The following is a 121896-nucleotide window of genomic DNA, read 5'->3' on the forward strand; positions in this document are numbered from 1 at the left end:
GGCCGCCCCGCCCCCTCCTCAGGCACCAAGGGTCACGTGACCCCGCCTTCCTGCAGAGGAGCGAAAACAACACTCCACAGAGAGGTTTGTGTTTGTGGCTTTTCAAAGAAACCCCAAACACGTTTCCCCCAGAATTCATGGCTTCACTTTTGTCCCCCTCCCTCTGCCTTTTGTGCCCCAGAGCTGGTGTCAAGATTATTTTGAGCTGAAGGCCCAGACACAAAGAAAGAAGTCTTCTTCAGGGAGCTTCCCTCCCTCAGACACAAAGCCGCAGCCCCTGGGAAGCCGAATTCCATAAATTCCTCTTCCGTCTGGGTCTCCACCCAGGCCTGCAGAAATCAGTAAGACCCACCCAAACCCCTTGTCCAGGCCACTTTATGGCCCAGCAGGAGATGCAAAGACGACTCAGGTGTGTCTAGCCCAACATCATTGCAACGCCTCTTACCTGATCTTTAATCTCAGAAAACCCACTGACAGGTCCAAAAAGTCATTTGTGTTCCTGTAAGGGCTTTCTCTCCCCACTCCACTCTGCCACCTGTTAGGAGGGTATAGACACCCCCGATTCTAGCCATACAATCAGGCACCTGTGACAGGGACCCCAACATGCTGCCCCCAAAATGTGGATTATTTTGAGCTTAAAGGATGCTGAGAACCAGGAGAAGCAGGAGATGCTCTAGGAATGGGGCACCCTTTTCTATAAAGAAAATTCACATTTATAAACGAAATGTCCCCTTGTAGAGCTCTTCCTGCCCCCCACCTGGAAAATGACCCCCTCTTTACAACCCTTATCGATAGAGGAGGTAAAGATTTGAATCTGCATAACAAATACTACGAAACACCCTTGTTCACTGTCCTATCCTGGTCACTTTCCCATAACTTGCTTTCCTAGCATAGGAATCCAAAATCCCTCTGCCTTCGTTTACCCTGAAAAAGTATATAAGCCCGTTCTAACCTCCCCTTGGAGTTACTCATCCCTGGATACTCCCGTGTGCAAGTGTGATGTAACGTTAAAAACTTCTACTCGGGTTTCCTCTTATCGATACATCTGTAGCCAGCGTCATTGACAGGACCCCACCCAGAGAGGCCAAGGTGGGAAGAGAATGCTTTTGCCTTCTCTATACTCATCACTGAATTCTCCTCTGTACATGCACGCTAATGCCTCAATCAACTCTTTTTATCTTTCCTCTTAGAAATGTATCCTCTCGGTTTAATTGACAGCCCCCAAGGACAGAACCGAAAAGTGTGTGGGGCGTGTTTTTGCTCTGCTGCAATTCAAACCTCACTGTAGAGCTATCGTTGCATAGAGATTCCTCTTGAGAACCTCTTGAAACATGGGCTGCTCCTGGAGACTCGGTTTTGGAGCATTGTCCCAAACACTCCATCGGGTCCGTGAGCCCAACTGTCTTGAGGTGTGAAGAATGTTCCTGAGACAGAAGGATGCTCTGTGATGGGACTTCATGAAAACCAGAGCTGCTCGTGAGAGCATTACCAGTGGGGAGCCTGGATTCAGGGTGGGCGGCCGTGCGGCTAATGTAGCCCATCTTCCTCGCCACGATCCAGTGGCTATGAAGCCTGGGGACGGCTCTGCATGTGGACCTGAAAGCTTTCTCCATATGGCTTGGGTTGGTGCTGGCCTCTCACTGTCATTAGTTGCCAGGGCTCTTCTGTCTCCCTTTGAAAATAAGGGTCCCCACATCAAAGGGGCAGGCTGGGTCCAGGCTCAGACCAGGGCTCTTGTTTTCCTGCATCAGAGAGATAGGACGCAAGAGGGGATCTCAGGGACAACGTTGTCATTTAGAGCATTCTGCACAACTGCTGACTTGATTTCCTAGGGCAGTCATAGCAAAGGGCCCCAAACTGGGGGAGCTTATAACAACAGGATTTTATGCTCCCCCAGCTCTGGAGACCAGATGTCTGAGATCCAGGTGGGGCAGGACTACTCAGATCCAGGCAGGACAGACACACTCCTTTCAGAGGCTCCAAGGAGATCCTTCCTGCCTCTTCCAGCTTCTGGGGCTCCAGGTGTCCCTGGAATGGTGGCCGTGTCCCTCCCATGTCTGCCTCCATCTTCATGTGGCTTCTCCTCTGTGTCTGTGTCTCCTCTTCTGTCTCTTACAGGGACACCTGTCCTTGGATTGAGGACCACCCTGATCCAGGATGAGCTCATTTCACATCCCTCCCTTCATCTGCAAAGACCTTATTTGCAGATAATGTCCCATTCTGAGGTTCTGCATAGACATTAATTTGGGGGGACACCATGAACCCACCACCACCCCCAAATTACATACCATTCTCCTTGTCCTGAAGTAAAGCTAGGCTCAGGAGGCAACTTTGTCTAGTTGAAACCTCCAGCTCCGTGAGGCACGGGAGACTCGGTTCCAATCCCCAACTACAAGACCTAAAACCACTATTGGAGGTGCCGTCACAAGAACCACGCAGTACTTACCAAAGTGCCTGAGATACGACCAAAAAACCAAAAATGACAGTGCTTCAGAGTAGGTGGGAAATCCGGCCACATGCATGGTGGAGAGGAGAGATTTTTCCAACGCTCCTGTTTCTGTCTGTGGTTGTAGGGAGGACGGGTCCTTCTCAAAAAGGCATTCAAAGCAGGAATTTGGAAGAACGCAACCAACGTTCTGCAAACAAAGGGACCTATTAGCGGGTGAAATCGGGCATTTGAATCGGACATCTTGAACCAGAATAGGCAGCAGGTGGACGGATGTTGTATCAAAGCTGTAAGTTCCAATCTGGGGGGCAGGTACACGTGGGTCAGAACGGAAAGATCCGGAAGCACAAGGGAACACAAAATTGAGAAGAAGTCAGAAGTCTGCCGTGAAGGGGAAGCGATGTTGTCTGACAGCTCGTTTTGTCCAATGAATTAGGCATTTGGGAAAAATCCATTTGCACTCTCCCCGCCCAGGAAGGAAATCAGAGATACGCTGAAGACGTAAATGCCTGATGATCCCGTAGCTACGTACGTCACTGTGAGAAAGCACTGAACGTTCCAGAAAGCTCTAGGGAAGCTCATTCTTTCTAGATTTGCACCCCATGGAGGAGAAAGCCAAGGTGAGAAACTGAGCCCCTCGTATCCGCGCTGATAGGGACTATATCTCCAAGGCCAACGATCGGCGTAGATAATGATACATCGCCCAAATCAAATCATCGTATTCTATAAACGTCGTCATTTCAAACACCCGCAAAACCCATATAGTAAACAAATACATGTGGGTAGGTGTGTATGCATATCTATAAATGTGCAATAAATATTTGAAAAAATAAATATTTGGAAAAAATATGAAATGCCTCGCAAATGCAATATACCCTAAAGCCGGAAAGACACGACGTTTTCCATCTTTGGGGTCCCCCATTTTTTCACAGAGAGCCCACAGCCACAGTGAGGGGTTTCCATACAGAGCTGGGACATGAGAGCGTCAATCACACCCAAATTATGGGAAGCGATTTGGGTATAAAATCAGAGCGAGTTCAAAATTAAATAATAACAATAACAACAAGCATAGTTCTCGAGGCAACTGTTTCCATTGATTGATTGTTTGATGGATGATTGATTGATTGATTGATTGATGTAAGGTCTGCACCCAACAGGGTGCTCAAACTCACGACCCCAAGGTCAAGAATCCAGTGCTTCACCCACGTTGCTGGCCAGACACCCCTTGAACCAACATGTTTCAGAAGACACGTTGCAAAACATTTAGGGTCCAGCAATTAGAGGAGAGGGTGGTAAGAAATCCCAAGTTTGTCCCAAGGAAAGAGGATTTCCTTCATTTCAATACATGTCCCAGCAAGCAGATCTCATGGGTGAAACAAAGGTGAACTCGTTCTGAAACACAGACGTGTCTGAGGCTGATTTGCAGTCTGTGGAGAAGAGGAGTAAGGAGTGTGATGTCCGTAACCATTGGTCTGGCTCCCGGATGTGCCCGGCACCACCACCCGGGAAGCTGGGAGTCTACTCATAAACTCAGAGTGATCCATCCAGGGGACATCTGTAGGGTAGGCATAGTTCTCTTGTACCAGTCAGGGAATTCCTTGTACCGGTCAGGGAATTCCTGCATCCAGAGAGCATCGTCTGGGGCGCAGGGCTGGCCGGGTGACCCATGCCGGCCAATCACAGCAGCCCAGGCTTTGCAGTACAGCTGGGTCCTCAGGGCTGACCAGGAGCAAGGCTCCTCGGGGACAACTGGGAGCAACTTCTGCGTTGTGGTAACAGAGGCACCAGGAAGAAGGTTCACGAAGCGCGTGTCGATCCTATGCTGAGAAAATGCACATTTTTGCAAAAGGACAGAAAAGAGTACCTACGAGACACGGTCAGGTCAGCTGTGTGTACAATGGAGAGGCTGAGGAAGGCCCTGAGTGAACTTCCAGTCAAAGCCACACGGAGCCTCTCAGGGACACGAAGAGACAATGTCTGAAGATGAAGAAACGATGAAGAGATTTGCAACGCGGTTTCTGAACGCAGATGGAAGGGAAAAGGATGCAGAGATTTTTGAAGAAGAAAAAAGGAAAAATTGGGGAGGGGGTGATTTGCCCTGGGGAATATTAATAAATAAAGTTCAAGTGAGAGGTGCCGGGCAGGCTCGGTCTGAGAAGAGTGTGACTGTTGGTCTCAGGGTCGTGAGTTTGAGCCCTGTGTGGAACATGGAGATCAGAAAGAAAGAAAGAAAGAAAAGTAAATAGACTTTAAAAAAATAGTGATTTTAAGCATGAAGCACTGGGGACAAGAATCGAGCAAAGACACATATGTCCATGCATAAGCGGGGACGGGGGAAGGATGGATATTTTAGTGGATGGTGGACGAATGGCTGTTCCATCAAGAAGAAAACAAAGTCAGTCAAATCTTCACGATGAGCATGACTTTGGCCCCTAGGACCGTCTCCCCTTGGTGCCACCCCTCGTGTATGGGTTCTGATGCTCGTCAACCAGACTATGGATATAATTACCAAGAGATTAATTTAGGGGATGGGATCCATCACGTGAGCCCTTCCAAGGTGGGAAGAAGAAAAGGGAAAGGCAGTCACAGCGTGAGAAGCGGGTGAATTCCGCCAGGACCGGGAAGGAGCTGCGGCGTGGACTCTGGGCAGAAACGCAGCCCCGCAGACACCTCTGATGAAGATTTAGGATATGAGTGAGGTTCAGTGGGGTGGAGTCCAGAGCCGATGACCAAGGAAGAATTCTTGAAATGTCTTTGGTGGAACATGGTGGTTTATTGAAGCGAGGGGACAGACCCCGGGGTCAGAAGGGACTGCTGCCCCGGGGTCGTGAGGGGTGACTGATTATAGACTATGGGGTTGGGGGAGGTAAGGAAAAGGGACATTTCAAAAGAACTTTCCTATGCTAAAGAAGACCTACAAGATACCAGAGGACTTGCCATTGCCAGGTTAAGGTTGCTTTTCCTTTCAGTAAGGCATTAACAGTCAGGTAGTTGGTAGCTTCCTGGAGGAACGTCACATTCCTGCTGTCACCGTCCTTATCAATGAGCTTCAGGTTGAGAAGAAATTTAACTTGATTTACATTTCCCTCGGCTTCGGCCTCCCTCAATTTTGCGGAAGAGAAGAGGATGTTAGGGCTTCGGGAACCGAGTTACGGGTCTTTGGAAGTTGGACTATGGATAAGAAACCTTCTTCCTTATAGATCACTAGGACATTTGTAGACACTCAGGTCTTGTAGGATTGTGGTGTCTACAAGTTAACTATTGTTTTTCCTTTAGGACAGCCAGGAGCGCCTGAGGAATGTCCTAAAAATCCCATGGGGGCATGGTTGTAGGGTGCCGGCTTCTGGTGTGTCCTCAGCATGCCTTCCGCTCCCTCGTCACCGTCGTTCATGTGACTAGACCCCGAGCTGAAAACACAACGTTTGCTTCAACAAGACCCGAGAAGTGCATTGAGCAAAGGGAAGGAATCCAGGTTGGAACCATCGTCTCCCCAGATCTGGGGAACTGGGATCCTCAACAACCCTCTAGAGAAGGTGAGGGAGTTCATAAAAAATATTGTCTTCAACATGAACAATTGGAGGGAGGTCGGGGCTGGTCATCATGGGTCATTTTGTGTTTGTAGGAATCCAGAGAAACCTGGGAGCGGACAGAATTCCTCAGCCGCGGGACACCCCGTGCGAGACACGCAATCTCCAGACTCTGTGTCCACGACCCTCTCCCTGCAAACGGTTTCAGAGGCAAAGGCACGCTCGCCCATGATGCTGACCTTGAAAAGTCCTCCACGTTTGGTAAGGCGCATTTCCCAAATCCCCTATTTCCATCGTGACGGGCGGGACCACCCAGATGTGAAATCCAGGCGAGGAGCCAGAGGAAAATGGAAAATTCCCTCTTTACGGACTCCTTGATCTCACCTGCCACGCCAAACGCAGAGGGGAGAGAGACCAGGCTGCTCGGCAGATCAGAAAACGGGAACTCGCCGGCTCATTCGTTATTAAAATTGAACTGTTCGCAAGAGGACGCCCGCGACTGGGGTTTTTAGAACGGGTTGATCTGGATTTTGGTTCTAAGGACTTCGTAAAGGAGCGATTTTGAGTTAAGGCTTGGAGGGGCCCAGGCCATGGAGCTCAGCACCTCTTAAATTCGTGTTTTCTTGGCAGGCGTACAGGGAGGTACAATGAGTGGCCTTTAAATAGTCATCTGAGGGGATTTTTTTTTCATTGGAGACAACGTGAGAATGTAGAAAGCCGTGATGCGAACGAAACACAGGCATTTTTACGACGTATTTTTCCAACTGAACCGGAGGCCCCTCGGGATGCCTGGCAAACGTCCGAGCTTTCTTTTTATTTTTATTTCTTCCTATTAGAATCCTAATTGCTTCTCCCGTGTACCGTCGGCGTCCGTCGAAGGCATCTGCTAGTCCTGGTCTCCAGGGTGACAGGATTCACCGACCCTGGCCTCCCAGTATGGACTGAGACTTTGGTTAAAATGAGGGCTGGTGTGTCTGGAGGGATTTTTCTAAGCTTGTGCTTTTATGGCTGAATTCCGAATGCACGGAAATGCTGAACAAGCATCGTTCAAGCCAGCCGTGTGTATTCTGAACCTGCTTTCTGTGGATTCCGGGGCTTAAGCTAATGAACGGTTTTGACGGGGATAGCGGGAGTCATTATTTCTCACAGCAGGAGAAAGATTTGCGCCGATGGGAAGATGGAGAGAGGCACGTACTCGGAGGTGTTGCACGGGGCTTGGGGTATTGTCAGGATGTGAATCACGCCAAGGGCAACCGTAGCAAAGCAACATAAACCAGGTGGCCCAAAGCCACAGAAATGTATCCCCCCCCACACCCCAGCTCTGAAGACCAGACATCTGAGATCCAGGCGGGGCAGGACCTCTGAGGTCCAGGTGGGGCAGGGATGCTGAGATCCAGGCAGGACAGGGTCATGCTCCTTCCTGAAGTTGCAGGAGAGGGTCCTTCCTCCTCTTCCAGCTTCTGGGGTTCCAGGCATCCCTGGACTGGTGGCCACGTCCCTCCCATCTCTGCCTCTGACCTCATGTGGCTTCTCCTCTGCGTCTGTGTCTCCTCTTCTGTCTCTTACCAGGACACCCGTCATTGCATTCAGCACCATCCTGATCCAGGATGAGCTCCTCTCAGATCCTTCTCTTACATTTGCAAAGATCTTATTTCCAAACAAGGTCCCATTCTCAGGGATGAGTAGACGAGAGTTTGGGGGTGGGGGGACACCATTCAACCCAGGACATGCTCCCGTTGGGTAAGAACCTATAAATACACACTCAGCAGATAAGCGGTGAACGTCCTCCAAAATTCGATTACAAGAGTTAATTCATGAGACTTTCCGAAACTCTGAGGGGTGTGCCCCAAATCTCTCATCATGAGGGTTTTTAAGAAGTATTTTTGGGGTCAGTAACAGGTTTCCCGGCTGTGAGCTGGTGGGGCCCACAGTCCCACGTTTCCCCCATCTTTCCATGGGGTGCCGTGGACAGAAATGCGGGCAGAAGGGGCACCATGGAGAGGGGACAACGTTTCCTCATCCCTCAGGGGGGCGCAGAACCGAAATGAGGGACATGGCCAAGAGGTCACTGGTTCCCCGAGTGTGATGCAGGAATTCTGTATCAGCCGCAGGTGAGTCCTGTGCCGGCAAGCGGGACGGGAGGGTAGACACGGGGGCAGATGTCCCCACAGAACAGCGGCCACAGCAAGAACCTGATGCAACCACAGGCACGTCCGTGGAGACCAGGATGGGCAGATGCAGAACACCCAGGTCCCTGCCCATGGGTCCAGGATGCCCCCAACCCCAGCCAGCCATCGCTGCCACCTCCTCCAGGAAGACCCCCAGGATGAGCCCAAAGGTGCTCAAAAAACCCCACGGGAGATGATGATTCTGTCGTCTTGCATTTCTGTCCTCAGTGGAAGGAGCTGTCATCAAGGTACATCATGAGCAGGGGCCACTTTATCCATTCATGCGTCCGCGGGTACGTATGTGGCCACTGTGTCTTGGCCGCTGTGAACTGGGGGGTCATGAGCACAGGGCGGGGGGCAGGTGTCTTCTTGAATTAGGGATTTTGTGTCCTCCGGATAGACACCCGGCCCAGTCCTGTGTATCTTCTTACTATTTCACACGACAGCAACATCTTCCGCAGATTCTGTCCATTATGGTCACCGAAGGGCAGATAACGTGTCCCAGGGGTCCTGGAGCCCCATCGTCCAAACGGAACGGATGTTCCTCCATCTAAATCCAAAGCCGCTAACCGCGGGGACAGAAAATAACGGGGGTGGTGCTGGGCGTGGTCATTAAAACGAAGCAGACACCAGAAGCCAAACATTCGGGGGTCAAAACGAAACACTGAAAACCTGGCGCTCTGACCATACGTATCCCCGGGTCTCACTGCACGCCGTTTCCAAGCCCCCAGCTCGGGAGGCGGGATCCGCAGGACGATCCCGGAGCCAACGTGTGTCCTGGGTCGCCAGCTTCTCCTCCGATCAAACCCACGTGTGCGAAATTTTCCGGCAACTCCGGTGCTTCCCTGGGTGGCGGGACTAGTTTCCAGAGAACGTCGTCCAGCTCCCCAATTTAAAGCCTCCCCTGATGCAGAGAGACAGACAGACACAGCCCGGAGGCACCTGCAGAATGAAAACCGCAGGGGGGACACGCACAAGCCTTCCGGAGGCTTCCGTGCCGTCTGGAGCATGGCAGCCCTTCCTCTTGATGCCATCGTGCGTAAGGAGAAGAGAAAGACTGGCTTTTTGCAGGCTTCTGGAGGCTTTGCGATTCTACCTTCTGCCGGGAGGATCTGTGTCGGTAATTTTAAAGTCAGTAAGAAAACCCGGAGCTTTCCGTCTCGCAAAGTTTGGCAAACGAGCTAGGAGTCTGGATAATTTTGCTGCCATGCCGAGCTACAACAGAGACTGTGTTGCAGGAAAATGTTGCACATTGTCTATTCCCGTCTGCGTGTGATACATAGTAGCGTGCACGGGATACAAAACGCACAGTATGAACTCTGAGGCATCGCTGGGGCGTAGAGGAAATATTCTCCCTTCTAAGCCCGAATGCGTCGGTCTGAACATGGATTTTCTCTCGTAAACTCTACCAGGATCCCATGTGCACGCAGGCACGTCTTGCATTTCATCCCTATAGATGCTGCAGGAGAGGCGGTGTGGGTTCTCACGCCAGAGACGAAGGTCTCAGAGAGGTTCAGCACTGACTCCGGTCACACGGCACAGCCCGGAGGTCTGGGTAGGGAACCACAGGGCTGCTCACGTTCCTGCACAGTCTGGTCCTTCTCAAGGCGGATGGACAGAGGGGCAGCCATGTCTGGACAGCAGTCTCTCCTTCTGCCATCAACTTGGCCGTGGGAACGTCCCCTTTTCCTTTCCAAAGGGCCGGGGGGATGCAGGGTGCACGGGGTTGTCCCTGGGGTGGGAGGCCATTCTCAGCCTTCAGCCGTCCGTCGTCCGCGCCGTGGGTCAGGAGAACCCCCGTGTGGGGGTGGGGACGGCTCAGGGAGGGCGTGGGCCCCCAGACTTGGGAACAGGACGCAGACAAAGGGAACAGATAGCACCTGTGACTCATGACTTCTTGAGAACATCCGCCCGTTCGCGCTGCGGGTTCTCGGTTCGCAGGCGAGACCCAGGGTCAGGCCTGCACCGCACATCTCAAACGAGCTAGGGGTGCAGAGAGCCGCGGAGTGAGCAAGAATGCATGGTGTGTACAGACCTGAGGCCTTGGGGGGCAGGTGGGGGGGGTCCCTCTTCTGAATGCATGTCTTCCGGACCCAGTGATGGCTCATAAATTGTGGGTCTGGGGAGCCGTTCTACGGGGTGGGGTGGTCTGCACGGAAGGGAGGGGAGCCCGGGGTCTGTGCCCGGGACCCTCAGTGGCCAAGCTCACCTGGGCAGTTAGTACGGTGGCGTGTGCATGAAGCGGAAACACTCACAGTGAAGGTCTCAGTGCCCCAAGACCGGGTCTCTCCACGACGCCAGGCTCTGCACCCCCCGTGTACACCTTCTGGCGGAAAACATCCATTCCCTGAAACCCAAAAGGGCAGGACACGGGGTCCCCTGGGGTGCTGTGCCCATGCAGGGCGCACCTGGCACTGGACAGATGTCCCTGGAGAGCTCCAGGCCCCAGAAGGACATCAGAACTATGAGACTTACTATTCAGGGCTCAATGCCAGTCCTACATGGGGCTGGGGAGCGCCCCCCAAACACAGACCTACCTTTGTCCATTGCGCTGTGAGTAAGTGTGTTCAGGGCCACCATCTGAATGCCCATAAACCAGGGCTTGGACCATAGAAACTGATGCCTCACAGCTCTGGGCCTTCCCTAGAGGACCCTTCCTCAGCTCCCCAGGCCTCCTTTGCAGACAATGCCTGAGCCACCTGTTTGGGGTAACTTGTTACTGTGGCCACAGGGAACCCATGCAGGGCATTGACAGAGACGGGGCTCGCACTCTACAGGTTGTCTCCCCCACCAACTCCAGCAGCCTCCCCTGAGCTTGTGCTCAACGAGGCCAGATGTGTGGGCTTCTAGGTTCATCCCCGCATTTCCCACTTTTACCAAGAACCCCTCTCGGTCGATTTAAGGAGACCGCCTGACTCTCCATATCTGGCCACGTAGACACCTGGCCACCGGGATGGAGATCTGTTCACCCAGAGATCTGCTCACCTGGAGGTCTGCTCACCTGGAGATCTGCTCACTTGGAGGTCTGCTCACTTGGACATCTGCTCACCTGGAGATCTGCTCACCTGGAGGTCTGCTCACTTGGAGATCTTACTTGGACATCTGCTCACCTGGAGGTCTGCTCACCTGGAGATCTGCTCACTTGGAGGTCTGCTCACTTGGACATCTGCTCACCTGGAGGTCTGCTCACCTGGAGATCTGCTCACTTGGAGGTCTGCTCACTTGGACATCTACTCACTTGGACATCTGCTGAGTTGGTCATCTGATAGGTTTCATATCGTCTACCACCCTCTACATGTGGTCACCTTGAATACCTGCTCACCTGCATATCTGGTCACCTCCGTATCTGGGCAGCTGGGTGTCTGACTGGGTTCCTCATCTTCCACCACCCACAAAACCTGGTCGCCAGGACACCTGGCCACCTGCATACCTGGTCTGGATATCTGCTTTCCCGGATATTTGCCCACGTGCATATCTGGTCACGTCAACATCAGGTCAGCTGGACATCTGATGGGTCCCTCCCTGCCCACCATCTCCAGGTAACGCCTGACCACCTGGCTCTGCCTTCAGCGGGAGTCCTGAGAGATCCCTTCAGCCAGAATCCACCGCGATCCCTGATGCTCCTCCTTGTCATTATCCATCCACAAACCCGCCTGCTCCGGGGCTGTGACCCCATGTGCCCGCGTTGTATTCTGAGCCCAGCGGGTTCTCCACTAAGCTTTGCTCTCCTCTCTTGTCACATCCCTGGATGAAATCTGCTCTCACCACTAAAGTACAGTCAGTCCCTTTCTCTCTCCTTTATTTTTTTAAGAGATTTTTATGTATTTATTTGACAGAGAGAAGAAAAGTAGGCAGAGTGGCAGGTAGTGGGAGAGGGAGAAGCAGGCTTCCCGTCAGGCAGGGAACCCCATACGGGACTCGATCCCAGGACCCCGGCATCATGACCCGAGCCGAAGGCAGACGCTTCACTGACGGAGCCCCCCAGCTGCCTTCTTCTCCTTTTGCCGCATACGTCACTGAAACTACACAACCCATCGTATGGGGGCACCTAGCTCCACGCACACCTGCGAACGGGCAGATTTGGGTCCGGGAACTGGACCCGGGCTTTGCAGTAAGGCGGACAGTCTGGCGGGAAGCAGGACTGAGCTGGGGTCTTCCTCCAGCACCTGGAGGCTCTCAGCACCCACCCAGCCCCACGTGCTGGAGCAGGCGTCCTCGGAGGACGTCACCATGCACGTGGAGCCCCAGTGCTCACGTGCAGAAAGCCCAACTCTCTTCTTCTCCTCGGAAGGGGGCCCCTCCCAACCCAGAGCCAGGTGCGTCCTCCACGGCAGATCCCAGCACCTGCACCCCCCGCCCAGCATCCCATAGTTCATAATTCCTTGTTTAAGCTCATTTTCTCTCGTAGAACAAATGACATGACTAGCTGATTCACAATAGCTTGTAAGTGGCGTTTGCACCCATCTCGGGACCAGCCCTGAAACACGCGAGTCATGCTTGGAGGCTGGTGGCCGTGAGCCCCCGAAGGCTAGGTCAGCGTGGGCTGGAGCATCTCCAGTCCGTGGAACATGGGGCCTTTTCCAAGCCGGCATAAACCCCGCTTTCCGTGTGATGCAAACAGGCTGCTCAGCATCGCCAGAAAATGCACGGTCCCCCTGCTCTTGTCCGTGTTTCCGCGTTCCGCCCTCCCCATGGGAGCAGGTGCTGAATGTGGCGTCCCTGGTGAGGACGAGCCTAACGCTTTTAACGGAGAAGCAGGTGACGCACCTGCTTCTCCAAGGTATCCTGCCTGTGACCCACAGGCCTCCCTCGGGTTTCCTGCTTGTGCTGGGGCAGCTCGTGCGAGGGTCTCTCCGGTGCAAAATGGCGGTAATTACGGGAACAGAAAACAGAGGGTTCACCTGGGACCCTAGGCACAGACTCCCTGACCCCTCCACCGTGGGTCGCCCTTGTGGTGCATGGATCATGTTTCCGAACATCACCGCTTCTTGCGATTACATGGGAGCTGTTATGGGTTGACTGGCTTCCCCCCAAACTCCATATGTCAAGGCCCTCATCCAGGACCCCAAAATGCGGCTGTATTTGGAGACTGGGTCTTCAAACAGGTAATTAAGGCACAATGAGGTCACTAGGAGGGGCCCTGATCCCGTAGGACTGCGGTCCTGACAAGAAGAGGGGATAAGGACACAGACAGGCACAGGGACCACCACATGAGGACACGGGGAGAACATGGGGTCTACACCCAAGGAGAGAGGCCTCAGGAGGAACCTGCCTCAGCCCCGCCTGGATCTCAGCCTCCCAGCCTCCAGACTGAGAGATGAATTCCTATTGTTGAAGTCTCCCCCGTGTGGGGTGTTTCTCACAGTCGCCCTAATACAGGAGGGGAAATGCTGACGGGCCCCTGGCTCCAAACGGCAAACCCGCCTCCATCCTCTGCCAGTGGGAAGAACCACCATCTGGAAAACTGAGGAACATCCCGTACTTGAAGTCCAAGGGGATAACATTGGTAGTGTTCTCCACCGTCTCCACAAACACCCACAACCTACTGAAGTCAGTAAAACTCAAGCCAGTTTGTTCTTTGGTCTCTTTATTTCCACTCACAAAAGGAGATGGACACCCAAGGGCAAGATGCTTTTGGTGACCGCACACCGCATCGTAACGTTGGCTGTCTCTGGAGTAAAGGCCACGAGGGTGGACACCGAGAAACACAGAGTCTTGTGAAGCCAATGCCCCAGGGGTTGAAAAGCTCTCAGAGCGAGAGCTGGGTGGCTGGTTGGCATCAGCAAGGCAGGGCTCCTTTCTCACCCAGGAGCACGGAGATCTGCTTCTGGGTCCATGTGCTGCAGGACGGAAGAGCAGAGAAAACGCTCGGGAACGGAAACGTCAGGATAGGACGTGGGTGAGATGCACGGATGAAGATGGTTTCAGGGCACCTGATCATCTTTCCTTACGATTTGTGGGAAAACGTCAGTCACAAAGAGATGTGAGCTCAAAGCAGGAAACCTTCAATGCACGGGATTCCATCTACAGTGATTCTACCTTTGAGCCCTTGAGTAGCAACGTCTGTGCGATGAGAGATGACCCAGTGGGTGCAATGGGTTGGCATTAGGGGTCTTCAGTAATCCTCCCCCAGACACTGGCCATATTTGTGTTCTCTTTACCATGGTGTTGAGTCCCCTAGATGCTCCTCCTCGAGCCCGTAGCTCAACATAGATCCCAATGCTGGCTTTTGACTTTGCATGCCCTCATAACATCACATATGAGTTGTCACTCATCACAAATGTAAAGCCCCCAAGAGAAACCTCCTCTCCACCTTGCAGGGGCTGGCAAGGGAGCCGGCTGGGGTCCCTGGAGGCTTCTTCCTCCTCCGTCTGTGGGCACAATGGACTGGTCATCATGATGGGCATCTCAGCCTCATTCTTGACCACGTGGACAACTAGGGCCTCTTCTGGGGCACACTCTTGCTCCGCACCTTCCATTTTATTCAAGTGGGCCACGTTCTGGGTGTCCTTTATCCACTCCTGTGGGGATGAAACATGGCATCGTGAACCCAAGGAAATGCCTCTCCTCTCGTGGTCCCCTGGCTGTGCATCCCTGGGACCCAGGCAGCCTCCCTCTGACAGAAACGCCAATCCCAGGGAACAGAAAATGCTGGGGTTCATGTCTGCATCTCTGAGCTAAGCCCATGGTGCTTTTCAGACGTGCCTTTTATCATTGGCCTCAAAAGCTGTTTGCAGAACCTCCGTGACCTTCTAAACCTGTCAGGGCAAGGAACACGCCTTCTGGCATGGCTTTTCTCAAGCGTGATTGTGTTTGTAAGTCGCCTGGAATCTTGTGACTGAGGCTATCACTCAGCGGTGCTCTGGACACAGCAATTCTAAAAAGCCCCCCCAGGGATGTCCTCGATGCTGGTGGGGGCACACCTGGGTCTGGGGGCTCCATGAGACTGTGTGCCAACAGGGGGAATGTCCTTGCTCCTGTCTGGCATTGGGTCTCCCCCAGCCCAGCCTCCCCCATCTCACTCTTCATTTTTTCTGTCGTGAAAACTCTGTTCTAATTCTCTCCCCTCTCCTAGAAAAGGATTGGGACAACCCCACCTTCCCACCGTAAAGGACTTGGGGCCAAAGATTATTTTGAGCTGAAGGTGATTAAAAAAGAACAGCCGTGGGAGGAATTCTCTGCCTTCCCCCTTTCTGCACAAAAGTCTGGCCATAAGTTTTCCTTTTAAAGATTTGCATTTGCAAAGGTGTCTTTACAATGGCAGAGACAGCCCTGGCCACCCCAGAGGGCTTCTGTCTGCAAAATAAACCTCACTCAACCACCTTTACTATCAACCTAGTCACTTCCCACATCACACCTGCCAACCCTCCCTTTTCCTCTGCCCTGTTGCTTCTCCAGGCTTCATCACGCCTCATGAAAATGGCACAGGAGCCCCCAGGTCTAATCACCTCTTTGGGGTTTTCACTTCTTTTCCGTGAACCCTCCTCCACCCTCACGTGTATATGAAATAAACATTTTCTTCTGTTAATATGACTTTTTCATCTGGTTAATTTGCAGGCCCTGAACACAGAACATAAGAGGGTAGGGCGAAAAAAATTTTCCCCTGTTTTTTTAACTCCCCGACGTCTAAGTAGTTTCAAAATCCAACTTGCTCCTGGAGGAGGTAGGAGAGTACAGACCCCTCCCAAAATAAACATGTGCCCATCGTAACACCCAGAGCCTGTAAATGGATATTTATATGGAAATAGCAACTTTGCAGATGTGACTAATGAAGGATCAGAGATGAGACCATCCTGGATCAGGGTGGCCCTAAATCCAAGGATCATGTCCTCATAACAGACAGAAGAAGAGACACAGATGCAGAGGAGAAGTCACGAGAGGACGGAGGCAGAGATGGGAGGGATGTGGTCACCAGCCCAAGGATGCCTGGAGCCCCAGAAGCTGGAAGAGTCAGGAAGGACCCTCCCCTGGAACCTTAGGAGGGAACATGACCCGGCCCCACCTGGATCTCAGCTGCCCTGCCCCACCTGGATCTCAGTGGTCCTGCCCCGCCTGGATCTCACTGGTCCTGTCCCCCCCTGGATCTCAGACTCTGGTCTCCAGTACAGGGAGATGATTAACTGCTGCTGTTTCAAGCCTCTGGTTGGAGGCAGCACCAGGCAACATCCGGTGCACCGTCCCATAAAATCCACAGCACCATCTGGTGAGCTCCGGGGTTGGGGAGCTGGTCCCCTCTCCCTAATTCCCAGCAGCTCACAGGCCTCCACAAGCCTTTATCAAGGGAACGAAATAACGATTGTAAACCGTTGAAAAGCGGAAGTTTCTGGTCTGTTTTCGGCTGTGTGAGGGGGGGACAGATTAAGAACACAACTTCCTGGTGAGATGAAATGGCGATTGGGCTGGAAAATCCCGGGAGGGCACCGCTTTTGGGGGCTGACTGAAAGAGAAGCCGCCCTTTGAAACCCTCTCGGGACCTTATCTCTCTGCCCAAGAACAAACCAGGAAGAGATGGCCCTCGGTTCAAAAGAGGCTCATGGCCACCCAAGGAGGCAGCTGGAATACATGTAGGTTTTCAACAGGGTACAGGGGAGGTGTTAGAGCGTGACAAAGAAATCCCGTAGGACAAGCACGGGAGGATGGCAGTTACCTGGAAGTTACCCTGGTGGGATTCAAAGAGCCCGGGGAAGGTGAATTTGGGATCAGGCACCATGGGCATGAGGAGCTTCTGAACTCTGAAATGGACACGGAGAGCATGGTCAGGCAGGCTGGCATTGCGGAAAGGGGCTGTGGGCTTTCAAGGGGCCAGGGATGGGGACACAGTCCCCCCTCAGGGACATGGCTCCTAGATAGAACTATGTCTTCCTTGTCAAGACATACACTCCCCCTCAGCTCCCCTGACTCCCTTCTCCCACCACGGCCCTGACACCATCCACCAAGAAAGAGTGGGGTTACAGGGACGGACCCCCTTCCTGCACAATACCAATTCCCGTCACACAGGGACTGTTGCTTCTCTTTCCTTAAGGCAGTGGACTGAATGGTGTCCCCACAAAATTCATAGGCTGAAGCCCTAACCCTCCCTGTGACTTGTGTTTGGAGATCGGGCTTTTCAGGTGGTCATAATGAAGGTTCCCTGAGTCTTAAGGGAGGGGCCTGACGGTGATCAGGATAAGCCCCCTGGAGCATTGGTTATTTGGGGCTGATGGCTGTTAAGATATAAGACATATAGAAGGAGCTCTGTCTTCTTCCCCACCTGCTTAAAAACTAGGCATCCATTTCTCATTTTGCAATGGAAATTTGTTTTTGTAAAAGTTCCCCCCACCCATAACCAGGAAAAAGAAAAACAAATTTTACCACCGAAATATTTCCACATACACAACCTTTCTCTACCATTAGTTTTATCTAAACATTTCCTAGTCAGCTTCCCCGAATTTACCCGTAGAGCTTCAGATCCCCTTTTCCTCTGCCTAACGACTTCTCCACAATCTTTGCCCTTTGTTAAACCAACATATAAGCTTTCCGGACTAACTGCCACTTTGGGTTTTCACTTCTTGTCTGTGATTCCTCCCTGCACGTAAAATTATAACATCAATAAAGAAACATATGGCTTATTTAATTTATAAAAATGAAGCCAGATGTAAAAGTTACATGTAGATGAACGCTTTCTAAAAGAAACAAGCAATAAAATAAATTAAATTAAATATTAAAAAAAATTAAGAAAGAAGCATATGCCGTTTCCCCTGCTAATTTATCTTGGGTCACTTTAATTCACAGGCCCCCAGGGACAGAACTTAAGAGGTTCTAATCTACTATGCTCCAAATCCAATATGACTGGAGACTTTATAAAAAGAGAGAGCGATTACAGGGATGTGTGTACTCACAGGGAGAGGAGACAAAGGGAGAAGATGGTGTCTACACACCAAGGAAAGAGGCCTCAGGGAAAATCCACCCTGCCCACACCTGGATCTCATGTCCCAGCTTCCAGAACTGGGAGAGGATTAATGCCTGTGATTTGAGCCTCCCTGTCTTTAGTCCTTTGTTACGGCTGCCTTAGGACACTGATACCAATATAGTTGAATTTTCACCCCTCACTGTGAATACGAGCTTCCCTTGAAGACAGGGCACATGCTAGTATTTTCCAGGAATTGTGCCCCTTAGCTTCCCTTGGGGGTGATTTTCAGCTCTGTATTTAGAACACCAGCAGACACCCTGATCTGATTGTTTCATCTCCTCCACAGCAGAGCACTGTTTTGGTGGCATCTGTTGCAGCAGGTAAAAGGGAGGCGATGAAGCTGGAAAGGTCACGGACAATCTGCAAGAATTAGGAGACACACCCCCTTGCTGTATCAGGCTCCAAGGGGGCCCGTTGGAGTTGTCCCACTTCCCCAAGCACAGACCCAGCCTCATGGTCCAGGATGGTCCTTCGTCATTCTCTACACATGATCCCCTGTGTCGCTATGGTAACCTCATCCTAAGAAGTGAAGATGGTGCCCACTACCTTGGACATCGGTACCCTCACACATCAGGCAGACGCTTTGGTGCAACGCAACTCGGTTTACATACGGATGGAAATAGCGGTGGCTCAGTTGTGAAGGTTAGCAAAGAAAAGCTATTGAGTAATTTTTGAGATGCTGTCTGCAGGCTCAGAGAATACTGTGTGGGTGTATCTGTCACTGGGTTTGAGAAGCAGATGAGCGTCTATGTGCAATTCTCACTCATTCCATCCAACAAAAAAAGCTCGATAAGTCTCAATGACAATTGAAAACTGTTTTAAGCACCAGGCACTCTAACACGGTAGGTGGACACCGCTCAGCAGGGTCTGTATTGGGAACAAGCTAACCCTCTGGTAGGAGTTATTCTCCTATATTCTCTATATATTCTCCTGTCTCTATGACACTATTTCTCAATGAATACCCCAGGTATCCCTGCATTTTTGGCATTATTTCTGTCAATTTTCTTGTAAGACACTCTTGGCGAAATGTGATTGTAGGGGACATGATGGCCACCTCAACAACCCTATCAGATGACTCTCTTTCTCTTTTCTACTTCATGGGCATACAGCAACGAAAGCCCTCTCTCCCATGTGTATGACAAGACCAGCGAGAAGGCTCATCCCTTACCTCCATAGTTTCCATAAAGACAGAAGAAGAAGGAACACGGTCAGCAAAGCAACCATGCCAGAAATTAAAACAAATTTGGGGAAAACCTTTTTCTCCTGGCACGAATCTAAAGGAAAAAAGAATGAGTGTTGTCAGTTTTCAAGATGATAGTAAATTGGGCTCCGATGTCCCATTTTCCTTCCTTTATAAATGGCGATGTCCACAAATCTTGATCTCCATGGGAAGTATCTTGGAGAGAGAGATGGAATGTCTGGATAGGCACACCTCAGGCAGTCAGTGCAGGAGGCGGGTAGAGTCTACACATTGCTGTCAGGTAACTGCGTTACCAGGGGTGTTTGAGGATACTGAGGCTTGCTCTTGGCTATCCTTTGTCTTCTGTATCTATCGATGTATCAATCATCTATCCATCCATCCATCCATTTATCTGTCCATGCATATCCATTCAACCATGTCTAACCATTCGTCCATCCCTCCATTTATTCATCCTTCATTCTATCTATCCATCCATCATTCTATCATTGATCTATCCATACATCTATCTACCCATCTATCTCTCATATCCATCCAACCAACCATCCATCCAACCATCCATCCATCCATCCATCCATATCTAACTATTCTTCCATCCATCCATCATCTATCTATCTTTCCATCTATCACCTAGCCATCTATCCATTCATTCACCCATCCACCATATCGATTTATCTATCTATGTTTGTATCCATCTATCCATCCATCAACCCATTTATATTTATAGACTATCTACCAACTACCATTTATTTACCCATCTATCATTATCTATTCATCTATGTCATCGATCATCTGTTTGTATGTCTATAATCTAGGCCTACGTCACTCTAACAACACTCATAAACAGTACTTATTATTGCTGCTCTTAATAAAAATAAAAATGGAAATTGGCCCAGTAGGGTAGGCAGCCTGGAGAGAGAAACAATTGCTTTCAAATTGATCTCTGAAGTAGGAGGTGAGGGCATTCATTTTTAGATGCCCCTAAGCCTCTCTCCCCTAAAAGACAGGGTACAGCATTGCTGTGTGACAAGCCTTACCTCTCAGCTCCCCCCTCTGCTGGTGTGTAACCTCTGACCAGTCACTTGGGTATGCGTCAGGGCCATAGCTGGACTCCATCGTTTTCACTCTGGCCCGGAAGAAATAGCATTTCTCAGCATCCAAGCCATCAGTCGTAACATTGCAGGTTTCTCCCTCCTTGGACTGCAGAGAAAAAGCAAACATGGTGGTCGGTGACTTGACCTAAACCCTTTAACCTTGTACTAGAGAGTCCCATAAGATTCCTACTTTTCAGCGTTGCGACTCTTGTTGCACTTTCTGTATCGGCCTAGCAAAAACAAATGCAGTGACAATTTCTAGACGCCCCTCCAAGAAGAAACAATCCCTTGTAACAGACACGACTCTGTATGCTTTTAAGAATGACTTGGCGAAAACTTACTCCTTCCAAAAAAAGTAACTTTTTGGAAAGAATACAAAAGTTACTCATGTTTACTTTGGAAACTTTAGAAAACATACACACATACAAACATGCAACAAAAAAAAACATAAAACCTCCTTCATTCTAGGTCCATGATGTAACTGGTGGCTCTTACATATTTTGCCATATTGATGTACCATAATTCGACTCTCTTCCTAGTGTACGGCATAGAGGAGGTCTCCAATGCTTTGTCATTATTTTAGATAATGCTTCAGTAGATGTCTCTCTGTATAAAACCTCATGCACATTTTTAGTCCTTTCCCTAGGATTAATTTCTGAAAAGGGACTCAACAGATCAGAACCAGGGGAAGTTCTTAAAGTTTGTTAGTGCTCAACATTTGTCCACTATCACGTTCTATTATTAGCATAGTCTTTAGGTGAAACCCAGTACCCACCTATTGCTTTCATTTCCATTTCTTTGATGAGTTTCATCAAATCTCACCTCAGTGATTGCATTCTACTGGACCAGCAATAGGTCTGTTTTTTCTCTTTTCTGATAGGTCCCCTCCTGTTTTAACTGCCTTACAATGGTATTCTCATTTTTATCCTTGTCGCTGCATTTTATTGTACCGTTTCCAGATTTTGGCGTGTGTCGCATGGGCAATGCGTTCACTTAGGGTTTGCCTCCTCCTACAGGATGTACACTTTATGAGAGTAGAGATTCCCGTCTGTTGACAGATTCCCTTCTTGTCCTCACATATATGCCTGGTCCAGACACCAGTGAACATAAAAATAATGAGGAAGACTAGTGAGTGAGCAGTAAGTGTGTGCCTAGTGGTAAGAGTACCCACAGTAAGAGTGAATTTACTCAATTCTTTTCATGTGTTAGCACTTCCATCCCCAAGTTGCCCTCGCTAGGTGCTACTATTATGTCCTCAGTGCTTGGGGCATAGTAGATACTCGATAAGTATATCTTGAATGAATGTTGAAGAAAATCCCTCCCAACACCTGTAACCATGGCAGGTATCAACTGTCCTGGGCTGAGATGTTCAGTTACACTCACACTACCTTTTATTTCCTGGATGGTGCTATTATATAGGGTCCTTCGGGTTGACCTCATTATCCAAGTCTACAGAGCTCGATGGACACAAGTGTACTTGCAGAATTGTGGAGTCCCTGAATTCTGAGGTTGGCAGGGAGCTCATAGTCCTGGTAGCTTAACTACTCTTGTCATGTTAGGCTCTTATCTGTAGGAGACCCCCTTCAAGCCTACTTCAGACTTTGGGGACCTTCAGGAATGGACATCTCACTGTACATAATTTGGGTGATTCCATCTGCTCTCTGCAGAATTTGCCCATTAATTTCAGCTCTGCTATTGCAAGGAATTTAATCCCTTGTTTATACAGTGGTCATTTCATTATTGGAAGACAACTGTGAGCCCCTGGGTCATTGATCTTCACATAATTTTAAGGTATTCCATAGATTATGCCCATATACACAGAACCGGCAAGGGTTCTCATATGTTCAAAAAGCATACAAAGAGGGCTGGATGGTACAGTGTGTGATGATGGTGAATTTTATTTCTCACCTTGGCCAGGTTTGGTGCCCAGTTAATTAGGTGTCAGCCTACATATTCCTGTAGAGCTGTTTTCTAGAAATGATTAATGTTTTTAATCAGACAAATGTAGGTTACTCTATAATGTCAGTGAGCCTTACTCACCCTGGCGAAGGCCTTGAGAGGACAGACTGGAGTTTCCTAGAGACGTCTCAAGACCCTAATGGAAACCTGTCTGGGTTTCCAGCCTGCTGGCCTGAGACTTGCCTGTCCTTATAATCTCATAAGCAATTCCTTAAAATAAATGTCAACATCTGTCTCTGTGTCTCTTCATGTTTCTCTCGGTTACCACTTGGGGATTCTTACTCACACCTGCGCTGAGGAAAAGATGCCACCCCACTCACCTGCCACTCAGTGTCGAACGTACTCTTGTACTGGATTTCGTAGAGGAGACGCTTGTAGGGGAGATCAGAACAGGTCACTGTAATGGCTTCCTGATACCACTGGAAGTTCAAATCTTTTGGGGAGCTGGGTTTCACTAAGACATAGAGACAACAAAATGATCACCACCTCTACAGAGATCCCACGTCTCTAAAATTAGAGATGTTGTAAGTTTTCTTAGACTTGTGTCCTTCTGCCTACATGAATCCTCCCTTAATACTTTATAAGATTGGCATTGCGGGGTCATTTTTCCTTCTTATATCTATAACATGGGTTTGAACCAGAGCTCCAAGGACCTGTATATATGTTGTAAGAGGAACTCTTCGAGGTTGTGTGAAAAACTCCTACGTATCTTTTACGGGATGAATAGTGTCCCCCTAAAGAAAGACGTATGTTGAAGTCCTAGCCCTTATATCTCAGAATAGAACTGCATTTGGGATAAATTTAGGTATCATTTTTAATGAAAAGATGGGTTTTATTAGAGTAAGGTGTGTTCTGATCCTATTTAACTGGTGTCCTCATACGAGGAAACAGAGGCACACAGCGGGAAAAGGGTATATGAAGATAGAGGTATAAATGGGGCTAATGAGTCTACAAGCTAAGGAACACCAAGAGTTGCCAGTAGCCACAGAAACAAAGAGAGAAGCATGGACCGGATTATCTCCCAGAGCCTCCAGAAGGACCCAGCCCTGGCCACACCTTGATTTCAGATGTCTGGGGTCTTCTTAACTCTGGGAAGACAAATTTCTCTTGTCTTAAGCCGCCCATTTTGTAGTAATTCATTGCAGTAGCCCCAGCAAACTAAAATGAGGGCAGAACACAGACAGTGCCATATGGGACTCCTTTCTAGAAAGTGAATACTTTTGTGAGTTCAATGGTGTCCACCAACAACTAGGTTCAAGTCCTAACCTCGGTACTACGAAAGCAGTTTTATTAGGAAATAAGACCTGGGCAGATATCATGAAGATAGAATGAGGTCATCCTGGATTAGGGTTGCCCTAAATCCAAGAGCAAGTGTCCTTAGACAGAAGAGGAGAGACACAGACAGAGGAGAAGCCACATGAAGATGGAGGCAGAGATAGGAGGGACACGGCCACAAGCCCAGGGATGCCTGGAGCCCCAGAAGCTGAAAGAGGCAAAAAGGACCCTCCCCTAACCTCTGAAAGGAACATAGCCTTGCCCCACCTGGATCTCAGCAGCCCTGCCCTGCCTGGATCTCCGACTGTGGTCTCCAGAGCTGGGAGATGATTAATTTATGTTGTTTCAAACCATCTGGTTTGTACTCATTTCATTTGACAATGTTTTGTAACCCCAGACAGACAGCCAACCCTGAACACTCCTAACAAAAACCAGTGGGGTGGTATGGAGGGCATGGTGTCCTTCTCTCTCTCTCTCTCTCTGTTGGAGGGCAGAGTGGCATACCACATCTTTGCCCAATGTGTGTATCAAGATGGATTTTCTAGAAGGCCAGTCTCTTCTAAGTTGGAGTAGGAAAGGAGCACTGGGCAATGAGTTCGTTTTTGGTACTTACAATAAGCACTGATCCATTGGCACTTGGTGAGAAGGAGATGTGTTCCATTCCAGATGGAAAAGCACAGAATTTCATCTTTTTTGGCCTCCAGGATGCATCCGGCAGTGCGACTTTGTTGAAGAATATAGTTGGAGCATTGGCTACTGATCTCATCACTGCTTGACCTGTGGTTTAAAAAAGGGACCCATTCAGTCATAGAGAGTCTTTGAAATAATATCTTCACACATCTATGGGCCTCTCCTATGCTCCACATCTCTGCCACAGACTCAGATTGGGGACCCCCTTGAGTAGCTTCAAGGACCCTTTCTTACAAGGACAGCAAGAACTGTCCAAACAGAAATCATCCATTCTCTCAAAGGGTTAATCTTCTTGAATGTCCCCTTTAGTGGGTTGAATGGTGGCTTTCCAAAAAGCATGTTCATGTTTTAATCCCTGGATTCTGTGAATGGGAGCTTATCTGGAAATATAGTCTTCACAGATATGATTAAAAGGAAGATATCAAGATATGATCATCTTGCATTAAAGTGGGTCCTAAATCCAATGACACCATCCCTATAAGAGACACAAGATGAGACACAGACACAGAGAAGGCGCCACATGAAGTTACAGGCAGAGATGGGAGGGACATGGCCACAAGTCCAGGGATGCCTGGAGCCCAGAAGCTGGAGGAGGCAGGAAGGACCCTCCCGGGAGCCTCTGGAAGGAGCACAGCCCTGACCCGCTGGATCTCAGTGGCCCTGTCCCACCTGGATTGTAGACTTCTGGTGTCCAGAACTGGGAGAGGATGAATTTCTGTTGTTCTAACCTGCTCAGTTTGTGGTACTTTGTTACAGTCACCCCTGAAAACTAATCACAAATACGGCTTGACTTGCATAGTCACCATGCCCCTGATTTGAGCAGGTACTTTGATAAGAAGGTACCAAGATTAGAGATCTCTCTGGGGCTTCGTACAATATGAAGAAAAAAACACTGCTCCCACTTAAGACCAGTTAGGCTCTGACTTTAAGTCCTCGAATCCAAGCAATGACTCGATGAAGAATTATGTCCTCCATAACAAAGAAATTGATGATCAAGTGATTTACCTGTGTGATCACCTAGGAAATCTAGCACTTTTTTTAAAGCTTGTTTTCCCCATCAATTCATCTTAAACTGTCCCTCTTGTGTACAATTTCCCATTTGTCTCAGAAGCTATCAAACGGCAAAGAATCAATCACAAATCATACCTCTCGCATTCACAGAATAAGGACTAAAATAGAGAATCCTTTCCTCCCACACTTACACTCATGTCTTTGAGCATGTAAGACAAAACAACACCCATGACAGGGAGACATGTTTTCGGAAGGTGGTGGTTGTTGAGCTGGCGTGGAAGTATCAGAAGGTTAACTTTGCCATGGGTGCGTAGCATGTTTCAAGGGAACAGGGCTCCCGTTGAAGGTATCTGTTGAGACATTGCAAATGGTCCTGGATGAACAAACACCTTCTGGGTGTCCTGGTAAGAATCTAGGTAGTTTTGAGTGTGACTCGGTCATCACTTGGTTAGGAGGTTTGGGGCTCTGAGGTTGCAGTTGTGGTGAGGGCTCGAGCCTAAACAGAACAGACACATTCACACTTGAACACTCTGATTCCTCACACCTTCATGACCTGGTCCTCCCAACGGCTGGGGTCTCAGAGGAAGAAATATTTGCACACAGGGCAGGATGTTCCCTTCCTGAGGGTACTTACTTGTAGAGAAAAGTCAAATTTGTCCCAGAGTCCTTGCTGGTATTCCATGTGACCTGCACGGTTTCAAAATTAAAGTTGATAATCTGAAGCTCCAATGCTCCTTCTGGGTAAAAAGAGACCAACAGAGGATCTTTTGAGGCCATACTGAAAACACGGATTGAAAACAGTTGGAAATCTGTCAAAGGACATCAGCACTTCTGCCGTACAAATGAAAGAATGCTTTAAAGGGACAGAGAAAATCAAGATTTTCACAAAGAAGCCAGGCATTAATTATGTCACTGAGAGCCTCAAGATATATAAAGGTTGCTCAGGACAGAGGCATAAGCCAACGGCAAGATTACAGCCGCTTTTCTTCTTGTGTTTGCAAGAGATAATGACCATTAATTAGTATGATGGGCAGCTGTTGAGTACCGACTACGTGTCTGATGATATCATCTCTTGGGGGCACACAGGGGAGCATTAGACAGTGTCCCCCAGCCACCCAACTCGCTGTCTCACTGAGAATACCAAACATGACAACTTGAGAAAAAGCTCACAGACAAATGAGTCCTTTGGTCTTGGCTCTTCAAGTGAAAGTCTTGGGTACTTTTGATTTTCACGGATGTTAGTCATTGTGAAAGTGGTGAATGGGTGTATTCTAGGATTGAGCAAACATTCTGTGATACTGCGGGTACCAAGAGGCAAGTTTCCAACTGTCAGAGGAGGGAGTAACAATTTGGGGAATATGGAAGGCTAGAATGAACTCAGTCGTGTTGAGTTCCAAGTGGAAGTATCAGGACGGATAGATAGATGATAGGTAGATAGATAGATAAAAGATGAGGGATGGATAGGTAGGTAAGTAGATAGATAATGAAAGGGTGGATGGATGGATGGATGGATGGATGGATGGATGGATGGATAGATATGGATGGGTGGATGGATAGATAGACATGGATGGATGGATAGATAGATATGGATGGGTGGATGGATGGATGGATGGATGGATGGATGGGTGGATGGATGGATGGATGGATGGATGGATGGGTGGACGGATGGATGGATGGATGGATGGATAGATAGACGTGGATGGATGGATAGATAGATATGGATGGGTGGATGGATGGATGGATGGATGGATGGATGGATGGATGGGTGGATGGATGGATGGATGGATGGATGGATAGATAGACGTGGATGGATGGATCGATAGATATGATGGAGAGATACATGATAGATAGATAAGTGGGTAGGTAGGTAGGTAATGGATGGATGGATGAATGGATCAATAGACACCTTTCTAACACCCAGCAGGTTGTGGGTGAGAGGAAGGTGAAAAGATACATGTCCACAAATGCCAAGAAGGAGGGTCTGGAAGCCGCTAGATCAGGAACTCATACTCCACATTCAGTGCTGGGTTCAGCTCCCTGACCCATCAAGCGGGAGGCAAATACAGGTCCTTGCTCTAGCTCTGTTTGCTCAACCCCCCTGTGAGGTCTCTGGGCTGGGTGGTTTGGCCCGCTCAACATTCAGGGGGCCACATTCCACTTCGTGGGCTGGAGTTAACCGTGCTCTCTCATCATGGCCTCTCGGCAATCCAAATCCAATCTTGTATTTCCCTTACATGTTACTCAAGACCTCCAACCAATATTCTTATTCAATTGGCCAATGACTATCCACACTGTGGAAATGAACAAAGCCCACCCAAATGAAAACAAGCAGAAGACATTTTTTTTCGAAGCTTTCAGGACCAGAGAGTCGAACACCATCCCTTGCATTTGGCAGAGACTCAAAGGCACACAGAGGAATGGGAGAGCCTTATAGCCAGGCAGGGGTGGAGGTGGGGCACGGATGCTCGAGTCTGTCCTGATGGAGGCTGTTGGCATGGGGTGGGAGGCTGCAGATGGTTCACTAGAAGCAGAGAGTCTGGTGGGATTGGTTAGATAAGCATAATTGGGTTTTTTGTGCTTGGTTCAGAGTTGGAAGCTGGGATGAAAATTAGGGAAGTTGTCAGATATTAACTCGAGGGGCTGGTTTCCCGGGCAGGCTGCCACAGGTTGTGAATCAGAGCTCTGTTTTCCTAGACTGTTTGGCCATGGTCCATCTGCATATTTTGTCTCTCGGTTTCCTGCATTTTGGCAATCTGACTGCCATTCATTGCGACCCCAACGAGTCCTCTCTCTGCTGTTTTCAGCTACGTTATCCACACTCTTCTTTTTCCAACGTCGTTGATGCCCCCTAGGTCACCTACGGTGCCCAGCCCTGTGCTCAACACGTAGAAAAATGCTCAGGGAAGATGTGCAGAATTGGCAACAAATACAGCAGTTGAACTCTGTGAAAAAATCCCATCATGGGACTCTGGGATTTTTATCCCAGGGGATGGGATGCTTGGATGACTCAGTCGATTGACCATCCAGCTTTGGGTTGTGATCTTGGGGTCATGAGATTGAGCCCTCTATCAGGCTCCATACTCGGTGTGGAGCCTGCTTCTCCCTCTCCCTCTGCTCCTCTCCTCACTCTCTCTCTCCAATAAAAAAAATAAAATCTTAAAAAAAAAAAAAAACCACACACACAACATTATGGGCCTCTGGATCTACCCTGACTTCTGAAAGTCAAAGGTAGAAGGAAGGATGTAAATGTTCTTTGAGTTTTTAAGGAAGACTTTCTCATGCCGGAGGTGTACAGAATACTTCTGTTTTGTGCTGACCCTTGTTCCTGACGTAACTGATCACACAGTCGATGATCTCAAGCTTGATCCACTGGTTCCAGAAATAGAAGAGATGTTGGGAAGGACCTCCTAGCTTCTGGAAATCCCTGACCTGCAGAAGAGGAACCACTGCCCGTGTCTTATGATGAACACCTTTGAAGGCTCTGAAAGGGAGGGGGTGTACAGCTCGGTCCTCAGCAAACATTATGACAGATCTTTGGAGCTCTGTCTGTGGAAGATGTCTTATGGATAAACGAGACACCCCAGGGCATCAGCAGGAAAGGAGACATGTTCTTGTGGTTCATTACCTCCCCCATATGGTGAATCAGTTGCCGGGAGAGTTGGCAGCTTGGTCAGACTTGGAAAGGGGAAAGAAAAGGAAGTCATCGTGTATCTGTTGCTTCTTTGCTAACTGCCCAGAATCGACTCTGACATTCCCTTGGAGTCTAGGTGAGGGACGTGATGGGGTTTCTCGCCACCAGGGTGTGGGCAAGACTTCTCTGAGAAAGAGAAGGGAAGTGTGGAAGGCGTTCTGCTGATCCTACAAAATGCTTCCATCCTACAAAGTGGTGCTCTTGAAGCAAACTCTTCAGGCGGGCATGAAAGCAGGTCTGAGAATCGCAAGCCAACTCTAAGGGCTTGGGTGTGGTTTGCAAAACAGAAAGGGAACTTCTGCTTCCACATTGGGTCCTCACCCCTGCTCTGACCTGTACCCTGTAAGGGCAAATCGAGTTTAAAAATAAAACATGTGGGGCACCTGGGTGGCTCAATAGGGCAAGCATTTGCCTTTGGCTCAGGTTGTGATCTCGGAGTCCAGAGATGGAGCCCCAGGTCAAGGTCCACACTCAGAGCGGAGTCTGCTTGAGAGTCTCTCTCCCTCCCCCCTGCCCTTCCAGCTTGTGCTCTCTCGGTCTCTAAAATAAATTAATTAATCAGTTAATTAAACAAAAAGGAAGACATGCTTCCCTTCCCTTTCTTGGAGAACTTTAGGGAACTTGTGAGATCTTTCTCCGTCTTTTTGACATACATGCAAATCCTTTTACAAGTTCGTACGCTTTCCTCCAGATTTAGGGCCCAGGATTATCTTTCTCAGAGACCTGGAAAAGCAAATAACAAGGAATGTGATGTTCCGTTTCTGTGTGAGGGTTAAGTCTGGCTCCACGTTATCAAACAACATCTTGTTGTAGAGATAGGAGTTTACTTTTCCCTTGGATAAAACCAACTAGCTAACATGGATGGTCGCTCCAATTACCGGCTGAAATTAGGGAGAACTTTGTGGGACAAACGGTGCTGAGGGGTCTCCTGCTCAAGAACCAGCTATAGTATATTCCCAGAGTGTGTGTGTCATGCATGGTGCTCACCAGCTCTAAAACAAGGGTTTCTGTGTTTGCAGAACTCTTGTCTTTGTCGATCTTTTTAGTGCATTGTGTGTGGTGTGTACTGCCTTCTGGTTAAATGCTTCTTTAATAATAAAGTGGTTTTTCTCTCTCTTTCACCTTTGTGGATGAGGCTTCTAGGTTGGCAAGCAATTTTGCTTCTTGCTAAATTTCCCCAGCAGGGTCAGGAGCATCCTCCATGCTCCAGGAACTAGCCACGCTCCTAGGCCATGGGTCAATCCATTACTAGCAATCCTGGTGGCACCGTTTCTACTGAGCAATGCCATCTTACTCTGGTGATCCCAGGGTCTCCATCTTTGAATGTGAGCTCCTCAACAAAAAAGAACATGGAGACTCCAAAACTGTGCTTTTTCCCCTGTAATCGTTGCTCAGAAAGTACATGTTGATTTTACCAGATATGATGAATTGATTTGGACATGTCGAGAGACAAAGGCATGAAATTGCAAATTTACCTGAGGACCTATAATGCAGGCAGCCCCGGTGATAGAATCTGTCTGTACCGAGAGAGGAGGCAAAGAAAGATCCTTGGGACACTGATTGCCAGACTTCATCAATAGTTCACTTGTATAGAAAATCTACACTGTTGTGGAGAGCCCCACATGCACTAGATGATGGAGCCAGAGGATGAGAAGGTCTTGAGAATCAGTTTCATGGCAATAGAGTTTCAGTTTGGGAAGATGAGAAAGTTCTAGAAATGGGTGGTGGGCATGGTTGGACAACAAATGTACTTAATGTCACTGACCTGTATACTTAAGAAATTAATCTTTCTTAATTTCTTAAGAAGCAGAAGGAACATTCTATACATAGGTTACAGTGATTTTTTAAAAAGAACAAGCAACTTAATTTTGTAAAAAAAAAATTGTATCTATCACCATTTTTTGAAAAAGAATAAGCAACTCAATTTGTAAAAAATTGTATGTATCACCATTTTTTTAAAAAAAAGAATAAGCAACTTAATTTTATTTAAAAAATGTATCTACCGGGCGCCTGGGTGGCTCAGTGGTTTAAGCCTCTGCCTTCGGCTCAGGTCATGATCTCAGGGTCCTGGGATCGAGTCCCGCATCGGGCTCTCTGCTTGGCAGGGAGCCTGCTTCCTCCTCTCTCTTTCTCTGCCTGCCTCTCTGCCTACTTGTGATCTCTCTCTATCAAATAAATAAATAAAAAATCTTTAAAAAAAATGTATCTACCATCTTTTTTTAAAAAAGAATAAGCCACTTAACTTTGCAAAAAATTGTATCTGACCTCACAATTTCATATTTCCTAAGTCATTGCTCATGCTCCAGACTTGGGACTGTCTACCCCAACGAATGGCTGAAATGAGTTTCGCTGCCTTCTTTTGACGCCGATCGGGAAGATGCTCTGGTCTGGTGCTATCTGGGCAAAGTTCTTTCTTCTTCTTCTTTTTTAAGATTTGTTTATTTATTTTGAAGAGGGAAAATGTGAGCACGTGCAGAGGAGGAGGAGAGGGAGAGAGAATCTTGAAGAAGACTCAGAGCCCGACCCGGGACTGGATCTCAAGACCCTGAGATCATCATCTGAGCCATCACTGAAAGTGGGATGGTCAACGGGCTGAGCCACCCAGGCTCCCCTGGGCCAGATTCTCCAAGCCGTGTCTTCGGACAAAGTCGCTGTGGTCCATGGGTAGGACGGCGTATCATTCAGCCGTAAGAAGGAATAAAGGACCCACTTGTCCTACAACGTCGCTGAAGTATGAACCCACAAGGCTGACTGACAGATGCCACAGAAAAAAGTGGTCAGATACCGTGGGGACACCGTGAATATGGGATGTCCGGAAGAAGGAAATCCACGGACACAGAAAGCAGGTTAGCGGTTGTCAAGGGGCTGGGGACGGGATCGGGGAGGGGGAGGGATGGGTTCTTGGGTCGAGAGTTTCCATGTGGGATGATGGAAACGTTCTAAAACGCATCACATGTGTCTTTGATTCCATCACCCTCCCAGAGCTGTGGGGAAATCGGGAGCCCGACACCTTTGCAAACATTGGGACCACGTCCTGCAGGTCCATCATTGGAACGCCAACAATTTCCTTCCCGGGTCTCAGTTCACTGTACACAGAGACTTACAGAAAAAATGATTCATGAACCCCAGGAATTTGCTTCGAGGAGTTTGGCGGTTCCCAAGGGACTCCGCCCCCAAACAGGGTTGGGTAGTTCTGGGGTTACTATGTGAGGCTGGTCAAAGCCGTAGGTGGCGTGGGAGGGGCACAGCACAGAAGGCCTTTCCATCATGAGGATTTTCCTGGGCCTGCCTGCCTCAAGGTAGCAGACACAAAGACAAGCATGAAGACGACAGGGACCCAGGACATTAGTCAGGTGGGAAAGTCTGAAACATTCTTATCTGTCCTAACTGTGAGGATACAGGGCTCAAGAGATGGCAAAGTGTCATCCCCGTATACAGGCAGGTCCCTGATGCGATGGGAAGCCCCACATCTGCCCCTACCCGGGGCTTATCTGCAGGAAGGAGGTTGGCCAAAACCACACCATTGCTGAGCCCTGGCTGACACCGACCGGGTCCCCATGATTCCAGAGTGACATCCGGTTAAAGTGCAATCGTTCCGGTAAGGTGAGTGTTATTAATGCTACAGTTTGGACTCTCTTTGTCTCTCTTTCTCCCTCCTTCCTTCTTTATTTACTGGGCAGCTGACATGCAAATGCAAAGGCAGAGACACCGGGGCGTCCCCCTCCAGGCCCATCCCCACCTGGACACCCTCCAGAATCTATCTCATGGTGGTCGGACATGTCCTTGTGGTCCACCCGACCCTGCTGGGGCTCCCCTTGTTCCTCTGGTTGTCCACGCCGGCTGTGACCCGGGCACCCACGTCTCCATGATGCACACACAGAGCCCCGATTATAGATCTCTCCCACCAGGACGGGGGATACCGCTAATGGCTGCCTGCCCGTACATCGACCAAGACCCTATTTCCAAGTAAGGTTCCCAGGGAGGTTCCAAGGGTTCTGAATTGAACACTGGAGGGCAGTCCCAGCTGAAGCCACAACAGGAGGGCGTGTTACACACACAAGGGTATAGGGACAATAATCGTTAGCAGCTACGGTCCTAAGGTACACCAGGCATGGTGTGAAAAGGCAGGGAGAGGAGTGTTAATGGTGGTACCCGAAATGTCTCAGGCCGTTTGTGTGCACGGAAGCCTGGTCTTGGGACTCCCTGCAAGGCTCATGCAGCATCGGCAACATGGCAGGTGGGAATGAAAGCCAGGGTGCTCCCAGCTCCTGGGTGCAGAGGCAGCGGGATGCCCAGTCTGGGTCCATCCCATCTCCAGGGAGGCAGGTGCCCAGGGAGACTTTCTACAGAGCTGCCATCCCCGACATGTTGGCGGCCCACCATGGCTTCCCTCGTAGACGGTCACCTCGATGTCGCCCACCGGCAAGGTGGTTCCTTGTCTACTCACACAGCACCGTCCCGACAACCACAAGCCCAGACGTGTCCCACACGACCACCATCAGAACATCAGAAACCGGCAGATAAACATCACCTTCCACTCCCTGCCTCCCCTCCCGTCCTAACCCACACCTGAGTCTCTAGTCTCTGCGCGTGTGGGGGAGCGTTGGATCATAATTGGAGACCTCTCACCCTTCCTAAATCTGCATATGAGGTCTGTGAGCTCACGGGTTCCTTCTGGCGGAAGGTGCGGGATCCTGACTCCTGCCATTGGCCGCTGTGACCCGGGGGGACAGGGTGTCCCGGTGCATTCCTCAGTGGACTCTGGGTGTACAGGAGAAGTAGGAGGAGCTTTCCTAAGGCTGTGCCCCTGTGTGACCCCAGTTCCCACTACTTAGTTTTCAAGGTTTTTTATGCCTATAACGTCTCCTGGGCAAAAAGGCAACTCCATTGAAAGAAAAGGAAGCAAACCCCAAACCTCGTTCACAAAGTGTTTTCTAACAAGCTACTAGAAAGCTATACCCTGGCTAATTGAATTTAAATGAATAAAATACAAATAAAATAAAAGTTACAGAAAGGGTCTGAGTGTGTTGGGCACCTCTGGGTATGGACAGTCCCCACACGCACCTGCTCAGGATTCAGAACCCAGAACTGGTCTAAACCGTGGTTTTCTGCATGTAACTCCGAGACTAGGGTGTCAGTGAGGGAGACCGAGATGTCAGGAACCACTGTGAGCCATTTCGGGTTCACAGGTGGTAAAATGTGGGTGCAATGCATCATGGGTCTGCCTCGATGGGGGACAAGTGGCAGGTCTGATCTGAGAATGTGACAAGGGACCAATGGGTGCCACACAGTTCAGGAATTAGGTTAGACCCCGTACAGCCCCAGCCTTGGGAAACCCCCACACAGGCTCTTTGGGACTCCTTGCTGTGTCCGCTGGAACCCCGAGGCACCATTATGAGACTATAGCAAACGGGGCTCACGGGGACTTGTAAACTTCGATGAATTATTTGCAGGGTCCCCTGCAAGTGAAGGGGACACTTCACAGACTACAAGTCCCTAAACTGCCATCCCCGGATCCCATCTGAGCCACCCCCACGTTAGAAAATCCAATCAGACCTCCTCAGGCATGAGACCTGCCCCACTGTCCCCACCGTAGCTGAATCTCTCCCATCTGCCTTCTCTTGGGGGCCCATGTTAGCAAAGCATATCCCAGGATCACACAGCCTGGTGGTCATGTTCCAGAAAAAAGCCCAGGAACAGGCCCCGAGAACACACAGCAAGGTGAGAGCTGGGATCCCTTCAGGAGACATGGCCATGGGCTTCAAGGATGACACGAGTTCATCCCCGACAGGTCTATAGTCACTTAAACAAGATGCCTTTGAGCTCTTGGAAGAAACAACAGGGAAGCCACCCAGAACCTCAACGCAGTAGACGTCGGACTCTTTCATTTACTTATTTATTTATTTCGTGCATTCGAACCGAATGCATTCCAGCTCGGTCCGTCGCGAGCCCTCTGCAAACAGGTGAGCAGGTCTGTGGAGACTTGGGAATGTGCATGCTCCTTGTTACTGTTGCAAAAAAACAAGCAAAGGGAAACAAAAAATACAACAGTCGCAAAACAGAAACATTGAAAGCTGGGAGGGAAGGAAGGAAGGAAGGAAGGAAGGTTAAAATAAAGGACATTTTATTCACACAAGTGGCCTCATGGCCACAGAACAAGCATGGCTTACCCAGTGCTGAGGCTTCCGAAACTGTCATGTCGGCCAGGAGGAAGAGCGCTGCCGATGCCCAGGGCAGAAACACGGTCCTCATACTTGCAGAGAGACACGAAAGAGTGAGCAGAAGGTCTGTGCCTTCATGGTTAATGTAAAGAGGTTATCCTCTTCTTAAAGAGTGGAACAGAAACAAGGAAATGACAACGGGAAACAGAGTCAACCTTTACTTAAAATGATGACTCTTGTTGAAAAGAGAAAAAAAAAATAACCACAACAGAAACGCAAGATCACTCTCGCCTACGCGCCACCCATGAGGAGCTGGGCTGGGAAGCGTTGTGGCTGGTGGGGAGGCTTGTGGGGAGAGTGAGGTCCTGGAGGCACTCTGTGGATGGCAGGTGTGGTGGGTCACCTGGCGGTGAAGACATTGGGCACCCATCCCATCTTGGGTCCATCCAAGCTGGGGGCAAGGGGGTTGAGCCTGGTGTCCCTGAGTTCACATTGGGGGACTTGCAGAATTCAAACGAAGAATCATCGTTGGCTGGGCGTTAATGAGGACACCGGTTGGTGCGTGTTCCTCAAGAGCACAGAGCTAGGACTGACCATCTGTGTCCACCGCTTCTGTCTTCAAATACACTCCTGGGAGTGGGTGCCCAGGGCCATCAATGAAAAAAGAAAAAAAATCCGAATGCCTGGCTGGCTCAGTCCATGAAGCATGTGACTCTTGGTCTCGGGGGCATGAGTTCAAGCCCCACATGTCAGGGTAGAGATTACTTAGAAATTTTTTTTTCCTAATTCTTTTAATTTAAGTTTTAAATTTTTTAAATTCAAAAAAAATTTTAAGTAATACTAACAGCGATTATTGTTCTGGTAAAAACAGTCCATAGCTACAAAGCACTTTCACAGACACGGGATCTGTAAGCAAAAGGACATAAGGAAAAAAAAAAAAAAAACCAACAAACAACACCACCAAAAAAACAGGAATATCTTCATTTTAGAGTGAAAACTGTGTTTCTGGGAAGCTGAGCATGAACTGAGTGGCTTCCGATCACTTAAGTGCAGGCTGACTCAGGACTTCCTGGCCCTTGACCAGCAACCCTTCCACTCCAAGCAACCTGAAGACCAGAAGTCCAAATGGGTCTCACTGACCAGACATCATGTGGATGTCAGCCCGGACATTCCTGCTGGGATTTCTAGAGGAGAATCAGGCTTCCTGCCTTCCCAGCTGCGCAAAGCTGCCTGCATTCTTTGACTCCTAGACCTACATCCCTCCAACCTCTGCGTCAACGGCCACAGCTCCTTCTTTGACGCTGAACCTTCTGCCTCCCTCCTCTAAATGAGGGCCCTGTGCCCACCTAGGTAATCCACATGGGTCCTGGGCATCTCCAGATTCCTAATCACACCTGCAAAAGCACTTTCGACTTGTAAGGTAGCAGATGCTAAATTCCCAGGATTTGGATGTGGACAACTTTGGGGAATGTTGTTCCGTTTACCACACAGGGATTAGGATGTGGATACCCTAGTGTGAGAGCTGATAGGTGATAGTTAGATAGACAGATAGATACATAGTAGATGATTGATTGATAGGTAGGTAGGTAGGTAGGTAGGTAGATAAGATGAACAGATGGAATGATGGATGGATGGATGGATGGATGGATGGATGGATGGATGGATGGAGATGATGGATGATAGATCAATAGATACATACAAACATACATACATAGATAATGGATACATAGATGGTGATAGATGAATAGACGATAGATCGACCAATCAAAGGATGGATGGATGGATGGATGGATGGATGGATGGATAAAGATAATGGATGATAGATGGATAGATAGATGGTCTGCAATGTAAGGTGTTGAGTAGAATCCCTAGTCTCACCCACCTGATACTAATAGGATCCCCACCATATCATGACACCCAAATGTTCCCAGACATGTGCCCTCCTGGAGGGCAAGTATCATCTCTTAACTCCCCTCCATCACCCAACCTCCCTGCTGCCCTAGGGAAGTTGGACTTTCTAGCTCTTTTCCAAGGGGGTCTCACCCTCTGGAAACTTCATTTCAGGATGTTTACATACAAAAGGGAGAAATGCCAATGTACACCTCAAAAAGAAATGGCGGGGCAGGCCAATTTGAGAAGATGGCCAAGTGTGGCATTGGCTCTTCTGTGACTCGGTAAGGGTGATTTGGTGAGATTAGAGTTTTATGGAGGGGCACCTGTGTGGCTCAGTGAGTTAAGCCTCTGCCTTCGGCTCAGGTCATGATCTCAAGGTCCTGGGATCGAGCCCCGCATCAGGCTCCTTCCTCATTAGGGTGCCTGCTTCCCCATCTCTCTCTGCCTGCCTACTTGTGACCAATCTCTCCCTCTCTCTTTCTCTGTCAAATAAATAAATAAAATCTTTAAAAAAAAAAAAAGAACTTTATGGAAAGAGAAGCATGTGTCGTTCCCAAAAATGGATTATCACAGCTAATGGGGTCTGACATGAAAAACAGTGTTCGTCCTTTGGATGCATCAAAGAAGCATGAGTAGAAATGTGGAGTATATGATGGTCTCCCATACTTCCTCATAAACCATGAGATAGTCCCCGCCATATCTTACTGCTACACGCACTGAAAATCATGGTCCCGAGAAGGCTGACAGGTAGAAAAAGCGTTATTATTAGAGTTGGACAATCTTGATAAACTGCCATGGAACCTCTGACATTCACTGGTCCTGCCCTTTCCCTTAGGAAGAAAATAATTAGGGGAATTCAGGAGAAAATGGGCAACAAGCATTGTATTCTCTCTTGGATGTGGAAGCACATTTCGTGTGAGTTGTGAAGGCTATCGTTGTCTCTCATGGAGATGACACGTAACCATGCCGTCCACCACCCTTGTTCATCATCTCCACTCAAAACCGCAAACCGATATTGTGTTGTTCATATTTCACAATGCCAGACATGTGCGATGAGTCAGCAACCAAGGGGGGAAAAAAGACAAAACGGATGAGATTGTAAGCCACTGGTTTGAATATAGCTGAAAACATCACTGTTTCGCTATGAAGAAGGCTTCTCTTATTTCTTTCATGTATTTGTTTTTACACACCCTGCCTGTAGCTGTTATTTTGCTCATCTATTTTGGTTATCTATAGGGAATGAATCATGCGAAAATGTAATAGCCTAAATGAATACCGAGCTGTTGTTATGTGTTCTGATTCTGAGGGTTGACGAGACTCAACTGCTCAACCTGGTGTTGGCTGGAGCTCTAGGCAACTGCAAGACTTGATAGGACGGAATGTTCTAGATGGCCCAGTCATACCCCTGGCAGCTGAGCTATCAGCCAACAGCTTGAATGGGACCTCGACCAACTGGAAGACTTGATAGGATGGAATGTTCTGGATGGCCCATTCATACCACTGGCAGTTGAGCTATCAGCCAACAGCTTGAGTGGGACCTTGACCAACTGGAAGACGTGATAGGATGGAATGTTCTGGATGGCACACCTGTCATTTCCACCACCTTTTGGCCAAATCAAGTGAGGGGTAAGCCCAGACTCAAGAGGAGAGAAACAGGACTCCACCTCTCTTTGAGAATTGCTGTGAAGAATTCACACTCATTTCGATTGTTTTATGGTCATGATGTTTTTGAAAAGTTTTAGTGTTATTTCCAAAAGGGACACTTAATTCTTACATCAACTCAAGATAAGGAGTGTTCACGGCCATGACAATTTGCTCTAGAAATGGTTAAGCCCCCGCTAACTTTTCATGTTAAGCTCGTTCTGTACTTAACTGTGTCAGAACGTACGTGGCGAGATGATCTCTTATCTTAGCTCTGGTTGGCTTAATTTCTAAATCTGTCCAACATGCTAGATGTAATCATGAAAAGGCCTAGGTGCAGCTGAAATTCGTGAGCAACGCGGTTAAGCTATCAGATTCATCTCTGAGCAAAAACCTGCCCAAGTTTACTTAACATTACATAAGAGAAGCATTTCCCCACCCCAGCAGAGGGGACTGCACTAGGAGGGAGGCTTACGGGACAGCAGGAGTTTTATACTACAGGACCATGTGGAAATGTCCCTTCATTATTACATTTGTTTTGGTAGAGATTGGAAGATGAGCACGGGCACAAGGTCCATTACAGAACCTTCTAGAATGGAGGGGGAGTTGGCTTTGGAGGATGCATGTGTAGACGTGGAGATGCACATGTCCTGACCTGGGAGAAGGGAGCCTTGTCCATGTGTGTTTACGTTACACTTATGTCTGTTCCCTTCTCTTCTCCGAGGACTGGCCAGCACAGACCAGAGCATGGAGTATGGACCTGGGTATGAAGCTGACATCACAAGACAGAGAAATGAAACTCCTTAACTGCATGGTTTTTCTGGGCCACATAATTGCAATATTGTGCCTCTGCTGAATAACATTCTCTAAAAAACAACAGAGTCCTCAAAATAAAAGTTTAACAAGAGCTATTGCTCTTGCCCTCCATCCCAGTAACCGACCTTACCCTGCTCCAGCCACTCACCGCCAACCCAGCCCAGCCTTGCTTCTCACAGGAGTACCAGGATGGGGTCAAGTTGGGTGACCAACATCCTGGGCAATTGTGGGAGAACTGAACCAGTTCCTCAGACCTTTCCTGGGTGAAGGAAGTACAGTTGGACTAAGGAAAACTTTTTCATTTGTGAAGTGATAAAGTCTCATAAAGAAAATTACAAGTTGGACACTAGGTAAGTGGAGGCTTAAGTAAATAAAGGATGTGATGATGTTTAACATGGTAGGGCTCCATCAGTCTGGGCCTACTCCTCCCAGTAACATGGTGTCTACCCTGTGCCCAACACACAGAAAGAGTATGAACCTAAAATTGATAGAGGGGTAAATGGATGCATGAATGACTATATGGATGGATGGATGGATAGACAAGTAGACAGATGAATGGATGAATGAGTGGATGGATGGATGGATGGATGGATGGATGGATGGATGGATGAGTAGACAGATGAATGGATGATGAGGGGATGGATGGTTGGATGAATGGATGGATGATGGATAGAAGAGTAGACAGACGAATGGATGAATGGATGTTTCGATGGATGAAAGGAAGGAAGAAAGGATGAGTGAATGGATGGGTGGATGGACAACGGACACATAGATAATGGGTGGATAGATGAATGGATGGATAGACAGAAGAATGATGGATAAGTGAATGAGTAAATGAATTGATGGATCCATGGTTGGGTGGGTGGGTGAAATCATGAAAGAATCATCCACTCCTGGTTTTGGAAGATGCCTGAAAGATGTTGAAATGGGCTGACTTTCCCCCTCAAAAAAGATATTGAAGTCCTAACCCCAAGTACCTATGACTATGACTTTAATTGGAAGTAGGGTCTTTTTAGAAAATTGAGTTAGATGAGAGAATTTGAGTGGGCTCTAATCCAATATGACTTGTGTCCTCATAAAAAAGGGGAAATTGGAAATGCAGACAGACATGTACAGAAGGAAGACCAGGAAAAGACAGAGGGAGAAAAAGGCTGTCTGCAAGTGAAGGAACAACTGAGAATCCCAGCACTAGAAGGGAGCGCATGCAAGGGATTTGCCTTCACAGCCCTCAGAAAGAACCCACCCTGCCAACATTTTGATGTTGGATCTCTGGCCTCAAGAACTGTGATGCAGGGACACCTGGGTAGCTCAGTCGGTGAAACATCTGCCTTCGGCTCAGGTCATAATCCCAAGGTCCTGGGATTGAGCCTGATCCATCAGGCTCCCTGCTCAGCAGGAAGCCTGCTTCTCCCTCTCCCACTCCCTCTGCTTGTGTTCCCTCTCTTGCTGTGTCTCTCTCAGACAAATAAATGAATAAAATCTTAAAAAAAAAAAAAAAGAACTGGGATGCAGTAAATTTCTGTCCTTGTAAGCCACCCGTGTGCATACTTTGTTATGGCATTCCTGGAAAACTCACACAGGCATCATCCTAAGACTCCAACAGGCCAACAAATTTGTTATGGGCAAAACAGCTCATTCCATTTCTGAATGGCTGCAATGGACAGAAAATGCACCTGCCTCTCCCCATTCTCAGACAGCTGGGGATGGAGATACAATGCAGCTTTCCATGTTAAATAAGCCTCATTCTTTCATGAGCTCCCAGGTCGACCAGCAACCTGGTCTCCCTCTTGTCAGTGTGCCCTCAGATTCAAGATGGCGGCCAACCTTCTGTAGACTTCCTTCATACGGCTGAACAGTCATACAACAAAGGGGTCCTCAGGGCAAGGCCTGGTCTCAAGAGTCCTTGATGGTACTTCCTTTGTCCATGTTTTCCCAGGGCACCAAATACTCCTGGGCTGACAGAACCATGCCAAAGTTGGGGCAAGGCCAATGTCTAACATCCCCGGCATTGCTGGCCCCACACTCCCTCTTTGTAGGGCCTTTTGTGTATTCCCAAAGAAATGGGTTGTTTATGGTAAAACATAGGATGAATGAGACAGTCTGAGGGGACCTGGACCCAGTCTGGTTTCTTGGGAAGAGATTCCCCAATTTGTGAAGTAGGGAGTCTTCTACAAAATGATAACTTTGCCATGGAAAGGAACACCTGGAACCATGTGGATGAACCTTGAAAACATCCGCAGGGAGAGAAGGCACACTCAAAAACCCACATCATGTGTGATCCCCTTGATACGCACTGCCCAGAACAAACAAATCCACACAGACAGAAACTGGATGAATGGGGTGGAAGTTGGTAACCAGTGGGTGTACCAGTGGGGATGTGGGGGGGAAGCGACAGTTGATAAGGACAGTGTCCCCTCTTGGGAAGATGACACGTTTATGGACTGGTTGTGGCTGGACATCAGGAAATCACTAAAGACCACTGGATCACACAATATACCTTAAAATAGTGCATGTTGGGGGGTACCTACATGGCTTAGTCAGTAGAGCATGTGCACTTGATCTCAGGGTCATGAGCTTTTGTTTTTGTTTTTGTTTTCTTTTCAGCATAACAGTATTCATTGTTTTTGAACCACACCCAGGGCTCCATGCAATATGTGCCCTCCCTATTACCCACCACCTGGTTCCCCAACCTCCCACCCCCCGCCCCTTCAAAAACCTCAGTTTGTTTTTCAGAGTCCATAGTCTCTCATGGTTCATCTCCCCTTCCAATTTCCCTCAACTCCCTTCTCCTCTCCATCTCCCCATGTCCTCCGTGTTCTTTGTTATGCTCCACAAATAAGTGAGACCATATGATACTTGACTCTCTCTGCTTGACTTATTTCGCTCTGCATAATCTCTTCCAGTCCCGTCCATGTTGGTAGAAAAGTTGGGTATTCATCCTTTCTGATGGAGGCATAATACTCCATCGTGTATATGAACCACATCTTCCTTATCCATTCATCTGTTGAAGGGCATCTTGGTTCTTTCCACAGTTTGGCGACCGTGGCCATTGCTGCTATAAACATTGGGGTACAGATGGCCCTTCTTTTCACTACATCTGTCTCTTTGGGGGTAAATACCCAGTAGTGCAATTGCAGGGTCATAGAGAAGCTCTATTTTTAATTTCTTGAGGAATCTCCACACTGTTCTCCAAAGTGGCTGCATCAACTTGCATTCCCACCAACAGTGTAAGAGGGTTCCCTTTTCTCCACATCCTCTCCAATACACGTTGTTTCCTGTCTTGCTAATTTTGGCCATTCTAACTGGTGGAAGGTGGTATCTCAATGTGGTTTTAATTTGAATCTCCCTGATGGCTAGTGATGATGAACATTTTTTCATGTGTCTGATAGCCATTTGTATGTCTTCGTTGGAGAAGTGTCTGTTCATATCTTCTGCCCATTTTTTGATATGATTATCTGTTTTGTGTGTGTTGAGTTTGAGAAGTTCTTTATAGATCCTGGATATCAACCTTTTGTCTGTACTGTCATTTGCAAATATCTTCTCCCATTTCGTGGGTTGCTTCTTTGTTTTGTTGACTGTTTCCTTTGCTGTGCAGAAGCTTTTGATCTTGATGAAGTCCCAAAAGTTCATTTTTGCTTTTGTTTCCTTGGCCTTTGGAGACATATCTTGAAAGAAGTTGCTGTGGCTGATATCAAAGAGGTTACTGCCTATGTTCTGCTCTAGGATTCTGATGGATTCCTGTCTCACGTTGAGGTCTTTTATCCATTTCGAGTTTATCTTTGTGTACGGTGTAAGAGAATGGTCGAGTTTCATTCTTCTACATATCACTGTCCAGTTTTCCCAGCACCATTTATTGAAGAGACTGTCTCTTTTCCATTGTATATTTTTTCCTGTTTTGTCGAAGATTATTTCACCATAGAGTTGAGGGTCCATATCTGGGCTCTCCACTCTGTTCCACTGGTTAGTGTGTCTGTTTTTATGCCAGTACCACGCTGTCTTGGTGATCACAGCTTTGTAGTAAAGCCTGAAATCGGGTAACGTGATGCCGCCAGTTTTGTTTTTGTTTTTCAACATTTCCTTAGCAATTCGGGGTCTCTTCTGATTCCATACAAATTTTAGGATTATTTGCTCTAGCTCTTTGAAAAATACCAGTGGAATATTGATCAGAATGGCATTAAAAGTATAGATTGCTCTAGGCAGTGTACACATTTAACAATGCTTATTCTTCCGATCCAAGAGCATGGAACGGTCTTCCATCTTTTTGTGTCTTCTTCAATTTCTTTCATGAGTGTTCTGTAGTTCCTCGAGTACAGATCCTTTACCTCTTTGGTTAGGTTTATTTCCAGGTATCTTATGGTTCCTGGTGCTATAGTAAATGGAATCAATTCTCTAATTTCCCTTTCTGTATTTTCATTGTTAGTGTATAAGAAAGCCACTGATTTCTGTACGTTGACTTTGTATCCTGCCACGTTACTGAATTGCTGTATGACTTCTAGTAGTTTGGGGGTGGAGTCTCTTGGGTTTTCCATATAAAGAATCATGTCATCGGCAAAGAGATAAAGTTTGACTTCTTCCTTGCCAATTTGGATACCTTTTATTTCTCTTTGTTGTCTGATTGCCATTGCTAGGACTTCTAATACTGTGTTGAACAAGAGTGGTGAGAGTGGGCATCCTTGTCGTGTTCCTGATCTCAACGGGAAGGCTGCAAGCTTTTTCCCATTGAGGATGATATTTGCTGTGGGTCTTTCATAGATAGATTTTATGAAGTTCAGGAATGTTCCCTCTATCCCTATACTTTGAAGCGTTTTCATCAGGAACGGATGCTGGATTTTGTCAAATGCTTTTTCTGCATCAATTGAGAGGACCATGTGGTTCTTCTCTCTTCTCTTATTGATGTGTTCTATCACACTGATTGATTTGCGAATGTTGAACCAACCTTGCAACCCAGGGATGAATCCCACCTGGTCATGGTGGATAATCTTTTGAATGTGCTGCTGGATCCTGTTTGCTAGGATCTTGTTGAGAATCTTTGCATCCATATTCATCAGTGATATTGGTCTGAAATTCTCCTTTTTGGTAGGGTCTTTGCCTGGTTTGGGGATCAGGGTAATGCTGGCTTCATAAAAAGAGTCTGGAAGTTTTCCTTCTGCTTCAACTTTTTGAAACAGCTGCAGGAGAATTGGTGTTATTTCTTCTTTGAAAGTTTAGTAGAATTCCCCAGGGAATCTGTCAGGTCCTGGGCTCTTGTTTTTTGGGAGGTTTTTGATCACTGCTTCAATCTCATTACTAGATATCGGTCTATTCAGGTTGTCAATCTCTTCCTGGTTCAATTTTGGGAGTTTGTAGTTTTCCAGGAATGCATCCATTTCATCTAGGTTGCTTAGCTTATTGGCATATAACTGTTGGTAATAACTTCTGATGATTGTTTCTATTTCCTTGGTGTTAGTTGTGATCTCTCCCTTTTCATCCATAATTTTATTAATTTGGGCTTTCTCTCTTTTCTTTTGCATTAGTGTGGCCAATGGTTTATTGATCTTATTGACTTTTTCAAAAAACCAGCTTCTAGTTTCATTGATACGTTGTACTGTATCTCTGGTTTCTACCTCATTGATCTCTGCTCTAATCTTGATTATTTCTCAGGGTCATGAGTATAAGCCCCATGTTGGGAGTGGAGCCTATTTAAAATAAAAATTAAAAAATAAATTTTAAATAAATTAATAAATAAAGTAAAATGGCACCTTTTTTGTGATGAGAATTTCATGTCCATCATTTTTTTAAAAATGATGTTTTACTCAAGTATGCCTATAAAAACATGCCCACATCCTAAGGGAACAGCTTTATAGACCTTTGCAGATGAAGAATATGGCTGACAGAATCTAGGTCAAGTACCACAATCTGGCCAGCTCCCCAGTGCCCAGCTGCTTCCCCTATTTCATCCCAACACCCAATCGGCCGGGCACCAACCCCACGACCTTTTTCAAAAGGTCAAGTCCCAGACATAACCATGAAACCCCTCTACAGACATAGTTCAGAATCCTAATAAGGAAACACTTAGGTCGATATTGTTCCTTGTTCCTTGGTCACATGCTCTCCAGATAGAATCTGCTCCTGATGCTGTAAGTTCAGGAGAAACTCCTACGGATGATATGTAGACACTGTGGGCACAAGTCCAGAAGATTCATGAAGACAAGAGGAAGGCATGGGGAGGGACCCCACAGAAGCAGCTTTTCAGAAAAATTATTCTTAGAGTGGTTTTAGGTTTATGGAAAATTCAAATGGAAAGTACAGGGAGTTTCCATATACACTCACACACATGTTTCCCCCATTGTTAAGATGTTGCATTTGTGTGCTACATCTGTTACAGTGGATGAACCGGTAAGGGATACATTATCATTCAAACATTGACTTGTATCAGTGAACTTTTAATGTGATGTGATTAATACATTGACACCTTATTATTAACTAAACAGTTAATAGTAATATTAGGGTTCTCTCTGGCAGTGTCCATTCTATGCATTTCAACAAATATGCAATGTCATGGATCCATCATTATAGTATCATACTGGATGCCTTCACCACCCTAAAAATCCTCTGTGCTCCATTCCCTCATCTGTCCCCCCATCAAACCCCTGGTGACCGCTGGTCTTTTTACTGTCTCCATGGTTTTGTCCTTTTCAGAATGCCCTAGAGTTGGAGTTTTACAGGATGGACAGATTTGGCTTGGCTTCTTTCATTTAGTGATGTGTATTGAAGGTTCCTCTGTGTTTCTTCTTCACTTGAAAATTCATTTCTGTTTAGTGCAGAATAATATTCTATTGTCTGGATGGGCCATCTTTTGCTAATTCATCCACCTGCTCAAGGACAGTGTGGTTGCTTCCATGTTTTGGCAATCATAAACGAAGCTGTTATAAACAGCCGTAGATAGGAGATCGATAGATGGATAGATAGATACATAGATAGGATGGATAGATGATGGATAGTTAGTTAGATAGATAGATGATGGGTGGATACATAGATATATATGGATGGATGGATGGATGGATGTGTGGATGGATGGATGGATGGATGGATGGATGGATGGATGGATGGATGGATGTGTGGATGGATGGATGGATGTGTGGATGGATGGATGGATGGATGGATGGATGGATGGATGGATGGATAGATGGACGGATGGTTGAATGGATGGATGGATAGATGGATGGATGGGTGGAGGGATGGATAGATGATAAATGGGCATGCAGACGGGTAGATAGATAAATGCGTGGATGGATAGATGGATGGATGGATGGATGGATGGATGGGTAGACAGATGATAGATTAGATAGATAGATGATAGATTAGATAGATAGATGAAAGATAAATAGATAGATACAGTCTCTCATACTATGTTGAGACTTCTCAGTCTCAGCAGGGCCAACATATGGGCCCTGATGGGGGGCGTCCTGGGCACCGTAAGGTGCTGAGCAGCATCTCTTGTCTCCATCCACCACATGCCAATGGCGCCCCACAGTTGTGACAACCAAAAATGTCCCCAGACATTGCCAAGTGTCCCCTGATGTGAGGGGCAGATGCTGGCCTACCTGAGCACAGCACAGGACAGGACAGACAGCGGGGTCAGGGGTCAGTGGATGCTGGAGCATATTGATGATAGGTATGGTTGACATCTACTACTGGTAGAGTTGAGGTGGATCACTCTCCATATGGTGGGTGGGCCTCATCCAGTAAGATGAAGGTCTCAGTTGCAAAAATAGAGGTGTCTAGATACAGAAATTAATGTTTCTTCAAGGCTGCAAAACAGAAATCCTGCCCGAGTTTGCAGCCTGCCAGGTTACCCTAGAGATTTTAGACTTGCCAGACCCACAACTTTATGAACCAATTCCTTTAAACACACACACACACACACACACACACATCTATGTATTTATATACATATATATAAACATGTATATATATGTTTGTATATACACACAGTTGATTCTCTGAACTCTCGCTTTCCTCTTGGTGTCTGAGTGACACAGATCAAACCACTTGGTTTGTGTCTGCCTCAGTTTCCCCTCAAGTAACAGTGGAATTGACAGTCATGCCGACACCCCAGGAAGCTTAGGACTCAGCTTCAAGCGCATGGAGATGTCTCACTGAGTCCTAGCTGCTGTTTTCTTTGTCCCTCCTCCTTCTAGAGAACTTCAGAGGTTCTCTAGAAGTTCTATGAAGCCGTCTTCATAGATGACATGGTGAAGCCGTCTTGGGTAGAGCTTTCAGACAATAAATAAAATCCTCATCTCCTAGGATCAGAGACGCTCATTAGCAAATGAATTTTCAATTTGCTGGGATTTGGTGCAGAAACAGAAGAAGACAAGAGCAACCAATGGCCTCTTTTCTTGGGGGAGTTTTAGGTGTTTCATGTCTACTTGTTGGGGAACGAAACCATCCACCACACGGAAGAGATTGGTTCAAGAAGATTGGTTCCAGAGATGTCACAAAATTTAGGATGCTCGCCCACGCTGGGGGGACAGGCAGCTTAGGGAAAGCACCAGCTGACCGCCTAAGCGTGTCTTACCTGTGGACAGTGTGCCCTCATGGGACGGAGAGATCGACGCCCCAAAGTAGCCAACTGTAGGGGCTGGCCAACCTGATCCACTCATGCAGGAGAATCACGGGAGTGCCATCAGCAAAACACATGCAGGATCCCGTGGACGTGACCCATGCAGCACCACCTGGGTTGGGATCTGCACACCCCTCCTGGCATGTGGACAGGAGAGAGTTGACCTCTGATGAGGCTTAAAATAGCCCATTGAGTCAAAGACATGTTCTCTTTCAAGATCCAGCAACTGCACGTCTAGGTGTAGACCTCCCCAAAATTGAAACTGGAGAGTCCAAGAGATGTTTGAAGTCCATGTTCGCAGCAGCACTATCCACAGAACAACATAAATGTTCACCCACAAATTCATGGGTAAACAGAACAGGGTCCATACATGGAATGGAATATGACACAGCCTTGAAGAAGGTCATTCTGCACCTGCTATAATGTGGATTGACCCAAGGACATGGTGCTGAGTGACATGAGCCAAACACAGAAGGACAAATCCTATGTGATTCCACATATGGGGGGGGTCCCTAGAGGAATCACATCCACATAGACAGAGACAGAGAGTAGATCGTGGGGCCTGGGACTGGGGAGATAGCGTTTCATGGGGACAGAGCTTCAGTTTGGGAAGACAGAAGGTTCTGGAGATGATGGTGGAGACGGCCACACAACAGTGTCACTGAGCTGTGCGCTTAAAAATGGTGAACATGGTCAATTTTAGGCTTCGTATTTTATCACAACTGAAAACGAATGAATGTTTAGCATACATTTTCTTCCTCTGAAATGGGAAGAGGGTTTTCTTCTGGGCGGAGGATGAAACATTGGAAGGAAGGGACACGGGCAATGGGAAGACCCACTACACCTTCTCAAAGTCACGCCCAAGGAGACATGGGCATTCGCCAAAAAGGATACGCTTCATGGCCTCTAGGGACGGCCCTGGCAGTGACTTCCCTCTGTCCTCCTTTTAGTAAAATTGGCCAAAATAAGACATTCCACCCCGTTTTGCCATGATGTATTTTCATGGCCACGTGCCCTATGCCCAACTTCTTCTTGTGTTTGATGTGGCCATGGACCCTTTGGGATGGGCTTTGGGGGGAGACGGTCTAGGGATAGGCTTTCAGGGGAGCTGGACTGGGGACAGGTTGGGTGGGTTGTTTGTACCATGTGTTAAGCCCACGCGGAGCTCAGTGGTCACTGGTCATGCAGAGGGTGTGAGTGTCTCAGAGGGATGTCCCCACCAGTCATGGTCCCAAGTCTGGTGCACAATAGGAAGGCGGACGGGAGACTCTGGGTAAAATGTGGGTTCCAGGACATGGACCCTGCTGGGCTGTGCCTTTCACCTGCCCCCAGACGGTGCTGTTGCTGCTTCTCCAAGGACCCTCCCCACTTTGGAAAAGTGAGAGCTTGTAGGGCTCTGAGATAGACAGGGAAACCCGCCAAGCCTAAATTCCCTTCTTCCTGGATATTTGGGGTCCTCAGTGGTAATCTCTGATTTCCGTTTTGACAACAGCAGCTTGCAGGAAATATGGTTTTGTTTTCCACTGTTGGTTGTCCCCTGGAGCACCCCTAATTCTGTGTCCATGCCTTTATGAGAACTTTGCAATATAACGTGGAGTGTGCATGAAGGATGGAGATTTCAGGTGAGCCTAGGGGTCTCTGCGGGGAGTGATGGACATGCGGGGTGAGTTGTAGGTTTCTGGGCTCTGGGGGAAAGGAGATTTGGGATGAGTCTGGGGTCTCTGGGGTGAGTGGTGGAAATTTGGGATGAGTTAGAGCTGAGGTAAGATAGAGATTTGGGGACGAGCCTGGAGGTCTCGGGTGAGTGGCGGAATTCAGGGGGATTCTGGGGGTTTCTGAAGTGGGCGGGCGGTATGGAGTAGTGGAAATGCAGGGGAACCCGTCCTGCCTCCCCTCGGGGAAGATCAGAGTCGTGATTTGCAAGAAAGTGCAGAGGCAGCTTGCCGGAAGCAGGAAGCACGCCTGCTAGAGATCTGTGCCCTGATAAGGAAATCTGCATTGGTGAGGGGGTCTCCCCCATCTGCCCCGGGGAGCAGGAAGTGGGGGAGGGGTGTACAGCCCAGAACCTCTCCTCCTGGAGGGTGGCCCTAGTTATGGGAGGCTGGGGTGATTCCCGGTGAATGGTGCGAATTCGGGATGAGGAGGGGTTCTTGGGGGTAAGTGACGGACATCTGGGGTGAGGACGATGTCAGGGTGAATGATGGGGATTTTGGGGTGAGCCTGGGGCCTCTCGAGCAGCTCCGGGAGAGATCTCCAGGGTGTGGAGATGTGGGGTGCCTGAGAAGGACGGGGGTTTGCGGGGCAGAGAGACCTGCGCAGAGTCCCGGGAAACCACACATTCTCCGTACAGACGTTAACGTGACCAAAAGGGTAGTTTTCACGGCTCCTGCTGCGGCGAGTTTGAAAAACAGTAGGAAAGGGGGAGAACAGGTCACACCACAGGACAGGGGAGTGATCACCCCACGACGGTGCTCGAATGTGGCCTGAGGGCCCCCACTGTGAAACCTTAGCTGAGGAGACTCCCCCGGACACGGCTGGGGGACGGACGTGGACCTCAGCCCCGGAGGTCTTGCGGCGGCGGGAGCCGGGCGGGTTTTCTCAAACCCAGTGCCTGGTGCATCCCGCTCATCTCTCTACTCGAGAAGGTTTTTCTGGGAGCTGCATCTCCGCAAAGGCGTGGGGCTTGGGGGCGATTTCCACTGGGACATAAGCCCGGAGATAAGAATGCGAATCCCCGATGTTTCAAAAAAGAAAACTTGCGGAAGGTCTGCACGTTCTAGGGGAGAAGAAAAACGATTTTCTGTGCATTTCTGCCGCGGGGACCTGACCGGGAGCAGGTGCATGTCAGGAGGGACGGAGGTCCAGGTGGTGTGCTTGGGCTCCAAGTTTGCGTGGAATGTGTCCCCGTGTCTTGGGGGGGGCGGGTCGGGGGATAAACATACCAGCCTCTTCCAGGAGGGCTCGGGCTGAAGGTCAGACCCCAAGGACAGAAGGACCCCACCGTTTCTGGGCTCACATCACAGGACATACCCTGGGCATCGCGAGTGTCCTGAGAAACCTTCCCCATCCTGCGTGACCCCTGCTGTCCCCATGGTAGCTCGGGTTCAGTGAGCCGGACGCATCCCGGGTCTCCAAATCCCGGAAGGCTGGTTCCATTCCTGGCCTTCCTGGTGGGATACCTCTGCTGTCCTGCGTCACAGGACCTCACAGCTGCTGCCAGCAGAAAGCCCCTTCCCCTGGGACCACAGCCCTGTCTGGGGCTGGACTGATTGGAGGCGGAGAGAGCTACTGACCCCTAGTGACCGAAAGTTCCCAACAGAGGCAAGGCCCTGAAGACGAGGTGGTCGGCCCAGGTCGCTGCCCCCTGGTTGAGGAGCTCTGCACACGGACATGTCCTCCCGGCTCTTGCACACTACCTGACGGCAAAGGGTCTAGAACTCAGGACACGGCAAGACAGCAGGTGCAAAAAGCCCCAGGATGCTCTGGTGGCCGGGAGCCGGGCCAGAATGGCCCTCAACCATGTCACCCCGGGGGGTTGAATTCTGTCCCCCCAATGGTGCGTTGAAATTTGAACCTGTGATACCTGGGAATGCGCTTTTATTTGGCGGCGTGATCTAGTTAGGATGACGTCAGTGGAGTGGCCCTAAAGCCAAGGACAGGGGTCCTCGTAAGACACAGAAGAGGAGACACAGACACAGAGCAGAAGCCACGTGAGGACGGCGGCAGAGATGGGAGGGACGTGGTCACCAGCCTAGGGACACTTGGAGCCCCAGAAGCTGGAAGAGGCAGGAAGGACCCTCCCCTGGAGCCTTGGGAGGGAGCCCAGCCCAGCCCTGCCCCGCCTGGATCTCAGACTCAGGTCCCCAGAGCTGGGGGACGATGCATTCCTGCCAGTTTATTTGTCTGGGGTCATTGTCCTTACCTGAAAAGTTCCCCCCCGCCCCCGCCCTCCCCCAGAGAGGAGTCCACGTTGCAGCTTCTGGACACCTGTTGTCCGTGAGCACAAAGAATGGCCATCAGGTGGCAGCACAGTCCCCTGGAAAGAAGACAAGTTTGTCCCGGTGCCCTTTTTGGCCTTAAATGCAGCTGTTCAGGTAAAGGAAGAAACGGACCCGCGCCGGCCGCTGTTTGACCCACGGAGCATTTCAGAGTCTCTGACGGAGCAGGACGACTCCGGGGACGGTTCTCAGCTGCCAGAACCCGAACCCCAAAAGCTTTCCGGGGAAGGGATAGGGGTGTCCAATTTCTCCCCCACAAACGTAGGGATCTAGCATTCAGTCCTCTCAACCTTTCCAAATCGGTGTCTTTCCAGCGTTTACTGCCACTCGGGCAAAAAGCACAGGGAGTGTGGAAGGAGGCCCTCGGGGAGACAGAAACGTTCCCAGAGACCCAAAACTCTGCTCCCCCAAACGAGGGGAAACGTCCCAACGGTGGAGGCGGCAAAAAGAGAGTTTGGGGCGAAATAGTCAGAGCGGTCACCTGGGGTCTGAGCCACCCACCTCTGAGTTGATGGGTGCAGAGGGAACCTCGGGGAGGGGGGTTCGGGATTGGGGGTATTGGGGTTCTGTTCTGAAGACAGCTTGGCCTGAATCCCGGTCTTAGGAGCCCCGTGCCACCGGCTGGAGGGCCCCATGACGTCGTCTTCACTCATGACATCTGCAAAACCCTCTTTCTAAATAGGGTCACAGTCCCAGGAACCAGGGCATAGGATTCCAGCAGGAATTTTGGCGGGTTTATTACCAAACCCACATGGGGGAACGTTGGCCAGAGCATCTGTGAGGCCGTGTCCAGCCGCTGAAGGAGCCCAGAGCTTCTCCCCGCCCCCTCCCCACCAACCACTCACGGTCCTACCACCCAGCGGGACCTCCAGGCTGTCTTTGTCCTTGGTGGGAAGTTTTGGTCACTAGGGGTCAGTAGCTGCCTCTGAAAGTCTGGGGCAGGTCGGCTCTGTTCACCACGAAAATGAAAGCTTGAATCGAAGGGGTCCAGGGAAGAAGGATTGAGTGTGGCAGGCCTGTCCCTACAGCCGGGAGACCCCGCCGTGAGGAGGGGGCCCAGAAGCCTCCAGGTGAGCAGGGGCAGGAGGTGACTGGAAGCCAGGACAAGCCCAAGGAGCATATGGAAGAGCATACAATGACCACCCGCAGGTGGACGCAGGACACCTGGGCGCCATCCCAGCGGGGTCCCCAGGAGGGTCACGAGGAGACCTGGGGTCTAGTATGACAGGACAGGCTGAGCTGGGTCCCCGGGGCCGTCCCTCCTGCACAGTCACCCTTAGGGTCCACGGGATGACCTCGACAGGCTGCGATCTGCTTTCCCATCTTGTAGGATATGGACAGTTAGAATAAACCCTCAAAAAGGATCCTTGTTGCCGGGGGCAGGCATTAACCTCCAGCTGGAAGGAATGACGTCCCCTTCTCCGCTGGGTGTCACCGTGGACGGTGAGAGTGTTTGCCTCTACCTCCCGTCTTTCTCGGTTCCAAACTATGGTCGTCATCACTGGGACCCGATTTCCCCGTGTGTGTGGACTTATTTCCTCGCTCTTCGCACGGGTGGTGAGACGTCTCCGTTCCTTCTCTAAAATGGGACAGAAGAAGAGAAGGGAGGGTCTTGCTTTTTCCAGAACAGACCCTGCTTACACCCACCGACCTTCCCGGTTTTTCTAAATTTTTATTACTTACCGTTACTATGGGAGAACGGTAATGAATCCACTCGAGCCCCGAGAACGTGGAGAAGGAACGTGCCACCAAGATCCCTGCCGTCTCCCCGTCATGACCCTGGCTTTAGCGACGTGCCTGAGACATCACTGCTCTCCCTGAAGAGCCTCCATCCCCCCCGGAAGGTGAGACGCAGGAGAAGAAACTAAGGGACAGGATGTGTCCTCCAGCAGACGTGCACGTTCAGGAGACCAGCATGGTCTCCACAACTGACTTGGTTTTGAGGATGCCGGGTGCGTTGGTGACGATGACGAAGGTGATCCCGGTGCTTTGTACCGCCTAGATGGGCAGGGACAAAGGAGACCTTGCAGGAAGCCCTGGATCCTCAGACCCTCGGGACTCCGAGCGCTTCTCCTGCACCTGTTGGCCTCTTGTCCAGGATGCAGCTTCCTCTGTCTCCCCGGGCAGGCTGACGGAAGAGAGGGCTTCGTCCCCGGGCTGGGACATCTGCCCAAGCTGCGTAACATGCCAGATTCCATAAGCAGAGAGAAGCCAGTCTTTTCCCCTTACACCTGCTCCCGAGCCCTGCCTTCTAAATTCTCGCAGCCTCCATCCGACGTCCAGTGCCTGGAAAATCAGCATGTCCTGTGTCCTGGGGCAGCAATAATAAGTCACACAGGGGAAGGCGGAAGGCAAGGAGAACTCATCCTCTGCCAGCTCGGTAGACCAGCGGGCTGAGATCCAGGAGGGGCAGGGATACTGAGATCCAGGCGAGGCAGGGCTGTGCTCCCTCCAGAAGCTCCAAGGGAGGGTCCTTTCTGCCTCTTCCAGCTTCTGGAGCTCCAGGTGTCCTTGGGCTAATGACCACGTGGCTCCCATCTTTTCCTCCGTCCTCACGTGGCTTCTCCTCTGTGTCTGTGTCTCTTCTTCTGTGTCTTACAAGGACACCTGCCATTGGACTCAGGGCCACCCTGATCCAGGATGAGCTCATCTCAGATCCTTCCTTCATCACATCTGCAAAGACCTATCTCCAAAGAGGACCCCATTCTGAGGTTCGCAGGTGAACATGAATTTGGGGAGATGCTCTTCAACGCCCTGCAGAGACCCTGCTGTGTCTTCAACCAGGACACCCCAGCAACAGCCTTCCATTGGCTCGGGAGCTGAAGCTGAAACAGCCCATCCATGCCTGCATCACAGCTATGCAAAAAGTATGTGTAAGAGCCTCTTGACACAGATAATGTTCCAATCTGGTGGTTTTCGGTGGACAGACAGCGGGCGCTTCCCCAGATTCTCCGTCTCGTATGCTCCAAAGTAAATGTTCTTCCTTCTGCCTGCTGGTGCACTGTGGAGTCTGGGGGCTCTCCCAACCCACGGAAACCGGCCTGGGCTCACCTGCGTGTCACCGTGCCAAGTGGTTCGTTACTAAAGATTCACTGATGTGGGCTAAAGCCGTGGCCTGGAAGCAGATGCCAGGGACACCAAAGTCCCCCACTCTGCACCCTTTAGGGCTTTCTGTCTGCTCCCTCCATGCTGTCTCTCCAGAAGCAGGGACCGGGGCCATTTGCTGGGTTCTCCAGAAGCCCAGCCTCACCTCTGCCATTTGCGGGGCTCTGTGGATACAGAGGCGATGGGACTCAGGTTGGCAGGGTCCCTCAGGCTAGTGGGAAAAGGGATGGCTCAGGAAAGAATGGGGTTCTCTCGTGGTAAATGCATTTGGCAGGGGCCAAGTGTCCTTCCTCAGGCCTCGGAAGAGGGAAGGAGGACTAAGAGGGGAGACCCTCAGGGCAGAGGTGCAGGAGATGAAATGGTTGGAAGCATCGAAGTCAGCGCAGGAGCTCACGTGGTAACACTTCCCGCCTGGGAGGGCGGCATGCCCGGACGGGCAAGGGGCTTAGGGCAGCCGGAGAGTGCACCGCCCCCAGGGAGGATGAGGAGGATCTTGCAAACTCCGCAAGGCTGACCCTCTGGAAACCACAGAAGCAACGGAGGGTTTCAGAGGGTTCCTGGCAGCTGTGGGAGATTTCCTGTAAGACCCGTGGGCACCCAGAGCGTCTGAGACGCGGCTCGGCCAGAGGAGAGATGCACAGGGCAATCTGCCCGAGGATGTATCGTCCTCGTCCACCGCCGGGGACTTCAGGAGAAGCCTGTGAGCCATGGACCATGCCTGAGAAGCATGAGTGTCTTCTTCTGAGGAACAAGCATGTCAAAATCGCACCCAGGGCAGGAACTGAGGCGCGGCCGCCCCAGATAAAGTCTTGTGAAACCTTGGAGCCCTGCCCTCATCAGAGCTAACAAATTTCATGGCAGAAAACGTAAAAAAAAAAAAAAAAAAAAAAAAGCACGTGTGAAACCGATTTATCCAGGCGGATTCAACGGGCTCCATGGTTCACTAGTCCCTAACGCTGCCGTGTGTATACATGGGACGATCTGAAACGCAGACTTTATGGGCAGCGACTCCTTGGACGATTGAACTGACCAAAGTCGCAAAGATCTGAGCCTAATTATACTTAAGTTTGCGTTTTAAATGTAAAATACGATATAACATATATTACATAAAACATGTGCGTATATGTAATATTCAAAATATAGTATGTACAAGTATATATGATTGTTTAAATAATATATAAATACGTAATTGATTATATATTGCTTAAAAGCATATATTTGTATAATATACACATAATATATCATATATCATATATGTGATACATAAAATCTATGTTATATACAATGAATATTGAAGTGTATTTCCTGTGACATAAACATATATGAATATATATGTATCGAATATATAAAATGTAATATGTATTACATATATGATACAAATATATACATATGTGTAATATACGAAATATAATACCTAAACTGCATATGACATTTTAAATAAATATATCGCTATGTAATTCATCATATATTGCATACAAGCAAATTGTGCATAATATACATATGTAATACATATACACATATATTACATATATGTTATATATAAATATAATATATAAATATATAATTTATAAAATTATATATAAATGTAATGTATATTACATAAAAATATACTCTATATACAGTTTAAAAATTTATATATACTTTATATATATATATATCTTACATACCCTACATATTTTTGTATATAATAAAAATGTATGTAGCATATTAAACACAACTGTTACATAAAAGTGTGTATTTTATGTACATAAAAGTATGTAATACTTTTACATAAAAGTATTTTACTGTTACATAAAAGTATGTAATACAAATATATGTAATATACACAAAATATATGTTTTGCATTAAAGTATGTATTATACATAATATAAATATAAATACTTGTAGTATATAAAGTATAATATATGTTACATAAAAGTATACATTATGTAATATAAATATATACTATAATAAATATTAAAATAATATATTTAATAATATATGATGTAACATAAATCATATATAATGTTGTAATATAATAGTATAAATTATATAAATCATATATAATGTTATAATATATAATATATAATAACATAAATTATACAATCTAATATAAATTATATAATATAAGAAGAGCAATATATTATTGCATAAAAGTATACATTGTATAATATATATGAGCAATTGCATAAAATATACACATTATATAAAAGTATCTAGTATGTATAAGTACATAATATAATAGATAAAATAGACAGTACACCCTGTAATAATGTTATATATGTTGCATGAATACATCGGTGATAGTCATAACCCAAGATATAAATGTCATATCTATAAGACACAAAAGTGTGTATGGCAGCGTGGGTGTGTATTCATCAACTATCACGTGATAACTATGATATCTACTTGAAATAGCTTTACTTGGTAACTATGATATTTACTCGAAACCCATACTCAATGGGATGTGAATCCTATCATGGGGGCCCCCACCAACCTGATCTCATCCACACCTCATCTCCTCCCAAAGCCCCCTGTCTAGTGGCCCCCTTGGGGGTCAGGCTCATGGGGGACACATTCCTGTCCACCTTGGAAGTACTGAGCAAGGGGGCATATCTTCCTTTTTAAGAAAAGGGGCCAAGGAGGGGCAAGCTCTGCTCTGTACAATCTGAAGACAGAAACTGCCCTTGCGTTCAGCTTCGGGGGGTGGCAGGGGAGATCCTCAGCTTGAGATAGGAATGTGGATGAGGAACCCGTCCAGCACGGAGCAGCAGCGGGAAATCCAGCCTGGCACTCTTGCTCCCCTGAACATAACCCTGAACCTAGTGCTCTCTGACCCCGCAGACATGGGGCTGCTGCAGGCCTCTCCAGGAAGTGCGGAGGCCCACTTGCCGGCTCGTTAGCTGGCAGTAAGGAAGTTGAGAAATCCTGCCTGAGGCTATTTGGAAACATGTCTCTATCTGCTTCTATTTCTGGGAAAAGAGAGGTTACAAGTAGCCAGAACCTTTCACTCTGTAGAAACCTTGCTGAGGTCCTGCTTCTGAGCAGCCGTCCACCTCACCTTGGACGTGCTCTGAAAGAGTGACGAGGACTGCTCCTCCCTTCTTATCTGGAAGGACACATTGGGAGGGAGGGTCCAAGTGACCATGGGGGAGAGGAAGGAAGCCTGCAAGGACAGAAGGGGCAAAAGATTTCAACAAGCACCTAGAGCTGGTCTCAGCCTCAGCAGCATGGACATCTGGGGCTGGATGACTCTCTGAGGTGGGGTGTCCTGGGCACTGCAGGGTGTTGGGCAGTGTTCCTGGTCCCTGGTCTCCAACCCCAGTTATCAGTGGTACCCTGCTCCCAGTTCAGACAACCAAAAATGTCCCAGACGTTGTCCAATGTTCCCTAGGGGACAAAATCATCCCCAGTTTAGAAACAGTGCCATAGACAGACAAATAGATGATAGCTTATAGATGGATGGGTAGATAGATAGATAGAGTGATTAACTGATAGATTCGATGGATGGATGGATGGATATATACATACATACATACATACATACAATGGATGGATAAGTAGATATGATGGCTGGATGGCTAGGTGGATGGCTAGATGGATGGATAGACAGAAGGTAGATGGATAGCTAGAGTAGATAGATGATAGATATAGATAGAATGGATGGATGGATAGGTAGATATGTTGGATGCATGGCTAGATGAATGGATAGAAAAATAGATTTTAGATAGAATGGATGGGTAAGTAGATATGATGGGTGGATGGATAGATGAATGGATAGACAGAAGGTAGATGGATAGATAGGGTAGATAGGTAGATAGATAGATAGATAGATAGATAGATAGATAGATAGATAGATAGATATGGTGGATGGCTGGGTGGATGGATGGATAGATGGATGGCTGGATGGCTGGCTAGTTGGATGGTTGGCTGGCTGGTGGCTGGCTGGATGATGGATGGAGAGAAGGAAGGGGTGGACGGGCACATTTCCACAAGAAATACCCCGCAGCTGTGTCTGTTCAGGGGGAAAGCACAATGCGTCATTGTTCTGCAGAGACTTCCTGTGGAGTAACTGAGTGCCTCCCTCCACACTGTGCAGGGATGGAGACAGGGGATGAGACAGGATTTGCAGGCAGAGCCTGTCATGCGCCGGGTCAGCCTTTGCTGTGTTTTGTAGGCTGCACGCCCAGGGATGGGCCCCACTTCCCTATTTAGCAATTGATATCGGGAGCACTGCTCTTTCCACTTATTTCAGCCAAAACCATCACAATGTGAACACCTCACTTTTTAATATTTGCATGGATAAACCCACTTTCAGGGATGCTACACCAAATATGGGTAAGGACAGCTGCTCTTTCCAAAGAATTCAAGGTGCACTGAAACGTGTTTCTATTTGTCTTACCGGCATTTCCTAAATGCCCCTCCTGGCTTGCTTAAATGACCTTTTATTTGGCATATGTATGGAGGCCCTGCCCGCCCCCATCAGGACTTCCTTGAAAAGAAACGTGCATCCTGTTTTCCTTCCAATGGGACATGCACAAGGACGCATGCATTTTTTTCTCTTGAGGAAAAAAAGGAAAGTTAACGTTTCCTTCTTTTTAACTTACATGTAAGTTTTCCAGTACGCAAGTGATATGGAAAATAGTGCCAACATCATGCAAACACCCCTACTTCCCAATGGTCGGTAACGTGTCCTATTGCAACCATTACTTCACACATTCATTCATTCATTCCTCATGTCTGTTCACTCATTTGTCAAAGAGGTACTGGGTAACAGAAGGACGTAAAACTAAACATATTTGCAGATGACTTACACATGGAAAATTTCAGGAATGCACTAAGCGAATGATTAAAACTGATCATGGAGGGGTGCCTGAGTGGCTCAGTGGGTTAAAGCCTCTGCCTTCCGCTCAGGTCATGATCCCAGGGTCCTGGGATCGAGCCCCACATCGGGCTCTCTGCTCAGTGGGGAGCCTGCTTCCTCCTCTCTCTCTGCCTGCCTCTCTGCCTACTTGGGATCTTTGTCTGTCAAATAAATAAATAAATCTTTAAAAAAAAATGTTTAAAAAATAAATAAAACTGATCATGGATTCCATACACAAGCACATGCTTGCCATCTAAAAATGAAATTAATTTTTTAAAAGCTCATTTACAATAGCATCAAAAAGAACGCAAGATGCGGGGACAGTTCAATGAAGGGAGTGTGTGATGTGTATGCTGAAAAGTTCCAGATGTTGCCAGAGACTGAAGGAAATCAAATGACGTCCTCTGTTTGATTAGATGCCTTAACTTCGTTAACACGGCAGCCTTCCCAGCTGCCTTGGTTGTTTTTTTGTTTTGTTTTTGTTTTTTGGGGTTTTTTTTAAATTTTTTGCACAAATATTCGCAAGCTGACTCTAAACTTCATATGGAAATGCAAGGAATGAAAGGCAACCCACACAATCTTGAAAAAAGAAGAACAATGGTTTCAGGACTCACACTTCCCGATTTCAAAACTTGCCGCAACGCCTACAGTCGCCTACAGTCGCCTACAGTCACCGAGAGAATGTTGCCGTTGGATACGTCACGGGAGACGTAACAGTGGAATAGAATTGTGAGTCCAGAAATAGACCCAACCCTGGATGGCCAGTTGATTTTCTGTGAGGGTATCAAGGCCATTTACTGGGGAAAGAAAAGTCGTTTCTTCAAAACAAAGGAGCAAGAGAAAAAAAGAGCGAGAGTCAACCCAAGAAACAGAATCTTAAGGACAGAGAACAAACTGATAGTTATCAGAAGGGAGGTTGGGGGAGGGGGGTGTCCTTGAAACAGGCAATGGGGATTCAGGAGTACACCTGTCTTTAAGAGCACTGAGTAATGTGTAGAATTGCTGAATCACTAAATTGTACTCCAGAAACTGACATAGCATTGTATGTTGACTAACTGGAATTTAGAAACAAATTTAATTAAAAAAAAAAAAAAAAGACGGTCAACTTCATTAGTCTTTCGGAACACGTAAATTGAAACCACAATGAGATACCACTTCATGATGACAGCTATCGATTTCTTTTTTTAAAAAACAGGAAAAGAACAGGCATTGGCGAGAATGTGGACAAATTGGAACTTCCTACTGCAAAAATGGTCTGGTTTCTTTGGAAAATAGCCTGGCGATTTGCCAAAACATGACACATGGAGTCACCCCATGTCTTAGCAGCCCAACCGCTAGGTCTACGGCCCAGAGAAAGGAAAACAGAGGTCCTCACAAAAACCTGAACATGGGTGTTAGTAGCTGCACTATTCCTATAGCCAATGGGGAGAAACAAGCCAGTGGTCCATCAGCAGATGAATGGAAGGATAAAATGTGGTCCATGCACATGGGGGAATATTACTTAGCCATGAAAAAGGAGAAATGATCTGACACCTGCTACCCTGTGGGTGAGCCTTGATAACATCATGCTCAGTGAGAGTAGCTAGACAAAAAAATCCCATAGTGTGTGATCCCATGAGTATGAAACAGGCAGAACAGGTGTTCTGGAGAAGCCATGGAGACAGGACGTGGATTAGAGTTCGCTGGGGGCTGGGGCAGGGGGAGGCAGAGCACCTGCTGATGGTCTTTGTTTGGCAGGGGTGGGGGCAACGATAAAATATTCTAAAATTAAGGAATCGTGGAGCGCCTACATGGCTTACTCTGTGGAACCTGTGACTCTTGATGTGAAGGTCATGAGTTTGAGTCTGATGCTGAATGTAGAGATTATGTAAAAATTAGTAAAAATAAATAAAATCTAAAAAAAAAAGTAGTGATGGTTGCATGATTACACGAATAGACTAAAAACAAACCCTTAGTTTGTTTCCCTTAATAGGGTATTATTTAAAAACTAATTGGTGGGACAGTGACCAGAAGCTGGGGTGCTGTTGAGTAGAGCTATGCATCTCCTTCTTGATCTGGGCACTGACCACAAAAGTGTGGCTAAAAACTCCTGGAACTGGATACTTAGTATTTGTTCATTTTTCTGCATACGGGATTATACGTGAATAAAAAGTGGGTGGAAATGTTGGGAAAATGTTTTTATCCATAGTGACAATATAGTGTGCACATTTGGAAAAAGTTTTGCATATATTCCAGCAAACATATGCCCCCCTTTGCAATTTTTTTCACTAGAGATGTTATTTATAGAAAATGGTATGTGAAAAATAGTGTATTTTGTTTCTCATTGGCCAGGTGAGTGTAGCTCATTCATGTTAGCGGCCCTCTCGATGTGTCTAGACCACAGCATTCTAATTATTTCAAAATCGTTGGTATTAAGACTACTGTGAGCTCTTGGACACGTCTCCCCATGTTCAAAGCTACGTTTCCAGAATAAACGTGCAGAAGTGTGGGCTGAATTGAACAGGATGGGCATCATTTGGGCATCGCCAAATCCCTCTCCAAAGGGGGTATAACTGTCCTCGCTCTCAGCAGCAGGTATCTAACGCCCTCTCCACATCCCTGTTAATATGATCAGAATTCGAATTGTCATCCATCTGACCGATGGCTTAAGGCATCTCCTGCTTATTTAAATTTCTGTTTCTCCGCTGAGGGTCAGACCTTTTGTTTTTATTGCCCATTTGGGGGAGTCTTCTAAAATGTGCTTCCTTGGTTGAATTGCTAAATCCTACACAGGAAACTAACACAACACTGTATGTTAACTCTATGGGAATTTAAATTTTAAGAACATAATAAACAAACAGACAAACAAAAAATAAAATGTGCCTATTTGTAGTCGCATACGTTTTTCTTTTGTGGTGTTTATCTTCAAACCAATTTATATTATTCTTTTGTGGATGCCCATGTGGCTACCCTTCGTTGTATGCGAGGAGAGAACATTTTCCTGCTAATTGTCTCTTTCTTTTCAATGGTTGATAGTGTCTTTGCTGAAACGAGTATTTTATACTAAAGCGGAGTCAAATATATTCATCCTTACGTAGTGGCTTCTTTTTCTGCACGTTGATAAAGAAATAATTCTCTACAACCGTGAGACACGTCCCTGCATTTTTGTTCTCTTGACCCTATACTCTTCAATGAGAATTTTAGAATCAACTTGCCAAGATTGAAGAAAAACCCTGTTGGGATTTTGAGATTAAATTGAATGTGTGCATTTATCGGGAAGAAACCATCAGCTTCTCATACTACGGGTTCCTATCCAGTTCCACAGATCTGTGTCCTCATTCATGCTCATCAATACATTTTTATGATTTTCCATATGAAATCTATGCTTTTTTTTTCCTTCAGGGTTTTCCTAGATGATTGATAGCTTTTGGTGCACTCAGAAATAAATGGTTTTCTTTTTTAATTCCTTCCACTTTGTCAGGTTTTACCTGAGCCAGAGTCATTATTAATCCAGTAGCAGACAGGTTGGCCAATGTACCTTATACTTTGGGGTTTTTTTTAATTTTCTTTTTTTCTTTAGTATTTTAAATAGTTTCCATGCCCAGCATGGGGCTTGAACTCACAACCCACACATCAACAGTGGTGTGCTCTACTGACTGAGCCAACCAGGCAACCCTGTCTGTCTGGGATTTTTCTGCATAAACAATCAATCATACCACCTCTTGATCACAGGAGTTTTCTCCCTTGTCTTTGCTATTGGTGGGACAGCGATTTTTGCTATTTATCTTCTTTTGTGTGTGTGTGTGTGTGTGCTGACCAAGACCTCAGACACAATGCTGAATAGCTCTGATGAGAATAGACACCCTTGACGTGTTCCTGACCAATGTCTGAGTGTTCACCCACCAGCCTTCTCACGCATGTCATCACTTACATCACTACAGGTTTTCAAAAGATCTTTTAAAATGCTTCTTTCTCTGCAATCTCTCTGTTATTTATTTCCCCCTTTTTAATCTGTTGACTTTCTAAGGAAAATGAATGTGCTCCACCAAACTCTGAAAAAACCTCAAATATGAAACTATTTTCATAACGAAGCTGCCGTCCTCCTAAGGAATGAGAACTTCGTCATTATGCCGTCAAATGGTGGCTGGTTGGATCATCTCCAATATGTCGCCCTATAGTTGGCCGGTAAATTGGTTGTGGAAAAAGTCACGTTCCCAGCACCACGTTGCTTATTGCCTCTTGAAAATGAGAGAAAACAACACAAATCCTGAAGCCCAGACTCACCATGCATGACCGAGGCACAGCAGAGAACCCCTTGGATTCCCGTAGGGCAGTCTTGGTTCTACAAGATACTTGGTGGGTGCTTGGTGGGGTATGCTGGCTAGAAAACTAGAGCTGGTTTTCCATCTCTGGGTGGCTGGGCATGAGCTGTTGAAGCTGAGGACAAGGACAGGAGCTACTCACTCTGTAGGACTCCAAAGGAAAGAGGGTCAGCAGGCAAAGTCCTTAAGCCCCTGGCTTCAGGACACCCAGTATGCCAAAGACCCACCATGCTTCCTGTAGTCTTTGCGCATTGATCCTAGACCTTGTGGAACAAGAGCATTTAAACGTAATTTTGGGGACAACATTGATAAAACATGGTTCCCTTAGACCACCTGCAAGTTGTGGAAATAGCTTAGGGTGCAGAACCCTCTTGTATGGGCAAGACTAGGTCCAAGTTCCCCTCTGCTTTTCCACCTGGACGTTACCTCTTTGTGGTTGACCCAGAGTAACAACACAAGGTTCATCCATGTGCAGAAGAAGACCTTTTATTTTAAAAATTGTTCTCTCCATTTCATTCCTCACTCTATTTAAGCTGATGTTGACAATGCATCCATTTTTGTTATGAAACAGTGATAGAAGTCATTTCTAGACACCCGTCTTAAGTCAGTGCCTGCATTTATCATTGTGTCCCCTTGTTAAGTGGCCGAATGGCTCACTCTATGACCCTCTCTCTCTCTGGGGTCTTGTACATCCTGACGTCAGCTATGGCATCAAAAGGGCTTCTCCTCAACATGAGCTGTGGCTTTGAGGGTGTCTTTTTCACTTCCGTCACCGAGGTTCTGGCCCCTTCCCATCCGCCCTCTGATGCCTATTCCTACCTCTAAGAAAAGGAACAGAAGGAGACTCAGGAACCACAGCTGCCGTCAGCTCAGAGGAACTGTATTTCAGGAGAATGGAAAGCACCCTTCATGCTCATGTTCCACATTGTAAAGGAGGAAGCTGAACTTTCTGGCCTGGAAAGGGAGACAAAGGCAGGGAAGGCTCACACCACTCAGACCATTGCTCCTTCCCAACCACGTTTTAAGTCAAGAAAATATGTCACCCTTGCGACGTTCACAGGCCAGGGCAGATAGCTCTAGGATTGGGAAGCAGGCTTACAGATGCTGGGATTCTGGAGACCAGAGTCTAAGGTCCAGGTAAGGTTGCTGAGATCCAGGTGGGGCAGGGCAGCTGAGATCCAGGTGGGGCAGGGCTGTACTCCCTCCAGAGGCTCCAGGGTAGAGTCCTTCCCATCTCTTCCAGCTTCTGGGGTTCTAGGCATCCCTGGACCTGGGGCCACATCCCTCCCATCTCTGCCTTCATCATCAAATGGCTTCTCCTCTGTGTTGGTGTCTCTCCTCCTCTGTCCCTTATAAGGACACCTGTCATTGGATTTGGGGCCACTTAATCAAGAATGACATCATCTTTAACTAATTATAACTGCAAAGACCCCATTTCCAAAGAAGGTCCCACTGCAAGGTTCCCCTTGGTTACAAATTTGGGGGAGACACCATTCAACCCTATGCAACATGAAACAATGATTTTGAAGTCATTGGAGTTCATACAACATAGGACAGTGACCCCAAGAAATGGGAAGCAGGCAGGCGAGTGCTGTGGCTGCCCTAGCTGAAGACTTGAGAGAATTTTCAGGCATGATTTAGGGAAAGAGACCCAAGTGGGGACCCGGCAAAGCCCCTGATTTGAGACCATGGGAGAGAGAACTGATGGCCTATGAGTAGAAGAGGGTGAGAGACTGTGAGTCAAGGGAGTAGGGAGGGGAGAGATAAACAGGAAAGAGAACCCATAGATCCAAGGAGGGTCCCCTGCAGTTTTCAGCAGAAATGACATGGGGCCAGGAGCCCAGAGGGCCTGAGCATAAGAGGGGGAGGCAAGCGTCTGAGGGACAGGAGGGGAATGAGAAGCAAAATGTGTGGGTCTGCTGGAAATGCCCATCGTCTGGAAAATGGAGCTGCCTTTACAAGCAAACATACACAACACGATGTGTTCAAGTGTTTACTTTTAATGTTTGTGGTTTATGGGTGCCATCCCATGTCATAAAATTTGCCACACAGTGAAACAGAGTTTCACCATATGAATTGGCTGGACCCTCACCATGCATTGCAGAAAGGAAGAATATTCTCCCATTTACCAATGAAGAGACTAAGGGTCAGGGTGGGTTCCTCATTTGTGAAGGTCTTCACTGTGGGACTGAGGCTTAATTAACCAAGTGGCCAGAAGTCACATGTATAACCCCCTCCCACTGTCCTAATCTCTATTCCCTTCACCTTCCCTCCCAGCTGACTTCTCACCATCATCATCATCACCATCTTCAACATGACCGTCGTCACCATCATCATCATCACCATCTTCAACATGACCGTCACCATCATCATCATCATTACCATCTTCAACATGACCATCACCATCATCATCATTGTCACCATCTTCAACATGACCGTCACCATCATCATCATCACCATCTTCAACATGACCGTCATCATCATCGTCACCATCTTCAACATGATCGTCACCATCATCATCATCATTACCATCTTCAACATGACCATCACCACCACCATCATCGTTACCATCTTCAACATGACCATCACCGTCATCATCATCATTTTCACTATCACCATCACCACCGTCACCACCATCTCCATCCCCACTGCCATCATTATCATTGGTAGATGGATTCTTCAGCAAGTCTGCTTGATGCACTACCTTATTTTTCTTTTCAGAGAAAGGAGACCTGGGTCTTCCCCTTAATTTCTTGTCCCACATCCTTCATGCTACAGTTGGAAGAGGAGGCCATGAACAGCAGTAGAGAGTCCAGAAGTGAGTCATTGACTGGCAACTACCAGAGACAAAAACACCTGCCAAGTGTCCACCTGCATATCTAGGCACAAATGAGCTCTTCAGAGTGAATGACAGGTACTGACCTTCCAGCAATACCACCCTTGGTGACCTGCCACCAGGCCCTTGGGTACATCCCACCCAGGACAACCATCTGGCTGGAGTGACAATGTGGAGGAGGTTGCAGCTGTAGGGAACACTTTAACCTTTTCTTCTCTAGGAGTTCCTAGAAGACCATGGTGTGCAAATCTACTTCCACATTAAATTCTTAGAATGCGACCTACAGCAAAGGCTAAACTTAACCTTTAACAAAAGTTAAAACCTGTTGTGTCCGTTAAAAATCCAAGTCCCAAATCAAGAAAGAAGAAGAGAATAGTACATTTTGTTATACTTGCAGAGAGGTGAATTTCCAGCGGTCTAGTGGGTGTGTGGCCACTGCTGACCTTGGCCTCCAGTTCCCCTGTTTGGTCTCTGTGCTCTCCCCAGGCAGTCCTGCAGGACTTTTGTAAGCCACCTCAAGGCAGACACGGTCCCTTTACTCTTCTTCTCCTTCTCCACATCCTGGTGGGAGCTCCGAGCAGATCTAAAAAGGCCAAGGCAAAAGTCTTTGAAGCAAACATGGAACAAAGCGGTCCCAAGAAACATCAGGCTGTCATTCCTTCAGACCAGTCAGTACCTGTTAAGCTTTTTCTGTGTGTGTCATGCCCAGCCAGACATGGTGGCCTTCATGACAGTGAAGAGGTATCATGTCGGGGTCCTTGAGAATCTACTCACAGAATTCCATAAATCTCTTACTCCCATGGCTCTGGTTTAATACAAGAAGATACAGATGAAAATCGGGAAGACCTACAGGTGCGTGGGGCACAGTCCAAGAGAGATGAGGTCTGAGCTCTTCCAGGTGTCCTCTCCCCATGGACTTGTGGATGTTACTTATGTCTTCCAGTGACCATGTATGACCACATGCATGAGGTAGTACCAGCCAGGAAGGTTCACCAAGCCTTGATGTCCAGGCATTTGCTTAGGGTCAGTCACATAGCATGGAGTGTCCACATGGCTGAGCTGAGTCTTTCCATCACCAGCCCCTCCAAAGGGTTGGCTATGGCATGACCCCAAGCCCCATCCTAAATCACATCATAGCATAAACCACATGCCATGGCTCCAGGCAAATAAAGACACTCATCAGACAGGACATTTCATGGGTTCGTAGGTGAACTTCTAGGAGCTGATCAAGGGCTAGACCTTAACCTGGAAGGGGCGGGTGTAGACAATCCAGCCCTGCTGAGTTAAATCTCTACCATGGAGGTGTATTGTGAGATTTTTCAAGCTTCAGAGACTCAAATTGTGTCAGAGTCTGGAACATGGCATCTCTTCCCCTGGCTCCATGCCCTTTGCCAGCTTCTTCTATTTCTCCAACTAAGATGCAACACCACCATTCCTGCACCTTTTCAGTCCTCAAGCTGTGCTGAGTGTGGGTACCTGCAGTTCCTTCCTCCAGTTCTGTCCTGGCCATTGTGCGTTCATCATGCTGCTCACAGTGGTCTCCCACTTTGGTGCCTCTTCTGCTCCTCAGTTTCCAGGACCGCTAACGAGGGAGGGTTCTCTGGAGATCACATGAACGGTGTCATTGGGAAAGAGGCACCTGACCAGAGCTGGCCCATCTTGCTCCACGAGAGTGGACAAGTGACCTTCCCATCCAGCCCCCATCCATGCGTCTCTACCCAAGACATGATGTCCCCCACTCCCTGCGATGCTCTATTGACCATGAGTACCGTTATCCCAGTGGGCATTAGTGTGTCCACGGTTCAGATGAAACATTTCCCTCTCTCTAGCCCACTATTATTCATCTCCTCATCCAAATGCCCCACGCTGGGAAATCCAGCCCCCATGGCCCTTCTACTCAGCCTTGTCTTGCCATGAGCCGCAAACCTGCTCCCTACCCACTCCACTAGGTTCTAATCAATAACGGTGCCCAATAAAGCTCTGATGAATTCAATGGCACAGAAGTGGCCCCATGCCAAAAGCCAGCAAGCTCATAGCATCCTGGGCAGACTCAATGAGCCGTCTGGTTAAACCTTGAGAAGATGAGGTTCTCCACATCAATGCTGAAGGGGAGTGGTTCCGTCAGGAAAGGGGAGCTATGGACGCATCGCCTGCCTAGCTGCCTTTCATTGACTCACATTACGATTCCATTTCCTGGGCATCATGTCTGTGTTCTTCATAGACAGCGACAGCCCATATCCTCTTGCCCTTGGCTTTGCTCAGCTTATCCCAGCCAGCATGAGGGCTGTGTGTGGGGGTGTGCATGAGTGTGTGGGTGTCACCCCCCGGATCCATTCTTTTCTGGGAGCTGAGAAGCGGACCGGAGCACTCACCGTCCGCAGGTTTCTCAAGTGTGTGTAATGAGAAAACATCACAGGAAGGGGGAGGGCGCTAAGGAGAAAAGGGAAGTCTAGGGTTGAAATGTCTTGACAAGGCAATCACTGTGCTCACTTCGTGACCAGGCAGAGAGCTGTCCAAGACGACAGCCAGATGTCGGAGCGCCGGGAAACCGAGAAAGAAAACAGGTGGCCAGAGCAGAGCCCGGTGCGGTGGGGTAAGGCGGCTCCCTTCATTCTCTGACTCTCAAATGTGCCTTGTCACTCGGCTAGCTATTCCTGCTCCTGTTGCTTCTGCTGGAAGCTCATGCTGCAGATCAAGGAGCACCTGGGGGTGGGAAGTGGACATCTCTGAATGAAGGCACCCAACAGGGAGGCGGGCACTGAGCTCATGGGCAGTGCGTTGAAAGGTCTGAATTAGCCCCAGGGATTAGCCACCTTGCCCTGGGAGCAGGCTGAGCCCCTCTCGCAAGTCTGTGTATGTGAATATTAGAAGCCACTTTGGAATTACTACAGAGGCTTGGATGCATGCGGTCGTCCACACGGGGAACCAGGGGTCCCTGGATCCTAGGGAGACACTTTGCTGGCAGTCACTTATCTCAGATCCCTTGGCCACCAAGTGCAGAGCTGGTGGCCAACCTGGGGGACAGGTGTCTTTGGGGACCACAGCCTTCCCTTCCCTGTGTTGTCTGAGCACGATGACTGATTGCATTCCCCCCAAACGGCAGGGATCTCAACATCCAAGCTCATCCGAGGGACACCCATAGATCAGCAGCACCTGCATGGCCCTGGGTCTTTGATCTGACCTAGCCTGACAGATGGAACCGGCGTCTCTGTAGAACTTTGTGTTTATAGAAAGGGGAAGAAAGCCGGGTCTGGGGAAAACTGAAAGAAGAAGGGAAAGTGGGTAGTCTGTGGACAAAAAATAGCCAAGTGACATCTCAGTTTTCAGTCATATGAAACAAAACCCCAGGCAAATCCACAGAGCAGGACGGAAGAACGGGGAGTGTTGGCTTCATGGAGGTAGGGGTCCTCTTCTGGGGGGAATGAGAATGACCCAGTTCAGGAAAAGGTGAAGTTTGAGCATTCCGGATACGTTGCATTTTGAGTCGTACATTTTAAGGGGTGAGCTCTATACTGTGTGAATTTCACCTCCGTTCTAAAAAATCAAGGCAAAAATTAAGTAAACGGACCATGAGAGTTCCTGAACCTCAGTTTCTCACCCAGTTGCATGAGGATACTAGGAATGGCCTCCTAGGATGAGTGTGAGGGAGAAACTAGGAGCCAAGTGGAACGTGCCTACGCATGGTCAGCCCAGGCTGTGGAGAAATCACAGCACTGATTACTTCACGCTGCCGCCGAGTTATCCACTGTTGGCCAGGAGCCCCGCGTTGTGACTAACCAGCTAATTCAAACAGTAACCCTTCTGGATCATCTTGCACGCCGCTGTTGGGTATGATAATGTCACTATTTGGTGTATTTCGGTGGTGGTTTTTTTTTTTTTTTCCTAAGTCAAGTTTACAGAAGTTTATGCTTTTGCTCCATCATGATGAGAGGTGAGCAGAGTTCAGTTTAGAGGAAGCGGAATGGGGAACTGTCCAGCTAAGGGCGTATTTCCATGCAGATTCCTTCCGATGGGGGGATGGGTTGTGCATCTGCAGGCACCTGCTTTATGTACAGCCCCAAAGCTGATGCTGCAGGAGGCTTGAAAAAGGTGGAGGAAAGCAGATTCCAGAAGCTTACCAGGGATGAGTGGAATGGGGACCCTCCCTGCCTTGCTGTACTGTCCCACCCCCTCCTCATTAAGGGTGGCTCTGCTCAAAGATTGCAGGTGAGAAAAGCAGGGCAGAGACAAGACAGGAATAGCAAAGGGGAATGATAGAGTCAGCCCAGACGGAGGAAGGGTCCTTCCCAGGATCCTCTCAGGTGCATCATGGAGGCCCCCCACCCCATGCCAAGAACACCGGACAAGACCCAGAGAAGGGCTGGGTGGAGCAGGGTTTAGCTTGCAGATGCAGGAAGCTGGGAACTTCCCCCATAGCACTGGAGTATAAGGTGTGTGGGAGGCAGGGACATTGGGGGAAGGTCTGGTCCATGGTTTTCATTTCCTCTTTTAGAGCAAGGATGGTGCCGTAGGAGGGAGTGGGCTTGCAGAGGTTAGGAGGCAGGAACCCAAGGCTGGATGCCACTCCCCAGGGGCACTCTGGTACAGCTGTGCACACCTGGCTTGGGGAGCTGGCTGGACTCTGCATCATTGGGCTCCAGCCTAGGAAGCTGGTGCAGGGACAGGGGAGAAGAGGCTGTAGCTTCTGAACTAGCCAGCTGACCCTCAATAGACAGGGAACTCATCACTGCAGAGGGTGCGTGGGAAAGGAGGCAGGGGTGAGGAAATGGAGAGAATCAGCCTCACAGCTCTGAGGTCTGTAGGGCAGGGATCAGTAAGGTAAGGGATCTTATAGGTCTTACAGAGGGCAGACAAGGCCCTCGTCTGGGACGAGGCTGGACATCAAGGAAGGGAGGAGCTGAAATGTGCTGGACTGGCCATGTACAGGAGGGAGATGCTGGGTCCTGGTGGGAGCTGAGCTTCAGGGGAGTCTGGGGGAAGAAGAAGTGAGTCTGTGAAGACGGGCGCCAGCTTGGAGGTGAGGACATGCAAGTCCACAGGGTGAGTGTTGGGGGTGTGGTGGCTGGATCTCCAAAAAGGAGACACTGGAAAGAATGAAATAGGGAAGGAATTGGTGATGGAGATGGAGATGTCTACGAGGGAGGAGGAAGGGAGGAGAAGAGGAGAGAGAAGGAAGGAAGAAAGGAAGGAAGGGGAGAGGGAAGAAATTTGTGTCCGTTTGTTCGGTCGGCCCCCAGGAAGGTACCACACCAAGAACAAAGAGACAGTGTTGCGACCGATCGACTCCATAAACCCAAGGACACTGCAGAGAGCATGACTGTGCATGGTCAAAGGAGAGAGGAAGGAACCTCCAAGAGAAGGGAAGGCTTTGAAAGGGTGAAGTCATGGGGAACACAGAGAGATGAACAGCAGAGAGAGTCAGCGGCTGAGAGGAAGAGAAGCGTGTAGAGACGGAAGACCGCATTACAGATCACAACAACAACAACAACGGAAAAGCAAACACCAGCAAAAATCCCACCAGGGCGACGGTGGGCAGAGCCCAAGATGCCACCCCAAACCCACGCAGACCATCACATGTTCTTTGTCGAGGGCCGCTGGACGCGAACAGAGCCCTTTGCTTTTGTACTTCCGTGTTGAAAAAGTTTTTAATAGCCTTTTTTTTAAAGAGCAGTTTTAGATTTATAGAAAAATTTAAGAGGGAAGTACAGGGGATTCCTACATACGTGCTTCCCCGTTCACCCAGTCTCCACGCTTATTAATATTGGGCATTAGTGGGGCACATCCGCTATCACTAATGGGCCAATATTGATCCACTCTTATTGATTAAAGCCCACAGTTTACATTAGAGTCACTCTTGGTGAGGGACATTCTATGGGTTTGGACAGATAAACAGTGACGCATACTCACCATCATAGAAACATACAGAGTAGTTTCACTGCCCTAAAAAAATCCCCTGTGCCCTGCCTGCTCATCTGTCCCTCCCCCAAACCCTGGTAATGACTGATTTTTTTTTTTCTGTCTCCATATTTTTTCCTTTTCCAGAATGTGGTAGAATCTGAACCTTCCCAGACGTAGCATTTCAGACTGGCCTCTTTCACTTAGCAAATGTATTTTAACATCCCCTATGCCTCTCAGTGCACTTACCCCTTTTTATTTTCCTCTTTTTTTTTTAACATATCCTTTTTGATTGTTGTGAAATTCAAGTTTTTTTAAAAAAAGAGGAAAAAAATCTAAAAAAAAAAAAAAAAGCTGTTATTACCATCATGGAAACCTGAGCTATCATTCCTTTTTCTCCCCCCAAAAATCCATCCTAAAAACCTTCAGAGCATGTGTCAACCATATTCATATTAAAATTTCTTAAATAAAAATGTAAAATTTTTAATTATACGAACAAAATAAAAGAGAATCAAAACAATGAGAAAATAATCAAACTGGGTATACTATTCCCCCAAAAGCATCTTAAAGTCACTGTTATGTGTCCGCCATGACTTCAAGGCTCATCTGAACCATGAGCCAAGCTTGACAGAAGGCAGACGGGCCAATCTGAGGGGTAGATTTGCAGGGCAGCGGTAGTATAAATCCACGTTGTAGGATCTTCTTGCAAGCCATCCGTCTCAGGACGCTGATCCTGGAGAAAAGAGAAGTCAGCGGTGGCTTCCTGTTTTGGACCTCTTGTGGGCTCTGGTGTAGGTGGACTGGAATCTCAGTCTCTGACAAATGAAGGCTTAACCTGGGAAAGGGCTTGGTGAGCTTGTGCTCCACCCCTGACCCTGGCTAGAGAGGGAGGGTCATGTCCAGGAGGCCAGGTGTGTGGAGCCCGAGCCAGATTCACAGATCCAGCAGCCTGGGAGCAACCCTGCCTGACCGTGTCCACTGTTCTTTCATGGACAATTTGTTCATAAAGGGGCTGCCGATCCTAGACTTGGCCATACATCTTAGGAAGTGGATCTTGGTACCTGTGGTAGATGGGCTAATGTCCCCAGAGATGTCCATATCCTGATCCCCGTGTGGTGGACAGAATAGTGGCCCCAGAGACATCCTCCCCCAGGTTACAGACAGGAATGAAGCCACAGCTTGTGGGCAATTTTCCCCAGTGGCACAGAGTACAACAGTGAGGATTGGAGCCCCATGTCCACGCTAAAGGACAGGCCCTCGGTTCTGCTCCACCCTGAATCTGGTTGTAACCTACAGACCCTCTGCAGCCAGCAGTGACCCCCCAGCTGGCCAGGTCAGTAGGCTGACCATCAGGCTTTGGGTAGTCCTGCACTCCCCAAAGAAACCTTGCTGGGGCCCCCTTGCCAAGAATCCCCATGCGAGCCTATTTCCTCAAAGTGTGACTGTTTGTCCCTGCAGGTTTTCCTCACCCTTTGGGCAACCCCGTGCGACTCCTGGCCATAACCATCCTGTTCTTCATGCTGCTTGACCCAGTGTTCCTCCAGACTCTGGAGCAGCAGGGTAAGCGTGTGAACCTGTTTGACCCTTCTCAGCCTGTCTCATTCCTACGTCCTGTGCGTCTGGGGACACATCCTGATGCTTGAGTCCAATTGCATTTCATCTTCGTACTCATTGGTCAGCCAAGTGGCACAATCCAGGATCACCAGATACTAAAGTGTTTTCTTGCTCCTGCTCTGGAAGACCCTTCCTACTCCAGGCTTATGACGAGGTCATCGACCGTAGCTGCAAACTGTAGGTCATCAGCCCCAGGTCTGGGCAACGGGATGTGGAGGGTCTCGCCCTGGCAGGGACTAGTAAACATCTTGACTTAAACAGGTGGACAGAGGATACAAGGTGAGGCCACACACACTCAAGTCCCACCCCTTGGCAAAGGCAACGTCAACTGACCAGGAGCAGAGAGACCATGTGGCTGAGAGTTTCAGTAGACAAATGGACAATGGGCAGAGCATCCTTAAGAAAAGAACTCTGGCCCATGACCTGCAGCAACCCGCCCAAGGGACCAGCCCTCATCTATGGGGACCAGCCCTCAGAGCCAGCCTGCTGTCTGCACGTTAGATGTGGAAAAAGCCAGATATCCATCCCCATGACAACCCAAGGAGCTAAAGATTCCTTCTGGAACAACAGGCCCCCAGTGGCCAGCACTTGATCCATAACCAATGGCTTCCCTACGTTTTGACCCCAGTTCCTATATAGGACCAACTAGAGAAAGCCAGATATGGTCCCCTAACCAGTCCCATGGGATGCCCTACTTGTAGTGACCACCTGCATCCCCACACCCACAGCCTCTGCTCAGGACGCAGCTGAATGTTCCCTTTTGCCCACTGTGAAACTTGCCCACTCCCCTGTCTGCCCTTGGTCTCTGACAAATGCTAGTGGTGGTGGCCGCCTTCCTTACTGTGGCCAGCTCTGAGTAAACAGCCTCTGTTGCTCTCAGTTGGTAGGTCTTGGCTTACTGGCATGAAAAGCATCTTAACATGGAGAAAAGGCACGGAGGTCCAGGTAGGAAGAAGAGATCCATAAGGGGAAGTTTCCATGCATGTGTCAATGCCCTGGGGCCACCTGTGTGGATAGGGGAAGGGACACCATGTCCCAGTCTTGATCTTTGCTTGCAAGACATGGGATGGGTCAGCAGGCAGCGGGTAGAGGCAGGAAACATGTAATTTCTGAAACTGGTGGTCCTTTCTTTCAGATCTTCCAACTGCGGAAAGGGTCCCACGTCTAAATATGAGGTTTGATTCTTGGAGAATGAAACTGAGTTGGGACTGTGAAGAAAACACTACCTACCTCGAATGTGTGATGATTCACAAGGAGAATGGACCAATCAACATAATAGTAAGAAAGATTCATTATGGACAATTGCTGTCCTTTACAAACCTCTCGTCACCTTAGAAACAAGGCAGCAACTGGTGGAAACAGAGAGCATGTGTGTGACCGTGGGACACGTCTAGGAGACATGCTTCTGGGTGCACCAGGGAAGTTAAGTTCTGGCCTGTGTCCAAGAGGTACACCCTGATTCCCCGGGGAACCGGGGAACTCCTTGGAAAATGTCTTATCCCAAAAGGAAAGGGCATTCAGGCCTCCTGGGGGAGGAGCCCCAGCCCAAAACTCTTACGAGATTAGCCCTGGTACAGGCTGCAGGGCAGGACCCTCAGAGATGCTCAACCACCCAAGGAAGGTGAAATGAGGCTTGTGGAATGGGGCTCCACTGCATTACAGGTAGATTCCAATCGGGCACACAAATGCTCCAGAATTTCCAGCGGTCACTTTCAGGGAGATGAAATAGCCAACGACAGTAATCAGGGGAAAGACAAATGGCTTATTCTGTGACTTTCAGTCTTCTGTACCCCTTCAAGGGGTGTTGCTTAGGGGATCTGCCCTCCTACCAACAGAAACAGCAGTCTTTTGCTCAATTGGTCCACCGAAAGTCATCCATATGGCCGACTTAATCCTGAGAAAGAAAGAGTTGGTCACCCGTATTCCATGAAAACAAAGTTACTGAATAGATACAATGAAAACAAATAGATACATGAAATAGATGATACATGATACAATAGATGATACAAAGAGATACATGAAATGAAAACAAAGAGATACATGAAAACAAACTGAATAGATACAATGTAAACATGAAGGCTGTGGGAGAAAGGGGTATGAGATAAGACAAGAAAACGGAAAAACGTAAGCGTGTGCATTAAGCTCCACAATGCTTAAAGTGATGAGAGATCTCGATGCTCAGAGCAGTGGTCCTCGGGTTAGCCTCACCCGAGAGCTTTGTTACAAATGCAGAATCCCCCACCGACAAGGTGCTGAACCAGAATCATTTTGACAAGATCCCTGGGAACTGAGGGCACACTAAAAGGGGACCTCTATTCTGACCTCCCAAACACTGGAGACTAGACCACCAAGTCGAGGTGCTGCCTTCATGTGGGCAGGCTGACATCCACCCACCGAGAATGTCCATGGGTGGTGGTGCCATCTCGGGGTCAGTGGAAGAGCGAACAACACGGAGAGGAGAAGAAGAAAAGAGTTTCCTAATGTACTGGCTGGTTGCATCTTTTTAGCCCCGGGAGAAAGAATGTCACTGCGAGTTTTCGGATTATTCTCTCCATGATGGAGTCAAGCTTATGGTTAAAGTAAATAGCACCCAAAGACCGATTCCAGAAACACTGGTCTACGCTAACTCAGGTAGGGAAAACATCGCAGTGACCCTTTTGAACATCACTAGCTTCAAGGTAGAGACCTTCCCTTTATTTCTCTTCAGTATTATTGAGATACACTTGACGCATAGGTATTATATATATTTAAGGTATATAACTTAAAGCTTTGATAGATATACATGTTGAGAAATAATTACTGCAATTAAGCTATTATCCCTCCCTTCAGCCCTGGAAAACACCATTTCCTCTCTGTGTTGATGCATCTGCCATGTGCTGGCTATTGTGAATAATATTGTGATGAACATGAGGGTACATCTATCTTTTGGGGATCCAGATTTCATTTCCTTTGGAAATACACCCAGAAGTAGGATTGCTGGGTCATATAGGAGTTCTGTGGTCAGTATTTAAAGAAATGTCCGTATTTCCCACAGTGGCCACACCAACGTACAATCCCTACGACACTGCACAAGGGTTCTCTTCTATCCACATCCTCACGAGTATTCATCTTTTTTTTTTTTCTTTTTAATAGTCATTAAGTGACTATTAAAAGTGTGTGAGGTGATAGCTCAGTGTGGGTTTTATTTGCATTTCTTTGATGATGAGTGAAGTTGAGCATCTTTCTGGGTAGCTGTTGGCCATTTGTACATATCCTCCTGAAAAATGTCTATTCAGGTCCTCTGCTTGTTCAGTTTAAGTTTTGTTTTGTTTTCTGTTTTTTTTGTTTTTGGGAGGCTTTGGGCTTTTTTGCTTTTGAATTGTTTGAGGTCCTTATCTATTTTAGGTATTAACCTTTTATCAGATAGAGATTACAGATATTTTCTCCCACTCCATAGGTTACCTTGTCTCTCTGCTGATTGTTTCCTTCTCTGAGCTGAAGATTTACAGTTTGATGGAATCGCAGTTGTCAGTTTTTGGTTTTGATGCCTGCGCTCTTGGTGTCATATCCAAAAAATCTTTGCCCAGACCAATGGCAAGAATCTTTTTCCCTATGTTTTCTTCCAGATGTTTTATGGTTTCAGGTTCTGCGTTTAAGTCTTTAATTCATTTTGACTTGATTTCCATACACAGTGAGATAAGGATCCCTTTTCATTCTTCTGCTTGTGGATGTCCATTTTTCCCATCCCCATTTCGTGAAGAGAGAATCCTTCCTCCATTGTCTGATCTTGGGACTCTCGTTGACCATAGGTCTGTGGATTGACTTCTGGACTCTCTGAGGTCCCATTGATCTGTGTGTCTATCTTTAGGCCACTGCCATACTGTTTTGAGGACTATAGCTTTGCAATGCATTTTGAGATCAGGAAATGTGACGCTTCTAGCTTTGTCCTTCTTGTTCAAGAGTGCTTTGGATCTTTGAAGTCTGTGGTTGAATTTTAGGGTTCTCTTTCTATTTCTGTAAAGAACGCCATTGGATTTTTTTTTTAAATTTCCTTTCAGCATAACAGTGTTCATTGTTTTTGCACCACACCCAGTGCTCCATGCAACACGTGCCCTCACTAATATCCATCACCTTGTTCCCCCAACCTCCCACCCCCGCCCCTTCTAGATCCTCAGGTTCTTTTTCAGAGTCCATAGTCTCTCATGGTTCACCTCCCCTTCCAATTTCCCTCAACTCCCTTCTCCTCTCCATCTCCCCATGTCCTGCCATTGGGATTTTGATAGGGATTGAGTTGATCGACAGATCACTTTGGGTAGTATAGACCTCTTATCATCATTAGTTATTTCAATTCACAACCATGGGAGCTCTTTCCATTTATCTGTGTGTTCTTAAATCTCTTTCATCAATGTCTTATAATATTCATCAACATAACTTTATAATATTCAATTTACCTCCTTGGTTAAGTTTATTCCCAAGTATTTTATCCTTTTGGTTGCTATTATGAATGGGATTATTTCATTTTTTAAAATTTTATTTTTAAGTACTCTATACACTCATCGTAGGTCTTGAAGTCACAACCCCAGGATCAAGAGCTTCATGTTCTACTGACTGAGCCGGCCCGGTGGCCCCGGATTATTTTTTTAATTCCTTTCTTGAATAGGTCATTGTTAGTGTATACAAATGCCACTGATTTTTGCATGTTGATTTTATATCCTGCAACTTCATTACATTTATTTATTAGCTATAACAATGTCCTTTGTTTGGTCTTTAAGTTTTTCTACACATATGGTCCTGGTATCATCAAACGGAGATAAGCTTACTTTTTTTTTTTTAATTTGGATACTTTTATTTCTTTTTCTTGTCTAATTGTTCTGGCTAGGACTTCCCATACTATGCTAAATAGAAGTGGTGAGGGTGCCTACCTTGGCCTTGTTTCTTACCTTACAAGGTAAGCACTCAGTTGTGTTTTTTCCCCCTATTGAGTGCGGTTTTTAGCCATGGGCTGTCCATATTTGTCCTTTATGGGGTTGAGGTAACTCGCATGTATACCTATTTTATGGAGAGTTTTTATCATGAACGGACGCTGAATTTCATCAAAGACATTGTGTGTAGCTACTGAGATGGCTCTGTGATGTTTTCTTTCATTCTATTAAAATGGTGCCACACAGCGATTGATTTCCATATGTTGAAGCATCTTTGCATGTGGGGATGAATCTACTCGGTTACAACGTGCAATCCTTTTAACGTGCCATTGGATTTGCTTGTTAGTATTGTGTTAACGATTTTTTACATTTATGTTTATTAGGATATTGGGATGTGATTTTCTTTTCTCATCTCTTTGGGTTTTGGTATCATGGTGATCCTGCCCTCATAAAATGAATTTGGAAGTGCTGCGTCTTCTTCTATTTTTTGGAAGAGTTTAAGAAGGATTGAGGGGAGGCGGGTGCTTGGGTGGTACAGTCAGTTGAGCATCTGACTCTTGGTTTCTTTTTTTTTTTTTTTAATTTTTTAAAATATTTTATTTATTTGACAGAGAGATCACAAGTAGGCAGAGAGGCAGGCAGAGAGAGAGAGAGAAGCAGGCTCCCTGCTGAGCAGAGAGCCTGATGCAGGGCTCAATCTCAAGACCCTGAGATCATGACCTAGGCAGAAGGCAGAGGCTTAACCCACTGAGCCACCCAGGCGCCTCTGACTCTTTGTTTCTGCTCAGGTCCTGATCTCAGTTCATGTGATTGAACTCTGCATTGGCCTCTGTGCTCAGAGGGAAATCTGTTCGGGATTCTCTCTCCCTCTCCCTCTGCTCCTCCCACTCATGCTCTCTCTCTCTCTCTCAAATAAATCAATTGATCTTTTTTTAAAAAAAAAAGAAGGGTTGGAATTAATTATTCTTTGGATGTTTGGTAGACATTCCAACGATGAAACCATGTGGTCCATTTCCCACAAATCATTTTGTTTTTATGTCTTCTCAGGTGGGAATGGCACAGCTGCCCAGAATTTCTCCTGCTTTATCTACAATGCAAACTTCATGAACTGCAGTTGGACAAAGGGTCGAGCTGCCCCTGATGATGTCCAATATTTTTTGTATATAAGAGACTCAAAGTAAGTGTTGAGCTCAGGTAGACAATCCCGAGTACGGGCCGGGAGGAAGCCCAGAATGTTCTCTGAACTGTTTCGAATTTTATAGAAAAAGAAGGGAAATAGAGTGTCCTCATTACATAGAAGACTGGAGAACCCACGTGGGATGTCACCTGGAAGACCTCTCGGGATTAACTAGCTACAATTACTTCCTGGTGAATGGTACCAGCCAAAGGACGGGGATCCAGTTCTTTGATTCGGTTCTGTCCTGGAAGAAAATCGGTAAGAGCCACGTCCTGTGGTGTAAACAGATGCTTAACCAAAGAGAGTTGTGAACCAAAGAGAGTTTGTGGGGAAGTCTGGAAGAATGGAAATTTTTTCTTTCACGGTTCTGGAGGCTAGAGACCCAGAATCAAGGTGTTAGCATGGTTGCCTCCTTCTGCAAGGAGGCCAACCCATCCTTTTAGTCTGGATTAAACCGGGTGATAAGAAGTGGTTCCCCCCAGGAGAAGCAAGAGTCTTCCAATGCCCCCATAGCCTCCAAGTCCTGGCTCTGGTACCAGAACAGCCCAGACAGGAAGGTGTTTTGCCTGCAGTGAAGCCCCTTGAGGACCAAAGGGAGGGTGTTCAGACCAGGAGATGGAGGTTAACTCTGACCCTTTTGTGGATCTCCCCCATGGGTAGCACACACAGCCTTCTCTTGCTGTTCTGGGAGACACCATTGGCAAACGGATGCCAACTCTCCAGTAAATCTTCTTCACAGGCCACTGCCAACCCCCACTCTGCACCTCCAGGTCACCTGTTGATGGAGCTGCAGGTGTGTGTTCCCAGCCAGGTAGCAGCTGTGCCTCTCAGGGTCTGGATTTCCTGCTCCTTGCTGCAAGACAAATGTCCTGCATTTGGCCCTGACTCAGCCACCCTCGCCCTGAGGCAATCCCCATTTTGTCTTTTTCCCTCCCCATGCTTCTAACCTTTTTATTTAACTCAGGAAATCCCAATATTATTTCAAACTCAATCCTGTGCCATTGTGACTTGCAGTAAGAAACTGCATGTTTGGTCTCTGTCCTTTCAAGCACACAACGGCCACAACCCTAGGAATTTCCCCGGGAGGAGAGCAGTGGGTGTGCCTTTTGTTATGTTAAGGAGTTGACAGCTGAAAAGCCCCGGAAGGTGGGGGTTGGTTGCCAGGGGAACCAACTAGGTGATTAAAGGATTGGAATTTTCAGTCCCCTCCTTTGACCTCCTAGACCAGGACTGGAAAGGAGCTGGTGGCTGATTTCAGTCCCCAATGGGGAATGATTTAATCAATCGTGTTTACATAACGAAGCCTCCCTAAAATCCCAAAAGGATGGGGTTTGGACATGGGTTTGGTGGACGTGTGGAGGTTTGGGAAGAGAGGTACCCCTGACGAGGCCCTTCCCCACACCTGGCCCCACGCTTACTTTTTCTGGCTGTTCCTGAATTATTTCAGGATTTATAATAAACCCATGATCTAGTGAGTGACATGTTTCCTTGGGCTCTGTGAGTCGCTCTAGCAGATTAATAGAACCCGAGGAGGAGGTCCTGAGAACCTCCGATCTGCAGCTGGTGGGTCAGAACCATGGGTGACAACCTGGATTTGTGACTGGCATCTGACCTAGGGGGTGAAGGGCAATCTTGTAGGGCTGAGTCTTGGGAGATCTGACACCATGGCCAGGTAGATAGGTCAGAATTGAGTTGAATTGTAGGACACCCCACCAGTTGTCTGAGAATAGCTTGATGGTGGGAAGGGGGACCCCACGCATCAGAACTGGGTGCAGAGCCCTACATGCACATCACAAAATGAGCACACAACTGTCCTCTGTGCACCCGCTGAAACTGCACACATCCCAGTGGTCTTCTTCCCCAAGAGGTAACACTCAGACCCACACAGACTCTGGCCTCTGGGTGACACTTGGGAACTGCCTGCAGAACTGGGTCTGACCTCCGTGGCCCAGCAGATGCCCGCTGGTTCAGGGGAGTGTCCTGGGATCTCATTACAGAAATATATAGCCCACCCAACAATATCAGCGTGCTCTGCAATGAGTCCCACTGCCTGATCCATTGGGAAAAGCCCAAGACCCGATTCAAGCTGTCCAACATGGAGTTCAAATACCAGCTGGACATCCAGAGAAAGGTGAGTGGACTGTGCCCCAAGCAGGACCCTGTGCCTCAAGGAACAGAGGGCAGCAGCCCCTGTGACTCACGGTGAGGGCCCAGGTCATGGGAGATGGGCAGGGCTAGGTGATCCATGGGGAGGAGCACAGAGGTGGCTGTGTGGACAGGATGCCCTGGGCGTGAGGGTCACCACCACGGCCAATCCAAGAGGGGTGGCCTCACTCCCAGCTGGATTCTGCAAGCCTTCAGAGGGCGCTGGAGAAGGCAGATGCGGAACAGAGAGGATTTTCTGCTACTCGTCCGCTCAGACCCCACCTGGAGAAGGGGGTGTTCTCTACCACATCCACACGGACCCAGTGTAGACAAGGGGGGGCCTCACTCCACATCCATCTGGACCCAGTGTAGATAAGGGGGAGCCTCTGCTCCAAGTCCAACTGGACCCAGTGTAGACAAGGGGGACTTTCTGCTCCAAGTCCAACTGGACCCAGTGTAGACAGGGAGACTCTCTGCTCCACATCCACCTGGACCCAGTGTAGACAAGGGGAACCCTCTGCTCCACACGCACACGGACCCAGTGTAGACAAGACGGAGCCTGTGCTCCACACGCACATGGACCCAGTGTAGACAGGGGGACCCTGTGGTCCACGTCCACTTGGACCCTTAACTGGACCCATTAGTAGCTAGGGTTCAAGGACAAGGCATGATCAGGGCCATCCTCGGTGGCCAAGTCCATACCCCCATCTGCGTGACTTGAGGAGAAGAATGTACAGAGGGAGCTCAGCCCTTCCCCTGGCCCCAACTCTTGGGGTTACCCCGTGACTACACTCAAAGGGGACAATGAACGGATCCTGTAAAAATCTTCAAAATGGAGAAAAGTAAACCTAGGTCTATTTTTTTTTTTTTTCTAGAGCAATAAGGAAAACAGCGAGAATCAACCGGTGAGTTAAGACTCTGACCCAAAATACCATCCCGTCGTGTAACGGTCCAATGTTACTCAAGTGGACATGTGGGCAGGACGGGGTGGGCAATGAGTGAGAGGGTGGCCATTCCCCAGAGGGCAGTCCTTTCAGTGATGTAGGGACGCTCCCAATGGTCCCGCTCTGGGGGAAGGGCTCATCTGGGCACACCTGCCCTGTCCCATTAGTTGAAATTAGTGACCTCCCACCATGTGCATCTATGTTGGTCAAGAAAATACTCCTTTGAGTTTGAAGGAGATTGTTTCTTCCTTCAAAACGCCTCTAGCAGAAGATCATCCAAGCCCTTTATGGTGGCGTGTCCTAAGTCCCGGCACTACGGTGACCTCAGTGTCCTCCGCCATCCAGTTGGGGGCTTTTACTCAGTTAACGTCCTTCCTGGGATGTTACCCATCGGTAGCTCTGCTCCTGTCCCGTGGACCTCCTGAATGTTTTTTGCATCTGTGTTGATGAGCACCCCAGGAGGGATCCCGTGGTGAATGGGGGACTTGCCCATGATGCTGTTTCACACCGTGAGGACACGGTTCTTCTTGTCCTCTTTCCACGGTGCATGTTCCACACCTGGATCAGGAAAGCGTGCTTGAACACTGTCATCCACCCCGGTGGTGGGAACAGACATCCCAGCCCCTCTATTCAGAAGGCGGGACACCCCTCTCTCAAACTTTTTCTTTTGTCCAAAGATTGAGGTGCCTGGTAATTGGGAGAATAGCTACAACTTCCCAAGTCCGGAGCCCAGACCCAAGCATACTGTGAAAATAAGGACCTCGGACGCACGGATCCAGAAGTGGGGTGCCTGGAGCCAGCCCATTGAGTTTGGTATATGTCCTGGGTGCGCCCCTCCGTCCATCTCTGAGCCCTTCCCATTCTTGTCCCCATCCCAGTCCCTGTCACCGTACCCATCCCCAACTCAGTCCCCATCCCATCCTTGTCCCTGTCACCACCCCCAGAGACTCCCTGATGGAGGAATTCCCATCCACGGGTCTCCACGGGGCTCTGTTTCTTCAAAGAATGGACAACCCACCCAGCCTCCCGAAGGGGCTGCCTCAGCTAGTAAAGATGAATCACTCCTGGTCCCCATCAACCGTGTTCACGTCATGATCCCAGTCAGGGGAACACGGACATCCACGTTGGGCATGTTTTCTCCTCATCAGGAGGGAGCTATTCATTCCAGGGAACTCGATTACCAACGCCTTCCGCCATTTTCCTCCCTATAACCTTGAAGGGTTGGCAAGAATTTAATGGTTTGGACCCAAAGCCAATAGAGTCCTCAAGAAATCTGCATTTCCACACTACCTCTTCTTCCCGAATATTTTCAAAGTGTTTCAGTAAGCATTTGATGCATGCAATTTTGTGGGTTGTTTTTATTTTTTTTTTCCTGGTCCAAAAGCAAATGAAAAAAATAAATAAGGGCTGGTATAAAATGTATGTGAAATGGTCATCCAGAGGTAAAACATAAGTTCAAAAAGATGAGACAGTGGCTTCTTAACTATGACTCCAAAATGAGGAACAGCAAAATTAAAAAAAAAAAATTAGGTCAATGGGCATTCATCAAAACGAAAAACTTTTGTATTACCTGGAATGAGCACGTTTTAAGTGAAATTGTTATTATTATTATTATTATTTTGTAAGAGGGCACATTTCCTCTGTTAATATGGAAAAGTCTCAAGACGCCATTCAATTTGGTTATGGCCATCCTCATAGGACTGGGTTTATTTATTTTTTTTTTTTAAGATATCACTTATTTTTTTGAGAGAGAACCAGAAAGGGAACACAAGCGGGGGGAGTGGGAGGGGGAGAAGCAGGGAGCCCGATGTGGAGCTCGATCCCAGGACCCCGGGATCATGACCAGAGCCGAAGGCAGACGCTTAAGTGACTGAGCCCCCCAGGCACTCCCAAGGGAACGGGTTTTTCAATCTTTAAAAATCGTAACATAAGATGTGCCCTGTTACAAAAACAACCAGTTGTAAAAAGTGCCCATTCCAGATGGTAAGCAACCCAGAAGGTCTACTACTAATTGTGAGGCAATTTTGTTCAAACCCTATGCCTGGAAATGGGTGTTTTGGGGTGGGGTCCATTGTTAATTCATTTATTTATTTTTACTTTTTTTGTTTTTACTGATTTATGTTTGGGTCCATTTTTACATCGGGTCGTCGTGCCGCACGAGCACGTTACCGTTGGGAGGGTCGTGAGGCTGCTTTGCCTCGGGGAAGGCTCTGTGGGACGGGTTCCGGATGGGCACGTGGGGGTGGATTCCCCTTCTGCTCTGAGCCTTTCTGGGAAGCCACGAGCTGGCGAGGGAAGGAGCCCGCCGTGACCTGACCGTCCACCCAAAGGGGTACGTGGTGTGTCCCCCTCTGTCTGCAGGCTCCGAGGAAACCGCACCCAGCCTCGTGCCCATCTACGCGCTGGTGGTCCTGGGGACCCTCATCACGGTCCTGACCCTCGGCTGCCTTTTGAAAAGGTAAACCCCGCTGACGGGTTGGCGTCATCCTTGCACACAGGAGAGACGGACAAGGTGCTCGTTCGGAGGGAGCTCAGGGAACCCACTGTTGTGACGGCCCTCCGGGGAGGTGTAGCTGGCAGCCGACGGGGCCTTGCCCTGACCCTCGAGGGGCAGCCCCGGACGCACGTTCTCTGATGCTTCCAGGCCCCTGGGCCGTGCTGAGCCCACCCGTTTGGCCCTGTCCCTCCAGCTGGACGTGGACCCCCACTGAGCTCAGCTGTGCTCACGGACGGGTTGCATTCACCCTCATGGAAAGGACCTTCCTCTTTCTGGAACGTCTCCCCACAACCCCTCGTCCAGCCCCGCATGTCCCCCCATCAGACTTGCGGAGTCCTAGGGCCCCGCCTAAGCCTACTCCTCCTACACCCTGTCGGGACCCAGGAGGTGTCCTCCGGAGCCCACCCCTCGATGCCCCTGACCCGGCTCGAGCGTCCTGGGTGCATTTCCCTCAGCGCTGACACGTAAGCTAACAGCACAGGAATGTAGCCTGAGGACAAGGACAGGACTCTGCCCGGCCTGCTGGACAGGTGCTGACCCAGAGCCAACCTGTTCTCTAGGGAGCCTGGACCTAAGAGCAAAGGGGAACAGGGGCAGCCCCGCAACCCGCTGCCGGAACGGGGACGGGGCGCGTGCTTTACACGAGAACCGTTATCTTCATGAAAAGCTGTTTGAGTTTCCTGTGGCCACAGGGAAAAAAATGACCACAACCAGGAGGTTTGAAACAACAGAAATGAATCATCTCCCAGGTCTGGAGACCAGAAGTCTGAGATCCGGGTAGGGCAGGACTGTGTTCGGTCCTGAGGCTCCAGGGGAGGGTCCTTCCTCCTCTTCCAGCTTCTGGGGCTCCAGGCGTCCCTGGGCTGGTGGCCATGTCCTTCCCATCTCTGCCTCCGTCCTCATATGGCTTCTCCTCTGCGTCTCGGTCTCCCCTTCCATGTCTTGCAAGGACACCTGTCATTGGATTCAGGGCCACCCTGATCAGGATGAGCTTATGCTCCCTTGATTACAATGGCAAAGACCTCATCTCCCCACAGGGTCCCGTTTCCAGATTCTGGGGTTCAGGTCTTGAATATACATTTTGGGGGGACAGTACGGAGCTCAGGAGAAGCACCTTCAATGTCACGGAATCAGGGGTGCTGTCCCTTTGGTAAGAGAGAAAGCAAGTGCCCCTTTGAAAATGCTGCAAGACTCCAAAGTTTGGCAAAAACAAAGTCCGCTGTTTAAGTAAAAACACTAGGAATTGGGGCAAACCCTTAACCCAGCACATAGAAACCTGCCACACTGGAAACCGCTGTTCATGGTTGTGTGGATTTCGGAGGGACACGCGCCTTGTGATCCGTGGGGATCCAGGGCTCCGCAGGCTGCCTGTGAGTGACCACGTCCCCCACTCTTGTCCCTGTACCCAAGTGAGTCAGGGAAGGTTCTAGAAAGATCCTATCCCTGTGCGTTCCTATAGTGTCTCTTGTTGGCTCATGGATCTCAAATTTGGGTTGTCCTGCCGTGACTCTGCCATGGAATTGTTCTCCAGCTCGCGGCCCACAGGCTTCTCCCACCGCAGGCAGGAGGACGCGTCCCTCCTCGCAGCCAGAAGGACGTGTGTCCCCAGGCTCTTCCCCTCACATGCTTCCCGTCTCCCTAGGTTCCTCGCATCCCAGACTTTATTCCCACCGATTCCGCGCATCAAAGACAAGTGGACGGATAGCCATCGGCCCGACCACAAGGTGGGTGAGGCCGGGACAAAGCAGAGAACCAGGACGGGGAGGACACTCCAGCGCGTCTGCCCAAGGGGGACCACGGTGTCCTCACGGGGTGTCGCTGGGATCCCGGTCCTGTTCGCCGGCTGACCTGAAGCCCCAACTCCCCCATCCTCCCTCTCCTCCTCAGGTCATCTGGGAGAACTTCACCTTGGACACGGAAAAAGGTGACAACGAGGAGATCCTCACGGTGCAAGAAGTCACAGTGGCCCCAGCGAGCATGGGAACTGCATAGACGCTTCCGGCCCGGGAACATTCTGGAAGCTGCTTTTTTTTTTAATTATTATTATTGTTGTTTTGAGCAATTATTTATATAGCATTCTTTTTTTTTTTTACTTGAAAAAAATGTGATTTTTTGCAAAGATGCCTGTCGTCAGGACTCACTGAACGCGCTGGGAACCAGCACCGCGATGCACCTGCTTCTCTCCCGGGAAACAGGCAGCTCTTCCTTGCTTTACAGTGGCTCAGATACCCTCCTGGCAGCAGCCGGCAGGGCTGAGACATGGGTCTCCGGCATGTCTGTGGTCCCCATGGGAGCATTGTCCTCCCCTGTTTCTCCGCTAGCACTGAGGGGCCTGAATAGTTTTCTCCCCCGCAAAGTCCCATTTGTCACCTAACATGACACATTCTAAGACTCGAGGAATCAGGGTGTGGACGTCTTTGGGGACATTGTTCCATCCACCACGTGGGGATTGGGACATGGACATATTTGGGACCTGGTTCCGTCCACCACCTGGGAATTGGGATGTGGACATATTTGGGACATGGTTCAGTCCAGCGTATGGAGATCGGGACGTGGACGTCTTTGGGGACACGGTTCTGTCCACCACTTGAGCATTGGGATATGGACATCTTTGGGAACATTTTTCCTTCCACCATGTGGGAATTGGGACATGGACATCTTTGGGACATTTTTCCATCCACCACGTGGAGATTGGGATGTGGACATCTTTGGGGACATTGTTCTGGGGCTTGGGATATGGACGTCTTTGGGACATGGTTCCATCCACCATGTGGGGATCGGGATGTGGGGACACAGTTCCGTCCACCAGACATGGATCAGGACATGGACACCTTCATCAGCAGGCATGGGCAGGGATGGGAGGGGATTTCTCACGAGGATCCCGAGACCAACTCTGCACCTTGACTTTTGAGACACGTGAATATGAAGCCCCGCAGGCCCCCCGCCCCCCCCGCCCACATGAAGATAAGAAGCAGGGAAGGGTCTAATCCAGGTCTTGTTGAGATGAGAAGCAAGCCCACGCAGGGTGTGAACGTGGCCGTGAAGGGCCACAAGGACATATGCAGCGGGGACCTGTGGAAAGTCTTAGACGCCAACGAGAGCATCCGGCGAAAACCACAGCTCACGTGGTGTGGTGTTCATTGATGAGGACTAAGCTCACAGGGAGAGCAGATGTATCTGGAAATATAGATACATATAGATACAGAGACAGGTATATCCGTATAGAAAGATACATACAGAAGAGAGGAAACAATATATGTGGACGGATACACCGAGGGATACGTATTTGGAGAAAAAATGGATGGACATACATACAAAAAATACACGTGCATATGATAGATCGGAAGGAAGTGGCTCAGACGATGGTGGGACTGGTCCGTGTGACACCTGTCGGGCAGGTGGGTGACCTGGAGATGCAGGCGGCAGGTGATAGTCCACACCTGAAGCAGAATTACTTCTCTGAGAAACCGAGCTGTTTGCGTATAAAACCATCACCTGATTGCACGAGGCCCACCACCCTTGAAGTAGACTCTGTTCAAGTTAGTGGCTTGTGGATTTTTTTCTTTTTCTTTCTCTTTTCCTTTTTAATTTTTTCCTTTTTTCTTTTTTTGTCTGTGGATTTTTTTTTTTTTTTGGTCCCACCTGCAAAGCAGCGCTAGGCGAGTGTCTGATCGCATAACAGGGGGCTTGTCCAGGATGAATGGATCATCCTGGAACCCTTTAAAATGGGAGTGCATTGCAATGGGACTTGCAGTGGATGCCCTGGGCATGCCCCAGGTGACACCTGCCATGGCGATGGACCCCTGCTCCCAGTGACAGCTGTGCCTTCTCACGGGCTCCTGTGGGATCAGGCAGGTCTGCCCAGGGTGGGGAATCCTGGCAAAGTTTCAGGGAACAAAATCATATGCCCAGGGTTCTGACAGGATCCCCCCGCTGCTAAACCTGACTTCAGAGGTGTTGGGGCTCCTCTCAGTCTGCTCCACAGTAAATGAAAAGCAAAACAAAGCAAAACCAAAAAAAGGTTGATTTATAGCATTTGCTGTTTTTTTGCTGTAGATCATCTGGGCCAGCCTCCTTGGAGTTACCAGTGGCTTGACATCAGTGCTAAACACTCTCGGATATTCAACGTGGACCCCCCACGGTGTGTATGAGGTGGCCCCCGCTTGTTCCTGCCTCACGGATTCCAACAAGCACTTCCTGCGAGTCCTGTCCATCTGTCCTTCCGTAACATGACGTCCAGGATGCCGGAATCCCTCCTCCCTCCCTTCATCTCTGAGAAACACCATCACCCTCTGATGACGACTCCTGGCACCTGACGTCCTGCCATAGGTGGGGCGTCCCTTCAGACCAAGACTTGTCCTTGGAAAGTAACTGCTGCTCAGAGTCCCCAGGGACCCACCTGGCCTCCAGGATGACAGATGCTAGCCCAATGGAGGCCGTCAGCTGAGGACAGGACCTCTGTGTCCCGGGAGTGTGACTGGCTGCCCAAGAGGCCCACGCAGGAGTGTGAGGGATAAGAGCATGGACGGCCCCAAAGGCGTGCCCCTTACACGTTGAAATTTTGCCCTGGAATAGCCCAGATGGGACCAAAATAGTCTATGCACAGAAAACAACAACAACAAAAAGAGCAGATTTCTGTGAACAACTCTCCTTTGGCAAAATATGGATATAGTAGAATTTAAATCATGTTGTGAAAGAGATATTTTACATTTAGTCTTTCCATTTTCTGTTCCTGCTTTCCTTCTCCATTCTGCCTCCCGTGACGCCCTCCCCACTCACCCGTAACTTCTACAAAACACTGAGCTCCTGCACGAGTAAGCAGAGGTGATATCAGTCATTATCACTTTAGTATGAATTTGCAATCACCTTCCCGGGCTGGTTCTATTTCATTCTCAGGTGTAAAGGCTGATGGTTTTGTGAGGTTTAACGGAATTTAAAATCAGGGGGAAGGGTGCTGGAGAGACTTCTTTTGTTCAGTAGACATTTTCAGTGGCCTTGGAAGAACCCCGTAGGAAAGATGCCCTGGAGAAGTCCTCCACTACAAGACAAGGACAGTGTTGGGACAGCATGAAGCTCTAGGAGAAGCAGTTCCAGGTGCAGAGGGACCCCAGGACCCCACGCCACGCTGGGTCCTGGAAATGCCTCTCCATCTGGATGCTGAGGGAGTCTCATCCCAGCTCAGGAACTGACCCCAGAGGGCACCCAAGAGGACTGGGGTCAGAAGACCCCGTGGGTAGGAGTTCTGTCCCCAAGGTTAGGGTTAGGGTTAGGTCACGCCCCACACCTGGCAGGGGCAGCTGGTTGTGAGGACCAGTGGCAACCTGGGGATCCGATGGAATAGAATGGGGGCAGCGACCAGGACCCAGACATTGGGTTCATCCTTGGAGCCCTTTCTTCTTACAAGGAGGCTGGCTTCTGGGGAGAAAAGTCTCCCTGAAGCATGTGTTACCGAGATGAACAGTCTGGGGTCACACTTGGCTTCCCCGTACTCACACTGTCGAGAACATTAGGGGAAAGGACACACTGGGGTGAAGAACTCACAGTTAGGGGGAACGGAGTTGGGCTGGGCCCCATATTCTTGCAGACGTACGAGAAAATGCCCCGCGGTGGGAGGAGCTGTCCTCCGGGAAACCAGACAACCGGGCAGGCGCTGGGGTTCTCAGGAGCCGGGAGAGGCGAGTTGGGCGGCTTCCACTGCATGGGCATGGGGAGAGGGGCCAGGAGAGCTGGGGCAGTGCTGGCCATGTGTAGGGGACACGGGGACCCTGTGGAAGATCATCTCCGTCTAGACACGCAGGCAGGGCAGCCGGGGGTCGGGCAGGAGTGTTTGGACGGGTTTCCAGGGTGCTCACAGCAAAGCAACACCATCCAGGGGGTAGCAGGACTCAGCCCTTCCCACATAAACCCTCCCCAGCGCCGAGACCAGATCCGTGTGGATCCGCCATCCGTCTTTCTGGGATTTATAAGACAGCAGGTGTCCAGAACCCCATGCTTCCCTCCACACATTCCCGACCGCCCGTTCAGCTCTGCGGCCGCCGGCGTGGGGGTCTTGCTTCCCCACCGGCAGGAGTCGCGCCGAGGATGGCGCCATATTGAATCCAGCCCTGAGGTGCGTCCCCTTCCAAACCAAAGCAAAGAGACACCCTTCCCGCCAGCACTCCCGCGCTTCTAGAAACTTCCCCCTGGCTTCTGGGTTTGGGAGGGAGAGATTCACCGGCTCCTGAGGTACACAGCAGGAGTCTAACTACTGCCTCGTGCCTGGGAAACGTGTCCCCCATCAAAGGGTAACGCATTCTCTACCCAGGGCAGAGTTTGGAGTTTGGAGACCCAACCGGGGCATGGGGTTCTCCAAGAGGATACGCATCGCAAGAGCTGTATTTCCATCCTTGGACCCCCTTTATGGGGCGCCTAGGATCCGTCTTGTCTACACTGCAGGGGAAATAGTCTTTGAGAAGAGCAAACAAGGGGAGACGGTCCATCCCATGAGAAAAGCCTTCCAACGACACCATTTCTGTGGGAGGAGACAGGCAGGGAATGGTGGTCCCCACTCTGGAGAGTGCTGGGTGCGTGACTACCCTGCTGGGACGCGGAAGCGAGTCCTTTCTGAGCTCTCGCACCGAATCGGTCCATCCAGGCGTCATGGAGTAGGTTCGTCATGGAAAAGGGAAGACACAGGTTCCCACCACGATAAGGATCCGTCTCTTCAGAGGGGAAGCATTGGGGAGACAGAGAAGCCTCGGGGGCCTAAGCCAGGATGGGAATCCTACACATTTCGGAAAGCTGAGTTTGAGGGACCGTGACACAGAGCACCGAAACCCCAGCACCCCAGAGGAACCAGGTGGGTGACTGGCCAGAGGGATTCTGCTGCAGGAAAAAAAAATAATAATAAAGGGGAACTCGGAGATGCTGATAAAAGCAAGGGGCCGGCTTGGAGCTTGAGACAGACACTCGCTGGGCTGGAAGGTTTCCTGTCCGGCGGGGAGATGACGCAGAACCATCCGCCCACGGAGAAGGAGGACCCCGCGGAGGGCAGATAGGGCGTTTCTCCAGACGCTGACCTGAGCGTGAATCGCGGGCGGGTGTCTGCACAGAAGGCTGTTGACCCAGCTTTCTGCTCGTGCCCTCGGGCACCGCCGGTCTCCATCGCCCCGCGGACTACCACGGCCTCACGGGCAGCCCATCCGCCAGGCAGGACAGCGCTTTCCAAATGGGCTGGCACGGTCGGAGAACATTCCGGAAAGCTTGGGGACAAGTAAGTCTGAGGCTTCTTACATCTATAGGATGGTGGCTTTGGGGTGATGCTACGGCAGGGCAGGCTGGGAATGGGAGGGAAACGTGGTGCAAGCTCCGTGCGTCCCTCTCGGGAGGGCTGGAGGGTGGCCCGGTGAGCTGAGCAACCCCGCGGCACAGAGACCAGAACCAACGTCTCGGGGAAGCCGCCGTGGCACTGTGGCTTTCCCAGATGGGGTGCGTGAATGGTCGCGGCATCCGGCCAGTGCGCACGAGGCCTGGATGTCCTTCTTTGGGTTTTTTTTTTTTTAAGGATTGAAGTCACCGAGGGTCGTGCTTTGCACGTTGATAGCTCAGATCTTTCCACTTGGAAGCAGGAACCACTGAACCCAAGAGCAAAGTTGAGACTCAGGCAAAGTTTTGGGGTTGGGTGGGGGGGTTGTGCCGCATGAAAGCAGCGTCTCCTGGAAGAGGCTGGGTACCCTTGATAACCCCCGGCCGGCCAGAGGTCGGGCGATCTCGCCGGAATGCCAGAAAGAAAGCAGACCAATGCCCAATTCAGGACGAAACACCTCGAACCCCTTTGAATTACGTTTGCGTATTTTCAACCCCGGGGTTTAATTTTGGAAGTGCCCGGTGGTGGGAGCACATGGGGGGACATTTGTCATTGAGGTGGGAGCTGAGGTTTTGGCCTCAAGAATCCCGCGGGAGGGAGGAAAGCGGGCGGGAAGGCACAGGGGACAAGTGAGGGGCACGTTGATGACCGTCAGAGAGAACAGAGGGTCCTGCCTGCCCATGCACCCCCCATGAAAGGTCAGGAAAGCCAGCGCGGACACGTCTCCAAACTCCCACGGTTTGCACAAGGTTCAGGGAGAAGAGTTGTCTTATCAAGGACGGCCGTGGGCGTGCACACCCAAGGAAGAAGGAATCCTGTTCATTCATAAAAGCTGCGGAAGAAACGGGGCGTCCAGAAGGCTTAACGGGCTCATCGCAAGGTCGACGCCATGAGAAGGGCAAAGGGAGACTCTGTGAAAAATGTGGAAGTCCCAGGCCTGGCGCTCAGCGTGGGCGTCCTCGCATCCCCCTTCCTAGACACCGCCATGTCCCCCGCGGGATGCCGAGCCCCGTGCGAAATGCAAAAACACCCACGTTTTCTTTCCATGCCTCGGTGACACAGCCTGTACGTCGTGGCTCCTGTCGGTCTCTTGCGAGAAGAGGTTTGAAGACGATAAACGCAGCAGTTTCAGGACACATCGGGAGTTTGCGGAGGGGACAGCTCATTCCCAGGAGGAGCCTGGGGTCCTGGATTCTGATTCCGTCCACACTGCTGGATGCCCTGGGATGACAGGGCTGCACGTCCGCAGGCTGACCTGTTCTGAGGAGGGTTGGTATCTACAGAGACACACAGCTGCCCCCAGCTCCCACCTCCGGAGGCACCAGGAATCTGTGCCTGTCTGGACCCCACTCTTGGGCTCTGAACGCAACGCACACTGACCCCTATCCTCTGCCCCTAAGACTCACGATGCAGACACCGCGGATGGCGGGGACAGCCTTATACACTCAAGCATCGCCAGGCCTTGTTTTCCTGGTGACTCTGCTGTGGGATCTTTTCCCTCTAACCTCTTAGATTTTGTTCCCAACACCTGCAAATTAAGCGGATAAAGGATGAACAGGAAAACCTACCTTAACTACATATATAAGCTCTGGGGTTCACAGAGAAAAATGCAGCTCAGGGAGACCGCCAGATGACCGGGGTGGCTGTTACAAATAGCCCAGATATGCCGATTTCAACAACAGATATTTTTGATTCCAGACCTGGAGGCTGAGAGTCTGAGAACCAGGCAGGGCTGAGGCTGGTTCCTCCTAAGGCCTCTCTCTTCGGTGTGTTGACCCCGTGTTCTCCCTGTGTCCTCCCGTGGTCATCTCCGTGCGTGTCTGTGTCCTCATGCCCTCTTCCTATAAGGACCCCCGTCCTATGGGATCAGGGTCCATTCAGTGGCCTCATTTTACCTTAATCTCCTCCTTAAAGGCTCCATCTCCAAATACAGCCTCATCCTGAGGTCCTGGGAGCAAGGGCTTCTACATGTGAATTTTAGGGGGTCACAACTCAGCCCCCAGGGCTCCCCTTTCTTGGAGAAGGGACACGTCCACCTCACTGCTCACAAGCCCCCTTAGGCCAACACCACAGCTCCTGGTGCTGAAAATGACTCTTTTCCCTCGAAGCATTGTCTCCTCTATGAACTTCACACAACGCTCTGGAACTTTATCGCTGGGGTCTGGCTTTGTCCCCTCTGAGTTTCTCTGGCAGCCGACCCTGAGGTTCTGTGTGGCCCTTCTGTGGTCTGTGTTCACACGGTTCCTAACTCAGCACAGGCCCTTCCCCAAAGGGTTCACTTCCCCTGGCTTGGCCACATAGGTCCTTCCTGTCCTGAACGTGCACCTCCAAACAGACCTCGGACTTCCCTTTGTGACCCGCATATGTCGCTGGGTTTCCTTCCTTGTGGGGAACATTTCAGCAATGATCCCGGAGTGGCCGATGGACATTGGTGGCGTGGCCGGGCCACCCCACCCCCACCCCCCTGCCGCAGGGGAAGGTGGGAAGCTGTGAGCCCGGAGGAGCCTGAGACCTGCCACCAGCAGGCACAGGCAGGCCAGCCCCTGCCTCAGGGCTGACCCACAACAGGTGCACTGAGAACGCCTTCCAGGAGGGCTGGTCTTTGCTGGGCTGGTCCAGAGCACCTACCTCCCACACACTGCTCTGGTACAGTGAGCCCTGCACCCCACGCTGAGGGGCCAAGGTCAGTCTTGAAGGGCACCACGCCACACTGCCCTACAGTGTACCTCTTGGGCATATGGATGATTTTGTGCAACAGGCCATGGAGAACCAGCAGAAGCAGATAAAGCTCTACATGTCTCTCTAACTACCAGAAGACAGGGGACATAAAGTTCCCCTTCGTGAAGGAAAATTACATTTGTAAACAAAGTTTCTAATGGTATAAATGTTTCTATACCAGGAAGATGACTACACCCAGAGATTTCTTATCATCGGAGAGAGTCTGATGAACAAGAGCCTGTACTTACCACTCATTTCCTGCTTTCCCTTTCCCCATAATTGCCTTTCCCCATTTGAAACCCAGAAACCCCCTTTCCGACGTTGAATTGAAGATGATTTATAAACCCTGATCATCTGACTGTCTCCCTGAGCCACATTTTCCTTCGTGAACCCCCATGCATATATCTTGTAGTTAAGGCTGGTTTTCATGTTAGTCTTTTATCTGCTTAATTTGCGGGTGTTGGGAACAGAATCTAAGAGGTTAGAGGGAATCAATTTTTCCTCCCCTATAACCTCTACTCTCTGACTCTCTCATTTCCTCGCCTCCTTCCTAGGTCTGTCCTATGTAGGAAGATTTCTCACTCACTAATGAGACACTGAGCAGAGAGGAGTAGACCTGCTTCCCCCAGGTAGGGAGATAAATATCTCTCATCCCTGGAGGTTGGAAAGAGGCTAAAACACTGTGATGGCCTGAGGGGTTTGTGCACCTCGAGTCTCTGGTGGCCTCCAGGCTCATATTGGTTCTTTCTACAAAGGCATTTCATCCTCGGAGCACTTGGGCGGCTCAGTTGATGAAACGTCCTACTCCTGATTTCAGCTCAGGTCGTGATCTCAGGGTCATGAGATCGAGCCCTTCACTGGGCTCTGTGCTCAGCAGAGAGTCTGCTTGGAATTCTCTCTCTCTCTCTCTCTCTCTCTGCTTCTCCCCCACCTCTCTCTCTAATAATAATGATGATAATAATAATGATGATGATGATTTTTTTAAAAAAGGTTTTCCATCCCAGCCAGGTGACCTGTGGCCTCACTCCTGGTGGTGTCTATTCAGCCACTGAGCCAATCCCCTGTCTTTGTGTCTAGCCCTTGTTGATCTGCACTAATGCAGTTATTAGAAAAAAAACGCTCAAAGATACAAAACCCTGCCCCAGCAATCACCAGACACCGAAAGAGTTTCCATCAGAATATTCCATTGCTCTTTTTGGCTTCTGCAACACAACCAGCTCCCCAGCTCCCTGCCCACTTCCAAATGGCTTTTAAAGCCAGTACTCATCACATGGACACCAAGGCAGGTGAGCTCCCTGTGAACCATGGTCAGTCCCTAAGGATGATGCCAGGAGTGTTCCTGCCTGCTGGGACCTTTGTTGTATAGGAAAATGGTAGCCCCATGGGCTTGGCTCAGGACCAGACAGAGTTGCCTCATACCCCAAAGTGGCTGCTGGGCACCAGTATCCTCACCACACATTCCTTCTTTTTTACTCACCTCTCCTGCCCTCAGCCACCCCACACAAGAGAAGCAGCCTAAAATAATCCCGATAGTAGCTCTGGGGTTCGGAATGGTTCCCCACTCAAACATCTCAGCAGCAGAAATGTGGGCTGGACCAGCCATGGCCAGTGACGGTCGGGTGGGGAAAAGTCACTCCTGGTGGGGAAAGTCGGTTCAATACCAGCTTGCAGAAAGTGGTCGTCAAGGAAGCATGTTGAACGTACTGATGCTTTGGGGGGAGTTCCGGCAGAGTTTCAGAGGTACCGTGATCTTGCAGGGAACCAGGGGTATGGGAAGCGGATGGTGGTCCCACCCAGTACTGGGATGGGTACTGCTGGCCAAATAAGGCCACGGGATGCACCCCAAGAGCTCCTGCATATTCTGTAAAGGCTCATTACTGTTGACTCCCCTGAGGGCCATAAGGGAGGGTTCCAGCTTGGAATCTGACCTCTGACCTGGGTTCTTCTCCTGTGTAGGTACAGCGTTGGGGCTGGTGCATGGCGACCATGCTGGGTCTTGTGAGCTTTCTGGTGCTCCTGAACTCGGCGTGCTGCGGACAAGCACAGCTGGGTAGGTACAGGCAGGGGCTCCAACGCCAGGCTCTTGGTGGGGTGAAACTGCCATACCCCCATGCAGGAAGGAGACAGGCATCCCTCCCCTGACCCAAAGTATCTCCCCCCAACCCTCCACCCTGGTAGGGAAAGGGGTCCTTTTGCAAATCAACCTATAATTGGATATTTAACATCTGGCAGAATCAGGGACTGAAAAGTCAGTCAAACCCAGCTCAAGCGTCAGACCTTCTGCCTGTCCTGGGGAAAAAAAACTTATTAAAATGCAAACATTTCAGATGCCTGGGTGGCTCAGTCAGTGAAGCATCCAACTTTCGATTTGGGCTCAGGTCATGATCCCAGGGTCCTGGGATGGAGTCCCACATCAGGCTCCCGCTTGGCTCAGGTCATGATCCCAGGGTCCTGGGATGGAGTCCCACATCAGGCTCCTTGCTCAGCAGGGAGCCTGCTTCTCCCTCGGCCTCTGCCTCTGCTGGTCCCGTTGCTTGTGTGCTCTCCCTCTTTCTCTCTGACAAATAAATAAATAAAATATTAAAAAGAAAGAAAGAAAGAAAGAAAGAAAGAAAGAAAGAAAGAAAGAAAGAAAGAAAGAAAATCTTTAAAAGTATATGTTTTAAAAACAAAAAATCTACCCATCCGTAAAACCTCTCCAGAAAGGTGCAAGAAAATGTAGAAATCATACACGGATGGCCCAGTAAAGATGGTGCAGAGACAGGGAGAGAAATAGCCCCTGGTTTGGAGCTAGGGTCCTGGGGACGTGGGGCGTCTCTCGTCCCTGGAGGATGAGGACGGGTGTTCACCTCTCTGACGACCGCATTTCATAGATGCTCCAGATCCGGGCCCAGACATTCTGGAATTTTGATGCTCGCATCGGCCCTCTGGGAAGGGCCATGTTCTACTTTCTACTTTTGTTGCCTTTGCTTTTGGGGTCAAGTCAAAAAAAAAAAAAAAAATCATTGCTTGGACCAATGTCAAGGAAGTTACCAATGTGGCTTTATGTTTCTATTTTTTTCTTGCCTAGGAGTTTTGTGGTTTCAGGTTGCACGTTCAAGTCTTTAATGCACTGTGAGGTCATTTTTTGTGAATCTGGTTAGCGCTGTGGTTTCACTCTTTGGCAAGTGGCTGACTGCTTTTCCCAGCACCGTTTGTTGGAGAGACGACACATCTCCCCATCCTATAGTCTTGGCTCTGTTGTTGCAAATTAGTCCTTCCTGCTTTTTTTCCCCCCAACAGAGAGAATTAAAGTCCTCATGGTTAGTTTCTACTTGTCCTTCCCTGTGGCAGGTTCTTGCCTGGTCCAGGTGATGCACCGGGTCCCCACTCCCAGCCCCACACCAAGAGGCAAGGCCCATCCTGAAGGCATGGGACAGAAGCTCCTCAATTAGATGGACACAGGAAAGCCCACTTTGGTTCCCTCCCAGAAGGCTCCGAGGGTCCCAAAGTCTCCATAACCTGCCCTTTGACTTTAAATATCTTCTGTAATTTTTTTCTGTATTAAAAATTTTTTTCCACGGCACCTGGGTGGCTCAGTGGGTTAAAGCCTCTGCCTTTGGCTCAGGTCATGATCTCAGGGTCCTGGGATTGAGCCCCGCATCGGGCTCTCTGCTCAGCCAGGAGCCTGCTTCCTCCTCTCTCTCTCTGCCTGCCTCTCTGCCTTCTTGGGATCTCTGTCTGTCAAATAAATACATAAAATCTTTAAAAAAATTTTTTCCTGTATTTAAACTTGTTTCTGTATTTAAGATTTTTTATTTTTATTTCTCTATATTTTAAGAATCATTTTCTGTATTTTCAAATTATTATTACTATAGCTAACGTGTCTGTATCTTTCAAATTATTTTCTGTACTTTTCAAATTATTGCTACCGTAGCTAACTTGTCTGTATTTTTTCCAAATTATTATTGCTATGCCTAACTTGTCTGTATCGTTCAAGTTATATTCTGTATTTTTCAGATTTTACTACTATAGCTAAGTTCTCTGTATTTTTCAAATTATTTTTGCTATAGCTAACTTGTCCATATTTTTCAAATTATTTTCTGTATTATCTGTGTTTTTCAAAATATTATGACTATAGTTAACTTTTGTGTATTTTTCAAATTATTTTCTGTACTTTTCAAATTATTGCTACTGTAGCTAACTTGTCTGTATTTTTTCCAAATTATTATTGCTATGCCTAACTTGTCTGTATCGTTCAAGTTATATTCTGTATTTTTCAGATTTTACTACTATAGCTAAGTTCTCTGTATTTTTCAAATTATTATTGCTATAGCTAACTTGTCCATATTTTTCAAATTATTTTCTGTATTATCTGTGTTTTTCAAAATATTATGACTATAGTTAACTTTTGTGTATTTTTCAAATTATTTTCTGTACTTTTCAAATTATTGCCACTATAGCTAACTTGTCTGTATTTTTTCCAAATTATTATAGCAATACCTAACTTGTCTTTATCGTTCAAGTTATATTCTGTATTTTTCAGATTTTACTACTATAGCTAAGTTCTCTATATTTTTCAAATTATTTTCTATATTTTTCAAGCTATTTTTTTTATTTTTCACCTTGTCACTTAGCTAACTTGTACTTGTCAAATTAGTTTCTATATTTTTCAAATTACTGTTGCTATAGCTAACTTGTCCATATTTTTCAAATTATTTTCTGTATTACCTGTGTTTTTCAAAATATTATGACTATAGCTAACTTTTGTGTATTTTTCAAATTATTTTTGTGTTTTTCAAATTAGTGTTGCTGTAGCTAACTGTTCTGTACTTTTCAAATCATTTTATTTTTCACATTATTATTATAGTGAACTTGTACTTTTCAAATTATTTTGCATATTTTTCTAATCATTACTTGTGTATTTTTCAAATTATTTCCTTTGTTTTTCAAATTATGACAATAGCTGGCTTGTATTTTCCTTTATTTTTTAAAAATATTTCACTTATTTATTTTAGAGAGGTAGCGAGAGAGAGAGAGCGAGCGAGCACAGGCCACTGGGGAGAGGCAGAGGGAGAAGAAGATTGCCCGCTGAGCAGGGAGCCCAGTGTGGGACTCGATCCCTGGACCCTGGGATCATGACCTGAGCCGAAGGCAGACGCTTAACCCACTGAGCCACCCAGGCGAACTAACTCATATTTTTTGAATTATTTTCTGTGTTTTTCAAAATATTATTACCAAAGCTAAGTTTATGGCAATGAAGTGACTTCTCATTATGGTTTTGCTATGCATTCCCCTGATAACTAATGGTTCTGAGCATCTTTTCATGGGCTCATAAATGTCCCCAAATTGTTCACTTTGAAATGGTTTATTCTGTGTGTGAATTCGGCCTCAGTAAACAAACAAATGTAACAATCCATGCCTGATGTTTGCAGGTTATCTCCCTTCACCTGTAACTATGACATCACCTGGGGAGGGGGGGTCTAATTCCTGCTAAGTGGTTTGTTTGTTTGTTTCTAATTACAGCAGGAGAGATTAGATCTCCTATTAGAAACATGCAGCTAGATTCAAGGAAAAGAATGTTAACCTGGAATTACGTAAGAAATGTGAGTCAGCAGGAATGCATGATATCTACCACTCCCAACTCTCCCACCATGGCTAGCTTTTCCACCATACAAGCCCCAAAGGTGAGTGCTCATGGCTCACGCCTTATGGCTTTGCTCCTTGGAAATGTTGAATTTTCCTGTGAAATGACTCGTGAGTCCCCTGCCTTGATTTCCACTCCTACTGCTCTTGTCAGGGAAGAAAAACATTTCCTCTATCCTCTTAGATTCTGGGATAGGGACATGCAAATTAAAGTGACCAATGCCAGATTTTTCAGGGGAAAAGACAAAACAGATTTGTTCTTAGTTCAACTTTTTACATAAATGAAGAGTCAGAGAAGCAAAGTAAACACCCCAAGAAGGGGTCAGACTAGGAAGATTTCCTGCCATTTTTTATAAAGCAGTGAGAAATTGAGGAGATTCCATGATGCAGGAATGGGGATTTTGGCTTCTGGAGCCACTAAATTGTGGGGACATGACTAAGGAATCAGTAGGTGAACTAATGGCCAGTACGGGTTATTTTACTAAGGTCTCTCTGTGCAGTGTCTTCTCGGTGCTGGTGGTCCCTCTCCAGTAATAAGGGTCACTCTCATCTTCCTGGCACAGGAGAAGGTGCGAAAACCCTTTGTGAAAGGGTCTTTTTTGTCCTGCTTCTATGGAGATAAGGAGACAGAGAAGCCCTCTTGTATCTGTCCATTTGTCAGATGCCCCCCGGCTCAAAATGATTCATATGCCAAAGTGGTCTATTTGGGACTGGGGCAAATCCCATATACAGGATGGCCTCCTTCAGTCTGCTTCTATATGGTGGGAATAGAACTTACACACTACATCTCACATATGAGGGAGAATATAATAGCTGTCTTTTTTGCATATGCCTTCGTTTGATTTCTCTCCTTTGTGAGGGAGGAGGGGGAAAGATGTGGATTTTCCCATTAAATGGTCTCCGTCCCCTTCACATTAAAACAGCCCCCCTGGATTCAGTTTGTGTTTTGGGGCTATATTTATTCATTTATCACCTAGTCCACACAATCCCTTAGTTTCATTCTAAGGATGTTAGGGAGGAAAAACCTTGTCATCCACCCTCTTAGGTTCTGTCCCCAGAGGCCTGTGAATTAACATGTTGAAAGCTAGATAAAGAGGGAGAAAAATATATTCCCATGCATATGGAGCTTATAAAAAACAGAGCTCAATAAATAGCTAAAGTGAAGGATTTATGTACCTAACCAGTACGAAAAAAGAAGGAGACAATAAAGCTCTCTATGGTTAGAACAAGGAGTTTTCCAGAAAATAAACAGGAGATAAAGTTTGGAATCATGCTTGTTCATGTAAGTTTGAGAAGTTTTTCTGCCTTCTTAGTGACTCCAAAGCTTTGCCCAAAGAGGCCATTCATGGTAGGTTTAACCTTGATGTCCTTCCTGGAAGCAGAAGTCACTCCAGAGAGGGAATTTATGGTAGCCTCATTTTCCAGAACTTTCTGCTTTAAGTCAGATAAAAAAAATCTCTCCTCAAAAATGTTTCTTTCTGCATCTCTTGAATCCAAACTTCTTCAGCTTAAAATGATCTTCATAATAATTTGGGGATTCCTGGGGATGGAGTGAGGGTTCCCCACAACGAGTGGAGATGTACCCCAGACAGGAAGCTGCAAGGGATCCATGTCCTCTGCCCCGAACCCTGCCCCTGGGGTGCTTCCAGCCCCGACATTTCATCCCTCCATGGGACGACAGTACCTTGAGACACCCACTGGGATCACCCCATAAACCGATTCTAGAATGAAATGGGAATCCAGGCTGCCCGGGGAAAAGCCAAAACCCAGAATGAGCAGGTGGGCTGTGTTCCCGTACCCCTGCCCATGCAGACTGTGGGGAGGAGGACCCCTATATCGTTTCAGCTGTTTTTAGCAGGAACTTTTTAAAAAAGATTTATGTATTTATGGGAGGGGGGGGAGATGCAGAGAGAGAGAGGGAGAGAATCCCAGGCAGGTTCGGTGTGACTGTGGGGCCCAACGCAGGGCTGTATCTCCTGACCCTGAGATCAGAACCGGAACTGAGAGCAAAACCCAGGGTCAACCCACGGTCCACGGGGCTCCCCTTTAGGATTTTTTATATGGGTTCCTCTGGCGCCATCTGCAGGCTGAGGAGGGTCTTGCATTGTCTCCAGAGATTAAAGTCCAGGGAGCAAAGGGCACCTTCCCAGGTATGTCCTGCTTGTAGGCAAGTGACCTGCACCGGGGGTGTCTTCTATCTGGTCTTTGCAATTGCCTTCAGCTCAAAATAATCCTTGTGCCGAGGTGGCTTTTTGGGAAGTGATGTAGTCTTCTAAGGTCACCCCTTAGGAGCGGGGATTTATGGTGCCCAGGATGGGAGGAGGATGGAGGAAGAGGATTTCCCCGTAGGGGCTCACAGAGACCCAGCTGCGGGCATCATTATGTACCTGTGCTTATAAAAAGTAAGGAAATCAAATTTTAACATAATGCAACAGATGGAAATGGGTCGCTGACCTTCCTTCATGAGTGGGTCATTTCTAAGCATTGTATCGCTTTCTGTGGCTTGCCTGAATTTTTTTTTTTTTTTTTCGATTTTCAATGTTGGCTGTGGGTGCACGGAAGGCATTGATTTAATGGCTTTCCTGTCCAGGATTATTTGTTTTGTTTTATTATAATTATTATTTTCTTTTTTTTTTTTTACAAATTCAATATGTTTGGCAGAAGCATCTGGTTTTCTGAATGTCGTCCTGTAATTTAGGAACAAAGCCAGAGTGCCCCTCCCCTCTGTAATTGTTCTGGCTTTCTGGTTCATCTCATTTTCCCTTGCGAATTCAAGAAAACGTTCCTACATTTAGTGTTTCCGTATGAATTACAACACGGCCTGTTGCTGAAAAACAACGGACATCAACAACAACAAGAAAACCCAAAAGCAAAAACCATCTTTGTTCTCTCGAAGAGATTCATTTAAGTGCTCAGTCTTGTTTTTCTCTAGCACAAATCTGGCAGATTCTTGAAAATGTGTTTTGGGACCTCTGCGGAGATTATCACTTTGCTTCCTCCCTGTATGGACCTCATGAAAACAGACCGTGCACACAATCTTGATGGGATTTTTTTTTTAAATAATGCTGAATTTAGTGCATGAGCATGACATTTTGGGGTTTATATTTTTTTACAGCTTTACATTTCTTTTTTTAAAAAAAAAAGGATTTTATTTTTAAGTAAATCTGTACCCAGTTTGCAGCTCGAACTCACGACCCCGTGATCAAGAGTTGCACAGTTCACTGACTGAGCCAGCCTGCTGCCTCATTTTTTTTACATTTTAATTTTTAAATGAAGCTGGTTCTTTTTTCTTTCTTTCTTTCTTTTCTTTTCTTTTATTATTGTTATTATTATTATTATTATTATTTGGTATCCTGTGAGGGACACATGGCTCACTCAGTAAAGCAACTGCCTTCAGCTCAGGTCATGGTCTCAGGGTCCTGGGATCAAGTCCCACATTGGGCTCTCTGCTCAGTGAGGAGTCTGCCTCTCCCTCTGCCTCTCCCCCTGCTTGTGTTCATTCTCCCCCCCCCAATAAATAAATAAATAAAATCTTTTAAAAAATAAAATAAAATATCCTCCAGATGGCCTTAGATCCCAGCTGTGCCTGCAACATAAAACCGAGTCCCTCTACATGTTCTTCAAGGCCGTCCGTTTTCTGCCTATGTGTATTTTCCGCGTTACTAATCTCTGGTTCATTTCCTTCCGCCTGCTCTGAGCAGATTTGTTTTGAGGGTTTTCTGCAGGAAAGGGGAAAAAAAAACAACAACCGCTAGCTCTTTTGCAGAGAAGGGTTCTAATATCTTAGATTAACTGAGTGGCGGCCAACTCCTTCCTGCTGCTTGGAAAGTGAAGGTGCTGGAACCGGGGCCCCACGGCCCTGGCTGGGCTGCCGCCTGGGGTCACTTTGGTTTTAAACGGCCTGCGTGGTGCTTCTAACTCCCTGATGTCTCAAGACATGCTTTGGGAAAACATAATTCTGTTTTTTAAATAGTCAGAGTCCCCCTCCTCCTTCTCCTCCTCCTCCTCCTCCTCCTTCTTCTTCAGTTGGGAGTTGACTGGGTTTGGGGGTGGTTTTTTTTTTACAGACTCAGAAAACACAATTGCAGACTTGGTCACTGGGATTTGGGGTTTTCTGTGAGGCCGCACAAAGATGCTTGCGGGAAGACGGGATAGGTACAGGTTCAGTCAACCCTTGAAGGCATCTCTTGACTTTGGGTTTTATTCCCTCCTTATCAGTCCCCCCCCCCCCGATGGAGACCCAGCTCCGGGTCAGGATGGGGGTCTCTCTGCAGTGTGAGGACCTCCCAACAGCCCCCGGGGGTCTGCCGTTGGCTTTCAGCACGAGATCGGGCACAGACGAACAGACGTCACTGATGCTCTGAGTCTGTTTTCCTACGTTTTGAACTTGAGGAAATCGGAGTGTATGTAAGGACCCTTCTGGTCGGACCCCACCCGACTGGCTCCGTGGACAGTGAATGCCCACGATTCCTTGTTAGTCAGGCCACCCTGCACCCACGGAATCCGGGCTTTCACAAACAGGATGCTGCTGTACTGACTTTTTTTTTCCTTTTTTTCCACGTGCTCTGTTTTTCCTTTTGAGTTCTTTTTAAATCTCGTGACCTCATGGGTCACCATGCTTAGGCTCCGTATTTAGCATGAGACGCTGTGTTGGGCTGTTAGCCCCTGCGAACGCTGCTTTGCCCATTTTTTCCAGTTCCTCATTTTGCCCCCATAGGAGTGTTCAGGGGCGATGCCATGGTAAGGGGAAAAGGATTAAAAATACATACTCCCATGCAGCTGTGAAAGGGAACCAGCTTGAACCTTGCTACAATGTATACGAACCTTGCCACAACGTATACAAACCCTGCTACAATGTACACGACCCTTGCTACAATGTACACGAACCTAGCTACAATGTATACGACCCTTGCTACAATGTATATGAACCGTGCTACAATTTATACGAACCTTGCTACAATGTATACACACCTTGCAACTATGTCTGGGAATGCAGACCCAAAAGGCTCCCTCAGCCCAGCTCTATGAAGCTGCACAAATAGACAAATCCTGGTAAAAGAAAGTACCTGACAGACACCACTGGGACCCAGAACCCCAGAACCTGGCTGCATCCCCTTCAGCTGTAAGAGAGATTCACAAACGTGTCTGGGAGATCCCATGCTGTTACCCATTTTCTAATGGATGCTAATAAAGAGGCAGGAGGTGTATTTTATCCTTTTTGGAACTAGAAAAAGAAATATATATATATTAAAAAACATATAAACCCTAACCCTATGTAAATTATATATTATATAAATATAAATATATTCATATATATAGAATATATATTTTTAAATATATATAAATATATAGCATATAGTTATATAATATAATATAATATAATGTAATTTTATAACAATTATAATTATAAAGATTATAATTATTATAATCATTATAATATAATATTATTGTAATAATTATAATTTTATTATATATTATATATGTAATATATAGTATATATATTATAAATATATATATATTTTTTTAAGACTTGTATTCTGCCTCAGGATAGGGGATGACTGGGACACTTTTGTGAGCCCTTCATGATTGAAGAAGGTGCTTTTCTCCTCATCTCTCTCAAAAACAGGCCCAGATGTATTAAAACTTCTTTTCAAACATTTTTCCCCCCAAAAAACCTCTGAATGGGTCCCCCGCTGGTGGCCTCTTGGTTGGCGTTTTAAGGCTGTCAATCACCTGATTTTTATGTAAATCTGAGATTTTCCTGCCTGGATGTTTTAAAGGGGCTCTTTGTTCTTTGTATAGTTGCTCGGCTGTTCCCCTTCCAAGGAGCTTGGGGGAACCCTTCCCCCCTCCCCAGCCCCAGGTCGTCGCTGATCATCCTTTTTCAAAATACCTGGTTGTTTTCGGGTTCCCAAGCAACCGTTTCTGTTTGTTTGTTTGTTTTGTGCAGGAAAACCTTTTCGCGACAAAGGGTTTCAGTAGACTCAGAAATGACACGTGTTCTACCGTCATTTCGAGGAAAAAAAGTAAATCGTCCTCTATTTCCTATGGCAGAATCATTTCGCAACTTGGGTCCTCATTGATTTTCTTTACACAAGGGCAGCTCCCTCCCTGCCCTGGGCCTGGTGGGCCTGGTAAGTCCCAGGTCACCCAAGTGTCTCCAGAACCCCCTCCCCCATTATAACCTGGCCTTGCTTCCAGAATCCTGGATGCTTCAGGAATCCCCTCCCAGAAGCTGTGCTGGAGGGCAGGCCTGGCTGGATTCTCAGGAATATTCACGCATCTGATCTCCCCCCACCAAACCTCCCCGACCCCCAGGGCACTGTGGCCACTCACCACCCTGCATCCCTAGTAACACTTGTTGGGGGAACTGAATCAAACACAAAATCCAACCCCCAAACCCGGAAAGCCTCCCCCACAAAGACAAAACAGCTGTATTACTACAGGAGCATTAATAAAATACGCTCATGTGAACTGATCACATCAACCAAGACCCCCCCCCAAATGAGGACAAAGGGGGCTCCAGCCAGGGTGTCGGCCACCAACTCTGACCTTAGGCAGAGCCTCAGAGTCACGCAAAGGACTGGGAAAGCTCTATCGTGGTGCAGGCGCACAATACCACTTCTGTCCACCCTCTTAAGTTCTGTCCCCGAGGCTCCGCAAATTAGAATGACAGAAGACAGATGAACTGAGAAAAGGCACGCACGTTCTGTGTGCTGTTAAAAATTTTAGGTGGCACGACGTGGGTGTCTTGATAGAAGGAAGAAAATGCCCCCAAAGGAGTGGTTAGACCTGAGAGTTTGTATACCGTTTTTCACGTAGAGCAGATACATTAAAGCAGGAAAAGCGTTTGAGGCTGCTAAGGGCAGCAAATTGGCAGGGACAGGGGAGGGGAGATAGATATTTGAAGGACACTCTTGGAAGACAAGGTTTATGTTCGTAGGATGGTTTGTACCGGTCCGTCTCGGTGCTGAGTTTCTGCCTTCTTCATGGTCCTAAAACTTCCCCTAGAGAGAGCGGGGTTCCGTGTCATGTGTGTTTGTACAGGTTCCTGCAGTTAGTCCGATCAGGGAAGCTCCAGGAAGGTTTCTTTCTATATCTGCTGGTTCTCAGTTGCTTCTGGGTCAGAATAATCCTTACGCAACACTGGAAGGAAGGACAGAATCAGGGACAGCGTTGGTGTGACTCAGATCCTGGCCATTCTGGGCCAGGTGTGAGCTAGTTACATTACTGCAGGGTCAGCCGTCTCCCCCGCGTCTCACTCAGCAGGACCCGTGCGCTGGTTATTACAGGCAAGGGTAGGTTTCCTGCAGGTCTTGGGGCAGGTATCATTCGGGGGAACCAGGGGAAGGGTTCGGCGAAGTTTGTCCTGCCGATTGGGGTCTATCTCCGGGCTGCGGGGTGTCTGCAATTGTCTCTGCCAGTAGGATTCACTCTGCCCTTCAGGCTCAGACCCACCGGGTGGGGACTCCTTCCGAAAAGGAAACGCGCCACAGGCTTGGAAAGGGGTCTGAGTGGTACGCAATCCGGGACGGGGACGCCCAGCCGTGGACCTCTCCCGGGGCCGAGTAGGGTCCGAGGAAGCCCAGAGTGCGTGCGTGACGTGTGGGTTCTCCATGGTTCCCTCTCCAGGTCAGAGAGGACGGCACGTACTTCTGCATCTTCCCCAACCGCGTGCTGCACAGGGGAGCCAACCTGACCGTGAAGGTCACCTGTGATGGGGCCAAATTCCAGGAAGTCTTGCCTTTTGCGAACCCAGGTGAGGCCCCCTGAGTGGGTGGGCGTCCGGCTCCCGCCCAGTGTGATGGGCACGCACTCGGGTCACCCCTCGAGGGCTGCTGGTGACGATGCCACCTCTGAGAGCATCCGTGGGTGTCTTCCCAGGCAGGGAAGGTTCCGGCGCCGTGAACTTCTCCTGCTTCATCTACAACGTCCGTCTCATGAACTGCCGCTGGGCGCCCGGCCCCCGAGCCCCGGCCGACGTCCGCTACCGGCTCTTCTGGTGGGCCTCCCTGTAAGCCGGACACCGTCCCTGCACCACGGGGGATCTATGCGTGGATCATAACGGGAGGGGCCCAGCGAGCCGGGGGACCCCAGTGGGCTCCTCCCGGAAACGTCACAAAATCGCAGAACCCTGGTAGGGGAGACGCGGCGCCTTCGCGGCCGCCTCGCTCTGAGTTGCAAACCCTCCTTCCGTCCTAAATGGAGGACGAAAGCCACAATTTCGTGATGTTTATCATGCACGGAACGGTTGCGGAGGCTTCGCCCTGCCAAGGGCGGGATCCATCCCTGTCTGTGCCACGCCTTGGCTGATTCCCTAGGACGCATATCCCGTTCTGGTTTTGTGCTTTTTTGGGGACAGATTTGTGTCGGTTTTGGGGTTTTGTGGGGAGGCTTTTCTGGGTTGGGGAGGAGATCTCGTTGCTGCTAATGTCTGCCCAGAAGGATACACAGTCGGGCTTTTCCCAAGTCCCTTTTGCAAACGGCAGGCACGAGGACGAGGCGGAGTGCGTGCATTACATCACAGACCCCACGGGGACACGCGTGGGCTGCCATTTCGATGAACTCGGTGAACCGCAGGGTATGGATAATTACTTCTTCCTAGTGAATGGGACCAGCAATGAGACCACAATCCCGTTTCTGGACTTCGTTCCATTTGAAGCCCGTAAGATCGGTAAGATGCTCCCGTGACCTGTGTTCTCCCCCACACGCCCCCTACTCAGGAGAGCGGGCTTCACGCATCTGGACTCACACCCCCGCCGTGTGGGACGCGGCCCTGGGTTCAGGACCAGCCTGAGCAGGATCCAGGATCGGCACTCGAGGTCGGGGGAACAGGCAGAGACAGACGGGCACGGCGGTCCTGACTGTCCCCTTGGGGTGGGATGCAGGAAATCATGTGTTCATGTCACCTATCCATTTTTGCTAATTTCTGTAAATTCCCTGCAAATCCGGAATTTGCAAAATCCGACTCATCACAGCTGCTGGGGTGGAAAAACACGGTTCGTTGTGTTATAATTGTGTTTCTGTTTAAAGACATCTTACGTAATGCACATTGCTGATGAATTAATGGTGCACACAACGCCCACAGCCCTAGACCTCTAGACTGAACAATGCTTATCGCATGTGTGTATTTGCTCCAACAGTCGCATCATGACCTTCTGGTGTGTAGGGATGCAAAAGAAGAAAAACGTTTTCCGGGGGCACCTGGGTGGCTCAGTGGGTTAACCCTCTGCCTTCGGCTCAGGTCATGATCTCGGGGTCCTGGGATCGAGCCCCACATTGGGTTCTCTGCTCAGCAGGGAGCCTGTTTCCTCCCCTCTCTCTGCCTGCCTCTCTGCCTACTTGTGATCTCTGTCTGTCAAATAAATAAATAAAATCTTAAAAAAGAAAAGAAAAGAAAAGAAAAGAAAAAGGTTTTCCCCTACCCTCTTAGGTTCTGTAAGCAGGGCTTGCAAATTAAACTGACAGATGCTCTATTAATGGGAGAAAAGCACCCAAATGCAATTTTAATTTTTAAGTTTGATATGCATGGGGGAGGGCTTCACAGAAAATAAATGAAAACGTCCCAAGGAAGTGGTTAGATTCAGGGAGTTATAAATCATTTTTTAAATTTTTTTTTACTTTATACCATTTTAATAAAAATCAATTAATTGTGGAGTTAAATGAAAACGGATTTGTGCTTTTAGAAGTGGTCAATATATACGGAAAGTAATGGGAGAGAGGGTTGTATTAGTGAGGGGTTTTTTGTGCAGATACGATTTGGCACTGACTTTCACGGACAGAAAACGTCCCCAGGGACAGGATTTGTGGCAATCTTACTTTCTCAGAAGTTTCTGGTTTTAGTCCGATAAGGAAAGCTCCAGAAAGTCTTCTTTTTTTTTAAAGATTTTATTTATTTATTTGACACAGAGAGATCACAAGCAGGCAGAGAGGCAGGCAGAGAGAGAGGAGGAAACAGGCTCCCCGCGGAGCAGAGAGCCTGATGCGGGGCTCGATCCCAGGACCCTGAGATCATGACCTGAGCCGAAGGCAGCGGCTTAATCCACTGAGCCACCCAGGCGTCCCCAGAAAGTCTTCTCTCTGTATCTATGACTCTTGGTTGCCTGTGGTTCCAAATAACCCTTGTGCCAAAGTGTCCTGTTTTGGAGGTGACGTGCCAGTCCCCTTGGTACACATCAGACAACACCCAAGGGCACGCTTGGGGGCCGTTCCAAATGGCGAAATCGCCAACCCAAAGCACAAAAGCGGGAACGACACCGCACTCGACCGGCCACAAAACAGGCGCTGGTTTGCAATCTGAGAGCAGAAACCAGAACAGAAGGCTTTGCCGTGTTCAGCCTCATACGGGTGTATGCCCGTGGGGTGACCCCCATTTTTATTTTAATTTTCGCCCACTCTGTGGATTTCTGCCAATAATCTGGAGCATCATCTGTACCTTGCGTCGAAGGAAGGGGTCCTCAAGCCATGTCCTTACGCTGTCTGGTTCTACACAAACCGTCTGGTGCATTGGTTGGCATTTTTGACTCAGCCGAGCGCTTGGATGCTTTTAAGATGACAAATACTCAACCTGCTTTGGTAGGTGCACGTAGATCCTGGGTGACTTAGGTCCCCAGAGTTGGATGTCCCGAAGATGAGGCACTGAGAAGGACATGCTCGTCTACTGGTGTCCTTACCTGGGGTCCCGGCAATCTGCAGCAGGGTCACGGAGGGGGGTACTCAACCAGGAGGGGTGGCCGGCACCACGGAGGGGACAGTCCCTTCAGGTACCCTCAGCTGGCTTGAACCTTCCTTTTCCAAGCCCAGTGCACCTTCTCTTTTCTCCTGCAAAAAAAAGAAATATAGGACAATTTCCTACAGAGGTGCAATCCACCGGGACCCCCGTCCCCAAAACCGACCCCTGGGTGTTTGTGAGGATTTTTGTTGTTGTTTCTGTTTTATTTTCCATAGAAAAGTACGACCCCCCAACAAACATCACGATTGCCCACAACACATCGCATCACATTATCCGCTGGGAGAACCCCGAGATCCGATACGAGCTTTCGACTCAAGTCTTGTATTATGAGCTGGACATCCAAAGACCGGTAAGAGCCCCCGACCTCCGTGAAGGACCTGCAAACCGTGTCCGGTCCCGTCTTCTCCTGCAGAGCTCAACCCCGGCTCACAGACCAGAGACTCTGCTCCCGAAAGTTGTTGTCTGGGACCTCCTGTGCCCTGTACCCTACACGGGTGGTTCATTCCTTTTTTTCCCTCCATGAAATCCACTTCTTTATTTTTATTTTTTAAAAGTAATCTCTATGCAAAACGTGGGACTTGAGGTCGGGATCCTGAGACCAAGGGTTGCACGGTCCTCAGCCTGAGCCAGCCAGGGAGCCCTGAAATAGTTTATTTTTTTTGAGTCGCTTTCAGTTTGTAAGAGAACTGAGGGGAAGGCCAAGGGGTTTCCCCCACGCCTCTCGTGTGCACCCATGCACACTCTGCCCATCACCGTTCCCATCAGCTGCCTTTTCTAGAAGATCAGAGTAGACACCCTAATGGGACGCAGCCCCTTTCTCCACCTTCTGGGAAACAAAACATGAAATGAGCTGGGAATGGGTGGCTCACGACAGGTGCACTGGGAGCTCCCCTGAATCTTCAGCTCGCCACCTGCTCCCCGTCCCCTCAGCACACCTGTGCCAAGGGAGCTTCTGCAACCTGAGATCTGGACGCGTCCCCGAGTCCTGGAAATTGGGGACTTTCCCCCGGACACTCAGCATCTCTGTTTCCCCGTGGCCTGGGGCATCCACATGCACCCCAAGCCCAGAGGCAGGGGTGGAAGGCTACTCCAGGATTCAGTCCCGAGCACCCCAGACCTCAGGGCCTTTGCACATACCTCACAGAGGCAGGTTCCGTGAGCACAAGGATGCTGTGATTATGCATATGGCAACGGCAAAGTTGAGGGTTCTGGGCACACAGTTGGTGCTCAGTAAGTCTTGCTGGCCCCGTCCCATATCCGCATGGTCCTTGACATCACAGTTTCCGCATGCTTCAGGGCTCTGCAGGTGACCCCCAGGCCCCACCCAGATGTGAACCACTCAGCGGTGGGCATCTTTCAAACCAGAAATGAGGTCGCGTCCCTTCTGTCCTTAAAACCCTTGCGAGGTTGAGTGTGGGTCTTGGGTTAGAGTCGGAGTCCTGGAGGCACCCTGCCGGGAGTCTGTGGCTTCTGGCCCTGCCCACCCACATCCTCCTCCCCAGGGCTCCTGTGAGTGACGTCACAGAAGGGACCTCCCCTCAGTGACCTCTCACAGATGACCTTCCACGGGGAACTATGCCCAGCTGACCTCACACTGGTTCCAGGCAGGTGACCTCACACAGCTGTGCAGGCCTGAGCGTCCCGTGCACGGGAGGCCCCAGGTGGGCAGTGAGCTCCCCTCTGGCTTTCTGCCCAGAGCCTGGCAGCTGCCCTCAGTCAGTGCTGGACGAGGCAGAGGGTGTCTGAGACGGTCAGTCCTTACTAGACATTTGAACATCCAGTGATGCAGAAAAAAGCTACTGTAGCTGTTGCCTTCTTCTTCCTTATTAACATCCCGGGAGCAAACTCAGCAGCCAGAGACAAATTCACAACAAGGAAACTTTGTGTTGAGGAGGAAAAGCTGTTCCTATACCCTCTAAGGTCCTGAACCTGAGGGCAGTAAATTAAATAAATGGGGTGGGGGGGGGGGCAAAAGGCATTCATATGCATATAAAAGCTCACCAAAGGTGTGACTCTTGAATAACTCAACTAAGGATCTTACTACCTACCTAACCAGGGGACAGGGAGAGGGGAAAAAATGCTTCCAGAAGAGGGACAAATGGGTTTATAGAAGAAATCAGGGATAAGAACAATTGTGATGATGCTTGTTGAGGCAGGTACCCGTGGTCTTCTTTGTCTTCTTCACGGGCATCAAAGTCCCCTGGAGATGGAATTTATGATACATTCCCCGTCCATCCTGGAAGGGACGTCTCCCCAAAGGGGGAGCTGGTGGCATGCCTCATTGCCAGTCGTCTGCTCTTCGGCAGATAAGGGAAGCTCTGAGAAGGGTTCTTCATACCAGTTCTGGGGGTCCAGGTGGGTTCCCACATTTGCATATAACGCTGAAAACCCAGATGCTAACAACCCTCCCTTTTCTTACAGGGCAGCCCTTCCAAGACAAACCCCGTAAGTATCTCTTCTTTCTCTATGCCTCCTTTGCTTGGGCCCGAAGGCACAGCAAGCATCAGTGTTCACAGATCACCTCGGCGGTGGGGTCCCCATGAGCCCCTTCGTGTCCGTCAGGCTGTTAGTCTCAGATTGAGAAGCTGTGTTTTCGGGAAAGCCTCTGACTCAGCTCCAGTCACGGGTCATCACCTACCCCGCGGACAGAGCAATGGTCTTCTTCCAGACGCACCGCCTCGGACTTTTCCAGCTGAAAGTTTGTCGTGCGTTGAACACCGTCCTGCAAAAACTCATGTCTGCCCAGATGCCCAGAACAGGGTCTGGTTTAGAAACAGCATCTTTGCAAGTAAAAGGGAAGGATCTTAGATGAGGGTGGCCCTAAATCCAAGACAAGAGTCCTTGTAAGAGACAGAAGAGGAGACACAGACACAGAGGAGAAGCCACGGGAAGATGGAGACAGAGATGGGAGGGATGTGGCCACAAGTCCAGGGACGCCTGGAGCCCCAGAAGCTGGAAACGACAGGAAGGACCCTCCCCTGGAGCCTCAGGAGGGAGCACAGCCCTGTCCTGCCTGGATCTCAATGGCCCTGCCCCGCCTGGATCTCAGTGGTCCTGTCCTGCATGGATCTCAGTGGGGCTTCTGGACTCCAGAGCTGGGGGAGGATAGTTTTCTGTGGTTTTGAGCTGTGGCGTATGTGGCCTTTGGTCCCTGTTGCCCCATGGCACTCACACAGAGACAAGCATCCCCTTGTGCCCTCTCAAGGGCTGCAGGAACCCCCACCTCTCAGATCCTGTCTTATCCTTCCGCTGGGCTCCTGCAGGCATTACCTGCTCCCACGGGATGCCGGTGCTGCCCGTGGACCACACTTGCAGCGGCCAGCACACGTGCAACCAGGGCTGGGTGCAGTCTGAAGGTGTCCCCGGAGGCCGGCCTTGGGGAGACAGCTGTCCTGTCTGGGTCCCATCAGCGACTCGGATGACACATGAGACCTGGTGCACCACGGACATTGGACAAGCAACATGTACGGCTTCTCGCTGCCTCGGGGGCTCTCCTCGGGGACTGGGGGAGTCCCTGCTGTTGCCCTCCGCGTTTGTCTGCACGGGCTGGCCTGGAAGCTCCCTGAGTCCATGCTGGGGCCTGTCCAGGACCTGCCCCAGGGCTGTTGTGGCTGAGGGGGCGAGTGGCATGGGATCCTCCGGGTCCAAAAGGAGCCGCACAGCGGATAAAGGCAAAATATTTCATCACGGAGGCGTGAGAAGAAACTGGGTTCTTCCAGGCAACAGGAACAGTCAAGAGCATGTCCTGGGGCTTCCGGGTTGTGCAAACTTGCATCACTGTCCATCCTCCCATCTATGCTGCGAAGAGACACCACAACTCCTGGACCCAGCCGGCAAGCAGGGACTCTGTACGTCCCACTCTGCTCCTGCCCCAGGACGCGGTTGGAGAAGTCGGGGATTTGCAGGGGGTCATGGCGCGTGAGGAAATGCATCCCTGCTCGGGTGGACCTGCAGGCTGGGCCTGCTTCTCCTCGCTGACCGCCTAGTGTTCCAGCCATTCTTCCTCCGCGGGTCTCTCCAGACCCGCACGTGCTCTGTGACATGGACGGACAGGGGGTCGTCGTCCAGAGGGACACGTGAGGCCTGTCTCAGAACTGGCCTCGTTTTGGCCCCAGGAGGGGACGGCAGGCCCCTGGAGGCCGGCCAGCGCTGTGGCATTCAGAGGCCAGCTGTGCCCCCCAGAAATGGTGAGGCCAGGTGGGGCTCCTGTCCACGCACCCACTCGCGGCTGCCAGTGTGTAGATTTGGAGTAACGGCAGGTCAGGCCCCGAGGGCCTGGGGACTCTGCGCGAGCGGTGGGCGCAGCTTGGGGAGCCGTGCGCTGCAGGCGTGGAGTCCACCTCCCGACGGGAGAGCCCCTTAGGGTCCCTTCTTGGGGACAGAGAGATGCGCGGATGTCGTGGGCCTCAGGCGTAGGACCCCAGCGCTCAGACTCCAGGGGACCCTCCCGCGTCCCCAACGCCGGTCCCAGACGGTGCCCTCTTCTCTTCAAGGTTTTCCAGAGGGGACAAGACGCGAATGTGTACGTGGTGCCGCGTTCCGCCGTCAGGCCGGACACCACGCTTCGGGTGAGGGTGCGCTATCTGCACAACGAGCTCTGGAGCGAGTGGAGCCCGACGCTGCGTCTCGGTGAGCGCCTGACCCCGGTGCGCCGCGGAGGGATATCAGACAGGGTCCCCCAGCGCGGCTCCTCTGGGGTCTTACCTGGATGCCTGCTATTGCGTCCAGAGCGAGCTCCCGTGGGACCCCTCACTTCATCACACCGGAGATGGTCCTGTTCCCATAAGGTCCGGTTGCCAGGTTTTGGGGTTAGGGCGCCCGCATCTTTTCGGGGATCCGTTGAGCGCACAGGAGCCCCTCCCAGCGGAGGGGGCTCGGGGCAGTCCCTACTAGCTCTCCGCCCAAACACACCACCTTCAGTGTGTCCTGCTGCCGTGCGCTCCCTCCCGTGCTCCTGGGGTCACCCTAGGAGGACGCCCCCCAAGAATGAACCACAGGGCACCAGCCCCCATGGACTACTGTTCCCTTAGCTCCGCTCAGGTGTCTGGAAGGCGCCAGATGCTGGCCACGCCCCAACCCAGGGATGATCCCTTCCCCAGAAGGGTCAGCCAGAGCCCGGGGGAGGTCCACCCGTCCCCCTGGGTGCCCAACCAACACTCTCCTTTATGGGGTCAGTGAGGGGTATCCCAGAGCTCGTGGTTTACAATGTGACAGCTCCCAGCACGCGGTAGCGCTGGTGGCAGGAAACGGAAATGGAGGGTTTCATGGCGCTCTGGGGGTCTGGCCGGAGGTTGTCCCTCACCGGCCTCTCAGCGTACTTCCTTGCAGGGGTGGTGGAAATCCCACAAGACAGGAGTCCGTGGGGACATCCCTCTAGGAGTCCCACACATCCGTTCCGGGGAGTGACAGGGCAGGAGCTCAAAGTATGCCCCAGCTGGATGCCCTCTCCCAGAGGACCCCCCGAACGCAAGTGTGGGACTCCTTCTTTCCAAAGAAGAGGTTCACAGCTCCCAGAAGCTGCATAGACCGCCCAGGTCACATCAGGGTTCCCCAAGAAAAGCCTCCAGGGCAATAGACAACACACCCCTGTCCCACCCTGGAGTTTCACAGTTACGCATTCATTCCTTTGGCTACGTAGCACCGTGTTGAAAGTGAACGTCCATGAGAAGGAATGCGTTGCGCGGTACTAGTTGTGTCCTTGCGCAAATGTCTGTGGTGGATGGGCTCTCGGGAGTAGGGCGTGGAGATGGGTGGGGACCGCCAGGGGTGGGGGGGCGGCATGGGCACAGGACCCGAGGGAGGGTCCATATTCCCCCCACCGTCCTTCCCGTCTCCTCTGGAAGGCCTGTCGTCCTCCGCTGTAGCCCTGCTTCCGCCAGCAACCCCCATCCCTAATCCTCCGGTCATCCCGCAAAACCTGTGCGCAAAGCGGACCACCCACTCCCGCGCACGCGCTCCTGACCCTCTGCCTCTCGTCCCCACCAGGCCTCCCAGAGCAGGATTTCCGCGGCGCCCTGTTCGGAGTGCTGGTGGCGGCCACGGCGGTGCCCGCGCTGGTCCTCTTGTGCTTCTGCAAGTGGTGAGCGCCCAACCCTGGACCCAGGACCCTCGCCCCTGCCCTTCCCACCCTGGTGCAGGACCCCTGAGCGCGCGGGATGGCCAGGGGAGGGTGAATCCAGAGTCCAGGCTCGGATTGCAGGTTGCTGACGGCTGGCCAGGAAGGCGGAGTGACTGTCCATGGGGCGCCGATGGGAGGTCTCCCGCTGCGCCAGCCACGTCTGTCCTGGCCGCATGGCCACAGCGGTGAGGTCGGTCTGGACGGTGCAGACCCCGCCTGGCCACTGCAGTGCATGCGGGGTTTCTGTAGGAGGGGTGGGGGGCCGGGGCTCTAGGGCGCGCCCCCCTCGGTGTGCCCTTCACGGTATCCCCCTCCTCGGCAGGTACAGTCTGTTCCCCCGCATCCCGCAGGTGAAGAAGGAACTCACGAGGACCCTCTTCTCCCCGGAGGTGGGTGCGCCCGTTCCGGCTCCCAGTCCAGAGGCGGGGGCTGCTCCGAGGGGTGCAGCCTGGTTGGGCAGGGGTGTCCTGCGCTCCCCAACACTGGCGTGCAATTCCGAGGGAGAGGGGAGGCATGGGGGTCCATCTGCCTTCAGCACAAAACTCCATCCTCCAGGGAGGGGGACCTCACCACAAAGACCACAACTTGGGGCTCAAGACAGAAGCGGCCCCTGGAGCAGGGGACGTGGGGTGACCCCATTTCCCTGCCAGAAATGCCAGGCCGGCCCTCAGGCACCGGGAGCGTAGGTCTCCCTCTCCCCAGTCAGACACCCCTCATCCGGAGACCCCGAACCCATTACATGGGCACAGACCCTATTTCCACATAGAGCTATGTCTCACGGCTCTGAATGGACGCGGGCTCTCGGGGGCCACCACTCAACCCCTGACCGTGGTTCCCTGGGGCCGCCGCTGTCTCTCGGGTGAGGCACCCTCCCCAGGACGGCAGCGCTGCCCCTTCTGACCAACCTCGTGCATCAGCCCCACGTGCTGCCCAGTGAGGAGTGGAGGGACGCCCCCACCACGGGGGCTCTGGTTCGGGCTTGAGGCTGTTTCCTTGGGAAGCCCACCCCCTTGGGCTCCCCCTGGGGCTTCTGCAAGGCCTGGGTGCCCTCCCGATGAGGTTGAGGGTTCATGGAAAAAAACTGGGGTGAGGTTGTGGCTTTTGCAGGGGGCTTTGCCGTGGGTCTCACCGTTCCTCAACTTGGGAAGGCCTTGTTGAGTTAGGGGACCAACCCGACTTCTCAGGGTCCGTCCACAGCCCACACTCTGGCTGGCACAGGGGGTCCCCAGACCCCTTGCGGGACCCCGTCCTGTAACACGTGGTCCAGGAAACGCTGCTCGTCTGAGAGCCCAGAGCAGCCGGCAGGTGGCTCTCAGGATCCCTATTTCACATTCGACACGAAGGGATCTCCCCTATAAGGTCCGGGCTAGAAACAGGATTTTCAGGCTCAGGCTGGCCGAGGTCACTCCCTCTTATGCTGGGGGGGCCGCCCTGAGTCCTGAAGCCGTCATCCCCCAGGCCCCCACGGCCGCCACCGTCCAGGATGGAGGGAGCTGTGTCCTCCAAGGGGGACTCTGACACCCCCTTTGTTGGTGCCCTGAGCCTTTGCACCCCCCAAAGGAGACGCCGTCCCCGTGATGGTCCCCTCCATCCCCTCCCCAGCTCCCGGCGAGCACGCGTCCACGTTCTGTCTGTGGATTTGCCTGTCCTGGCCGTTTTGGATCTGGGGGTCCCATGCTACGGGGTCTGGCCTGTCTCTCCTCCCCCGGAGCATCGTGCTTCCAGGGTCGGTCCACGGGGCAGCAGGTGGCAGAGTTCTGCTCCCGTTCGTGGCAGAGCGACCTTCCCCAGCATGAACTGGAGGGGTGAGGGTCCACCCTTCGGCCGCGGCGAACTATGAAACTCGGCACGGGCACTTTCTCGGCGGCACAACGAGGGTCTCGCACGTGGGTGCCCTCAAGGCTGCCCGTCTTCTCTCTGCCAGGTCTCCTGGGAGGAGGGGCGCCCGCCGCCGGGCTCCCGGGACCCCGAGGACGTCCTCATCGTGGAGGACCTGTCCTGACTGGTGTGGCTTCGGCCTCTCCCCGCGCCACCTGCCTCCCCGGAAAATGTCGCCAAGGAGCATCGCACGCTCACATCTGGGGACCATGTCTCCCCCGGCCCCCAGCACCGCCGCCCAAAACCCAACAGCACGGCTTTCTGGCTTCATACTGGCGTCCAAGCCAGGGGCGCCGTATGCCTCTGACGGGCGTGTCCTTCCTGATTTCTGTATTTTTGACTCCGGGGGAAATAAAATGGTTCTACGGTGAGACACGGGTGGGCACATTTGGGGGGACAACGTCGCGTGTCCGGATCGGGTGTTAAGGGGAGAAGTGCGTGTCCTGGCTGGGCTGCTCGGATTTTGCAAACATCCGGGAAGGAGCCGGTGTTGCTCCCTACAGTGTGGGGTTTGGTATGAATCCCGTCGCTGGTGACTTAAAGTTCTTCCCAAGACTCCCCGTCCTTAAACAGACTCAGCACAGCCCAGCCGTCAGCACAGGACGCTGGGGTCGAGGGCACGAGGTCGTCTGGGGAAGCGGAAAGTGAAACCGAAAGTGGGCAGGTGGACGTCCTCGGAACATAGGAGTCCTGCCGGGCGGGCTCCAGGGCACGGATGGGCTGTGGTTCTCCGTGGGACAGACGCCCACGGCACCACATTGCATGTGGGGGGCAGGGTCCGTCTCCAGAGACGTGGGGAGACCCGACTCAGCCCCCCAGAGAAGCAGGTGTCTCTGTCCCCGGGTTATGGGCAGACGCCTGAGTTTCTGCCGTATCGAGGGCTTTGCTCAGGTCTTGCGAGGGGCACGTGGCCGGGCCAGGGAGGAGAGTGGCTTACGCCGGACATCCCCCTTGGGGCCGTCTCTGTTAGGGGTCGGGCTCAGGAGGAGCGGCACCCGCAGGGGAGGGTTCAGCGTCCCGTGGACACTCAGGTCTCCCAGCAGGTGCCTGGAAGCCTCCCATCGAGCTCCCCAAGCCATCCGCTCCTTCCTCGCATCCCT

At 49.3% G+C, this 121896-nt stretch overlaps 3 protein-coding genes across 12 annotated transcripts; 2 read left to right on the forward strand and 1 right to left on the reverse strand.

The window, feature by feature from the left end:
• Window positions 1-13778: 13778 nt before the first annotated feature.
• LOC123935129 (cytokine receptor-like factor 2) lies at window positions 13779-35260 on the reverse strand. The gene is made up of 8 exons (XM_045995613.1): window positions 35179-35260; window positions 25952-26054; window positions 24230-24393; window positions 22662-22795; window positions 20326-20488; window positions 19259-19364; window positions 16789-16873; window positions 13779-14662 (listed from the first exon to the last, which is right to left on the reverse strand). Exons 1-8 carry the CDS (start codon window positions 35258-35260, stop codon window positions 14387-14389), a joined length of 1113 nt encoding a protein of 370 aa, XP_045851569.1. The 3' UTR covers window positions 13779-14386.
• A 34454-nt stretch (window positions 35261-69714) lies between these two features.
• Window positions 69715-91102, forward strand: LOC123935126 (granulocyte-macrophage colony-stimulating factor receptor subunit alpha-like). Of its 7 annotated transcripts, none has more exons than XM_045995597.1 (14): window positions 69715-69800; window positions 74561-74662; window positions 75852-75994; window positions 77224-77347; window positions 80665-80794; window positions 80880-81052; window positions 82792-82925; window positions 83815-83844; window positions 84561-84696; window positions 85032-85205; window positions 86245-86341; window positions 88023-88104; window positions 88268-89919; window positions 90437-91102. In XM_045995597.1, the coding sequence occupies exons 1-13, from the start codon at window positions 69737-69739 to the stop codon at window positions 88370-88372; spliced, it is 1494 nt and encodes a 497-aa protein (XP_045851553.1). In that variant the 5' UTR covers window positions 69715-69736; the 3' UTR covers window positions 88373-89919; window positions 90437-91102. The 7 variants fall into 7 exon arrangements, with proteins under 7 accessions (XP_045851553.1, XP_045851554.1, XP_045851556.1 ...); XM_045995598.1 differs by having other exon boundaries at window positions 88268-89778; XM_045995600.1 differs by lacking the exon at window positions 85032-85205.
• A 2065-nt stretch (window positions 91103-93167) lies between these two features.
• Window positions 93168-121156, forward strand: LOC123935127 (granulocyte-macrophage colony-stimulating factor receptor subunit alpha-like). Of its 4 annotated transcripts, none has more exons than XM_045995607.1 (12): window positions 93168-93218; window positions 98400-98493; window positions 101949-102109; window positions 109701-109827; window positions 109953-110082; window positions 110558-110742; window positions 113016-113149; window positions 115222-115245; window positions 117294-117429; window positions 118786-118879; window positions 119241-119307; window positions 120843-121156. In XM_045995607.1, exons 2-12 carry the CDS (start codon window positions 98421-98423, stop codon window positions 120918-120920), a joined length of 1209 nt encoding a protein of 402 aa, XP_045851563.1. In that variant the 5' UTR covers window positions 93168-93218; window positions 98400-98420; the 3' UTR covers window positions 120921-121156. The 4 variants fall into 4 exon arrangements, with proteins under 4 accessions (XP_045851563.1, XP_045851561.1, XP_045851562.1 ...); XM_045995605.1 differs by lacking the exon at window positions 93168-93218 and adding an exon at window positions 93351-93632; XM_045995606.1 differs by lacking the exon at window positions 93168-93218 and adding an exon at window positions 93351-93632 and having other exon boundaries at window positions 109953-110070.
• The last annotated feature ends 740 nt before the right edge of the window (window positions 121157-121896 follow it).

This window comes from Meles meles, chromosome X (genome assembly GCF_922984935.1).
Source record: "Meles meles chromosome X, mMelMel3.1 paternal haplotype, whole genome shotgun sequence".
Taxonomy (NCBI): domain Eukaryota; kingdom Metazoa; phylum Chordata; class Mammalia; order Carnivora; family Mustelidae; genus Meles; species Meles meles.

Coding starts and splice junctions, on each gene's coding strand:
- LOC123935126 (XM_045995597.1), top strand. CDS start 69,737: ATGTCGGAGCGCCGGGAAACCGAGAAAGAAAACAGGTGGCCAGAGCAG. Junction 82,926..83,814: donor AGCTGGACATCCAGAGAAAG/GTGAGTGGACTG, acceptor TTTTTTTTCTAG/AGCAATAAGGAAAACAGCGA. Junction 86,342..88,022: donor CTCGGCTGCCTTTTGAAAAG/GTAAACCCCGCT, acceptor CCGTCTCCCTAG/GTTCCTCGCATCCCAGACTT.
- LOC123935129 (XM_045995613.1), bottom strand. CDS start 35,260: ATGAGGACCGTGTTTCTGCCCTGGGCATCGGCAGCGCTCTTCCTCCTG. Junction 26,055..35,178: donor TTCGGAAGCCTCAGCACTGG/GTAAGCCATGCT, acceptor CTTTTTACCCAG/AAGGAGCATTGGAGCTTCAG. Junction 20,489..22,661: donor CGTTCGACACTGAGTGGCAG/GTGAGTGGGGTG, acceptor TTTTCTCTGCAG/TCCAAGGAGGGAGAAACCTG.
- LOC123935127 (XM_045995605.1), top strand. CDS start 93,588: ATGGGCTGGCACGGTCGGAGAACATTCCGGAAAGCTTGGGGACAA. Junction 110,743..113,015: donor ATTTGAAGCCCGTAAGATCG/GTAAGATGCTCC, acceptor TATTTTCCATAG/AAAAGTACGACCCCCCAACA. Junction 118,880..119,240: donor CTCTTGTGCTTCTGCAAGTG/GTGAGCGCCCAA, acceptor CCTCCTCGGCAG/GTACAGTCTGTTCCCCCGCA.